Source organism: Biomphalaria glabrata, chromosome 8 (assembly GCF_947242115.1).
Source record: "Biomphalaria glabrata chromosome 8, xgBioGlab47.1, whole genome shotgun sequence".
NCBI classification, from domain to species: domain Eukaryota; kingdom Metazoa; phylum Mollusca; class Gastropoda; family Planorbidae; genus Biomphalaria; species Biomphalaria glabrata.
In genome coordinates this window covers 26587816-26709711 of record NC_074718.1, presented here as the reverse complement: position 1 = coordinate 26709711, position 121896 = coordinate 26587816, and the positions used below count along the sequence as shown (strand labels likewise).

The following is a 121896-nucleotide window of genomic DNA, read 5'->3' as shown; positions in this document are numbered from 1 at the left end:
ATTATTAACACTTTTATAAGGGGTGAGCACAGTAGTCTTGCAGCAGACTTTAGAAAAGATGAATGAGGCGTTTAGCACTTAGCAATAAAAAGGTATCAATTTATACATTAAAAATAACATTAGAAAACAATGTCAACAATAACATAAAACACATGAATAGCTCTCAAAATCTTCAGTTAAAATTTTACAAGCTTATATGTTTAAAGTCTTTATTTCTTTCAGTACTGGGTTTCCCGGTTTAGATCGAGGGACTGTTTTGTTTTGTCGATGCCCTTGACATTTATGATCATAAGATTTACGCTTTCTCTGTCTTCCATTTTCTCTTCTCTTTTCCCAGTTTGTGTCGGCTAATGCATGTATTAAAAAGGACAGCGAAACATACCCCCCCCCCCCCCCCCACAACCGCTCAGCTCAAGCGCCAGCTTTTTTTAAAAACTGAAATAGAGGAGAGCAGATGGCAGCAAGGGTCTTGTGAAAGGGGGACCACTCTAGATCTCCATACCAGAAAACATCTTTTAGCTTCTGTGGAACAAGGCCGAGAAACTCGAACCTCAAAGTATGGTCAGTTCTCGTTCGATTGAAAACGTTTGACCATCCTTGATAAGACAAACATGTGAAGAGAAGAGATTGTATTTTTGAATGAATTCAGTCTCGGAAGAACTTTCTTAACTAACTTCATTTGTGGTATAAAACTATTTTTACTGAAGGTGTTGAGGTTTCATTGGCATTTTTTTTTTTAAATATACTGAGTGATTTGAGTCTCGATCAATGAAACAATTGTTTGTACAAATCGATGTATGAAACTCAAACAAAAATAGATTTGTACAAAAAATAAATATTTACTTAATAACCAGAATCGAAAACATGAGAACATATAACCTTTGACCCGTTATCAATGTCTCATATCGATAACAATTATAAAAAAAAATTACTTTTTTAATATTCGGTGTATGTTTTAATACATTCTGAAAGTTATCTTTGTTGAAAACAAAAACAGATTTAATTGGATTATATTTTGTTTCTTGGAAGTTTGTTAACTGTGAAACAGTGGTACTGCCTATTTCTTGCTTGATTTATTTACAACCAAACATTTCTCGCTTTATAAGTGGTTAATATTCCTAATACTGAAAGAAAGTTTAGAAAGCTACAGTTCATCTTCATGTCATCTCATCTCTGCCTGTGGTCCCGTCTAACTCCAAACGTCTCGGTTCAAAGCTAGTCTCTACAACTGTCCCCACTTCTTGCCCATCTGCTTGGTATCTGCTTCCATATCGCGGCGCCATGTAGTCCTGGGCCGTCCCCTCTTCCTCTTTCCTTGGGGGTTCCAGGTTAGGGCTTGCCTTGTTATGTTGGATGCCGGCTTGCAAAGGTTGTGACCTGTCCATCTCCAGCGTCACTGAATGATATCTACTTTAATGGGCTGCTGCTTTGTTCTTTGCCACAGTTTATTATCTTGAGCATAAATAAAACGTTTCGGTGAGAATAAAATTGAAACTTTTCACAGACTATAATTGAAGTGTGACTTACTTTGGAAAAGAATGTAGAGGAAGCAGCTGGTCCATGTTAGTTTAATTATATGTAACATTGTGTCCAAAAAGTTCATGTGCAAATAGTTTCTTTGAAAGTGCCATATGTCCGTCGTTTTCATATCTGAATATATGCATACACATTGAGCCTTGATAATGAAAGCCCCAAATCTCACATATATTGAACATGTGTTTAACATCGGATTGGATTCGGGTCTACGCTTTTTCTAAATGAATTTTAGAACTTAGATAACAAACGTCAATGGCCGTCTTGAGTAGGTGAGGTGTCAGAGAAAGCAATCCGTGGAAACACTGGTAGGGTAGAGCCACTTTGTAGGTGTAGACATTGTCTCTGGTTTCGTGAATTAGACCAAAGTCAAAGCAGTCGTTAGCTTCTGTTTTCAGCCTCTCTTGGAGTTCGTCCACAAGCCGTTTGACTCTGTGGTCTCTCAATCTAGAAACGCTGGCGCAGAATTCACACAGTCTTTTGTAAAGCGACTCGCTTTGGCAGAGCAGCGTCTTCAGCCGTCGCCAGAACTGAAGTAGCTCGTTCATGGCAGCGAGGCACTTGTCTGTGGGCAGTCTTGTCTTGGAGACTTTACTCAAGCAGTCGTGGCACTTTTGGAAATGAGCAATGCAGTCGAATCTGGAAGGCATGATGCAAGGTAACTTCATGTGAACCAGAGTCAGCAGCTCGCCAAAGTGTTTATGGCGTCTATTGAACCAATCCATGTACTGAAACTTCAGACCATTTAAACTTCGAAGATGCTTGGAGAATTGTGATTTCAGGAGGTCGAGCTCGTTCATCTTGACCTCGAAAGCCGAGGAGACATGTTGGTTGGTTGTCATAGTTTCCTTGAGATCTGAAAGTAACGTGAAGGAAACTATTAGAAGTGATACGTATTGGTCGAGATGTTATAATAGAAGTTAAAAGCAATAGTAACAAAATCATAAGTTTACTATCAAGAATAGTTGAGGCACGCTATTACAAATATCAGCATTTAATTATATCAACCGAGAGGAGGCGGGGTGGGATGGACGCCGGAGCGTAAGGAGCGCTAAAACGGGTATAAAAACGCAACATAAAATTTATATTTTGTTGTAGCTTTCGTTAACTTTGTTTATATTATATGTAAACTTTGTATTGCTAAGTGGTGACTTTTGTTATGCAAATATGAATTACATAACATTTCAGAGATGGGGGGAGGTGCCAACAAACCTTGCTACCTTGAGCACCCGGCACATCTGATAACATAGCTGGGTTTTTTTTCGTACAAATCCAAATGACGCCATTCTTTGTACCATCGCTTACCACACAAGATGAAGCTGAGTCACCAATGTAAGAACTAATTACTGCGGCATTTTATTTTAAGCAGAAGTTAATCTGCTTGCTGCCAGACAGAAAGTTGATTACATCCTGGCCTAAATCTTCCTCAGGACGGCAGAGGGTGGCGGCGGGCAGGGTTTGAACCTGGGACCATCGAGACGACAGTCATCATTTGTATCTGCACAAATCTTTCAACTTCACATTTGTATCTGCACAAATCATTCAACTTCACATTTGTATCTGCACAAATCTTTCAACTTCACATTTGTATCTGCACAAATCTTTCAACTTCACTTTTGTATCTGCACTAATCTTTCAACTTCACATTTGTATCTGCACTAATCTTTCAACTTTACATTTGTATCTGCACTAATCTTTCAACTTCACATTTGTATCTGCACAAATCTTTCAACTTCACATTTGTATCTGCACAAATCTTTCAACTTCACATTTGTATCTGCACAAATCTTTCAACTTCACTTTTGTATCTGCACAAATCTTTCAACTGATTTGTTTCGCTACTTTCTCTAAGAACAAGTAATTGTAAAACTAAAAAAAAACTCTTATGGTCATTAGTCCAGACGTCTAATCCAAAATAAAATGTTCTTTTGTTCATCAGGATCTTAATCCCTGACCTTCGGATCTTTATCAGAAATATCAGTCCCTCGACCACCTATCTCCAATATTATGCATTTTTTTCCTCTTTATTAACGTGGATTGGTGACTTTCTGTCAAAAAATATAAAAAAAGAGATTCAAGATAAAAACAATAAGTACAGAGTCCAGGACCTACCTGCCAATGTTTCAACATAAGACACTCAACACTAAATAAAACCAGTTCAAACAGAATGAAAGCTAAATGCTGTTTACGTGATTGTGATTTCCCAAGCACACAGAATGCACTTTAGACAATACTGTAGTCACAGTGGTTCCAAAGTCTCATTAAGAAAGGTTCCAAGTAATGTATCACACTGCGGATGAGACTATTTGTTATCTTGACATAGTGGAACTTAAGTAACTTGTTTGGTTTCAATCTTTTGGGAGGGGGGCGGCTTTGACTAGTTTGACACATGCGGATTTCCTTATCCATTTGTTTTTTTTTGGCTAATCCTAGACGGATAAATTAACTTCAAATGATTAGTTCTCGCCATGTGCCTGGTTGAGATAAAAAGGTTCATGTATCTCTACAACTGTCTAAATGACCCCCAATTCTCGTTGACAATTTAAGAAACGCTAAACGGCTACACGAGAGGTCTACTGTTAAACAACACAGCGAATTCGATTTTTAAAGTTCACTAATCATGAAAGAGGCCAACAACAATGTAAGAGATAAGAAAAGAATCATTGAAGCGCAGAGCATTACAAAACAAAATGAAACGAGAAGAATTTTCATTCACCTAATAAAATTCAATTTTGAAAATAAAGGACTGTAGAACTTAGTGAAATAAAAGAATATTTTAAGATATTTCAAGATTGAGATCTCTGAATCAATCGAAAAATCTTTGATCCGTGATGAAACTCAAACGATCGATTTCTTGTTTTTTCACCTCTATTTTATTCTTACTTTCTTTAGTTGAACGTAAGACACTGCGCTATGGCTGTTATAAGAGCTGGATTGAATCCAGTACATGTTATTATAAAGATCATTAGTTGAAAGCATGTTCATCTTTGTGCAACATTTGTTGGAGCATCAAAGTAGCAGAATAAGTAACATCTCTGTAACCCTTCTCTCCTAGTTTCTTTTAGACCTCATGAATTGGCGGGGGATTGATTACATCGAATAGGATCTGGCTCTGAAAAGCTATCTACATCGAACACAAAATAAATGAACTGTATGTACATCGCTCAAGCTTTGACTTCGTACTCTAACTTGATGTTCAGTGATCTTATAATAACTCTTAGCTTTGTTTTATAAAGTCAAGGTTTACATTCACTAACACTGAAATAATTGATTACAATAGTTCTCACATTTACTTAAAACCAACACTGTTTTCTTGAAACTATAAAAATAAAAAAGATGATACAAATATAACTACAATGATAACATTTCATTTTTCATGTTTAGAATAAAAGGATAGATGCATTCACCCTTGCATTGAACCTTGTGTGGTAAACGATGGTACAAAGAATGGCGTCATTTGGATTTGTACGAAAAAAAACCCAGCTATGTTATCAGATGTGCCGGGTGCTCAAGGTAGCAAGGTTTGTTGGCACCTCCCCCCATCTCTGAAATGTTATGTAATTCATATTTGCATAACAAAAGTCACCACTTAGCAATACAAAGTTTACATATAATATAAACAAAGTTAACGAAAGCTACAACAAAATATAAATTTTATTGCATTCACAAATAATTCACATATCCACAATATTTGTAATTAGGTTCAAGACACAAAAAACGCCAGTCGAAAATATGAGAACCGTGGAGGAGACATTGGCAGACTATTGTTTCGTGTAATCCCCTTGACCTCCTCACCTCCTCACCGTTATCAGATTATCCCAACACCAGATTAAAATTAGGATTGGATTACTGGCATTGTTTAATTCATCGATCTGATTGACCTAAAAAATGTATGGATATAAGCAGCCAGAAATAGACGCTCGAATTATTTATAGAGGAGAAGACGGGGTAGGTCGAGTATTGTTTTTTTTTCTTGTTTTTTTTCTAGACCTTTGTTGATTCAGAGGATGTGGGTTCAAGTCCTGAAAGATCTCTAGTAACTTAAATTAAATTAAATTTCATTTCTTTCAGTAAAATAAAGAAACAACTAGGTGAAAAGAGAAACAAGTGGATAGATACAGATGAATAGAGAAACAACTGGGTGAATACAGAAACAACTGAATAGATACAGAAATAACTCGGTGAATACAGAAACAACTGGGTGAATACAGAAAAAACTGAATAGATACAGAAACAACTGGGTGAATACAGAAACAACTGGGTGAATACAGAAACAACTGGGTGAATACAGAAACAACTGGGTGAATACAGAAACAACTGGGTGAATACAGAAATAACTGAATAGATACAGAAACAACTGGGTGAATACAGAAACAACTGGATAGATACAGAAATAAGTGGGTGAATACAGAAACAACAGGATAGATACAGATTTAACTGGTTAGATACAGAAACAACTGCATAGATACAGAAACAACTGAATAGATACATAAACAACTGGGTGAATACAGAAACAACTGGGTGAATATAGAAACAACTGAATGGATACAGAAACAACTTAATGGATACAGAAATAATGGATACTAAACTTACTGGACGAAATCAGAAAGAACTGAATGGATACTTAAACAAATGAATGAATACAATGACAATGGATACAGAAACAACTGCATGAATATATTAACAACCGGATGAATACAGAAACAACTGGATGAATACAAAAACAACTGAATGGATACAGAAACAACTGATTAGATACAGAAACAACTGATTGGATACAGAAACAACTGATTGGATACAGAAACAACTGATTGCATACAGAAACAACTGATTAAATACAGAAACAACTGATTGGATACAGAAACAACTGATTAAATACAGAAACAACTGATTGGATACAGAAACAACTGATTGGATACAGAAATACTGATTGGATACAGAAACAACTGAATGGATACAGAAACAACTTATTAGATACAGAAACAACTGATTGGATACAGAAACAACTGATTGGATACAGAAACAACTGATTGGATACAGAAACAACTGATTAGATACAGAAACAACTGATTGGATACAGAAACAACTTAATGGATACAGACACAACTGATTGGATACAGAAACAACTGATTGGATACAGAAACAACTGATTCGATACAGAAACAACTGATTGGATACAGAAACAACTGATTAAATACAGAAACAACTGATTGGATACAGAAACAACTGATTGGATACAGAAACAACTGATTGGATACAGAAACAACTGGTTGGATACAGAAACAACTGATTAGATACAGAAACAATTGATTGGATACAGAAACAACTGATTGGATACAGAAACAACTGATTGGATACAGAAACAACTGATTGGATACAGAAACAACTGATTGGATACAGAAACAACTGATTAAATACAGAAACAACTGATTGGATACAGAAACAACTGATTAAATACAGAAACAACTGATTGGATACAGAAACAACTGATTGGATACAGAAACAACTGATTGGATACAGAAACAACTGATTGGATACAGAAACAACTTATTAGATACAGAAACAACTGATTAGATACAGAAACAACTGATTGGATACAGAAACAACTGATTGGATACAGAAACAACTGATTGCATACAGAAACAACTGATTAAATACAGAAACAACTGATTGGATACAGAAACAACTGATTAAATACAGAAACAACTGATTGGATACAGAAACAACTGATTGGATACAGAAACAACTGATTGGATACAGAAACAACTGATTGGATACAGAAACAACTTATTAGATACAGAAACAACTGATTGGATACAGAAACAACTGATTGGATACAGAAACAACTGATTGGATACAGAAACAACTGATTAGATACAGAAACAACTGATTGGATACAGAAACAACTTAATGGATACAGACACAACTGATTGGATACAGAAACAACTGATTGGATACAGAAACAACTGATTCGATACAGAAACAACTGATTGGATACAGAAACAACTGATTGGATACAGAGACAACTGATTGGATACAGAAACAACTGATTAGATACAGAAACAACTGATTGGATACAGAAACAACTTAATGGATACAGACACAACTGATTGGATACAGAAACAACTGATTGGATACAGAAACAACTGATTCGATACAGAAACAACTGATTGGATACAGAAACAACTGATTAAATACAGAAACAACTGATTGGATACAGAAACAACTGATTGGATACAGAAACAACTGATTGGATACAGAAACAACTGATTGGATACAGAAACAACTTATTAGATACAGAAACAACTGATTGGATACAGAAACAACTGATTGGATACAGAAACAACTGATTGGATACAGAAACAACTGATTAGATACAGAAACAACTGATTGGATACAGAAACAACTTAATGGATACAGACACAACTGATTGGATACAGAAACAACTGATTGGATACAGAAACAACTGATTCGATACAGAAACAACTGATTGGATACAGAAACAACTGATTGGATACAGAGACAACTGATTGGATACAGAAACAACTGATTAGATACAGAAACAACTGATTGGATACAGAAACAACTTAATGGATACAGACACAACTGATTGGATACAGAAACAACTGATTGGATACAGAAACAACTGATTCGATACAGAAACAACTGATTGGATACAGAAACAACTGATTAAATACAGAAACAACTGATTGGATACAGAAACAACTGATTGGATACAGAAACAACTGGTTGGATACAGAAACAACTGATTAGATACAGAAACAATTGATTGGATACAGAAACAACTGATTGGATACAGAAACAACTGATTGGATACAGAAACAACTGATTGAATACAGAAACAACTGATTGGATACAGAAACAACTGATTAAATACAGAAACAACTGATTGGATACAGAAACAACTGGTTAAATACAGAAACAACTGATTGGATACAGAAACAACTGATTGGATACAGAAACAACTGATTGGATACAGAAACAACTGATTGGATACAGAAACAACTTATTAGATACAGAAACAACTGATTAGATACAGAAACAACTGATTGGATACAGAAACAACTGATTGCATACAGAAACAACTGATTAAATACAGAAACAACTGATTAGATACAGAAACAACTGATTGGATACAGAAACAACTTAATGGATACAGACACAACTGATTGGATACAGAAACAACTGATTGGATACAGAAACAACTGATTCGATACAGAAACAACTGATTGGATACAGAAACAACTGATTAAATACAGAAACAACTGATTGGATACAGAAACAACTGATTGGATACAGAAACAACTGATTGGATACAGAAACAACTGGTTGGATACAGAAACAACTGATTAGATACAGAAACAATTGATTGGATACAGAAACAACTGATTGGATACAGAAACAACTGATTGGATACAGAAACAACTGATTGGATACAGAAACAACTGATTGGATACAGAAACAACTGATTAAATACAGAAACAACTGATTGGATACAGAAACAACTGATTAAATACAGAAACAACTGATTGGATACAGAAACAACTGATTGGATACAGAAACAACTGATTGGATACAGAAACAACTGATTGGATACAGAAACAACTTATTAGATACAGAAACAACTGATTAGATACAGAAACAACTGATTGGATACAGAAACAACTGATTGGATACAGAAACAACTGATTGCATACAGAAACAACTGATTGGATACAGAAACAACTGATTAGATACAGAAACAACTGATTGGATACAGAAACAACTTAATGGATACAGACACAACTGATTGGATACAGAAACAACTGATTGGATACAGAAACAACTGATTCGATACAGAAACAACTGATTGGATACAGAAACAACTGATTAAATACAGAAACAACTGATTGGATACAGAAACAACTGATTGGATACAGAAACAACTGATTAGATACAGAAACAACTGATTGGATACAGAAACAACTTAATGGATACAGACACAACTGATTGAATACAGAAACAACTGATTGGATACAGAAACAACTGATTCGATACAGAAACAACTGATTGGATACAGAAACAACTGATTAAATACAGAAACAACTGATTGGATACAGAAACAACTGATTGGATACAGAAACAACTGATTGGATACAGAAACAACTGTTTGGATACAGAAACAACTGATTAGATACAGAAACAATTGATTGGATACAGAAACAACTGATTGGATACAGAAACAACTGATTGGATACAGAAACAACTGATTGGATACAGAAACAACTGATTGGATACAGAAACAACTGATTAAATACAGAAACAACTGATTGCATACAGAAACAACTGATTAAATACAGAAACAACTGATTGGATACAGAAACAACTGATTGGATACAGAAACAACTGATTGGATACAGAAACAACTGATTGGATACAGAAACAACTTATTAGATACAGAAACACTTGATTGGATACAGAAACAACTGATTGGATACAGAAACAACTGATTGGATACAGAAACAACTGATTAGATACAGAAACAACTGATTGGATACAGAAACAACTTAATGGATACAGACACAACTGATTGGATACAGAAACAACTGATTGGATACAGAAACAGCTGATTCGATACAGAAACAACTGATTGGATACAGAAACAACTGATTAAATACAGAAACAACTGATTGGATACAGAAACAACTGATTGGATACAGAAACAACTGATTGGATACAGAAACAACTGGTTGGATACAGAAACAACTGATTAGATACAGAAACAACTGATTGGATACAGAAACAACTGATTGGATACAGAAACAGCTGATTGGATACAGAAACAACTGATTGGATACAGAAACAATTGGTTGGATACAGAAACAACTGATTAGATACAGAAAAAACTGATTGGATACAGAAACAACTGATTAAATACAGAAACAACTGATTGGATACAGAAACAACTGATTGGATACAGAAACAACTGATTGAATACAGAAACAACTGGTTAGATACAGAAACAACTGATTGGATACAGAAACAACTGATTGAATACAGAAACAACTGATTGGATACAGAAACAACTGATTGGATACAGAAACAACTGATTGGATACAGAAACAACTGATTGGATACAGAAACAACTGATTGGATACAGAAACAACTGATTGGATACAGAAAAAAATGATTGGATACAGAAACAACTGATTGGATACAGAAACAACTGATTAGATACAGAAACAACTGATTGGATACAGAAACAACTGATTGGATACAGAAACAACTGATTGGATACAGAAACAACTGATTAGATACAGAAACAACTGATTGGATACAGAAACAACTGATTGAATACAGAAACAACTGATTGGATACAGAAACAACTGATTGGATACAGAAACAACTGCTTAAATACAGAAACAACTGATTGGATACAGAAACAACTGATTAAATACAGAAACAACTGATTGGATACAGAAACAACTGATTAGATACAGAAACAACTGATTGGATACAGAAACAACTGATTGGATACAGAAACAACTGATTACAGAAACAACTGATTGGATACAGAAACAACTGATTGGATACAGAAACAACTGATTGGATACAGAAACAACTGATTAGATACAGAAACAACTGATTGGATACAGAAACAACTGATTGGATACAGAAACAACTGATTGGATACAGAAACAACTGATTGGATACAGAAACAACTGATTGGATACAGAAATAACTGATTGGATACAGAAACAACTGATTAGATACAGAAACCACGGGGTAGATACAAAAATAGCTGAGTGGATCCTGAAACAATAGATTCTAAAAAAAAAAAAAATGGGATTAATACAGGAAATTCTGGGTGGGTAAAAAAAACAACACTAAAGGGATATAGAATCAATGGATACTGAAGTAATTGAATAGATACAGAAACATAGGTACAACTGGGTCGGCTGTTGTCCACGCTTGACCAGTTGTTTTTGAACATTTTTATTGGTATATAGAATAAACACAATATCTTTTCGAATAGTAAACAGACTAAACCCTAGGCTATGTTGAAGTATCAAGTGTATTTTACAAGAACAACTGCATGTAACTTAATTGATTTTATCGATGTTTCGAGTTCTTTAGATAAAGTAAATTCTGCGACATATTTATAAATAGTAATCTATTTCTCTTGCATATCTTATTTTGTAAATTACAGACGGTCGTTTAAAAAATAACATAAATACACTTTACAAGTCTCCATGTGTTAATCTTATCGCGCATCTTAATCATAGTTATTGTTTTTTTTTTACTGGCTGAATCAGGCAACCCGTTTCATGCTCTAATGGCTATAAGGGATGGGGAGCACGTATACGAATCCATCCTAGGATAATGAAAAAGAAATGTACCTTTGTCTTTGTGTCTTTTTTGAGTATTTCATTAGTTTGTGTTATTAGTATTTTTAAGTTATGGTTTTATTATCGTATCTCCACTTATCTTATAGATTACAGACGTTACTTACAAAAATATTGTATGTTTTTTTTACTTTCCTTTTTCAGTCTTCTGTGCTGAAATGTCTCTAACAAAATATGGCAGGGGTAGATAATAAAATTTAAACATATACAATCTAGAAGTTAGAGCTAGATCTAGGCCTATATACTTTTTGTTACTTAACACAACCTAGAAATCTAGATGTATTGGTTAATAAATGAAATAAATAATTAACAGATGATCCGGGATAAATAGATTTACACATTGTGACCTAGCCTACATCTAGACTTTGTGACCTAGCCTACATCTAGACCTTGTGGCCTAGCCTACATCTATGATCTACAACTTGTGACCTAGCCTACATATGACCTTGTGACCTAGCCTACATGTAGATCTACACCTTGTGACCTAGCCTAGATCTAGATCTTCACCTTGTGATCTAGCGTAGATCTAGATCAACACCTTGTGACCTAGCCTACTCTAGATCTACACCTTGTGTCCTAGCCTAGATCTAGATCTTCACCTTGTGATCTAGCGTAGATCTAGATCAACACCTTGTGACCTAGCCTACTTCTAGATCTACACCTTGTGGCCTATCCTTAATCCTAGATCTAGATATTCACCTTGTGATCGCGTAGATCTAGATCAAAACATTGTGACCTAGCCTGGATCTACACCTTGTGACCTAGATCTATACCTTTTTATTGTTGCCCAACTAGTGGGAGATAGGGTCTAGTAATAATTTATACTCTGGACCAGGGGCGGACTGGGTGTCACAATCGGCTCGGGCATTTCTATTTCATCCGGCCATACATTGTATATTATATGATGGACATCCATTCTAGGTATACCTGTCCTTAAAATCATTATGCTAGTTTGATTATGTATCGATAGCTGTACACGTGCATACAGTGAATATAAGTCGCTCAGAGAGCCCCTTTTGTAAAACCTTAAACAATTTAATAGCTGCCTTAGTAACATCTATGCGGCCATTATCTTATAAAATACAGACGTGATTTAAAAAAAGGAGATATCTGTGGTCCTACAGGCCCATTTGAGTACCGGCCCACCGGGCATTTGCCCGATTGCCCATATAGCCAGTCCGCCCTTGCTCTGGACTAGTTTCTTAACAACATTTTGACCCATAACTACTAGATTACCTAGATCTCTCTAGTCAGTCTAGAATAGTCTACTCTAGTCACTCTAGATGATTAGATAAGATGTTCATGTTGTCTATATCTTGGCGAGATAGATCTCTATCTAGGCCAGGGTCTAGAAATAATTTAGATCTAGACTCTGAACTTGTTTCTTAACCACATTTTTACCCATAACTATTAGAGCTATATGTTGTCTTTTATCTTTGCTGATTTCTGTGTAATAGTGAAACTATTTTACATATGTGTTGATCTAGGTCTAGATTCAGCTAGATTTACATATCGAGATCCCTTCCTGACACGTTAGTTTATTCGAGTTAGTGAAATTCGGTGCAAACGCATATTTACGGGAATCCCCAATAATAAAGATCTACATTCACCGTCACCTTAGTTGGGTCTCTGGGGCACCACATATGATCCGTCGACCGTCTTTCTCAATTCCTTTCTGTCTTTTGCATCTTGATTGAGCTTTTTTTTTTTAATTCTAATCTACTGAAGATATATATTTATGCTCGCATTTAAGGCTTAAGTTATAGTTATAGTTGTAACAATAACCCCCACAACGAAAATCTTGAGCAATGTAATATAACTACGAAGTTAGTTATATATATATATATATATATATATATATATATATATATATATATATATATATATATATATATATATATATATATATATATATATATGTCTAGATGTATATGTAGTTATATAAGTAGAGTTAGTAGTTAGACATTGTCATAGGCCTATATGTAGTGAGAATCAGGGCCGGCATTAAAGTATCGCTGAGTTATCGAGGACTTTATTCTCTGTGTTAGTATATATAGATCTATATTCTTTAAAAGAACATAACATACGATGCATCTCATCTCTGGCTGTGATCCCGCCAGGGCATAGGCCACCAACCAGCTTCTTCCAGGCGTCTCGGTTCTCGACTAGTCTCTGCAACTGTCCCCACGTCTTGTCCATCTGCTTGCCGTCTGCTTCCAAATCATGGCGCCATGTATGTCAGAGCCGACGTCTCTTGTTTGGGGGTTCCAGGTAAGAGCTTGTCTTGTCAGATGCAAGCTTGCTAAGGGTCTGGCCTATCCGTCGCCAGATATCTCTGAAGGATATCTCTTTCTATGAACTGCTGCTTGTCCATTGGCAGAGAGCCTCAATAATGTATCATGCACGTGAAGTGAACTCGTAAGGATCAGTTGTTATTTGTTCTTCTTCAAAAATAGTTTTAAATGGAGGTTTAAGCATTAATGCTTTAAGTCTGACTTAATGGTAATCCAGGTTAGACGTTCTGCCAAGATAAACTCTAGTTCCATAGCATAAATAAGTGGACTATCGTATCATTGAAAGGAGTGAGTGGATATCTTGCGACTCTAGTTTAATCCCTTTGCTTTATAAGAGTTCTTTTCGCTGTTTCAAAAGGCTGTTAATTTTTTTAATTTAAACTTTACTAATTCATAGGTTTTCCCATGGTTTTCCTGGCTGATTTAGGTCTATTTGTACTATTTCCTGGCTGATTTAGGTATATTTGTACTATTTCCTGGCTGATTTAGGTCTATTTGTACTATTTCCTGACTGATTTAGGTCTATCTGAACTATTTCCTGGATTTAGGTCCATCTGTACTATTTCCTGGCTGAATTAGGTCTATTTGTACTTAAAGGCTGTAATTAGGTGCGAATCTCCCAGCACCACTAAACACATCCTAAATCAGGAAGTGCCCCTATAAAAACAAATTATTTTTCTTCAAAACATCAAGGCGTCAAGGTCTACACGACATTTGATGGCCATCTTTTATATCCCTGAATCGAGCATTTTAGTGTAGACTAGAGACATTCGTTTTTAGTATTATTCTGAAAATGCGTTCAACTATGTGAATAAAAACGTTTCTGACAATCAGTAGAAAACAAAGTTTTGAAACTAAAATATATGTTCATGGTTTCCAGCTACAGCTTGAAGAATGTAAGTTGTCTAGACTAGATCGAAGCTGGATCTATATATAGATCTGATGAAGACACGATAATGCTTTTAGCGGGAATACCACTTAGAGCAAGACGTTTCCATCTCTGTAAAAGCAATGCGTGATGTCGAGAATGAGATAGATGTATCCAAGAATGAGATTCTCCCAGGAGAGAATGTTCCTGCAAACAACATTGACTGCTTAAATGTTTACAGCAGCTTTCCAGTTTGGGAAGTTAGGTCCCCCACATGTTCTTCTTCTCCCTTGCGCTGCACTTCTGTCACCGACAGTGCGGTAAATAAAACTGTGGTTCTGGTCCGCCCGTGTGAAATAGGTTTTAAATGGACAGATCAAGACCAGCACACTGATAGATTTACAGAACGTTGTGTTATTGACAATAGGATATTCAAAGAGGCCACAATGAAAGATATGCGTCGAGAGTACACATTAGAAATGCTGTCAGATGAAACGTTATGCAATAAAACCTCAAAGTATTGTAGTGATAAAACGTGTCGTAACACAAGGCGTACACATTTTATAGAATCAAACTTGGCAACAAAGAACACAAATAACTCAAGTTCGGGAATCCCTTGCAAGCAGCACAGTAAACGATTTAAGAATAGTTCTGGAATTTCCACAGTTTTGGCTAACGAAAATTGCCTTTCAAGAAGGCAAGCATACGAGTCACTAAGTAATCCAGAGCAAATGAGTGTGCCTTCAAACAAAGTAGTCCACGAGGATGTGGGTTCCTTGGAAGAGATTCCTTTCTATCAGGTCGGGAGAATGCTCGAGTTTAATCGCGAAAAGGCTTACAAAAACAAAAATATCACCGGCACTGGACAAGGCTCAGACTTTATGGATGATAAGCATGACTGTAAACACAAGTATCATAATTGCAGGCGATCGGTTATCCGGAAGATGGAACCAGGTGACAAGTCGTCTTTTCTTTGCCGGCCAGCCGTAGGCAGCGACGATAACTTTATAGAGATACGTAAGAAAACAGCTGAGTCTGGTGTGGTAGACGAGCTGTGTCCAGGGAAGCATTATGTTGGCGTCGGTGCGGTTCCGAATATCAAGCTTCCGTACACACTACGTCCGTACGGCTCACTGAATTGTATCGCTCCTAAATATGCTTCGTATTCACTAATTAACTGCCAACCTAGCACTTTAAGTCTTAGGCCACACCGGTTGGAAGAAAATATGTTCTCCTCAAAGTCATTTACACACTCCAGCTACAGCAGGAATGATTTGGGGACAAGCTTCATACAGAGATATCTAGATAGCAGAAGAAAACGACGTCTTGTTGACGAAACATTGTCAAACACCCTGGAATACAATAAATTCCCACATTCGGCTAGATATACACATAGCCATGCCGGTACCAGAGGTGACCCTCTAGATTCGTTTTCTTTCCGATCAACCAAATCATACAACGGATGGCCGAGCTTCATTAGCATCCCGGGCAGTCGATCTATTTACTCAACAAGCATGAATAGAACCAACAACGCGACATCGTCCAACAGTCAGGTGTCCAGCTCAAGCAGCAGTTCCAGTGCTAACATTTTCTTGCCCGACTTGACAAACGCTAAGGTTGTCCCGGTCAGGGGTGACGGTCGATGTCTGTTCCGAAGCCTGGCCACTATCTTGTCTAAGACTTTGCAGGAATGCACATATCGGGACTCCAATGGTTGCCTGGACTGTGAGTATTGTTCAGCCAAAGAAGAAAAACGTGCAGACAGACTCAGGGCCAAGGTCGTACGCTTAATGACAGATAATCTTCATTTCTACTCCGAGCTTGGGGCGGACATAATTAATGCAGACCAGGTAAAAAAGTGTTTTGTTTTTACTAGCCACTCATTGTCACGTGATATCTATAAATATCTGACGTAGTAACTTTTGACAAACTATAAAATATTGTTTCTATCACTGGTTCTAGTGACCTCTTGGTAGAAGTCCGTTTGAATGTACTGTCTTCGATTCCGAAGATTAAGGATGTGCACAGTATTTCACATGATGAAGCAAACTCAATTTCCACCTGCAAATTTCGCAGAAATGGTACATCCTCAGCCATTGCCCTCCAGGGATCTCTTTCAGTTTTCTTTTCAGCGTCTTTCTCCTGGACAGGGCACTTCTTTGGTTCTCAAATGTGTTAGAGCTCTCAAGCTGTCTCTTCCAGGGGCCATCAGCTGCTAGCAGTTCTATTTGTTTTTCTATTTATAGATCTAATAGAGATATTCGAAAATATACTGGCCATTTTATTATAATATTAAAACAAAAAGTAGGAATAGATTTTTTAAAACATTTATCTTGCCTATATTAAAACTTGGTATTTAAAGCGTTTGAATATTACACCAAAAATCAGGTAAACCCCCCACCCCCGCCCATATGGTGAATAGTAAAAAAACTCATCCCCCCCCCCTTTTTTTTCCCCGTAGAGTAACATAACAAGAAAATTCAAAATGTACAAAAGACTTATTTATTAATTACCATTTTCCCAAATTACATTTCTCATCATTGTATCAATAGAAGAGATGGGAAAGGTCTCGACTTCTATCGGTGCTTCAATGACGAAGTATTTTTTCCATTAATATTTTTTTAATACTCGGTACGTGAAAGTGGGTCAGGAGAGAGGTAAAGAACCCTGTACCTATTAATAATAATCGTTTAATTTATAAAGTGCATTGACAAACATAAAGTAGGCTAATGGCTCTGTGATAGCATTACAAACATAAAGTTGGCTCATGGTGCTGTGATAGCATTACAAACATAAAGTAGGCTAATGGCTCTGTGATAGCATTACAAACATAAAGTAGGTTCATATCGCTGTGATAGCATTGACAAACATAAAGTAGGTTCATGGTGCTGTGATAGCATTGATAAACATAAAGTAGGCTCATGGTGCTGTGATAGCATTGATAAACATAAAGTAGGCTCATGGTGCTGTGATAGCATTACAAAGATAAAGTAGGTTCATGGTGCTGTGATAGCATTGATAAACATAAAGTAGGCTCATGGTGCTGTGATAGCATTACAAACATAAAGTAGGTTCATGGTGCTGTGATAGCATTGATAAACATAAAGTAGGCTAATGGCTCTGTGATAGCATTGACAAACATAAAGTAGGCTCATGGCGCTGTGATAGCATTACAAACATAAAGTTGGCTCATGGTGCTGTGATAGCATTGACAAACATAAAGTAGGTTCATGGTGCTGTGATAGCATTACAAACATAAAGTTGGCTCATGGTGCTGTGATAGCATTGACAAACATAAAGTAGGCTCATGGCGCTGTGATAGCATTGACAAACATAAAGTTGGCTCATGGTGCTGTGATAGCATTGATAAACATAAAGTAGGCTCATGGTGCTGTGATAGCATTGATAAACATAAAGTTGGCTCATGGCGCTGTGATAGCATTGACAAACATAAAGTAGGCTCATGGCGCTGTGATAGCATTACAAACATAAAGTAGGCTCATGGTGCTGTGATAGCATTGACAAACATAAAGTAGGCTCATGGTGCTGTGATAGCATTACAAACATAAAGTAGGCTCATGGCGCTGTGATAGCATTACAAACATAAAGTAGGCTCATGGTGCTGTGATAGCATTGACAAACATAAAGTAGGCTCATGGTGCTGTGATAGCATTGACAAACATAAAGTAGGCTCATGGTGCTGTGATAGCATTACAAACATAAAGTAGGCTCTTGGCGCTGTGATAGCATTACAAACATAAAGTAGGCTCATGGCGCTGTGATAGCATTGATAAACATAAAGTAGGCTCATGGTGCTGTGATAGCATTGACAAACATAAAGTAGGCTCATAGCGCTGTGATAGCAATGACAAACATAAAGTAGGCTCATGGCTCTGTGATAGCATTGACAAACATAAAGTAGGCTCATGGTGCTGTGATAGCATTACAAACATAAAGTAGGCTCATGGCTCTGTGATAGCATTGACAAACATAAAGTAGGCTCATGGCTCTGTGATAGCATTGACAAACATAAAGTAGGCTCATGGCGCTGTGATAGCATTACAAACATAAAGTTGGCTCATGGTGCTGTGATAGCATTACAAACATAAAGTTGGCTCATGGTGCTGTGATAGCATTGACAAACATAAAGTAGGCTCATGGTGCTGTGATAGCATTACAAACATAAAGTAGGTTCATGGCGCTGTGATAGCATTACAAACATAAAGTAGGCTCATGGCTCTGTGATAGCATTACAAACATAAAGTAGGCTCATGGCGCTGTGATAGCATTACAAACATAAAGTAGGCTCATGGCTCTGTGATAGCATTACAAACATAAAGTAGGCTCATGGCGCTGTGATAGCATTACAAACATAAAGTAGGCTCATGGCTCTGTGATAGCATTACAAACATAAAGTAGACTCATGGTGCTGTGATAGCATTACAAACATAAAGTTGGCTCATGGTGCTGTGATAGCATTGACAAACATAAAGTAGGCTCATGGTGCTGTGATAGCATTACAAACATAAAGTTGGCTCATGGTGCTGTGATAGCATTGACAAACATAAAGTAGGCTCATGGTGCTGTGATGTCATTGATAAACATAAAGTAGGCTCATGGTGCTGTGATAGCATTACAAACATAAAGTAGGTTCATGGTGCTGTGATAGCATTGATAAACATAAAGTAGGCTCATGGTGCTGTGATAGCATTGATAAACATAAAGTAGGCTCATGGTGCTGTGATAGCATTACAAAGATACAGTAGGTTCATGGTGCTGTGATAGCATTGACAAACATAAAGTAGGCTCATGGCGCTGTGATAGCATTACAAACATAAAGTAGGCTCATGGCTCTGTGATAGCATTACAAACATAAAGTAGACTCATGGTGCTGTGATAGCATTACAAACATAAAGTAGGCTCATGGTGCTGTGATAGCATTACAAACATAAAGTAGGTTCATGGTGCTGTGATAGCATTACAAACATAAAGTAGGCTCATGGTGCTGTGATAGCATTGACAAACATAAAGTAGGCTCATGGTGCTGTGATAGCATTGATAAACATAAAGTAGGCTCATGGTGCTGTGATAGCATTGACAAACATAAAGTAGGCTCATTTGTGATAGAAATAAAAATAGAAAAGCAGTTTAGATTAATAGATAGACAGACAGACAGACTGACAGATAGATAGACAGATAGATAGATAAATAGATAGATAGATAGATAGATAGATAGATAGATAGATAGATAGATAGATAGACAGACAGACAGACAGACTGACAGATAGATAGATAGATAGATAGATAGACAGACAGACAGACAGACAGACAGACAGACAGACAGACTGACAGACAGATAGATAGATAGATAGATAGATAGATAGATAGATAGATAGATAGATAGATAGATAGATAGACAGACAGACAGACTGACAGATAGATAGATAGATAGATAGATAGATAGATAGATAGATAGATAGATAGATAGATAGATAGATAGACAGACAGACAGACAGACAGATAGATAGATAGATAGATAGATAGACAGACAGACAGACTGACAGATAGATAGATAGATAGATAGATAGATAGATAGATAGATAGATAGATAGATAGATAGATAGACAGACAGACAGACTGACAGATAGATAGATAGATAGATAGATAAATAGATAGATAGATAGATAGATAGATAGATAGATAGATAGATAGATAGATAGATAGACAGACAGACAGACTGACAGATAGATAGATAGATATATAAATAGATAGATAGATAGATAGATAGATAGATAGACAGACAGACAGACTGACAGATAGATAGATAGATAGATAGATAGATAGATAGATAGATAGATAGACAGACAGACTGACAGATAGATAGATAGATAGATAGATAGATAGATAGATAGATAGATAGATAGATAGATAGATAGATACAGACAGACATACAGACAGAGCATAGGCCTAAACATATTCTATCTAGACTGGAAAACGGAAACAAATTCTTATCCTCGATGGATCAACTCACAGACTTATAGGCCTATACATAGATTGTCATGTATTAATCACAGAACTATATATTCACTCAAATTCATGAAAGAAAGCCTGTTGGTTTCCATTACATTAAGATAATCACTGGACAATCCTACATCGAAATAATTCACGTCTATTGTTTTTAATCATCTTATGCACATTTAAATAGATCTTTTTATATTATTTATCTAAAAATTGCAAAATAATAATTATGAGATAATTGACGACGCCGTCCACTCTTTTGATGTCTTTTTTTACCCGCTGAATTTGCAAGCTTAATAGAGAAATTGTAACAAAAGAAATAAACAGGTTCCTACCTCTTTATAAACATATAGCAATGTAACATATTTCTCAAGCACTTTTTTTTTGTTTCATTTATGAAAGCCGGATGACGTTTGCTACCAGAAGTTCGATGATCGCCTGCAAGATATGAGCAAAACTACAGCTATGCCCGGGGAGATCGAACTGAATGCAGCGGCCTACGTCCTGAAGAGAGCCATTGTTATTGTAGACGAAGACCTTGTGGTCATCAACATCTATGGTCAGGACGAGTTCCCACTGGTAAATATCGCCTGGGTCATTTCTCTCCTCTCACAGGTTTTACTGTGAATGGATTGCTCTATAGTACCACTTCAACATAGCTGAAGCCAAGGCCGGCCTCATTTTGTCCATTTCACTCGGGGGCCACCTAATTCACTTATTTCACTCGGGGGGCCACCTAATTCACTTATTTCACTCGGGGGGCCACCTAATTCACTTATTTCACTCGGGGGCCACCTAATTCACTTATTTCCCTCGGGGGCCACCTAATTCACATTGCCTACGGCCTCCAAATTCCTAATTACCTGCAAAAGCTACCATTTCAAAAAGTCTTTAATTTCAACTCTTAATGTATGCAACATGAATGAATTACGATGATTGCAATGTGGTGAAACTATGGCTAAGGGGGTACAACCATGTAATGGGCCTAACTGAGGGGGTTGGGGTTTTATGACTGATTTTTTACTTTTTTTCCCCTCCAGGGTTTTGAGGTTAAACCCCCCTCTTCTATAAAACAAAAAATAATACAAATGACAGTCACCAAATTCCATGAGCGTAGCCAAGGTGGATTTTGAGTTTAAAACCCCCTCCAAAATTTAAAATGATAAACCCCCTCTTCAATATAAGACTAAAGCATATAACAGTTATCAGATAATATGAGCGTAGTCAAGAGGTTTTTTTTTGTTTAAAACCCCCCTCCAGAGGGCTTTAAGTTAAAACCCCTTAAAGAGGGTTTTGAGTTTCAAACCCCTTTTATCAGGATGTGAAGCTAAAAACCACCTCTTCATTATAAAATTATAGATATATAGATAAATAGATAGATAGATAGATAGATAGATAGATAGATAGATAGATAGATAGGTAGCGGGGTAAGGGCGCATGTTCCCTACTGATCTTTATCAAAGATGTGTAGCTAATGTCCGTAGTCATTCTACGGCTAAATGAGACCAACACCCTCAACTATTAAAATTATAATTCTAGGTACATTTAAGTACAGATATCAGCTGGTCTTTGTACGTCTCTAAAACACTATATTCACCTACTTTCAGTCGGAGCCCGCTATCGTTCGCTTCACGAGATTGTCGGAAAACACAGGTCACTTTGACCCTGTCATGCCTCACTGCCGCCACGCCAGCGAAGTGAATGTTCACCACAACGGTAAGAGAAATCAATCACTGTGTCCAAAATGATCGATGTATCATTTAGTTTTCGAAAATGTGTTTCACCTGTCTGAACAGTTAGAAACGAGAGGCAGCGTATACTAGGGTAGCAGACGTCCAGTTGATAGAAAGGACATGTCCTCCTTTGTGGCTATGTTCTCTCCGTTTGGCGTTAGCCTGAAGTGAATGATGTTTGCTTTTTTGCCTTTTATCTATCCATCAATTGAACTCCATTTTAAATATGTCCCATCTTCTGGAGCAAGTATAAATGCTATTTTAATGTAGTATTGATTCAGAATTACAAGATGATTTAAAAAAAAAAAAAAAAAAGTACTACGGACGAAATTTCCACAAGTAATATATTTAAGAAAACAAAACAAAACATTGTTTGATTAATTCCTACTTTTGTTTAAATAATATGGCTTTGAAGTACTACTAATAAAGGTAAAATAATACTGATACAAAGTAATAATTAATATTTGTTAGTTCCCATGAGTCTCGTAGATAACTAACGGTAAATAATAGACTGTGCTTTGTAGTATTACTGATGAGTTTATTTTTCAAAAATGTTAAATGTTTTCAGCTCGATATGAAAATGTCGGATTGTCAAAATAAATTAGCTCCAAAAGTGTAAGAAAATAATAGGAATTGAACAAAAAACAACTGTAAGGTCAATTGAATACTAAATAGTCACAGGTTCACACTGTGATAGTGAGTTTCTATAAGTCTGGAAATAATGCCCCCCCCCCCCCCCCCCCCCGCAATTCAAAAGATCACAATGAGTTGATCGTATTTTCTTTTTGTCCTATGTTTTGGGAGTTTGGCCTACTAAAAAAAAGCGACTAAATTATTACATTCTAATCCAAACCTTCTACAGGATGTTGGTGGAAATGGGATTCAAAGTCGGTACCATCCTAACAACAATACCACTCCAGTCACCCATTTAGTATTCGATAGTACCTTACATGTTTCTCTTTCTCTTTTATCTCTTTGCAACTTGATGAGCATGACACATGAACTGTTCATTGGTAGTGGAGAAACTGGAAAGTGGTATTTAGTTCCATGAAACTCTATATAGGTCTGTGCGTCTCGTTTTTTTAAACATCTGTTTGAATGACATTGTGTACTCCTCAGGTCATGAACAAGAAAGTTATAAAACGTCAGAGCCCAAAGATCCTAGAATGTCATACGAGCCAAAAGAGTGTTCCTGTCGTAAGTGCCATTGCTACGAACAAAGCGAACGCTTCGCTGACAATGAAAACGACAATTTCAACTGCCCTTTTAACAATAAACATCTCGGCAGATGTCGCGAGAATCAGAAAACAAAGCAGCAGGCGAGTTCCAGGTCCCGAAAGAGACCAAAATCAAGGAAAGTTGATCGTGACGATGATTCGAGCTATGACCTGACTTCCAGGCGGAGAGTGTCGTCTGCCACATCCATGACGGGCGACGAAGAAAGCGCGCGAAACCGGGGCGGTTATAAAGTTAGCAGTTGTGCCTGCAGCATATGTATCTTGGAGACCTCTTCACGGGACACTTCCGGGAACAGAGACTCCTTGCCAATGTCTCGAAATAACAATAAGAGACAAAAGAAATCCCCCCAAGAGCCCGCAAAGCCATCGCAAAAAGTCAAAAAGAGAGCGAAAAAAAAGTCTAGAAAAAAAGCTGCACCTCGACGTCGCTGAAAACGTGAAAGCTCTCTACACACGTACATTATATATACATGTGTACATTACATCATCGCGTCTGAAATCAACTCTCTACGGGGAGAGGGTGGTGGTATCTCAATTGAGCTGAAATGTGAGAGGGAGCCAGTGCTGGCCAAAGAAGTCTCGCGCGTTATAAATTTCCATGCCACTTTAAATGAAAAGTATTTAGCGAGGTTTGCTTGTATTTAAGTATGAGGTGTCTACTCATTAGGCATAAGAGAAAAAAAAGATGTAGGACTTTTTGTAAACAAATGTATAATTCCGGTCTACGATTGTGCTTGCAAGTCAGTTTAGATCTTGAAGAAAAAGTGTATTTGTATAACGGGTTTTACATATTTACATTCAAAGCCAAACTCTTCTTTACACATGTCAATTCTAATCGTTTTAGAGATGTACTTTCTAGTCCAAACTCTTATTTAAAGATTTATACTCTAGCTAGTCCTGGCTCTCTTTATAGATTTACATGATTAATGCCATGTACAGTACAATTACATGATTAATGCCATGTACAGTTCAATTACATGATTAATGCCATGTACAGTACAATTACATGGGTCTCTTTATAGATTTACATGATTAATGCCATGTACAGTACAATTACATGATACATCTAAGAAAAGAAAACGTGTATAAGAATGTAGCTTTTCTATTTAAAAGGCGCCATGTTTTGCGTACAATTTTGTTACAACATTGAAATGATAAACTCATGAGAACTCATGGAGAAATAAAATCAAACTTCTAGGCTACGGTGCATTCCGTTGTTTGTATTTGTTGAGATTGTGTGTGATCCCAACAATCCTTATATTTAGACTCTACTGCCTATTCTCAATTCGTCATTTTATTTTCTAATGGGAAACTAGTCGATAATTGTTGTTTTTCCTTTAGATACAAAATTCAACAGAGAAACCTTCCTGGTAGAAAAGAAAGATTCGATAATGTTTTTGTCTGTCTAGCTGTCTGTCTGTCTGGTAAAAAGTGTGTACATGTTATTTTTCCCACACCCGTTCTCCGATCAAGATCAAACTTTGAACAATTCTTCATTAGCATAGACAAGACATGAGTCAATAAAAAAAGTAACTAGTTATCAACTAATTACAGGTAATTGCTTATTTTGTTTGATAGTAACAAGGGAAACTAATTATGCACAGATATGGCTAAATTGGATGGATTTAGTCCCTTTAAATAATTCTTGAAATAACCATTAGGTAAATAGTTATAAATAACCATTAGGTCAATAGTTTGAAATAACCATTAGGTAAATAGTTTGAAATAACCATTAGGTAAACAGTTTGAAATAACCATTAGGTAAATAGTTTGAAATAACCATTAGGTAAACAGTTTGAAATTACCACTAGATAAACAGTAGGAGCTCTTCAGTAATACTTGAGTTGAAATCCCGTCTGTACTTACTGAGCAGAAAAGTAAAATTCTTGAAGGATTATTGGACATGAGATGGCTTAAAATGTGACAAATGTACCAACTTATCATAATCATAATCTCCATGAATTCATTGTTAGACATCGATTCTTCAGCAATATTAATTCTAAGAGTTCCGACGAAAAAAAAACAACCCTCTCAGAAATGTGTCAACAGAATAAAAAAACATACAAAACAAACGGCAAAGTGGAACGCCTAACCTTCCCCCCCCCCCCCCAAAGACACAAACATCTACAAAAAAAAACTCGTAGGCCTATTTGGGTGCCTTCATTTTACTAAGTTTGGCTTAGTTCGTGACAATTTGTTTAGCTAAACAGCTATTCCAAAAGAATAAAAAATATGCACCATAAGTCATAAAGCATAACTGTAAAGAATAATAAAACGACTAAGACCTTTGCGCGCCATGATGCGCGAAAGTGTTTGTGGCACCACAAGAAACCGATATAATAGTTTAAGACATTTCCTCAACACTGAGCTACGTTGGAAGACATCGTGTTGTTCGTGTCATCTTGTGTACAGATCTAATATCCGTTGAAATCTGATCCAAACTTAAGACATCTTTGGGATCCATTATGAAATCTTCAATAGTACGTAATATAAGCTACATCTCGATCTAGCCAACAGTGGCACAATATCTGAACTAGGTCTTAGATAGATCTAGATCTAGCCAACAGTGGCACAATATCTGAACTAGGTCTTAGATAGATCTAGATCTAGCCAACAGTGGCACAATATCTGAACTAGGTCTTAGATAGATCTAGATCTAGCCAACAGTGGCACAATATCTGAACTAGGTCTTAGATAGATCTAGATCTAGCCAACAGTGGCACAATATCTGAACTAGGTCTTAGATAGATCTAAATCTATAGATCTAGCCAACAGTGGCACAATATCTGAACTAGTTCTTAGATAGATCTAGATCTATAGATCTAGCCAACAGTGGCACAATATCTGAACTAGGTCTTAGATAGATCTAAATCTATAGATCTAGCCAACAGTGGCACAATATCTGAACTAGTTCTTAGATAGATCTAGATCTATAGATCTAGCCAACAGTGGCACAATATCTGAACTAGGTCTTAGATAGATCTAAATCTATAGATCTAGCCAACAGTGGCACAATATCTGAACTAGTTCTTAGATAGATCTAGATCTATAGATCTAGCCAACAGTGGCACAATATCTGAACTAGTTCTTAGATAGATCTAGATCTATAGATCTAGCCAACAGTGGCACAATATCTGAACTAGTTCTTAGATAGATGTAGATCTATAGACCAGATCTAGAAAACGTTTATCATCGTGCTCTCTTGTTGAAGTTGTTCCTGTTTCAATGTATTACTTTATCCTTAAGTCTATATTTTGATCATTAGGCACTTTGATATTATTTATTGAAATAAAACTCATTTTCTTTTTCTACCAGGTTCGAGCGAAATACTTAGTAGAGGAAAAAATTATTTCTAGCCCTCAAATTATTATTATTATTATTATAGTTTTCTAGTTCTAGAGATCAACCTTGGTGGTATTAGTTGATCTCGTCTTAAGATCTTGCATCTTATATTTAGATCTAGGTCTAATATTAATTCCTCACAATATTATATTATAGGATTATAGAGGTAGAATGTAGATTTAGTAAGTGGAGAGTAGTCCAATCAGTTTAAGACTAGATAGCCAACCATATGAGATACAGTTTATATTTAGATTTATAGCTTTCTTTCATTGTTTTCTTTCTTGAAACTTTTTCCCGCCAGTTTTTTTGTCACCATTAACAGCAACTCTTGGTTCAGACATGGCTTCCTTCTGTAGAAGTTTGTCCTCTTTTGTTCTCAACTTATTCAACCGGAACAACTCTTCTATCAACTCACGGACTCAAAACGTAAAAGAGGAAACGAACAGTTCGTCCCTAGGGACGGTGCAAGGGTCAGGCGATAGCCTGTATCGTTGTGGTGCTGCTCCAAGCCGTCAAAATTCCGTCCTGACACAAGGCGGGGAGGCCAATGACAGTAATACAAGCAGCAGTATGGAGATAACTGGATATCAACTTGACTCGATGCTAGTACAGATGCCCCAAGCTTTGAACGTGACTTCTGCCAATTCCAGTGCTGGCAAACCTAACCCGGATGTGATAAATGAACAGAAATTACTTTGCATTTTATCGCCACCGTGTCAATGTGGTTTGAGGGTCAAGTCGGTCACCGTCAAGCAGGTAATGGTCCCCTTGAGTAAATCCAAATTTTTATGCCGGCCGGCTCTAGGGTTCGTCGAGCCTAACATTCAAATTGGTTTGTCCGAGCTAGAAGAGAGGGCTTCTAATTGCCACCAAGATAGATCATACTACAGTGACAGCGCAAAGTCTGCAGAGTCATGCTATCAATGCGATAGTACCAGTGACGAAAGTCTGACTGAAAAGTCCTGTAATCCGTGTAACCAGGGCAGTGACGACTCTGTGACAACAGAACCTAGCAATACAGGTTGCAGTCGCAAAGTCAAATTTGTTGTACCACAATCAAGTCCCAACGTGAAAATCAAGAGGCATGCCGCCGTGACTAAAACGATTAACAACAAGCCATCCCGGTCACACAACTCCAGCCACGAAAAGCTTCATCTGACACGCCGTGCAAGCAGGTCACGAAAAAATCAAGCTCAGAAAGTCGACGGCTCCAAAGAAATGCAGCACTTGAAATCTATTCTTTCCTCTTGCACCGTTCCGGCGGAACGCTCCCTGGAACGCAATAATTCAAACAGCGCTTCCAAACTGGCTTCTTTTCAAGTGGACGATATCAAATGGGCTGGACGCGTCGTCCGCGTTTTGGGCGACGGGCGTTGCCTATTTCGCAGCTTAGTCGCGGCAAGCGACTCAAGTCTGCAGAAGTGCAGGCGTGATGAGTATGGTCGGCCCGAGAGCTCGGAGGACGAAGAGAGAGAGAGACAGCTGGCTGACTTCTTGCGAGCCAAGGTCGTGGACGTCATGAAGGAAAATTTGCATTTTTATTCCCAGCTCGAGAATGTTCTCATTAACGCAGACCAGGTAAATATATTTTTTTTTATTTAATAGACAGTTATGACACACCAATCAAAAGTAAACTTACCATTTATACTGACTGTCATGGTGAAACATGTTTTTTTCTATGTATTTGTTTGTGATATGGTGCTTTGGTGACACTTCATGATATAAACATAATTATGACCATGATTTAAACATATTCGAAGATAAACTTTTTTTTCCAGTTATGATCCGTTGCTATGCTACACAAACAAATATGAAACGAGTATCAAAAAAAAAAATAAACAAGCAAAATATAAATAACACTTTTAAAAAGGAGCTTATCTAATGGGAAGAACCCCACATTAATTATTTCTCAATACTGTGGAAATTATTTTCCTTTTTCGCTATCAATCACAATAATTAATTGTTTAATTAGTTGGTTTTTTTTTTAATTGATTCGCGTTTTGTTAGGAACAACAGATAATTTTTTAAGGTTTCAAATTACGTTTAAAACTATCTCAGGAGACTAAATCCAGCATATTTAGCCATATATGTGATTACTGAAAGATTATTCTTCCCTTGTTGGTATCAAACAAAATACTTTATTACATGTAATACTTTGACTATTTTTTTTTTATTGATTCATGTATTGTCTTCGCCAATGAATAATTGTGCAAAGTTTCAATTTGATCCAAAAATGGTTGTGGGAGAAGAAAGACTTGAGTGAGTTGATACAAGTTTTGTACAAACTATTGACATTAATCATCGCAGGCATTAGGTCATGACGATTGTGAACACTTCAATGTTGGCAACTATATATTTAAAAAGATCAAGCTATTAACAGAAGAGCTTCGAATAATGATTCCGAAGTTCTATCCAGTGCACATAGATTACAAAAAAAAAAAAAAGCTTTTTTGTTTGCTACGTGAGGAATGTAGATCTTATGCTTCAAATGTCACCAATAGATCTAGCTAGAGATTATTTACAAAGTGGTGAACATAATTTTGAAATCCTGTTACAGCAACGCGAAATGATTGAACAATGTGACCTAAAGAGGATTCATGAACCAATATGATCAGTTCACATGACCTAATAGCGGGTATAGCTAAAGGAAGTCTATGAGATGTATCGTCAATAACAGTCCCCGTGTGACCTTAGTGTTAATAACGAGCGCCCATGAGACTTATAGCTAGGTTTAGGTAGTTTAGATCCACAGATCAGTGTTAAAGGTATGCTGGCACGTTCGTCCAGTGGCATATTGGCCCTTACTTGCATTTCCTAGGTTATTAGATATAACCTGTAGGTATACATTTAAACTAATGTATGCAACACAAGAATTAAATTCGCAGGTAAACATATATACAATTTTTTTTTCCTTAGTAACATAAATGTGTAAATAAATGGCCATCAACTCACAGCCCTTCTCAACACAAAAACAAAGATAGACTCAAAATAGTATGGCACACCGCCCTAGTCATATGTTACAGCTATGTTAATAAATGACCATCAACTCACAGGTCTTCTCAACACAAAATAAACAAAAGATACACTCAAAAATAGTATGGTACACCGCCCTAGTCATGTTACAAGTTTCTATGTAAATAAATAGCCATCAACTCACTGGCCTTCTCAATACAAAATAAACAAAAGATACACTCAAAAATAGTATGGCACACCGCCATAGTCATATAATATATACACTATCGTCACATTCTGGAAATCACACATCAGTGTAGAAAATTAAAGGTCACTGGCCTCAGGTCAACACATGACCACTTTTGGCCACTCTGGGGTTGCAGACTTCATGCTTACACGGCCAACTGAAGGTCACAGGCCTCAGGTCGAAACACGACCACTTTTGGCCACTCTGGGGTTACAGGCTTCAGGCCGACACAGCCACTTTTAGCCAAAAAAAAAACAAAAATAAAAGGGTTATGATGTACTATAAGCTTCAGGGAAACCTATGAGCCTACAAGCTTCATAGAATCCCATCTATAGACACCCGTTAGGTAAAGCCTATATGATGATTCAATACAGGTTGAATACCTCAGAGACAAGGCTATAAAAATGTAACATTTGGGAGTACCCAAGAATGCAGAACATCAGGGTTATATATACTGCCTGGAAATCATTTGAGGCTATATCTACTAATTAATACAGTATATAAAATACTACAATGACTAAAGATATACTTAGCCCAAAGATCTCCAGAGCAGAGCACACTTCTCCCGAGTACCCCAAGACACACGACCACTAAAAGAAAAAATACAATTTACAACACAGGTCCAGTGGTCAAGCTGGTAACTCAGGAGCAAGTGGCAACTAAACACGGTCTATATGCCCTTATATAAACTTCATAAGGTGAATCACTCTAGTATTTACAATAGCTCAAAAATAATTAACTCCCTATTATGTCACAAACAACAAGCCACTCTCACTTTCGTTTCTAATGAGTAATTGAATAACCTGGAGGCCATGTGGCTAAGTGGTAAAGCTCTTGGCTTCCAAACCAGGGGTCCCGGGTACGAATCCTGGTGAAGACTGGGAAGGCCTGGGGGATATATTCAAACTATCCTCTTCCACCTCAGGGGAGTAAGGTATTAATTATTTTTTTAAGTTTTATTTGAGCTGTTTTGACTTTGGTTTCATAAACCAAGATGTGCATTGCTAATATAAGATGTTTCTCTTGTGATATTTCAGCCAGTTTCCAGACGTTACAACCAGTTTCGAGACCGCCTGGACGCTATGTCCAACAACTACACAATGCCTGGGGAGCTGGAGCTGAATGCTGCCTCGTATGTCTTGGAGAGGATGGTTGTGGTACTGAATACAGAGATGGAGATTATCAGCGTGTTTGGTGACGACAGATTCCCTGAGGTACAGCTCACGTAGAGGCAAAATAATAATAATAATAATGATAATAATAATAGTAAATAGGAGGCTTGGCGGCGAGCGGTTGAGCTTTGGGATCCTTAGGGCGCCTTTGAGTCTATAAAGCTCTAATCATCTAATGGGTACTAGAAATTAGTTGGGGAGAAGCAAAGGCGATTGGTCGTCTTGCTGGCCACATGACACACTTGTTAACCGTGGGCCGCAAAAACAGACGACCTTTGCATCATCTGCCCTAGACATCGCAAGGTCTAAAAGGAGTACTCTACTTAATAATAATAATACCTCCTCCTCCGAGGTCTTAGATGACCTTAGTCTCATTTCCTATGAACTCGAAGATGACCCATAAAGCCCAATCTTCATTTTTGAAAATCAGGTCTCGCACAAGGCGGCTTGGGTTAGTTGCAGCTTAATACACATACAGCCACGGCTCCGCGACACGAGAAGTAATTAAAGTTTTACATGTCCCTGTCATGACACATACATTCTTTCTGGACAAGCTGTTTGACAGTGAACATAGTCACATACATGCTTTCTGGACAAGCTGTTTGACAGTGAACATAGTCACATACATTCTTTCTGGACAATCTGTTTGACAGTGAACATAGTCACATACATTCTTTCTGGACAAGCTGTTTGACAGTGAACATAGTCACATACATTCCTTCTGGACAAGCTGTTTGACAGTGAACATAGTCACATACATGGCCAACTGAGACGTTTTGCTATACTGATCATTAATGGTGACACTGAAGAGCGATTTTGTTAATACAACGCTTATATCAACTCTTTATGTCTGGGTGGAATCTTGTACATGCTATTTCTTCCACTTTTCTTAAAAATTTTTATTAAAAATAAGTCGTAATTAAATTTAACATTTTTCCAATCTACAAATCTAGATGTATCAAAAATTCATTACATGATTAATTCAAAATTATTAATGTGGGATGCGTGATTGTGGGACTTAAACTTGAAAGAGTTTGGACCTATATTACACGAAACAGTTTTCTATACGAAAGCAATTTTTTCATTTAAAGTATCACTACGTTTTTGTGTTTACTAAACATTTCGCTAAACACTAAATCTATTTAGCAAGAAGATGTGCATGAATCTGTGAATATGAGATTTGTATCCTGGACGTTAACCTCAAAGCTGATAGTCTAAAGTTACGAAAGAGACCTGACCTAATTCCCAGAGCATTCCCCTAGCATTAAAAGAAGAAAATAAAATGTAACATTAAGAAACAGGTTCCTGAGCACGACCTTCCATTCACTTCCCTCATACAATTAATGATTTTTTTTTGACGTATTATTGCTGGTCATCCTCTTTGCAATGCCTCTATTCAAGTCAGAATTTCATGGAACCTGGTGGATGGGTGGAAGGTGGAACTAAGTTACGGATCTCACAAAGGCTCTAACGATTTTCCTACATATTAAAATAGTTGACGATTAATGTTGAGAAAAGAGTTACTAGCTCGTTGGCCACATGGGGAAAACTCTAGTTTGACCGTTTTAATTTTTCAAAATAACAAAAAAATAATAAAATTTGGCAATACTAAAAAAAAAAAACATGGCGTTGTCACTGGTAGTTTACTGGGCTGAGCTAAATATTAAATTCAAAGTTGCTTTTAATTGATAATAATAGATTATCTAAGCTTTGCTTATACTTTTACGTGTAATCAAATATAGGTTACATCTAGATTCTAGATCTAAAAATAGATCTTAAGAGTTCTAAATCTGAAATCTAGATCTAGTTTAGATATCTATATAATGAAAGTACCAATAAAATTACGTTATTGTACAATGCTCTCTGGCCCAATGGGTAGTGACAAGCTGATGATGCCAAACGGAGGACTAGCAGCTCCCGTCACCTCATCGTGGCACCTCCGTGGAAACGTCCGCCCGGGGAAGTGGATAGGCCAAGAACGAGAGCAAACATGGCTCCCAGTGAGCTACCACTGTATGCTCTAGCGAGTGTATCTGCACGTGGTGGGGGTGTGAGACATGGCTCCCAGTGAGCTACCACTGTATGCTCTAGTGAGTGTACCTGCACGTGGTGGGGATGTGAGACATGGCTCCCAGTGAGCTACCACTGTATGCTCTAGTGAGTGTACCTGCACGTGGTGGGGATGTGAGACATGGCTCCCAGTGAGATACCACTGTATGCTCTAGTGAGTGTACCTGCACGTAGTGGGGATGTGAGACATGGCTCCCAGTGAGCTACCACTGTATGCTCTAGTGAGTGTACCTGCACGTGGTGGGGATGTGAGACATGGCTCCCAGTGAGCTACCACTGTATGCTCTAGTGAGTGTACCTGCACGTGGTGGGGATGTGAGACATGGCTCCCAGTGAGCTACCACTGTATGCTCTAGTGAGTGTACCTGCACGTGGTGGGGATGTGAGACATGGCTCCCAGTGAACTACCACTGTATGCTCTAGCGAGTGTACCTGTATGTAGTGGGGATGTGAGACATGGCTCCCAGTGAGCTACCACTGTATGCTCTAGCGAGTGTACCTGTATGTAGTGGGGATGTGAGACATGGCTCCCAGTGAGCTACCACTGTATGCTCTAGCGAGTGTACCTGCACGTGGTGGGGATGTGAGACATGGCTCCCAGTGAACTACCACTGTATGCTCTAGCCAGTGTACCTGTATGTAGTGGGGATGTGAGACATGGCTCCCAGTGAACTACCACTGTATGCTCTAGCGAGTGTACCTGTATGTAGTGGGGATGTGAGACATGGCTCCCAGTGACCTACCACTGTATGCTCTAGCGAGTGTACCTGTATGTAGTGGGGATGTGAGACATGGCTCCCAGTGACCTACCACTGTATGCTCTAGCGAGTGTACCTGCACGTGGTGGGGGTGTGAGACATGGCTCCCAGTGAGCTACCACTGTAGGCTCTAGCCAGTGTACCTGCACGTGGTGGGGATGTGAGACATGGCTCCCAGTGAGCTACCACTGTATGGTCTAGCGAGTGTACCTGCATTCGGTGGGGATGTGAGACATGGCTCCCAGTGAGCTTCCACTATATGCTCTTGCGAGTGTACCTGCACGTGGTGGGGATTTGCTTGCTAACCAGCCCGAAACCTACCGCTTCGTTCCCCAACCATACGAGTGGTGATGGTCTCCTCACGAGTGCGTAGACACATTATAGGCATAAGGAGCGCCCCCACGTGGGGCTTGGGCCTCAGGCCACGCATAAGAGGAGGAACTCATGTCGTGGCTAGGAGGGCATTGAAACATGACAAGCCGGGTGTGATTACATGATCACCTAGTTGCCGAGGGACTCCTGACAGAGGAGCAGGTGAAGAGCCAATTTCTCATCCTGGCCACGGAATAAAAGCCTTTCCCGGGTCACAAGGTTCATAAAAGGGATTCGGTCATCTCAAACCAAATGTGGACATATATTCGGTGATGCCAAAGTACGAATTTGATACCCGGCTTGAGCAATTTTTATTTTATTTTTTTTTAAGTTGTATAATTGAGGCATTGTCTATAAAAATATGTAATTTTTTTTTTTATGTTTTGTTCAACATTTGTATTTGTCTCCAGTCGACGCCTCTGACAGTTCGCTTCACAAGGTTAGGCGAAGACGTGGGTCACTATGATGCTGTTCTCTTAGAGGACGTCTCTTCCGAGGACAGCGGCTACTTCAAGAAGGTTGCCGTGCAGCTGAAGAGGAGGCTGATGTTACTGAGGAGAAAGATTGCCGAGGTGTCCAGCATCGACATGGACGCAGGGAAGTGCAGTTTCGTCTTTATCTTTGCCATGACCCTCCTTCTGTTTTGTTGTAGGCTCAGACAATGTAGTTTCAAGAGGTTATGAATTTCTAGACCTGTAGAGCTCATTCAGGTGTGTCCTTACGCAGAAATATATAATTAAAAAAGAACAAAAAGAAAAATTGAATTAAAAAAAAAGAAAATACCAACAATATACTTGAATGTAATATGAATGGTATAACACGATGGTGTATGAAAGTGTATTATAGTAGCTTAGATTTAAGAAAAAAAATTGTTTTTCTTATTTCTAATGTTGAAACATGGTTCTCATTGGAGACCCAATATTATTTAGCTAAATCTGGGTTTTCCATGCTTTTCACAAGGGATGCATTCCTCAGTACTTTGATCTCCCAAGAGCTCTCAGGTAAAAATTTCAGATAAATGCGCAAGTTAACGAGGTCCCGACTTCCTGTGCAACGTTTGGTTCAAACGCCAAGGTCAATGAAATAAAACATTTTACGAGGAACCTTCAAATTAGTTCAATTTTTTCTCCAATAATTTTGGGCTGTATCTATTTTTAAATGCCAATATGACATTCTGCTCTGGTTTTGTTTTGGATGCAACGCAACAGGAAGGTTGTTTTTGAAAAGGGGGGGGGCGAAGGGTAAGCGGGTGCAAATTTATTTTCTGTCCATATCAACTCACTCCGTCTGTCTGTCTGTCCGTCTGTCCGTCTTTTACAAATTTTGAACACGTTAGTTTCTCTTTTCCCCATTCTTTGATCTAGTTGTTCATTGTTCCTAACAAACATAGATCAATTAAAAAAAAACGAACAAATTAATCAATTAATTAGCGCTAATTACTTCATTTTGTTAGATATTGAAAAGGGGAGATACATTTTACGGCATTTATATAATGCTGCAAATGTAGAGTTCTCCCCATCAGATAATTAGCTTTTGCCCTTAAGTTATTCCTATTGCAGTTCTCTACCGTGCTTTTACCTTTGGCTTTGTCCTTCTGGTCTGCTTCATCGCTGACTTAAAGTGGCGTCTAGACTTGTCCATTTAGAACCATGGTGTCTACATTTACTTCCTTTTACTTGTGTGGTATTTCTCACTCGAGCTTTTCTTTTGCTCAACAGAAATGGAAACAGACAAACAAAACAATCACCATGACAACGAGAGCGTCCATAGTGAAAAGCCAGTGACGGACTGCAATGATCAAAAGGTGAAGCTGGACGCGCAAAAAAACGATCAAAATATGACCTTGAAATATCTTGGTCACTCGATCAGCGCATGCACCCAAACGTCTGCCTTGCGACAACCGCAGCGAAAAAGAGGGCGAAAGAAGCAGACGGGGTCAAGAAGAAGCTCCAAGAGACGCGCCAAGCCAAAGAGGAGAGTGCAGGAGAGAAACTACAATAGGAACAACCCAGGAGGAAGGGGCAGGAAAAGGAAATCAAAGTCACGTGACTCTGACGATTCATGCGAGAGACAGCGAAAGAATCGAAAAACGAATAACAGCGAAAAGAAATCGAAAACCAAATCGAGGCCCGGAGATAAACGGGAATCAAAAGAGAGGAAAAACCAGAAGAGAAGCTCAAGAAAAAAAGTCTGGAAGTTCGTCCAAGTCCCTTCCCTTTACATGCTCGTCGACCCGGGGAATCGCCAGGAAAATGGCTCCTCCGAGTTTGATTTCAACCACCCGAAGCCAGGTCCTTTACCCGAGGCTCTTCATGGTGGGCAGCAGCGATGCTATCTGTGTCGCAAAGAGGTCGCTACGAACACTGGCTTGTCCTGGTTAAAATGCTTCATTTGCGGGCGCTTCGCGCATCTGGCCTGCGCCGTTAATGAATCGCCGGCCTGGGGTGAGAGTCAGCTGGAGGACAGGTATTTCTTGTGCAGCAACTGCGTCCCGGAATATTGAACACAGCGAGCTGACGCGTGAATCGTAATTGTCATACAAGTCAACTTAAATACCTTTGGAAAGTCTACTTAGGAATCATTGCATAAAAACAACTCATATTTCACACAACATCTAGATGTCATCAAACTATAGGACTACATGTGTGTCAACATTTTATGGAGTGCACAAATTCTCATGACCTTCACATAAGATTTACAAGCAAATAATCATCTTTCTAAAATATTTCTTATAAAATAAACAGAAATAATACTCATTAGTGGCTTGTTAGTTTGGAATGCTGTTTTTAAATGTTAGGGTAGAGTGGATGTAGACCACAAGAAAACAAAATAAACAAAAAAGATTCTTTTGGTAAATTAATGAAGCTTTGAAGGTTATTCCGTTTAAAAAAAATAAAAATGTGGGAAACCTGTCGATGCACAGGGTGCAAAAAAAAAAAGAGAGAAATAGAAAAAAAAAGAGAGAAAGATTGATAGATATATTGAGAGAATGTATCGTTCCATTTGAAGGTAACAGATTCTAGAATTCAAGTGCTAAAAATGTATGTTATGGTGAGTTGGTAGAATGTTGGCTGTTTTATTGGAAGTGCAAAAAAAATAAAAGAGTGGTGAGGAGTTCCGCCCAATGTCAAGGGGAGGCAGACGATTGGGAATGCTGGGATATTTTTGCTTTAAGATTGTCAACTGCCCTCTCTGTCAAGAAGCCCGATCAAGACACTGCGCAGTTCATCTCAGATATTGGTCTAGTCATTGGAACTATGAAACCACTGCGCAGTCCATCTCAGATATTGGTCTAGTCATTGGAACTATGAAACCACCGCGCAGTCCATCTCAGATATTGGTCTAGTCATTGGAACTATGAAACCACCGCGCAGTCCATCTCAGATATTGGTCTAGTCATTGGAACTATGAAACCACTGCGCAGTCCATCTCAGATATTGGTCTAGTGACTCTAGTCATTGGAACACTAACAGAATAATGAGGACGAAGAAGAAGAAAAAGGAACTCATGAACTCTTCTGGGCACAAAGTGTATAAAGTCAAGGGAGACAATAAGTAGATTATTTTACGATGCGATGAAATAACCTTTAATGCCCTTGTAATGCAAATAATTCAAGAAATGTATTCGTAAATATATCTATAAATAAATGTCACAACTCCATTTTTGAAATTTAATTGTTTTAATCTTTCTTAACGTCATCGCTTAGAGTGATGCTTCGTACGCATGTTACATTGTACAAGACAAAAAGAAAGAATACGTGATACAATACGTGATACAATACGTGATAACACATTCTCTTCTTCTCAATCATTATACCCATGGCCAACCCCCCCCCCCCCCCCGAAATGAAATCCCCCAATGAAGGGGGGAGTCGAAATTTAATGACAGATTTTTAGCTTTGATTTTGTTTATTTTAGGTGAGTTTTTAATACTAAAGCATCACTTGCCCCAGCACAACCAAAGGGGTTTTGAGTTTAAAAACCCTAATAGGGGGGTTCGAGTTTAAAACCCCTACCAGAGGGGTTCGAGTTTAAAAACCCCTATCAGGGGTTTTGAGCTTTAAACCTTCTACCTGGGGTTTTTGTAGTTAACTCCCCCTCTTCTATAAAACAAAACAAAAAAAAATGCAAACGAAAATCCCCTAATTATAAGAGCACAGTTAAGGAAGATTTTGATTTTAAAACCCCGTCTAAAATTTACGATAAACCCCCTCTTCAATATAAAAAAAAGCTAATTACGCACTCAAAATGTTATGAGCGTAGCTAAATGGGTTTTGACTCAGATTTCAGCGGGGTTTGAAGGTAAAAAATACCTCTTTAATAATAAAAACAAAGCAAATTATACACTCAAAATGTTATGAGTGTAGTCAAAGGGGTTTTGAGTTTAAACTCCCCTCCAGTGGAGTTTGAAGCTAAAAAGTACCTCTTCAATATAAATTAAAGCAAATTACTAACTCTAAAATATATGAGCGTAGCCAAAGGGGTTTTGAGTTTAAACCCCCCGCCAGTGTAAGAAAAAAAAGCAAATTACGCACTCAAAATGCTATGAGCGTTGCCAAAAGTGGTTTTGAGTTTAAGGGGCGTTTGATGCTAAAAATACCTCTTCAATATAATAAAAAAGCAAATTACACACTAAAATTATTTCAGCGTAGCCAATCCAATCGGGGGTTTTGAGTTTAAACTCCTCTTCTACAGATGGCTTTTTTAAAAAGTTTAAAACCCCTCCAGATGGTTTTGAGTTTAAGATCCCCCCTACAGAGCATTTTGAGGTAAAAAAAAAACCATCAGATGATTTTAACGATAAAACTTCTCTTTTCTATATAAAATCTAAAGCAAAGTACAGTCAATTCCAAGAGCGTATTCAAGAGAGGTTACACATTTTTACCAGTGGCAGGGCTCCATTAATAAACTGCAGTGAATAGTCATCTGCCGAAATTGAAAAACACTAAATGTGGCTCAACAAAGATGGCTAAGACAGATTTTAGGAGTCAGTTATAAAGATCGGGTCTAAATCAAGGAAATCCTATGCCGAATTGGGAGTCGAACCCTTAGTAAGATTGTGAGAGCGACGCATGAGGTTTGCGGGACATGTTCTCCGACAAAATGAATTACGCATAAGAATAGTTGCAATGATATCCTAGTACAACTTGACGCCACTCATTCATGGAGGTCCTAATGGCAGGTGGGAATAGGCTTCAGATATTACCAGTGACAGATTTTTATGGAAACAGCTTGACGTCAAATGCTCCAAACGGCGCGGGAGGGTCTAAGTCAGTAGGAATATCACATTAGGTTTTTGAAATAAAACTTTTTAATAGCAGGAAAATGCAGTGTAGATACCTCAGAATATGCCTTTTGTTGGATTTCAATACCAGAAATAGTGCTTGGCGGCGGGGCTTCGCCCCGCGCTGGGGGAGCTCCTACCGCTCCCCCAGACCCCCTTGTTAGTAATGGCGGGGAATTTACAATTTATGGAAACAGATTAACAGCAAATGCGCCGAATGGCGCGGGAGGGTCTAAGTCAGTAAGAATAACACATTAGGTTTTTGAAATAGAACTTTTTAATAGCAGGAAAATGCACTGTCGATACCTCAGAATATGCATTTTGTTGGTTTTCAATATCATAAATGGTGCTTGGCGGCGGGGCTTCGCTGGGGGAGCTCCTAGCGCTCCCCCAGACTAGGAGCTCCCACAGACCCCCTTGCTACAATTTTCCCACTAACTCATGGGGAACCTATTCTAGGGCACAATAAACGTCTTGCGAAAGAATGAAGGGTCAGAATGTAATAAAAATTATGTACACACACACACACATAAATACATATAATTTTTTTTTCGCGGGGGGGGGGGGAGAAAAATCCGCCCCCCCAACCCCCCCCCCCCCCGAAAAAAATCCTGGCTTACGCCCATGATTATACCCCACGTCTCCTCTTACACATTATTAATGTTACTGAAAAAAGTAAAAGTAACAAAAGTAAAGATACTCTTTCAGATATTGCGATTAATTGGGCAGATGATGTAAAGGTCATCTGTTTCTGAGGCCCACAGTTAAGTGGGCTGCACAACGACTACCCGCCTTTACTTATTCGCAACTAATGTCATGTGCCCACTCAGAGATGCCCTAAAGATACCAAAAATAAAAATCTCCCAGTATTCACCAGGACTCGAACCCGGGACCCCCTTTAATTCGGAAGCCAAGCGTTATTTCTTGTTCTTAGGGTTACATAATGAAAACTGAATCTTGAAAAAAAAAAGAGACTACAATATTTAGAATTTACCGTGAGAGTAGCCTACCCTAGTTTAAATAAATATCAAATGAAAGATTTTTAAAATGAATATAACGGTCTATAGAGTTGTATCTTTAGTGTTTAGGGCAAATTAAGATTGAATTCCTCGTTGAGAGTATCTGATACTGTTTTGTCCGTGGATGACTTGCGCCTTGACTGTCTCATGGGGGATGTGCTAGGATCAATCTACAATATACACACAAGTAGAAAAAAGATATTAATCTCAATTTGGTGTGATAGGGGAGATTTGTGTATATTATGTGTGTATTGTGTGTACATTGTTTGTACATTGATTTTGTACAGATTTTGTATTGTGTGTATTGTATGTGTATTATGTGTGAGCATTGTTTGTGGATTGTGTGTGTATGGTGTGTACATTGTTGTTTGTGTATTGTGTGTGTACTATGTGTTTATTGTTTGTGTATTGTTTGTGTATTGTGTGTGTATTATGTGTGTTTATTGTTTGTGTATTGTGTGTGTATTGTGTGTGTATTATGTGTGTTTATTGTTTGTGTATTGTGTGTGTATTGTGTGTGTTTATTATTTGTGTATTGTGTGTGTATTGTGTGTGTATTGTGTGTGTATTATGTGTGTTTATTGTTTGTGTATTGTGTGTGTATTGTGTGTGTTTATTATTTGTGTTTATTGTTTGTGTATTGTGTGTGTATTGTGTGTGTTTATTATTTGTGTATTGTTTGTGTATTGTTTGTGTATTGTGTGTGTATTGTGTGTGTATTATGTGTGTTTATTGTTTGTGTATTGTGTGTGTATTGTGTGTGTTTATTATTTGTGTATTGTGTGTGTATTGTTGTTTGTGCATTGTTTGAGCATTGTGTATGTATTGTCAGGCTAGAAGTCCGATGCTGTGTTTGTTTGTATAATCCTAACATGAAAAGATCAAGATAATGAGTTTCAAAACGACTCTCAGACAATGGTTAAGGAAATCAACATCTTACCTTCAGAGTACTGGTGATAGGATCAATGTGAGCCTTCTGGAACGTACGTGAGTACTTATTGTAGTCAATATCTTTAGCTCTCCGCTCTTGTTCAACCCTGACCTGCTTTCTGGAGATATTCTTGATTCTCTTGTCGCCGAGTAGAAATTCTCTGCGGTAAACATACGTATAAGAAATTACGAGATCTTCTAGAAGGCTTGGTGGCCGAGTGATAAGGCGCTTGGATTTTGAACCGAAAAGTCTCATGTTCGAGACTGGAAATTTAAACTTCAGGATTCTTATGACGCCCCTGAGCCCACCCAACTCGAATAGGGGAGAAATGGTAGTTAGTCGTTCTACTGGCCACGTGACACCTTCTTTAACTGTGGGCCATAAAAGCCCAGATCGAAAGAGATCACAAGGACTCTAAGGGTGCTCTATCTGAGATCTAGCAGACATAGGACTTCAAATCAATGCGACTATAAATAATAATGATCAGAAAATGTTATTGATTTGTTACGTAAAAATAAAATCCGGTACATCCGGTTTAGACTGAAGACACAAGATTTATGTTAAAGAGCAGAAAACGTATGACGTCTAGCCCCACAGACCTACAATTTAGTCCCACGGCTTGGACACGCTCAAAACAAAAGCAAAAGATTGAATCTGCCAGAAAAGAAAAGTAGCTTTGCACACAGCCCTGACACAAGATGCAGTCTCTCATTCAATCTACATTTGTTAAAATAAAAAAAAGCTTATATTGAGTGAAGGGAGATCACCGAACATTCGCTACCATATCTCAAGAATAAGCAAGGCTTATTTGCCCTTTTTCTAAATAAAACAAAATAAATTAATTACTACTCACTGATTAACTAATTTCGTCAGTTTTTATTTTTTATTGACCCATTTGTGCAAAATTTGAGTGAGAATGGGAAGTGTGGGGGGACAAGAATCCACAGAGACAGACACAGGAAGTGAGCTAATAAAATGTAAAAGTAGGCTTATTTTGTAAGAGTAAGACTATCTATGGACAATGATCAGCCTACTTCAGATCAATGATTCCGTCTTCATTGGTGTCCATAAACTCCATAATTTTATCCAACACGCTGCTCGTGACGGGCAGACCTGCTTCCTATGAAAAGAGACTTTTGATTTATGAATGTCAACTGTAAATATAGCATTAGCGATTCTAGGTTAGTGCATATACATATTGATTTAAAATAGCTTTCTCTTATAAGTTATAATCTCAACAAATACACCTAAACACTAGTATATATATACTAGTATATATTGCATGGGCGTAGTCAGGGGGGGGGGTTTCAACCCCCCCCCCCCGAAATGAAATCCCCCCCCTCCTTGGGGGGGATCGGAATTTAGTGAATGATTTTTTGCTTTGATTTTGTTTATTTTAGGTGAGATTTTAATACTAAACCATCAATTGCCCCAGCACAACCAATGGGGTTTTGAGTTTAAAACCCCTTAACAGGGGGTTTTGAGTTTAAAACCCCCTACCAGGGGGGTTCGAGTTTAAAAAACCCCTACCAGGGGTTTTGTGTTTAAAACCCCCTACTAAGGGGTTTTGAGTTTTAAACCCCCTACTTGGGGTTTTTGCAATTAACCCCCCCCCCCTTCTATAAAACAAAACAAAAAAAATGCAAACGAAAATCCCCTAATTCCAAGAGCACAGTTAAGGGAGATTTTGATTTTAAAACCCCCTCCAAAATTTACGATAAACCCCCTCTTCAATATAAAAAAAGTTAATTACGCACTCAAAATGTTATGAGCGTAGCTAATGGGATTTGACTTAGTTTTTAGTTTAAACCCCACTTCAGCGGGGTTTGAAGGTAAAAAATACCTCTTTAATAATAAAAACAAAGCAAATTATACACTCAAAATGTTTTGAGTGTAGTCAAAGGGGTTTTGAGTTTAAACTCCCCTCCAGTGGAGTTTAAAGCTAAAAAGTACCTCTTCAATATAAATAAAAGCAAATTACTCACACTAAAATCTATGAACGCAGCCAAAAGGGTTTTGAGTTTAAACCCCCCGCCGGTTTGAGGCTAAAGATTACATCTTCAGTGTAAGAAAAAAAGCAAATTACGCACTCAAAATGCTATGAGCGTTGCCAAATGGGGTTTTGAGTTTAAACCCCCATTCAGAGGGGTTTAATGCTAAAAATACCTCTTCAATATAAAAAAAAAAGCAAATTACACACTAAAATTATTTGAGCGTAGCCAATCCAATCGGGGGTTTTGAGTTTAAACCCCTCTTCTACAGATGGCGTTTGTTTAAAGTTTAAAAGCCCTCCAGATTGTTTTGAGTTTAAGATCCCCCTACAGAGCATTTTGAGGTGGAAAACCCCCAACAGATGATTTTGACTATAAAACTTCTCTTTTCGATATAAAATCTAAAGCAAACTACAGTCACTTAATTCCAAGAGCGTATTCAAGAGTGGTTACACATTTTTACCAGTGGCAGGGCTCCCTTAATAAACTGTAGTGAATAGTCATCTGCCGAAATTGAAAAACACTAAATGTGGCTCAACAAAGATGGCTAAGACAGATTTTAGTAGTCAGTTATAGAGATCGGGTTTAAATCAAGGAAATCCTATGCCGAACTGAGAGTCGACCCTTTAGTAAGATTTTGAGAGAACGACGCATGAGGTTTGCGGGACATGTTCTCCGACAAAATGAATTACGCATAAGAAGAGTTGCAATGATATCCTAGTACAACTTGACGCCACTCATTCATTGAGGTCCTCATGGCAGGTGGGAAGAGGCTTCAGACATTACCAGTAACAGATTTTTATGGAAACCGCTTGACTTCAAATGCTCCGAACGGCGCGGTAGGGTCTAAGTCAGTAAGAATAGCACATTAGGTTTTTGAAATAGAACTTTTTAATAGCAGGAAAATGCACTGTAGATACCTCGGAATATGCCTTTTGTTGGCTTTCAATACCAGAAATAGTGCTTGGCGGCGGGGCTTCACCCCACGATAGCGCTCCCCAGACCCCCTTGCTAGTATTGGCGGGGAATCTACAATTTTTCCACTAGGTTTTTGAAATAAAACTTTTTAATAGCAGGAAATTGCACTGTAGATACCACAGAATATGCATTTTGTTGGCTTTCAATACAAGAAATAGTGCTTGGCGGCGGGGCTCAGCCCCGCGCTGGGGGAGCTCATAGCGCTCCCCCAGACCTCCTTGCTAGTAATGGCGGGGAATCTACTATTTTTCTTCTAACTCATGGAAGAACCTATTCTAGGGCACAATAAACGTCTTCCGAAAGAATGAAGGGTCAGAATGCAATAAAGATTATGTACACACACACACATAAATACATATAAAAAAAAATTCGCGGGGGAGGGGTCGGGGGGGATTCTTCCCCCCCCCCCCCAAATCCCCCCCCCCATGATACGCCCATGATATATTGTATATATATATATATATATATATATATATATATATATATATATATATATATATACAATGTTTGTTTTTTTAATTAGGTAAAGGTACTCAGTGATGGATTGCCTAACTTTTAACTACTAATAAATTAATAATAAACGTTAAAATACAAGAAAAGTAATAATTTTTTCCCACATTGAAAAAGATGCCGGTACGCCGGTGCGTACCGTCACAAAAAGCCCTGTATATATATATATATATATATATATATATATATATATATATATATATATATATATATATATATATATATATATATATATATATATATTGTTGTTAAATACTGTACAATGTGCAAAAGATGACATGCATATGTTGTTATTGCGGTGACGATTGTGTTAAGAAGGTGTATTTGTGTCATCTGCTAAAATTGAGAAAAGACTAAATGTGGCTCAACAAAAAGGGCTAAGACGCAGTTACACAGATGGGGTCTCAAACAAGGAAATCCTATGCCGAACTGGGAGTCGAACGCTTAGTGAGGTTGTGACAGAGCGTCTCATGATGTTTGCGGGACATGTCCTAAGACAAAATGAACTATGTATACCAAGAGTTGCGATGACATGGAGGCCAATACAAGGACGTCTTCGTATAAGTTGGCGACACACCTTCATGGAGGACCTCAGAATAGTGGACACCAGAAGGGAAGAGGCTTCAGACATTGCCAGTGACAGATCTTTGTGGAGACAGCTTGACGCCCAATGCGCCGAACAGCGCGGGAGGACCTAAGTCTAAGTAAGTCTAATTGCAAAATTGTGTACATCGGGGCAATAGCGGCTGTCTTTATTTAGAATTCAGTAAGTAGTCAGATATCTTACAACTATTAATGATTGAAAACTTGTGTAGTTTATTGACATGAAAAGGAAAAGTGCTAGGCAAAAGAAAAGTGTCTCACTTCAAACAGGTTGTACAGCTCATTCTTCTGTAGACCATCATCTTTATCTTTGTTGATCTTGTAGAAAAAGTCTGCGGCTCTCATTTTTTCCTAAAGTTTAAAACAAGAGAAAGTAAAAACTGACTTCATTGTAGGCTGTAACATTTCTAATCTAGACGTATGAGTGTGTGCTACACTAAACATAAAACAAGGCCTTGAGATGAAAGAAACAAGTACCATGGATGAATTAATAGATTTAATTATTTTATTGCCATAGTAAACAAATTCTTATGGCAACAATGGCGGACAAAGTTTTGATAATAAAATAAATAAATGAATATCTAAATATTTCCTAATTATAATAATAGGTATGACAATACATTAAAATGCCTGGGATTGTCGGTGTTGTTTTTTTCATGAAAAGGATGAATGTATTCTGTAACCCCCGCCCCCTGGTTGTCATCAGTGGCAATGAGTAATTCGATGTGGATGCTCCCTTTTTAAAAGTGATGGCTAGTGTCAAACAAAGTAATTCTCGTATTCAGCAAAGAAACACGAAAAGAAGACCCACAACTATTTTCGACAAACCCAATTCCCTTTACTGAAAGCATGCTAGCTGTACAGCTTTGGATTTAGGAAATTATATCGAGCAAAAATCATTTTACTTAAGAAGGTAAAAAAATTTAATGATGTCATTACGCATCCACGAATTTGATGGGCCTAGCTACTAGTATATAATCAAGAGTATCTATCTTTGTTTTTGTTTACTTTTAACAAGTACAACAACTTGAGTGGGTCCACGTTGTAAGCGCATGGCAGGCCCACCATCTCTCTCATCTCCTCGGTGGTCAACTTCTTCACTGGTAATGACAGCTCGTACTGGACTATGAAGAATCTGTCTTTTTGAATCTCTTGCAGCAGCACCACGAACTCTTTGTCCACAACAACTCCCTGGACATAGAAGCAACAACGAAGATGAGAATCTATTGTTTCTATTCATTCTATAGGATATTCAAGGGATGTGAAGGTCAAAACGAGAGACACTAGATGCCTCAACTGATGGAAGAAGCATTGGCTACAAAAAAAATCTGTGAAGAGTTCTCTACATCATTTTAATGTTTTATAATTAAAGGGGAGTAACTTTGCTTTATTTTTGTACTCAAGAACGGATTTAGGCTTCATAAGGCCCTAAGCTTTTTGACATATGGGGACCTTTGTAATCAACACAAGGCAATTGTTCCTTTGCTCTATCTTTCAACATGATTAAAATATCCCTCGAGTCTCAAAGCTTTAGTTTGTGTTGCCTATAGGTAAATCTAGCACTGTCTGTGATTCAAGCGGAAGAAGTTACAAATGTTCTTTGAGGAAGAGATGGAATGTTCAGTTGAAGTAAGCGATATGATTTTCTGTACAACAGCTCCACACTTGATGACCTTCAGATTTTGGGGTCTGGGTAGTTTTATTCTTATCAATAGTAGGAAACATTTGTCAAGGGTTCTTTGAGGATTTGAGCCTCTCAAGCCATCACTGATTTAGAAACTAATAATACATTTTACAATGATACTTTTTTTATATTTTCATTCTGGTAGACTCTATGAAGATTTTACATAGCTATTCAGATTATCAGAATTTATGAATAATTAAAATGACAAGTAACGTCACAAGTATATAAACGATTTATCAAATCATAGTTCATCCTGACATTCTAGTGCTATAGCCCATGAATTACACTTACATCAAATAAAATATACGATTGATCTGAGACTGGGTGGAAAAAAGAAGGGTTTATAAGCTACGTTTTGTAATTATTTTCAAATTAAGTTTAACAGTAACAAGACATTCAATCACTGACCTGTAGATCAACATTCTGAAGTCCAATGTGATTATTCTTCCTAATGACCGAGAGTATAATGCTCGTGAAACCAGCAGTGATGGGGTTAAAACCGATCTGAAACACACACACACACCATGAACTACTTGCTCTGTTAGACCAAGACACTTTGATACACATTGTCCTATGTGGAGACTTCATACATGGAGGCACATCTATAAATAGCAAGTCTTTTTTGGTGTATCGGGTGTACAGAAGACTTCGGGAATACCCAAAGTATTTGAATAAACGTAAACAAAACAATGTGAGCCTGTTTCTAATCTCTAAATGTTTCCACTAAAGAAATGAGACCTGAGCGCCTTTGTTATAGAGTCAGTGTGTGTGTGTTTCTATAGTGATGGTGATGTTAACGATTGGGTGTGAATGATGCAAAATAAGAGGCATTGTCGGCGGTCTTAGTTAGGGGAGACGACTCCAGAACGTGAGACTGAAAATATGTGCTATTGTAGTGAGTTAGATTTTGTCTAAAGTCTAAAATACTATTTATATAATTACTAAAGTCTACTATATTTATTGCATTTCATCACAAGTTGATTTCGTCTGTATTATAATAAAAGTCATATTTAATATTGTTCACAATCTATGTTATTTAAGTTATTTCAAGTTTTACAAGTTAAGATATAACACACAGGATGGCTGCTTGGTCGGGATGGCTGTCTGATCGTGTGGTTTGCGCGCTGGACTGTCGTTTGGATTTATCGATGGTCCAGGGTTCAAACCCTGCCCGCTCCAATCCCCCGTCGTCCTGCGGGAGGTTTGGACCTGGAAGTAAACTATCTTCAACTCGGAAGGAACATCCGAAGCATGTCAAACAAAACACCTACGGTAGTTGAATTGTCTACCAGCAGTTTGGTGCTACACGTCAACGACCGTCAATAACAGCACTGAGTGTGAAAGCGCGCTGTACCACAAACAAAATGTGATTGTACATGTTCTATTATCTGACCGATGACCAACCTTCAATATGTGCAATGTTCTGTTCCTGGCCACACCACGCAGCACCTCCAGCAGGGCCGGTGGACCAATCCTGTTACAGCCCAGGTCCAGCTCCGTGATGGTCGTGTTCTCTGAGAGCATGTCTCCCACTGCCACGGAGCCTTCGAAACCAAATCCATTCCAGGACAAGTTGACCGTACAGATCGAAGTGTTCCGCTGAGAAATGGAAGAATTACATCACGTGTTGATTTAAGTGTGAAATTTGTTGTGATTACTATGACTCATTTCTCAAGTAAAAGCAGCAACATTTGCCATAGAGTTAATTTGGTTCGAATATTTCAATTAAGCAATTAAAGTTACTTAAATGATCAATTAGGTATATACATTTGATATTTAGTTCAGTTTTTTGATGTTACGTGAGCCGAGACAATTTAGAATAATCTAGATTATTAGTCATGTAGTATATGAATAAAAGAAACAGTGACAGTATTTTAATACCAGAGGTGTGAAACTAATTAGATCTATATTCATATCTAATTCAAAAAGAAATAAAAGTTTGGACAATATATTGTTATAAACTTGGTGGTGGCACAGAGAGGGGTAGTGGTGTGTGTGTAGTCAGCCTACGCAAATCGCCCCAGGCCAGCGCTAGACGAGCGGTCAACCGTGACGAGTTACGACTGTCAGCCGAGTCGAGTGTCAACAGGACAGTTCGGAAAGGATCGCCGTCGTGAACAGAGCTCAAGAGCGTCACGAGAGTTATAGTCATCTGACCACCTAGAAACGTCGAGCGGCGTTCTGTCCGGTTCGAGAAGGCCAGTAGGGACCCTATATAAGAGCGGAGGTGACGCAGTCAAGACGGTTGAGAAAAGGGGCTCAATACAGCAAGGTTCAGAAAGCGGGTTCACGACAGGAGTTCAGAACACGGTCGACTACAGCACAGTTCAACGGTGTGGTTCTGTACGGAGCATTAGGACGGTTCAGTGCGGAGTACTGTCAAGTACAGTTGAGACGAACGGCGTCTTGATCTTGGTCTGTGATCGAGTCCGACACAACGAGCCCAAGTGTGTGAAGTCAGTCCCGAACTGTTGAACCCAGTGCAAGCCCGGAACGAGACGGAGAGGCCAGTGCAAGACTTGATACGGCGGAACGGTGTTATCGGAGAGATATTTGTTATCGCAGAGCTATTTGTACTGTTCTACGTGCTGTCAATTGTACAGTATTGGCTGTTATTTATGGACATTAAACCTTTACGTTATTTTGGAGCCCTGACTTGTCAAGTTTTTAAGTTGGTGGTGTATGGTGCAGTTTGCAGAGAGCCTGGATAGTGAGATACGTAACAATATTCTGATAGAAGAAACATTATCGCTGACCTCTCTCTCCAGAGCTCGGTTCCATATCAAGGTGTAAACCTTTTAAGTGATTAACCACGCAGTACAATGTACACTGTAACTCTGATCAATAAGTGTGTGGTGAATTAGTAGGTGTTTAAGCTATAGACATGTATATGTTAACACATACGTACATGCACACACACACACTCACGCACACACCTATATATACATATAGTTTAAGCTTTGCTCTATTTAAATGACTTTAATTTAAATTTAAAAACACAAGTTACTTTGTTATGCAACCCTCTTCACATACGATATTCTATAATCTAGAACTAATATAAATATTATTTTTGTTACGTTTTAGGGGAGATGATCATCTTTTTAATAATTAGATAGTGTTAACTCCCATACTGTAAAAAAAAATATAGGACGTAATCATCTTCTTTTTTGAAGTAACGTCTGTATTATATAAGTTAAGATAAGATAAGAGCGTTGCTCGAATGTCGTCGGATCAATACCAAATTTAAAAAAAAAAAAAAAAAAATCATTATTTTTTTGTCTCTTTTTTCTTTGACAAATTATTAATTGTTAATCCTTGTATCTTTATGTCTCTGGTGGTTTCAATATTTATGAAGCATATCTTTGCTTTAAAAGAAAAAAAAAGTCATAATTATTATTATTATAATTTTGTAAGGTAAGGGTTGGACCAAACGAAGGCGTTACATGGCAAAGAATTTTTTTTTTTTTTTTTTTTTACATTCCTTTGGTGTGAGATTTATAATCCAGGTTGGAGTGGCTCGTGGTGCTTTATTTGTACTGGGGACTATTTCACACAAAAAGAATAAATCAATAAAAATTGCTCACAGATACTATATTATATCTTTTCAGTCTGTGGTGATTCTAACAGAACTCCAGGACCTCTCGGTGTCAACTGGTGGAGATTGTTTGTCCCCGGACTTCATTGGGGAAAAACATTTTCGCCAGACCAGACATACTGGAGTGCATAATTAATCTTAGATTATATCTAGTCCTCTAAGTTCCTCATGGGCTCACTACAATGCTGTGTGGCCTCAATCTTGGGTTGACGACAAGTTAACATCTGAAAACCGGTACCGGTCTGTCAACTTGTGGAGGTTTCTCTACTAGTGATTTTGGGAAAGCAGTCATAGTAATAGAGTTCAGCCTGTATACAATGGCATGGGACTTATGACTGAGTGATGTACACGAACAATTTTTTGTGTTGATTAGCTCCCCTTGTGGTACATAACAGTTTCAGGAATTCAATCGCTCCAACAAAAACATTTATACTTCTTGGAACCTTTGGGCTTCCATAGGAAATAAGGACAGATCCTTCCGAAAGAATCCCAATAACTTCGTTCGTCTACAGCAAAGGACAATGGACAACCCGGTGATCGTCAAGTTTGGACAGTTTATGAACAATTTTAACGTGAACTGTTGTGTAAACCGTAAACTTATGTTAGTGTCTTATGTGTTGTTGGCAATGTCATCTCTTCAGTACTGAATAATAAAAAAAATGTTTTTTAAAAATGTATAATGTTTCTATTAACTCGGTCTGTCTGGTACAAAGCGTGTTCAAGTTTTTTCTCCAACTGCCCGTTTTCGGATTAAGTTGAAACTTTGCAAAATTATTTATTGTGTATAACAACACGTGAATCATTTTAAAAAGTAACCAATCAGTTAATTTGTGGAAACTAGTTAATTCTGTTCTATTTCGCAATGGGGAATAAATAAATAAGTTCATTTTATTTTATATGCTAAAGGGGAATAAATTTTTCATTATTGATCTAAATGGCTGTAATTGTGTGGTTCTTTCCCTTACAAAAACGTAGTTGTTTTTAAAGTCATTTTCATTTTACTTGTTTATTTCTGGGAGGCGCGGTGGCTGAGCGGTTTATTACTAGCTTTGCTTTGTTAATGAAAGAAATAAAGAGATTTTTTGTCTACATTGAGTGGACAAGAATAGTTTTTTATTATTCCAAGGTGTTAATGTACCAGCAACAAACACACCCTAAAGGCTGTGTGATTTGAACAGATCTGTACTAATGAACCAGAGTGACCTGTACTGTATTCAATTATAAACTCAATTCATTAACGAAATCCACTTCTATATCCATACAAGTTGCTTTAATAACAGCTAAAATATGTGATTCTTCTGTTTGTTTACCATTCCTTTCTTCACGTGACAACAGTCCTGAAGAAAGCGGTTAAAACTTGATACGTCTTAGCGAAAGTCCGAGGACCATTCCTAGTGACTTCCCAGGACCTGAATTCAACACGTTGGCCAGTAGATGAGCGTTAGATTATACGTAAAACTATCATGAAATTCGGTCTATTTTAAAGTATTGTTTCAACATAACTTTTGTCGTTTCTAAATTAACGAACCCAACTAATTGACTAACTTATTATCGATGTAGTAACATACATTCCTTTCTTTCAGACCGACTGCAGAACAAGCTTCATTAATGGCGACTATCACAGACTTTATTATGAGTCCGATACGGCGAAATCAAAAAAGCATTCAGTCAGGGTATATTGTTCACCGTGGATTTAATAAAAAGCTTAATGCACAATTACAGCGACACAGCGGAATGCAAAAAAAAAACATGCCTCTTGGCCGCTGGACACATTGCCTACGTTGACACGTGAACATTACGCGTTACTTCTGTGATTGGGGAGTCAACTTGTTAGCGTGAACAATGGGATGTAAATGACAGGGGTCCCACTGACCTTGTCCTGTGTCCAGGCACCAAGTGTCTTTGATGAGAATAATACAATAAACCAAGAACAAAGACTGGGGAGGGGTTTATGTCATTTTATTTAACTTGTTTTTTTTTTATGCCCCAGAGATATCACAATTAGAAAGCTATGTCTCATTGAAATAATTATCTCTAATGCAGTACATTGAATTTTCCCCGTGGATAAGGTCATCTAAGTTACAGTTTATAGCAATACATTACATAGCACGCTGGTTAAATCTATTTGTTAGGTTCACATGCCAATGAGGTATCCCCAAATTTTCATTCGTTACTGATTAGACCAGAAAAAAAACATTCAAATTACTGGTGCTAGGCTGTGACCGCAATCGCCTGCTAAGCAAGATACAATGTGTTATTTTCTTGGTGAACTTCGTTCTGTCCCTTGTAAAGAGTCCCTCTGTTTCTCTGCTGATACTAGTTTGTAAGGGACGTACTATGTCGTTTATCTAAAAATAAAAGCCACCTTATTATTTATAATCAATCTCGTCTGTAAAAAAGTTCAGCTTCATTAATAAATCTGTCAAGTAGCTCCCGAAGCAGACCTGGAACCAGGAGACTAAGACGAAGACAAGTTCGCTGTGATAGACTTGAACCCAACAACTTATGACTAACGTTAGACATTTTTCAACCATGGAAACAAATTCGTTCTATCAAGACATCGTGACGAGATAAGAGGCCTTAATTGTTGCACTTACCTGTAAACCACGAGCCACGCCTATGGCTCCATATCGTCTGATGTGGTTCCAGCTAAGGTCAAGGACCTCTAATGTTTTATTCTTGGCTGAGAAGGTACCAAATAAAACAAGTAGAGATGAATGAACTGAACGTTGAAATGTAAGACCTAACTTCCTGAGTGTTATCAAGGTCATCTTAACATAAACCATAAAACAGCGGATCTCAGATGGTGAGTCATGGGGGGGGGGGAGGAGAAGGGGCGACGAGCTCATAATGGAGGCTCTTTAAATTTATTTTTTTTTTCAATTAAGACAAACGATGTTTAATTCTTGTTCTAGGCTTAAGCCTATGTTTAAATATTAACCATGTAAAGATATTATCAATGTCTTAAAATTTAATTAAAATAAATTAAGAAGTCTTTCACTATTTAATTAGGACCTTTTAAGGTGCATACCATTATTGTTAGAAAGTCTACAACAATATGGACTTCAGACATTACTAGACGTCTCCGCTAACACGATTGTTATTGACTTTCTCTTGTCAGAACGGTCGAATTTCTCCCAACTCTTGCACCTCTTTATGTTGGCGACTATCGCTTGACCAAGTCCTCGACATGACGTCTTACGTAACATGAAGATGTTCTTACAGCGATCATGCTCAGACGTACGTGCGCTCTATGTAGATCGACTGTTCCTCGTATTCTAATAGTGTCAGTGCTGCCTTCTTAATTTGAAAAGAGTTTAGTTACTAGGGTCAATAGCACAATCTAGACGCCAGGAGAGCACCGTTTTATAGCTCAGAATGCCAGAACATGATTTAATTGTATACTTGCCAAATGAAACAAAAAAAAACACACACAAAAATACTTGTTATTTAAATGATTATATTTAGCCTCAACAGAACAAAAACGTCTTGGAGCAGAGCTGATGAAGAGTAATACGATCTGGACGTTGAACCAGATGTCAACCCCCAAAGATGACGTAGAAGGCACCAACCCTAACGCATGATGACCACGGAGCCTTTAAGAAACAATGCATTAGTTTTATTGTCTTATAAGGACAAAGAGAGATGAGTAGGGGATTGTGCTGGTCACATAACACCCGCGTCATAGATGACCTTTACATGATATGCCCTATAGATCGCATGGTCCGAAAGGGAGTACTCTTTCCTTTAACCAGTGGTAATCAGTAGCTGCCTTTTTGCAGAGTGTGATTGAATGGGTACTTAAGCGGCTTTTACTAAAGGATTGTACATAAGAAAAAATGAAAAGACTTAATCTTTAAGCTTTTAATGAATTAATGAATACTCACACAGCGCTTCACCAATAGTGATACCTCCTTTCTCACTAATCTCATTATGTCCGAGAAGTAGCGTTTTAATGGTACCGTTACACTGTAATGATAATTAATTACTGTATTCAATGGATTTCACCCATGCGTTAAATATAAATTATTCCAACACTCTACATTCTTTAGCCCATAGACTTTTTTGGTTAAGTGACATTATGTCAAACAAATTTTGTGAATCATTTATCTTGACCTTAGTGTAAAACAGCATCTCTTAATTCCAGAAACATGTTTTCTCAATACCAGGATTAAAAAAAAAATTATTAGAATAATGTTACCATTATTTTGGTTTGATATCCCAACAAACGGAGCAACGTGCCCAATACCATCTGTAACCTACAATCAGTTCTGTAAAGCTTACCTTGGGGCAGTGTTTCCCAATTGTTTTCCTTAACGGAACACTTCGCACAATTTGGGACACACTGGCTAAGGGAATAGCATTTAAACTTGCGACGGACACTTACTTTCAGCAGCTCTCCAACTGTTAATGCGTCACGATCATTGAGTCGGTTACCTGAGACATGATCCAATAATACTTTGTTTTAAAAGGTGATACTATTTCCGACGAAATTATATATATATATACATAAGAGTGTGTTTTTAATCTCAGTATCATTGTTTCAAACTTCAAACAGAATTTCGACTATTAAAAAATGACACTATAAATAAATCATGTAATCAATGAAATGATTCCTAGCCATGGGATGTCTTTGCCTTTCATTCATCTCACTTTTATTGCAATCGTGAACTAGTAAATTGAACTTTACAATCAAGTGGAAATCAACGTCCTCTTTTATTTCCATTGGAATGATATACATATGGTTACTTTCATGCATAAACATATCATAAGAAGAACTAGTCGACCCGCGGCGTAGAGTATGCCGCTATTTTGAAGGGCCGGCCTTATGCCACTGCAACCTATGCGAGCGCAGTGGGCCCAGGACTTTCATAGGCCCCACGCTAATCCTAGGTATAAATTATTAAATTAAACCATTTTATAACTTAAAACAGATTTACTGCGGCCTCCTGATTTACCAGGTGCTCATGGAAATCTCCTGAAATTGCATAATATACGAAAAAGTCCTGGAAATCGCATAAAACTCATAAAAATCTAAAATATAGACAAAATTGTCATTTTGGGGTGTCATTCAATAAGGAAAACGCCAATCCTACGCGCGATAAAAAAAACGACATTGTACAATTCTTGTAATTGTGGAATCAGGTGAAAGAAGCCTCTTCTGCCTCAAACTAATGAAGAATTACTTGAGGTCAATAATTCTCGAAGATAGACTGAAACATTTGGTAATTCTTGCTACTGAGCGTGATCTATATAGGAAACGGAATTATTATGATATACTGTATGACTTCGCTACACGCAAGGCACGTTAAGTAGTTCTGTACGTGGTAAAGAATGAATAAAATGCAAAGACGAATTTATTTTCTAATACAAACTCTTAATTTTCATTTATTATCCGTATCCCTACCAAAACTGGCCCTGCGCAATCCGTTTTGCATAGGGCCCCGAAATGGTTAAGTCCGGCCCTGCTATTTAGTAACGGGCGAATACAGAAAAGATTACTTGTTCTCGTGTTCTCGTGCCCCCCCCCCCCCCCTCTTTCCGTGACTTTTGGTGATGTCTGCCATGGTTGGGCCATGAAGAGAGTTATATATATATATATGTATATATATATATATATATATAGATAGATAGATAGATAGATAGATAGATAGATAGATAGATAGATAGATCGATAGATAGATAGATAGATAGATAGATAGATAGATAGATAGATAGATAGATAGATAGATAGATAGATAGATAATAATAATAATAAACTCGACTGGCAGCGCCCGAGAATGAATACTCGTTCGTTTCTGACATAATAATAATAATTTAATTTAATTTAATTTATAGAGCTACTAACAAACATAATGTAGGCTCAATGCTCTGTGATAACATTACAAACATTAACACGAGAGCTAAAATGACAAACTAATCTAACAAAGTTTTGAACAATAAGGTCTTAATGTTCTTCTTGAAAATAGCATGTTGTCTTTCTGAGATCAATGGCATTTTGCTGAATTTTAGTACCTGTCAGATCCAGTCTAGATATACAGTTGTCTTCTGTGAGGTAACGACTCAAAGTGATCACCGCAGAGCCGCTCAGATTGTTGAACCCTAGGCCCTGTCAAGAGACAACACAGTTATCTTATCTTATCTTATATAATACAGACGTTACTTCAAAAAAGAAGATGATTACGTCCTACGCGTCATGCATTTAGTCATGCATATTAACCAATGACTTTAATTCTGCCAAGTCACTGGTTTTCCTGGCTAGCTCAGGCAACCCATTCCATGCTCTAATAGCACTAGGGAAGAAGGAGTATTTGTACAAATTTGTCCTAGCATATGGGACGAAGAATGTGCCTTTATCTTTGTGTCTTTCAGAGTATTTTATTAAATTTTGTTTTTGTATTTGAAGATTATGGTTCAGTGTTTTATGTATTATTGCTACTTTACTTTTCAGTCTTCTGTCCTGAAGGCTTTCTAAATTTAGTGATTTTACTAAAGGTGTAACTCTGGTTAAATGTGAATATTCGTTTGTTATGAATCTCACTGCTCTATTTTGTGTCTGTTCCAGTTTCTTAATGTTTGCTTGAGTTGAGGGATCCCAAACGGAGGATGCATATTCTATTATTGGCCTAACCAAGGTTAAGTAACATTTTAGTTTTATGTTCTTATTTGATTTATACAAATTTCTTTTAACACAGTTATGTGAAATACAACGTTGACAAAAACAATTTTATATCAACCTAATTGCTCAATAGCTGAAGAATTATAATTTAAAAACATTTCAAAATAAATGGGGTTTTTTTTTTAGTTTATACTAGATGACATCTCACATAATTCAGGTTGAGGGCGCAGTGGCCGAATGATAAAGCTCTTGGCTTCCGAACCCGGGTTCGAATCTGGGTGAAGACTGGGATTTTAATTTCATGATTTGATGGACACCCCAGATTTCCCCCAGCTTAAATGGGTGTCTAACTTACAGCTGGGAAAAGTGAAGGCGGTTGATCGTTGTGCTAATGTGCTGGCTACATCGGTTGATCGTTGTGCTAATGTGCTGGCTACATCGGTTGATCGTTGTGCTAATGTGCTGGCTACATCGGTTGATCGTTGTGCTAATGTGCTGGCTACATCGGTTGATCGTTGTGCTAATGTGCTGGCTACATCGGTTGGTCGTTGTGCTAATGTGCTGGCAACATGACACCTTCGATAACCGTCTGGCTTATAAACAGATGAACTTCACTTCATCTGCTCAATAATGATCAAGGTCTGAAAAAGGAGGGGGGGGGGGACTTTACTTTTTTACTAGTTCTACATGTAGCTCTAATCTCACTTCTTCACGGTCCACATTAAAACGACTACTGAAAATATATAAATCTTCTTTCTAATGCACCATAACATTTCTATACATCTTTAAGAGTGGCGCTTTTATTTTTTTTTTCTAAATTATACGAGGTAGCTCAATTCAATCCTCAATAACTCTACATGAAATATCAACACAGCGGATAGTGTTGAAACCTACATATATACATGATCACACAACAAAATGCATTGTCTCTAACTTGTTCAATGTTGGTCGAGGAGAAGGCGCTTTAAAAAAAAAACAAATGGGGCGATTCATTGGACGACCGTATATCCCCGCCCTGGTTTAAACAATGATATCCCTGAATGACACTTTTGTGTTCAGTTAGTGCTTGTGTGCTTGGTGCGGGGGGGGGGAGACGGCTGGAAGAGGAATAACCTAAACAAAAGACACCACCAACAACATCCCTAAAAAACTCGTGTGTGTAAAATAAAAAAAAAAAGACCAAAGGGATTCGAATCGCCAGACTTTGTGTTCACTGCACATGTTACCTACCACTTGATAGATTCCAGGCAGCCAGTCCAATAAGTGTAAGATTTGATCAATGCTGTTCTGGTTGACACAGATACCAGTCAGGTCGAGACTAGCTGCTTGCTCTTCCTCCTGTTATCAAATAAAAGCATTACAAGAGAAACAAAAGAACTGACGGAGTCTAACCTATCTCTATGTATAGATATATTTCATTCTCGCTTTTATTGCCTCGCTCCGTCTGTCTGTCTTGTCAAAACCTTTCACATATTATTTCTCCCATTTTCCATTTTCAAATGGGGGGGGGGGGGGCAGGGTAACATAACTTAATCATTAAGAGCAATATAATCGCTCCACAAATTAGTTCGGGAGAGATTGTCTTGTAGAAGAAGTATTTTGTATTTTATTTTTCTTCTTTATGTTTAACCTGAATGATTAAAACATTTGAAAACAAAAAGGGGTGGGGGGGGGGTAATACTGTGTATTTCTATATGTAAGTCTTTTACAATGAACTAGTGACCAAGAAGTCTTTTACACTGAACTAGTGACCAAGAAGTCTCTCAGACAATTGTAATGTTCATAAAGCCTACATTCTTATTTTAATAAAAAAGTCAAGTTCCCATTTCAAACCTTGTGATCCATGGGAAAGATGATGTAACGGTCATCTGTTTCTGTGGTATACGGTTAACCAGGGTGTCATATGGCCAGCACAGCGACCAACCTCCTTTACTTTTCCCCAACTGATGTCAGGTAACTATTAGAATTGGTGGACTCAGAGGTGCCCAAAAGATCACAAAAGTAAAAATCCCAGTCCTCACCAGGATTCGAACCCGCGATTCCTTTACGTTCTTATACTGATTATAAAAGATAGTTTGCTTTATTTTACAATACAATACCTCTATTCAAGTCAAACCTTTATGGAACCTGGACACGGAGCTCAAAAACGCCTCTAACGATTTTCCTAGAAATTTAATAGTTGAAGTATATTTCTGAGAACAGAATTACTAGCTCGTTGGCCACACTGGGAAACCTCTAAGTTGACCGTTAGAATTTTTCAAAGTAAAAAATTTATTTTTTTTTAACTAGGTCTAGAAAAAAACTCTATAGATCCAACATCGGTTTTGAAAGGACTACCGCTTTTTTGAAAAAAAAAAGACAATAGCGTCCGGGCATGTAAGGCATTATTGAATCAAGAGTTTAATAAATGAATTAATAATTTTATGGACTGTCTGCTAATGAACCTCAAGTTTTGGTGACGCAACAAACCTCTTTTCCAGTGTAATCTACATCTATTAATCAATGTATAGGCCTCATAAAACAAAGAATATGAAATCAATGTTGACGCTCTGCTTTATAAGTTGCACTTGTCATTTATCTTGGGACTCGAAAACAAGCCGCATAATAAGTGGTATACAGGAGATGATATCTTTTTTAAAAAAAGTATTTTTAATGTTTTTCTTGATTGTTTTTTAATGCTCTCTCTAAATATTTAAACACAATCAACCATTTCGTCTATAATTGGCACGCACGACTATAACACACAGAAACACTTGCGACGTAATTATCTTCTTCATTTAAGAAACGTCTGTAATTTATAAGATGTGATGATAGATAAAATAATAATTTGAGAAAGCATCCACATCGTCATTAACAGACAAGATTACATCTGAAGGGTTATGGGTTATTGTATCATTATTAGACAGAGTACTTTAATCTAACTCTGTGATTCAACTGACATCTGTGATGTTTGTGAGGGGGAAGACCGTAATGCTCTCTCTAAAGCTATTGTTCTACTTACTTTTAACGCTAAGCAAAGTGCCATGACATCTTTAGGTGTCAGAGTTATGTTTTTAAAGGATAAATCTACACTTCCGAACTGTGAGAACACCTTCCTGGTTGAAAGTAATGTTTTGATAGATCAATAGAAGTTTGCATAATAAATATATGTATGCAATTAGTCATAACTATATATAGACAAACTGAAAACAAATATAAGACAAACTGGCAGGCCTTATACACAATGACGCAAAGTACATAAAATAAAATTGAAGACAATTGAGGTCTAATTATATATAATATATATTTCATTATTATGAATCAATTTATACTCATTTAAAAGTCAAAGACAAATGGAATATATTAATAAGACCCAAACTAACCTCACAGGCAAAACTCCTAATTTCTTGCATATGTTTTTATAATGAGCCACACGTTTCTGTAAACTATTTGATACTTGTTCTGTCTTAATTGACTTACTACTTGGCTGAATTTCTCTTGTATGCTTCATGCTAAATCTAAACATATGTGCAATGTTTATAGAATAAGGTTTATATTACAACAATCGCACTATAGTGCTGGTCCACTGTATCCTCAGATCTACTGAATTAAAACCATCGCTCCTAAAGTGGGTGGTAAAATGATTTGGGAATGAAAGGGACGAAGTGACATCAGTGATTGGAATGTTAAGCATCTTCATCTTCGATCGGATCATAAGTCCATGGTCTTTTATCGATCAAACAATCAGATGGACGGCTGCGCAAAATGTGGTGACCAGAAGTGTGAGTGTGTGATAGGGGAAAAGGTCAATGCAATCAAAGGGTTCAGTGTAGCGAGTTCTTTCTGCTCAATTGAAATCAAACTTCAAACTTAAAGATAGTGGAAGTGCATGTCCACAGATTTGTGGCGATCTCAAAACATAAACAAATAACAACTCAAACAAAAATTAGAAGAAGAAAAAAATATAAACACGTAGGCCTAATTTAGAATAGTTGTTTTCTATTAAGTATTTTCTGACCTAAACATTTTCTGTTACCAAGGTATGTAATTAGGAAACCAAATAGTATAAACTTTAAAATCTATTTGACTCCAGTGGATCAGCTGTATATGATATCAGGGCCGTCCTAAGGCCCATTAGATCGATTGCTCCTAATTGGGCCCCGCGATTTACATTTAGCTTATCACTATCAGTCATGGCTCATGTCACAGGCTTTGAAAGATGTAGGAAACAAAAAGTCTTTAAAAAAACGGTTAACATATTTAGTCTATTATACGATTGGCATAACTTTAACTAACCCACTGGCGCATATTGGGTTTGCGTTGCTTCCTAAGCATTTTGTATAATAAAAGTTGATATAATGTATTCATTTACAGGATTAGTTGTTATTCTCACAAAAAGGGCCTTGCAAGCATATATTTTATTGGGCCCCTTAATTCGTAAGGCCGGCCCTGTTTGATATACACAAAAATTAGTTGGGGGGTGTTCTTCTTCTTGTTTTTAGATATGAAAGAACGTTAATTTTTTTTTAATTAATTTTCATACAGACATTATGAACGATGAAAAAAAAAAAGCACTCTATATAATGGTTACAATAATAATGAGCAAAGCCGGCCTTACCAATAGCGGGGCCCTATTTAATGGATGCTTGTCAGGCTCCTCTTCTACATTTTTTTTACAATAACAACATTTAGTAATAATTAAATCATTATAGCAACATTTTGTTATACAACATGCATAGGAAGCAACTCAAACGCAATAGGTGCCAGTGGATTCATTAAAGTTACGTCAATCATATTATAGGCCTACACTGAATATGTAAACCATTTAAGTCCTACATCTTAGAAAAGCCTGTGACAAGACCCGTGACTGAGAGTGATATGATTAATGTAAATTGTGGTTGGAGCAATCGGTCAAATCGGCCTAAGGCCGACCCTGTGTAAAGAGACACTTGTGGAGTTCAAGAGACGTAGGGGTTAAAAAAAAATGCAATCAAATTAAAATTAAAGTATTTAAAAAGTAAAGTTCCCTTTTAGACCTTGCGATCTATCTATAGGGCACATGATGTAAAGGTCAACTGTTTTGGTGGCTCATGGTTAACGAGGATCTCATGTGGTCAATACAACGACCGATCGCCTTTACTTTTCCCCAACCAATGTCAATAGAGCTGGATGGACTCCGAAATTATAAATCCCACCAGCATTCGAACCCGTGATCCCCGATTCGGAAGCCAAGCGCTTTACCACTTAGCCAAATGCAGGTCATTCAAACTATTGTAAGGAAACACAAATTTATGTATTAAGTCTGATATGACCACTGAACAGAAACATACATAAGTAAAGACTAGTTGTTCTTCAAAGAAAGTTTTAAGAAATACGATACAATGGGAATAATTCAATGACTGTTTTTTTTCCTTTACCTATCCCTTAGTCTGTTGGGCCGTTGGGACACCACGCAAAATTTTTCGACCGTCTTTCTCCATTCCTCCCTGTCTTTTGTCTTGTTGACGCTTTTGTGAAAAAAATATTTTATCCATAATCCCCCCCCCCCTTTTTAATCTAAAGAGGTGATTCCCCCCTCCCTACCACACACACACACACACACTTTTGAAGACTATCTTCTTCTATTTAACGCACGAGTCGTCAGTGTCTTCAATTCTGATACTATTTGTGCCACTATATCGCACTTTCCTTTCCAAAACATCTTTATAAACTCAAACACAGACATAAATATTTATGTTTGGTAAAAACAATTGAAAAGGTGGGAAGGGACAAACTTTGAAAAGTGTCAGATTACAAATGGTCTTACTTTCATCTAAAAATATAGAGATTCTATTAGCTCGTTTTTAAATCTACCTAGATCTATATATTTGTAATCCTTCATGGTAGCTACTAGTTAAATGTTTTCTTTTTCAATTCAGATTTTGCCACTCCTTACATAAGAGAAGGGAAGAGAAATGGGCAACAATCTATCCAGCCACTACTGGACACCCCACCCCCTCCCCAGCACACGTCTCGCGCACTTCCTGTAGAGCCACAGTCCACCTGTGATTGGTTGCATTTGAAAACAAATAGTTCTCGAAGAAAAAAAATTATAATGTAAGGCCTATATATCTGTCCATAATGTTTGGTCGATTAGGTGGGGGGGGGGGAGACATATCTTTGTTCTCTAATAGACTCAACATTATCTTTAGCGATCTTAACATTGATATAAGGATATACTAGGTGATGGCCTTTAATAGAACATCAAATGTGGGCTGGACAGACCATAGGCTTTAGTTGGATGGACGCCAGATTGGACGGACACCAACATTGTTTAGAGAATAAAGGATGAGGCGATAGAGAATTCAAGAGTTATGACCTTTATAGGGAGAGGGGGGGTGTCATTGGAGATTTTAAGTGACGTAGTTACCTTGACATATATTCAAAACGATAGAAAGAAAAAAACAAATAGAGATAGTAAAATAAGGAGTCTCCTTTTCATTTTTTTAAGAACCTTCTCGCCTTCTTCCCTACCGCAGAGTAAATGAAAATGTTCCTTACTTCCCCTTCCCCTCTTTGTCCAGGCTAGATAAATCTTGAACATGTCACTCTATAGTGGGAAGTAGATGAAATATTAAGTTCTAAGTGCTAAATGTACAAAAACTGACACATTGAAAGAAAATAATTTAAACTAAATCATTCAAAATACGTGCAGCCAGTTATCTCCTAATTTGCACATGCTTCTTGAGAAAACAACAACTAATAAACGCTGAGTATATCCATGAGTTAATATAGTCACATATGTGAATATGGAATTACACTTAGTGATTAGCTTTTCTGACTAATAGTAGCCTGACACTAAGAAAGAAATAATTAATAGTAGAACTAGACCGAGTAGAAGTCAGTTTACTAAGACACACACAATCAAGACCAGAATTTGATTCGGGATTTTCAAGACGCCCCTGAGCCCCCGCCCCCCAACTCTTATGGTCGTTAGTCGTTGTGCTAGCCACAACACACTCTCGTAAACCTTAGACCACAGAAACAGATTAGCTTTACATCATATGCCTAATAGATTGCAAGGTCTGAAAAGGTAACTAGGTAGAGAACGTTAAGAAAAACTTTGGAGATGTCTAATAGAGGAGAAACGTCTTCTTGCCCTGCTCTCAGAGAGCTCAGACGTAAATGAGTATTTCAAAGAACTAGAACACATTGAGGAATACTGTAAAGATAATTTTTTATTATTAAATGTAAAAAAAACCAAAGAAATGATAATCGATTTTCGTAGGGACAAGAAGGGAAATGATATTGTTTCTGTAGCTGGAGAGACTATTGAAATTGTGCAAACCTTTAAATACCTTGGTACTATCCTAGACAATAAACTAAATTTTACTGCAAATACTGATTATATCAGCAAAAAAGGGCAGCAAAGATTACGACTACTAAGAAAACTGTCCTCGTTTAATGTTAGCGAAAAGGCCTTGGCTATGTTTTATCACGCTCACATCTGCAATATTTTAAGTTTCAATATCACTGCCTGGTATGGCAATCTGAGCATTAAAAATAAAAATAAACTTAATAGAATCCTAAATGCTGCTGGCAAAATCATTGGCAAAAAACAAACCCCATTTGGGCAGTTGTTTGAGACAAACATCTATAAAAAAGCTAACAAGATCCTCGAAATAAAGAATCACCCTTTGTGTCAGGACTTTGTGATTTTACCATCACAAAAGAGATACAAGACACCGATAGCAAAGACAAACAGACACAAACACTCTTTTGTTCCCCTGGCAATCAAATCATTAAATAAGAACAATCTGGTATAAACTTTGTCACATGTAAATTATGAGTGAGTCTGGTGTGAATGTACACTTTGGTTTCTTATAGTTATAATGTTTTTTGTTTGGTGTAATGCACAAATTGTAAGACAAATTTCCTTACGGATAATAAAGATTATTATTATTATTATTATTATTATTATTATTATTATTATTATTATTAAAATAGAGGAGAAACGTCTAATAGAGGAGAAACGTCTAATAGAGGAGAAACGTCTAATAGAGGAGAAACGTCTAATAGAGGAGAAACGTCTAATAGAGGAGAAACGTCTAATAGAGGAGAAACGTCTAATAGAGGAGAAACGTCTAATAGAGGAGAAATGTCTAATGGAGGAGAAACGTCTAATAGAGGAGAAACGTCTAATAGAGGAGAAACGTCTAATAGAGGAGACATGTCTAATAGAGGAGAAACGTCTAATAGAGGAGAAATGTCTAATAGAGGAGAAACGTCTAATAGAGGAGAAATGTCTAATAGAGGAGAAACGTCTAATAGAGGAGAAACGTCTCATAGAGGAGAAACGTCTAATAGAGGAGAAACGTCTAATAGAGGAGAAATGTCTAATAGAGGAGAAACGTCTCATAGAGGAGAAACTACCTGCTTTCTTTTATCTAAAGTCTAAAGCATCTCAGATATTTTTAAACGCTATGGAAGTGTAGAGAGATGATTACACTCAGGTATTTCAGGGTGTATAAATACTAAGTGGAATGTACACATTGACTACTTGTCCTTACAAAATGAAGAAAAGAAAGTTGCATAGAAATCGTGGACCTAATTTATAACTAGTATATAAGCTTTAACCAGAAATAAAGTAGAATAGTTATCCTCATGTTATTGAATCTCAATCAAACTTACAGGTCAACGAGGGGTTAACGAGGGGGCCATGTGGCCAACACAACGACCAACCGCATTAAAACAAGTGATTAATAGATTCTTATTTCTGTTAAGGCAATATTGCGCCTAGTCTGTATATATTTAAAGCATTTAAAATGTTATTACAGCACCAAAAGTAAATGTAAAGCTTTTTCTCGGACAGTCTTTCAATAGAATTAATCTATTTGCACGCATTCTTTTTTTTTTTTTAAAGAAAAGACAACCCAAGTAAGTCTTGTGCCAATGCAAAACCTTAGACATCATTGAAGCATCTCAATGAAGTAGATGTGGCGCCTGGCGTAATCACCGACACATCAACAGCCCTCAGCCTTTATTGCTAGAAGGCTTGTTGAGTGTTAGCAGGATTCTTTTGAAGTACCAGCACTGGTACTCTTTGATCAGCGTGTGGCTTTTACAATTGGGATTTTTATGATCCGTTCAATTAGCTTTTGAGTCAATTAACTGTCTCTCTCGACCGGAACGTAATGTAGAACTAAATAGTTGGGTTATTTATATTATTGAAAAGTATATGTAGGAATTTGTTTCTGTTTACATGTAAATGAGGTTCAATAGAAAATAAATTGTTACAAATAGAGATATTAATAGCGGATGCTGCAACTAATTGATACGCCTAATGTAAACGTCTGGTGATTTAAACACTTTCTAATTAATATGCCTCTTGATTGATTCGTTTAGTCATGCAAGCAAAAAAGAAATATTGGAATTTGGAAGTTTAGCATTACGCTAACCATATTCACAAGAAAAAATTAACAAAATAATTTTATTGAAATAATATAGAAACTTTTAAACTAGTTCAAATTGAGTGGTTTCCAATACGCCCCTGCAACAGAGCAGAACAACTAAAGACTACAACATATGTTTGGGGGGGGGGACGGGTGGACAACATTGTTAAACGTTCGATGTTTTAATTATACATCAGCATATTGAATAGATATATTCATATTGTTAATTTAATTGAAGGAATAACAATGAATACTGAATTGTTTGACTCCCGAAATGGGATTCGGTGGTCGAGTGGTTATCCGCTTGACTGTTAAACAGATTGTCTAACCTTCAGAAAGGAAACCGTGGCTTTTAATTGTGAGTTGTAAGATAATGACCTATCTAAATATGGAACTTGTTATAGAAAGAAAAGCAGCTTATTGTTGTAGTGACCACGAGATCTCATCGCTAGCCGTTTGTTGAACAGACTTACATTCATAGTTTTATAGCAGCCCCATAAGCTCGCCAGAGGTGTAACTGAGGGTACAGGAACCCAGCTTGAAGTCTTATACTTTTAATTTTAAATTCTGATGTGCTATATTATAATGAATGAATCAATAGGTTTCCCCAAGCAAGCAGAGAGATCTTAGATTCGCTGTGCGTCCTTCTCCACCCTTCAACCAGAACTGTACATGTCTGAGTGTATTTTAGAATTATACGAAGGTTTTATTAATTTAACATAATCTATGTTTATGACCTGTTACAACAGCTTGGTCTTAAATATTCTAATAAATTATATTGAGTATTAAAGTATTGCTTAGTATGTAAGCCCGCACGCGAAACGTTTTGAGATCGATGCTTATAAAAATTATTTTACTGTTTTAAATCTGGTGTTGCTATCCTTTTGAGTTATCCAGTCACGTTCCGGTAGCAATTAGCGCCATAGCACCAACGGACTTCTTAGTGAACCTCCTGGAGGGCTGTAGGATTGCTTAGCAGCTGAGATTTAAGCCTGTTGCGACATACTTGGGATCTTTTGATCAAAGCTGTTTCCGTATAAGAACAGAAGCAGCTAAAACTCACGTGCACCGAATCATTAATTGAAGAGTTTGCATAATTAGCTAGATCTTAAGTATTAAAGTTTAAAATATTCAAGCTATGGACGGTCATGTTCAAGGAATGGAATGGGAAGTTGAGGGAGGGGTGGGATAGATTTCTTTCTAAGCGTGTAGCAAACGTTGGGGGCTGTTGCACTCTCTTAAATCACGGGAAACTAACATTGGCGTGCCATCTTAAGACCTATGGTAAAACTGGGCGCCATAAAACAAAACATCTGTGATGAGATCTAGTAAAGCTCAATGGGAGAAAAGTGTATTGCAGAACCTTTCCTCTTCTTCGAAGGAGCTATGCACATTTAATTACAAATAATTGAGAACAAGAGAAATTCAAATACATTGGCCTAGTCGTCCCTTCTCCACCCTCTCTCTCTCTCGTTGGAAACAGTGTACAGGAGGACTAGATTCAGGGGAGCGTCCGTTTAGAAATAAAATGTTCAGCATTAATAGTAACATTATAACCATGAGCCACTGCTTCAGTATAGGCAGCCTGAATGTGACCATGTACCACATGTAGACAGACGCCTATGCACCCTTTACTTTACACAAACATCACACAAAAAAAAACAACCTTGGCGACTTTTCAGTTTGAGGAGGCAACAAGGTGTCAAGGACAGACCTAGAAATAAAATTGAACAAAAAAAAACAAAACATTTCTTATTCGCAACCAAGTAGATTCTCGTTGTTCGAGTCTCACTTCGCCATTTCTTTATGTCATAATCTTTCAGTAGCCAACGTGGGTGTTTAAGTAAATCTGTGTACGTGTGTAACTGTGGAAACATTACTAAAAAAAAAGTGTTCAGGGGTCACAGTTCACAACCCTTCTTGTATTTATTTATTTTTTTGGCTATGGAGTCAGCGTCTTTCGAGCAGAACGTACCAGTTTTAGTAAGAGCAGGGGAGGTAAAATAAATAAAGAAAGATGGGGGGGGGGGATTATAAGATACTTATCTCTCAGATTTCTATTTAATAGAATAAGTGACAAGTTTAGGAGGATCAATGTTTTTGTTTATGTTGGTCAACACTCGAGTGGTCTAAAGAATCAAAATGTTGAGAACACTGTCCAGCCTCAAGTATACTTAAGTCCAAACCCTACATTCACAAATATTTGTCTTTTTTATTTTGTATTTCCTCTCGTCTCCACTCTGATGACGCCTGGTCCCAAGTTAACCCTAATCCACCGTCATTGACTTAGAGAGAAATAGAGCTCATCACATTTGCTCTTATCTCACACTTTTTTATTTTGTTTCCTTTTCAAAACAAATAACGTGTGTGTCTGTGTATGGATGTTTGTGTGGACTTGTGAGGGTTAACTTATAAATCCCCAGTAATAATGAATTTACACATAAAACAGAGGTAGTAATAATATTTTAAGAACAGAGAAATACTACGTTTTGCAATATATATATATATATATATATATATATATATATATATATATATATATATATATATTGAAAAAATTCTCGAGGCTTATGACGTTTTGGTGCTTTTCGTAAAGTTCATCAACACATATCGTGCTCTAAATCTTAATGATTCGCAAATATGGTGTCTTGTGGTAGTAGCTCGGTCTTATCAGTTGAAGTGCCCGTGGTTTGTTTGTCTTATCAATGTTTTCGTTCAATAGGATTCAGATTTAGCAAAGGTGTGGTGTGGACGGACATGAGTCTATATTGTTTCAACCTCCACGCCTCAATACAAATCCTATTGATAGACTCTGAATAGAAGCCTAGATACGGCGCTCCCTCGTCCGAGCATCAAAAGAGATACCAGATTTGACTCCGGTCAGTTTAGGGCACTTGTTGACCGACGTCCGACGGAGTTGTTCTTTCCACTTGACCACGAGTCACGACTTCACCCAGTCGGAACAAAAGAAAAGTAAAAGGGGAGATAAGCTTAAGGGGGTGATCATCTTTTGTATTATTTATTCCGTTTATCAGGAAGGGGTGGGGGATTGGGGGATATTACTCTAATGATTTACGCCTCGGTCTGGTGACTTCTGTTTTTACAAACAAACAAAACTGACCAATGAAAATTTTAGAGGCCTAAATTTGGGCGTGGACAAAAAAAAGGGGGGCAACTATTTTTGACTACACACTAAAAGGCCAGAAAAGAGGCTACTATATAAGCCAGAATCACATGCTTTTTAATTTTATACCAACGATTTTTTGCATAGACACCTACTTCAGAATCTTTCTGAGATCTTTTTTTTTTTTTTTGGATTTATTCATAGCTCTCTTTATTTGGAGTTTAACTAGTGAGCTAAATGGTTACCTAATCATATATTACTTTTACTTCGGGACTTACTTTAATAAGACACTTGCTCTTCGGGGCTCGCACTCAGGGGCTTGCTCTTCGGGGCTCGCACTTCCGAGCTTGCGCTAAGGGGCTTGCTCTTCGGGACTTACTCTTCGTGACTTGCACCTCCGTCTTATGTCTACGTGACAGTTAGGTAAGTACCAAATATTTTACTTACTTCTAGTACTCACCTTACCATGTACAACACGGTATCATCATCATCTTTCCTTTGCGTTCCTCATGGAACATAGGGCCTCAGTAAAAACACGTTCCTCATGGAACATAGGGCCTCAGTAAAAACACGCCACACTCTCTTGCTAGTTTTTTAAATTTCTTCCCAGCTCTTTCCTGTCCTCTCTGCTTCATCTAATACACTTTAGTGTTCTTAAGACTAAGTATTGAAACAAATCATTTTTTAAAAAGCTGCATTAATTCGAAAGTTCTTTGTCCCAATTGTGCACTTCTTAAGAACATAGAATGGTATCTACAAATTAAAATAATATCGAATACAAACTAAATATGTATACATTTGGCATAACAGTTTTAAGTAACATTCGTGTTTCATGAATACTTGTAACCAAATAATATTAAACAAAATAATGTAAAAATTATTTATAAATCGTTAAACCATATTATAAAAATACAAAACCATAACTAAAAGTTCCTAATGAATATGTAAAGATGTCTGCTGCTACTGTACTCATGGAATCCTGTACACTTAAATTTTGTCTATTTGAAAATGTCTGAGTAAGGAAATATCCAACACTTGTATTCTCTTCTCAGTTTCCTCAGATCATTTTATTTCTCATTATAACTTGAGTCTTGACTAATAGTCCAATTATTATAATCCAAAGTAGTGTTTTACTTTTTGTTTCAACTGCGCCGAATGGTTATTCAGTGTCGCTATGGATTGTATACTTTAACAAATGTTTGTATCAAGCATCTGTCTAATTGATCAGCTTATACAATATTTCAAAGACTGTATGCCCAAATTTTTTAAAGTTTTGATATTAAAGTTTACCTCATAGTAAATAAATTCAAGTTTTATTAATAATAAAACAGAAACCAGTCATTTCCTAGCTTGGATAATTCTAGAAATATTTTTCTCCCAACTTTATGTTCTCAATATTTGATAGTGAGGAAAAATGAGTACAAGAAAATCTAGTGTTGTTTGGACTAGGGTGTATTGGTTTGTACTGTACATGTCTAGAGCCTATTTCAGTCGCTACGTGATAAATGCCTGGACGCAGCCTGGGCATTAGCTCTAGTTGGAACGCTGTAATGCTGACAGTTTATACTAGTATATTATGCTGCCTGTTCAAAAGACTGCCTGAATGTTCTGATATTTACCTAAATACCTAACTTAAACGTTTCAATTCTTTAGATAATCTTTTGTGTTATCTGTCTTAGTGTCTTTGTATTTAATGGGGGATTTATTTAACAGAAGTAATAATATAATAGTAATAATAATAACAATGATAGAAACTCTAAAATATTCGGTAGCATTATAGTTCATTGGAAACGGCCACAATGGCGTTTTTTGTAACATAAATGGAATTGAATCATAATCACACTCGTACACACTCCTATCTTTCAAACACAAAGTAAAGTTGTTGTTTTCGAAAAACACATACACACTTCGTCGATTTGTGTTACTTCCCCTCCCTGCCCCCTTCCAAACTTCACACCATAGAACTCATGTGAAAACACCATAACAGACTGTTAGTACCATCAGTTAGGTGTCTGGTGGTTACTGTGTGACCGTTAGCAAGTCACTCTCCATGTGTACACACTACATTTTGGAATCCAACTTCTCTCCGGGGTGGGGGGGGGGGGACAAAAAGCCGTTATCCGGGACCTCCCTTTCTTCAATGAGCAGTGAACAGTTCTCCAATAAGCGTTGGACTCTGCCTCTGGCTATTCACTGTTTCACTTTGATCGGACCAGTCTTTTACTGGCATAGGCCTTACATTAGTACCCACAAAATAAAACCACTGGAATTAATTACAGGTAGATCTTTTTTGTAATACTACAGTTTTAGACAGTGACTTCTAGACTGTTTTTCTTTTACAAGTTGGGACGTTCCTTCTAAGTTCAAGGTTACATCCTACCCCAAACCTTCCGTAGGACGGCGAGTAATGGTGGAGGTCAGGCTGTCCAGAACGTAAGCCACGCGACCATGCAACCATCTAGAATTTGTCTAATAGTTCTTCATTTATATAAAATTAGAATACACATTTAATATTAAATAGAATGTATTTTTAGTTAGTTCTAAATTAAATTCAGAATAATCAAAATCCAGACTCTACTAGAAGATGCATATTGAAAAACAGAGCGAACTGACGTCGTTAAAATGTCATGCATTGTGCAATAACTGATTCTATTCACATTTCAATGAAAACATCGGATTTTAATATAAACAAGTAAATTTATAAGGTCTTTATCCAATATCTGAATAACAGCCAACTCTGCGACAAATGCAGTGAAGTAGAGGGCACATCACAGGCAAGCGCTTCCAACTATAGATGACTTCTACGTCTTCTTCCATCAGGGATCTTTTTCTTGCTAGTGTCATTATTATTATTAATGAGGTTAAATGTCAACAAATGCTGAACTGCATATATTATTTTCCAAATAAATGCACATAACGAATTTTGATCAAATGTATGGTACCAACCAAGTACAGATACGGGAGTTAATTTTTTTAAAAATTCAACCTTAACTCGGTAAATCCATACAATGTAGTTGATGGATGAAATCCAAGAAAATTAAGAAACAAAATGAAAAACATACAATTTTTAAAAAATCCAATAATTTGTAAGTAATTCTACCAAAGCAACTTTTGCGCGGTGGCAGAGTGGTAAAGGCTTGGCTTCTGAACCTAGGGGTTCCGGTTTTGAATTTTAGTGAAGACTGAGATTTTTAGTTTTGGGATCGTAAGTCCACCCAGCTCTGATATCTAACATTAGTTGCGGAAAAGTAAAGGTGGTTCGTCGTTGTACTGGCCCTCATTAAGTATAAGCCAAAGAACATATGACCTTTACATCATCTGTCTCATGGTTCTCAAGATCTGAAACCTTAATGTTTTAGATCTATAATGTATGTTATTAATTATAAGGAATAGATAGAAGATAAAAATGACTGGGAAAATTATTATTTTTTTAAATAATTCTCATCAATACGTTAGATCAGCTCACTCTGTCTGTCTGGTACATATTTTGAACTTGTTAATTTTCCCACTTCCCATTCTCGGATCAAGTTAAACTTTGCACAATTATTCATTGTTTCTAACAAAACACGAATTAATTTAAAAAAAAAAAATTAACCAATTAGTTTCCTATTGCAACTGAATAATAATAATAATAATAATAATAATAATAATAATCTTTATTATCCGTAAGGAAATTTGTCTTACAGGATAAGTAAGTCAAAAAATATTTAAGTTTGAGAAAAAGTCAAAAATAAAAATAAAAAAGACTTTTTTGTACGTTACATATTCCTCTCTTCTCAGTGGAAATCAATAGAAATAAATCTTTTAAAAAAAAAGTGGTTTTAAAATATCCATAAGTAATACGTATTATATTATTAACTACTTATTTACAAATATTGTCACTTCTCAGTAAATGTAAGCCAGCTCCCATATCCCATTGAATTGTATCGGTAGAGTCCAAAGGGATTAGAAATAACTTAGTCCCGCCTCTCCCCTCCCTTCATTGTTTTCGGATATATATATATATATATATATATAAGCCTACTATCACAATGCATTTTTTTTCACGGTGGAAAGGGGGGGGGTATTGAATGAGCACACTAAAACGGGTAGCCTTCACCCCCAGTGATTGACTAATAACTCATCGACTTGTCTGTACCTGTTTTTATAGAACCTGCTTCTTAGGTTCAATTGTAGAGTATTGGGGGGGGGGGGGGGAGGAGGGACATTTACATTTTATATAACTAGGATTTCATAGATCGAACTGCGCACCAAAACATACATGTTGTTTTAATTTCTCTCATTACAACCCCCACCCCACCCCCCACATACGCACTGTTGAGTGGGAAGGTCGATCGAGTGGGAGGGCGATCACCTCTACCACAGTACCGCCCCAATCCTTAGATCCGCCAGTTTACTAAGAGGCCCTTGTCTTGACCACCTGGGGGCGTGACTGTATGTGTGTATAGACAATGTAGATCTAATAGACTTTGCCCTATGACGAATTTCTATGGACATACCCAAGATGTTAACAGAATAAAGAGAAATGTTAACCAATGGAATTACCTTGATGTAAAAATGGTAGAACAATATTTCTTAATTATCTAGTATGACAAGGAAAATCAAATTATAAAGCAATAGTAACAAAAAAATAATAATTTTTGTTACCATTACATTTAAAAATAGTTCCGTCTGTTCTTTACATGCATTGTACTACAAGATGGCCCGCCCAAAAAAAAAAAAAAAGGTTTACAGTTATTAAACTGCCTTTATGTAGTTGAAGTTACTAGCTTAATAATACCTAATGAGGATATTTTTAATAATACCTAATGAGGATATTTTTAAAATACCTAATGAGGATATTTTTAATAATACCTAATGAGGATATTTTTAATAATACCTAATGAGGATATTTTGAGCATGGATAGATTGAATTGTTTATGTTTATGATAATAGACGTAACGAATGTCAACGTATTTTCCGCTGTTCTATTGTCGAATTCTCAAATAACTACTTTTGGCTACCCTGATTATTATTATTAATCAACTTCGGTTTAGTAAACTCCTAATGTTTCCCAGTTGGCAAGTGGGAGAAGCATTGTATTCTGAATAGGCCAAAATTTAAAAAAATAAGTTTTTAGCTTTGTTTATGACAATACTATTTATTTTCTACTTTAGAATGGATCAGGCTAATCTTAATCCTTCGCCTGGATTGACGGACGAAGCTTCCAGTACTGAGTCTACAGGAATAGATTCTGGTATAGTTCACAGTCATGGCGCTTCACTTTACGACTCTGCGATTAAGAATGAGGCGGACAAAGATGGACATTCTCATGGTGAGGAGATAGATGTGGTGGGCTTGGATTCCGAGAGTGATGAGGCAATAGCCGCTAGCAGTGATGTCATCCGGAGAACTGTTCCAAGAACACGAGACAGCGGTGTCGGTCTCAACGAGACTGTTTCACCACCTATCGTCAATGCCTGTGCATCCCCACTACGCTGGTCGTTGCCTCAGTATGCGTCATCTCCCAAGATGGTATGGAGACCGTGGTATGGACCTGACGGAATGCTGACTCATGATCATGGCCATGGCTTAAGCAGTCAACAGCAAAGCAACTATCCAGTTCAGTATCACCCCTCATACTTCTTAGCTCAGCAAGAGATGTTGTTAAGACTATCGCATCAGTTTCCGGGTGTAGGTCCTTACTATCCAGGGATGACACCCATGGGGAGTGCAGCTCCAGTTCATTACCTGCACGGAGCCTACCCTACCATGCCTCCCGCAGCTGCTGCGTACTTTGGACCTTACGCACCATCTTTTCCACAATACCAAGTGCCACAGGTGCCTACCTCAAGCGCGGACCACAGCAGATTCTTTAAGAGATCATTATCTCCCCTTGAGCACTCAGCGACCAATCCTGCTAAGCGGTTATATTTGTCACCACCAGACAGCATTCAGTCTCTAGTAGCGAGACAACTTAACACTTCTCAGCCGGAACAGAGTGTAGCAGGACTCGTGCTAGCTGCTCCACCTCCAGACGCTCTGCCACCTAGAGTCTCGCTCAGAGGAAAGCGCAAGGCCATCAAGGAAGAAACTCAGAAGGATGCCACAGACAACAGCAAGAAACGGGAGAAGCCTCCACCTTATGGTGACCACGAGCTGCATGAGGTTACTATTCACTTCCAGGACATCCCTCTGAAAAAAAAATATTGTGACAGTACTGGAGCTTACAAAGTGAGTTGTTTTGTAGCCTTTCAACTTTTAATGATCAATAACCCCAAAATTTTGTAACAACTTTGAAAAACATTTAAAGAAATGGGGAAAGGGGATTATTAAACAGGGATGCACTTATAGATAGATAGATCGATAGATAGATAGATAGATAGATAGATAGAAAGAGGGAGAGAACTAGCACATAAGGCCTAATCTATTAACTTTTGTTTCACTTTCACAGGTGCCCAAATTGCCAGAAAGTCCTGAAGAAAAAGAACAACTACGTATGGAGCTTCTGGAATTATTTCATCGCAGTAATCTCCCTCGAGTGCCCATTGATCTCCACATGAATATCGATGCTTTGATTTTATTCCCAAACATGCAGCACCTCCTTAGTGTGAGTACAGTTTCAACAATCCTTACAATACGAAGCGTAACAATTCATGAACTGGACTCAATCAAAATGAACGTACACTAGATAAGCTTTAAAATATATATATATAATTTTTAAAAGAAATTTTAAAATATCTTTTGTTTTGTTTAAGGAAATTTTTGGGAAGAACAGTAACAGAAGTATAACAAAAATTTGATTTAAATAAGCATGCATCGCCTAATTTTCTTCTGATACGATATGTCAACACTAAGACAGACTCTTTCGTAAAAGTAACTCATGTTGTCCTAACTATATACATTTTATTGTTATATAATTTGATAAGGAGCGTCCAACTCTGTAGCAAACAGCTGGCTAAATAGTTTTGTAGTGAGCCCGTCATATCCTAAAGGATACTCTTGATTTTAGTTTTTTTTTTTGTTTCCCATGCAGTCCCCGCTGGCTTTCTGTGATATCTTTTTACTTCGGTGTAAGCTGTGGGCCTATATCTATAGCTAAGACCGATTTGAAAACTTGTTGTGATTACAATGACTCTGGTTTTTTTTAATTAAAGCAACATATCAGTATAACGATCACACATCTCTATCACAGTTGTATATAGATGGGGTTGATCTGGATAGCCTGCACTTCGGAGCTTACGGCCAAGCTTTCTGCAACCCAAGATTAGCTGCTATGCCTGAGGAGAAGCTCAACGCCTTTCTGGACGACATGTCTTATGTCGGTGGTGAGTTCTTTTAGCAATACGTACACCAAACTAATGCTCTTCACGCGGAGCTGTTCATTACCAGACAGCAATAATAGTAATTTATAGCAAGCAAGGTAGATACATCAATTAATTTTCTTAGTTCATTAAGTATCATAAAGTTCTGGGCCTTATATTTATTATTAGGATTATTATTATTTATTAAGAAAAGCATGCAATCCTTGTCTACCCGTTTGAAAGCCATAATTTATATTTTTTATTTAGTTTTATTATTTAACTTTCGAGTGGGTAATGTCAATGTAATCACGCACTGGAATGCTTAGCATAAATGCTAACTCAAATTTAAATTTCTCATGTCCCTTGTCTAGCTGATGGTATGTTGCACTGTCGTGTGGTCAAAACCAATACCAATGGGATGGTCTGCGATCACGTAGCCAAAGAACTGGGCAAGATGAGACGCCATGCCAAGAACCACTACCCTGACAAGAAGTGGGTCTGCTGTTTCTGCAGGGCACAGATGCCTGACATGACAGACATGGAGAGACACACGTCCACCCACTCAGGTAGGTCTCGAGTCGACACTAAACTTAAGAAATGTCATGCATTTGTAATGCTTTGTATGTGTGTGTGTGTGTTCTTAAATAATATCATCGTTCTAATAATAAGCCGTTAATAATAAATAATGTATGCTAAGAGGGTGTTATGGACATGAAGGTCCAACAGCAAAATAAACAAGATTCCTTTTCTTACTTAAATTAGTAAGCCTATAATGTTTGAACACTTGTAGTTTAGTTACCATTTCCATGTATATATGTTTAAATTCAACTTCAAATCTGAGTGAGGTCATCAATGAGAGAAGAATAAAATAAGCTAAATATTAAAAAAAAAAAAAAGCGTCTCTAAGGGGAACATCCACGTTAATAACTATATCTGTCCATATTTTTGAGAAGTTATTCTCCATTTTCGATAACAAACAAAATAATTCATTACCAATAATTAATTGACTAAATGGTTAATTTTTTAATTGATTCATGCTTTGTTTTGTACAATAAATAATTGTTTACATTAAAAACCCACACTATTTAGCCATATCTCTGTATACTGAAGAATTAAATTCCCTTGTAGGCGTCAAACAATGACCAGTAATTAATTGACTATTATGTCAATTTTTCTTATTGATTCATGTATTGTCTTCATGACTATTTGTGCAGTTTCAACTTGATCCGAGAATGGTTGTGGGAGAAATAACATTTTAAAACTTTTTACCTGACAGAATGAGCTGATATAAGCTTTGTAAAAAGCTAATGTTATGTGGATGATTTGCTGTTAATTAAATAATAGACCAACATTTAGTCCATGTAAACATTGGATAGTATTTTGTTTCCTCAGTATTGAAACCATTCAAGTGTCCAGAATGTTTCAAAGTATTCTCCCAGAAGGTAACTCTGAATCAACACATGAAAAACATTCATGACATGAAACCAGAGACAGTGGATCCAAGAAAAGTGAGTATCTCCCAATTAGTAGACCTGTGTAGCCATATTTAATTAAAACTAAATAATATTGGTTATTATTTTGATGGTTTGTCTTCTTTTAAACACTTTTATGGTATGCCTAAATTAGAATCGATTCGCAAGTTACACTGTAAAGTTAGTTCCATTTTATTGTATAATTAGGCTGACGATTAAGCCTACCAATCTTCACTATAATTAATCTTACTCTAAGTCTAAGCTCTCGAGAATTGCTGAAAGGAGTAATTTATTATCATATCTAACACATTTAGCACAATGATAGTGAGAAGGTTAAAGCAATTACTTAATTTTCTTTTAATACAAATATTTTTCCCTTCAGTCTTTAGTTTGCAGACAACATGGAGTTCAGTTTTTAGAACACGAGAGAGAGGCGTGTCTTAGCCACCTCGAGCTTCACCATGACAGGACTGAGGACTTCAAAAATCGCAAGAAAAGAGGCCAGTTTCCCTATGATGTGTAGTAGGCTCATGATTCTTTTAGAAATACTGACTGGACAAACAAATGTTTGCTGTTACTTAGTGATCCCATTGGTGGCCTTGATCGTATGATCTTTTTTAATTTCTTAACTGCTCTGTGATAAACAAACTAAAAATATATTTTAAGAGCGTCTTTATGTATGTGCGTTTGCTAGAGCTATTTTAAGTGAGCTTGCGTATTTTCTGTAAGCAAAATTATTGGTGCAGGTAGAGCTGTGCGTGCATGAGTTTATGCTTGTATGAAACTGCTTGCATGAATCTGCCCTTATATGAATCTGATGTTTTATGTATCAATGACTGCATGAATCGATGGTCGAATGAGTTTGTTGTAATTTGTCTTTGTATGAATCTGTCCTTACCCAATCTGTCCTTGTCTGAGTCTCTCCTTGTATGAATCTGTCTTTGCCTCAATCTGTCCTTGTATGAATCTGTCTTTGCCTCAATCTGTCCTTGTATGAATCTGTCTTTGCCTCAATCTGTCCTTGTATGAATCTGTCTTTGCCTCAATCTGTCCTTGCATGAATCTGTCTTTGCCTCAATCTGTCCTTGCATGAATCTGTCTTTGCCTCAATCTGTCCTTGCATGAATCTGTCTTTGCCTCAATCTGTCCTTGCATGAATTTCTTGTCTGAATCTGTCATTGTGTGAATCTGTCTTTGCCTCAATCTGTCCTTGCATGAATCTGTCTTTGCCTCAATCTGTCCTTGCATGAATTTGTCTGAATCTGTCATTGTGTGAATCTGTCCTTGCCTGAATCTGTCCTTGCCTAAATCTGTCCTTTGCCTGATTCTGTCCTTGCCTGAATCTGCCCCAAATCTATCCTTGTGTTCATCTGTTATTATGAATCTGTCCTTCTCTGAATCTGTCCCAAATCTGTCCTTGTATTAATCTGTTTGTATGAATCTGCCCTTCTCTGACTCTGTCTGAATTTGTCCTTGCATAATCTGTTTGTATGACTCTGTCTTTGCCTGTATCTGTCGTGGTACGAATGCTTGTCAAAAGAAAATTTTTACTATTTTCTTTTCTTCTTCTACTTAACTACTTGTCTACTTTTTTACTTGTCTACTTTTTTTTTACTTGTCTACTTTTTTACTTGTCTACTTTTTTACTTGTCTACTTTTTTACTTGTCTACTTTTTTTACTTGTCTACTTTTTTACTTGTCTACTTTTTTACTTGTCTACTTTTTTACTTGTCTACTTTTTTTTTTACTTGTCTACTTTTTTACTTGTCTACTTTTTTACTTGTCTACTTTTTTACTTGTCTACTTTTTTTTACTTGTCTACTTTTTTTACTTGTCTACTTTTTTTTTACTTGTCTACTTTTTTACTTGTCAACTTTTTTTTACTTGTCTACTTTTTTACTTGTCTACTTTTTTTTACTTGTCTACTTTTTTACATGTCTACTTTTTTTACTTGTCTACTTTTTTTTACTTGTCTACTTTTTTACTTGTCTACTTTTTTACTTGTCTACTTTTTTTTACTTGTCTACTTTTTTACTTGTCTACTTTTTTTTACTTGACTACTTTTTTACTTGTCTACTTTTTTACTTGTCTACTTTTTTTTACTTGACTACTTTTTTACTTGTCTACTTTTTTACTTGTCTACTTTTTTTACTTGTCTACTTTTTTTACTTGTCTACTTTTTTACTTGTCTACTTGTCTACTTTTTTTCTCTACCTAGTCATCTGCATGTGTGTTTGTTGAAATGATTGTTATCTAAGCTCTTTTCTTCCTCTTCTATCCAGCGATTGATCGAATCTTCGGATGACATCAGCGAGATTCTTTTCTTCTTCTCTGTCTATTCCACATTGTTCTGTTCACGTGTGAATGATTTTGTACAACAGTTAACTTCTAAGTGATACATATTACATTTTTAACTTTTCTGTATGCAACTGTAAATATTTTTTTAAAAGCATTTTCATTTTTTACTCTTTTTTTTTTAAATAACACATACAATTTTTATGATCTTCCCCTCCCCCCTACTAATGTTTTCTGAAGCGCCTAACTTGTCGCGCCTAACTTGTCGCAACCTTTCCCGGCTGGGTGGGTTTGCATTCCTTTCATCGACTCCACCTCCTACCTTCTGCTAGCGTCCAGATCACTTCTCAAAATGACACTAACCATTTGATGTGTCTGAAAGAGGAGTAGTCATGGGTCAAGAGTAGAGCTAGCCTTATTGTGTTCTTCTTATCTAGCATATTTAAAACAAACTCTGACCGCCATTAGAAAAAGGAGATCATGAAATCGTAGGACCGTAGGGATTTTTAGTATGTGTACATTAATCTTTATAAAACTATAAAAAAAAATAAGCCTTCTAAGTCTAATGGCTAGATAACTTTCTACTGCCCTGACTATTTATTTTTAATACGAGTGATTTAAACAAGAGAAATGGCTGTAAATATTTTTTTATCTCAATAATTTTTATTTTTTTTAAGAACTTTTTTTAAAAATATGCAGCATCATTTTTAGTTGGACTTGGATTTGAAATTGTTTTAAGTGATTTTATAACATTTCAACTGTGCAAAACGTTTGTCATCTTTTAATGCTGAAATCAATTTTAACATTTTTTGAATCATAATCTTCACTTTTTTAAAAGGGCCAATGTATTTAATAAAATGTATTATTTAATGAAATAAATATAAGAGCGAAAACTCATGTTCAATTTTTAAAATGTTAATCTTCAGAAATAATGATTTTATTTGCATAAAGAAAGCGGCCAGTGTGTTTTAAAATTCTAATAAAATTATCATGAAAAATTTAGACTTTTAAATCTATTAATGAAGTCATTTCTTTCGAGATGCCATGTTTCCTTTTAACATTCTATACAATAATATTTTTTAAAGTATGACTGCGTTTTAAAAACTTGATATTATGTCCATGATCATTTTGATGTATGTATTCAATAAAAGTCATAAAAAGTCTTTACATTGTTTGTGTTGTTTGGGCTCAATATGAAGATAATTCAGGATTAACAAAAAGAAAAAAAAAGTCTAAAATGCTTTCATGTTCAAGTTCCATGATTTAATAATAAAAAAAAAAAACAAAGACCAAAGTCTGTTGGTACCATGACGTGTAACACTAATATTTTTGTTTCCAGCATGACGTTTATCATAAGTCTTACACTAAGACGTGTGGCCTAGGTCTTTTGAGCAGTAAGGTGTTAAAAAAGATTTATATCACATTTACAAGGCATGTTATCTTCGAATGTCTTCGAATGTAGTATTTCCCCTGTCTACAAAGACCCGGGTATGGCCTACATGTTTTGCTAGACTTGATTATTAACCCTATCAAAACAATATGAAATATGTTCAATACAGTCAGTATTACTAGTTGCTCATGCCCCTCTTTCGATAATAGCACACTTAAAAAAACCTGCTGCTAATATTTTTAAAGTTAAAAGGTTCCACAGACAAAAACTGAACAATGTAACAAAACAAAAATCTTGAATAAAACTAAAATCAGGTAATAAACATAATAGTGAAATGTCAAAATATATATCTCGATTGGTATGTTTACATTATCTTTGTTTAATAAAAATAAAAACTTAACTTTAGATGACAGGCGAATGATTGTTATCATTAAATTTTTAAACAGCTTTGTCTAGTGATTAGGGCATGATTTAGAACAGGGTAAAACTCGTGGCCCTCAATAAAGGTGACATCCAAATAAAACAAATCAATTTTAACGAAACATACAGTGCAGTATTTAGACTGATGCTACGAGTCCGTACAAAATATTTATTCGAGGCCCTAAGCTATAGCTTGTATTGCCTATAGATAAATCCAGCCCTTGAAATATGTAAATTAAATGTAAGACTATAATGGACACCTGATGAATTGTACAACTATTATATTTCTTTAATCATGATTTAATAATGTTATTTAGTGCATTTATATAGAAGCCTGAAAAAGGGGGGGGGGGACTTCATTTATTTATAATCGACACTTTAGTGGTTTAAAAAAAGTGTGAACAGATTATGAGATTATTAGTCTATTTGTTATATTTAGCCTATGTGCTTTTGTCGTGGTAATTTCATTATATATTACCTGACGTAATCGTATAGGACATCCTTCTTCTTTTTCGTTCTCGTTATTATTTTGGAACGTTCCGATGACAAAACCAGTACATGAGATGAACTGTTCAGTGGTTTCCGAATCAGATAGCTCTCCATATAGTTTTCTTTCTATAGGTGTGTTTTGGGGCCAGTGTCTGGTTCGGGCCTCTAGGTAAAGAATGCAGGTTTTAAAACCTGTACGAAAAGTCGTATGAAAAAATTGTCGGGTGAACGAAAAGTTGTGAACGTTTTGTCGTGGAACCCTCGGGAACCTTCGACAAAGACCATTTGTCATTACCTATGAAGATTGATCTCACTCCGCCTCTTCCTGGCATAACTCTGCACGCTGGAATGGTGCTGAGCTTTGGCTGACATGGTTCTTGTACACTCGACTGTCGGGAAGGGTCAGCCTTTAAAAAAAATCCGCTGGTTGTTAACTGCAGGTATAAAATCGTGGATTTAACCAGGGGCGGACTGGGTATCAAAATCGGCCCGGGCATTACCATATAAACCGGCCCACAAATGGCATGTGACATATTTTCGGTGTGGGCGGGATATTTATATATATTAGTTTGTGTGTATATGTAATTAATCTTCATTACATTCTGATCTTTCATTCTTTCAAACGTTTTTTTTTTTACCCTAGAATACGCTCTTCCTATGATTAGTGGAAAGACAGTACACACCGCCAAATGGCAGCTAGGGAGTCCGGGGGAGGGCTGCGAGCTCCCCACAGTGGGTCCGGGGCGAAGCCCCGGAACCAAGCATTATTTCCGTTATTTTAAGCTTTAAAAATGCATATTCTGAGGTATCTAAAATGTAATTAGCCTGCTACTCTTCCGCTAAAAAATTCAAAAACCAAATCTGCTATTCAATGGAGTCCAGCGACAGATAGAAAATGGTAAATGCTTTAGTTTTTGTATTGGAGGGGGAAGGGAAACCACAAAAACCCTTTTGGCTACGCTCATAAAATTTGGTGACTGTAGTTTGCTTAAATTGGCTGCACTGGGGCAGTAAGTAAAGTTTCAATTTTAGACAAAGAGGTCTGAGGCAAGTGATGGTTTGAAGACCCTCCTCTCCCGGCTACGTCCATGTGTTATATTATAGGTGTTAGCCTAATTCTCTACAAAATATATAAAGTTTGATAACGCATCGAAAACTGGGTGTATGCATTCGTAGGATTACATAACGTATTCTATTTATACATGTATGTTGTCTGAAAACTATAAACAATACAATAGCAGCCTAATGAGTTTGAAGCGTTTTGGTATTACTTATAGATTACAGACGTTTCTTAAAAAAAAAAGATTGTTACGTCTTACGCATTTCATGTGTCAATATAGTCATGTATGTTGATTTGTGACTTAAAATATGCTAAATCATTGGTTTTCCCGGCTGACTCAGGCAACCCATTTCATTAAAAGATAAGAGAAAGCAGAACGGTTAGAGACGCACTTACTTAATGTGAAAAGCTATTGCTTACTCATAGTACATTCTCAAAAACGCGATTTGTATATGAATATACCATGACCTATTATTTAAAATATAAATCTCCATTCATTAAATATCTTATGTGACAGCGCTATATAAATTATTGTAATTATTGTAATAATTTTCATCATTAATGACTTCATACTAAGTTGCTCGACCGACTAACACACTCTTTAGTGGACGAGGTTTTATCTGATATTTGTTCTGCGACAATTACAAGAAAAATGCAAAAGCTGAACTTAAACCTATACGCTGCCTTTGTGGACATCACCAAGGCTTTCGACACGGTCAGTCGCGAGAGTTTGGCGGAACAGATCGCTCCGCCTGCTTACAAAAATCAGTGTCTACCATGCGGTGGTTCTCTCAACCCTTCTGTATGGCACCGAGACATGGACACTATACAGGAAACATCTAAGACTTCTTGAGCGCTTCCACCAAAGATGCTTGCGCTCCATCATGGACATACGGTGGCAAGACCGCACTACAAACAGCGATGTCCTTGCGAACGCCGGTATGGACAGTATAGAGGGACTTCTTTTGGTCCGACAGTTACGCTGGGTAGGGCACGTACCCCGTATGGGAGACGAACGTATGCCAAAGGCAGTCTTTTCTGGTGAGCTAAAAGGTGGTCGACGTAACAGAAGCGCCTCACGGAAACGCTTCAAAGACCAGCTTAGGCGTCAACTTTCCTTGGCTGACATGCGGCCTCAGAACAAGACAGCTGGAAGTCACTCACGAAGGCCGCGGGATACACATTTGAGACCAAAAGAAAGTCTGCTGCCGAGGACAAACGCAGACGGCGAAAAGAAAATCTAAATCGACCACCTGCGGACAATGGTTATGTTTGCCCTGGATGGGGCAAAATATGTAGGTCTCAGCTGGGGCTGTGCAGCCACGGGAAATACTGCATTCCTCACTAATCTTCGGACTCGGAGACTAGCTTTATTATTATTACTAAGCATAAGTTTGCCATTAATTATAATAGTATAAAAATTGATTTAGATCTAGATTTACTTTTTTAATTAAATAATATTTTGTGTAAGCCCCAAGTGTAGTATTTTTAGATCTATGTTATTAAAAATAAACAAAAAAACTTACTTTTTCTTTTCAAATCACAGAAAGTAGAGCTTTATACCCATATTGAGCTGTGAATAAGTTGTGTGGCTTGCAATTTCGCGTCTGTGTGTATGTGTTAAAGTTAATTTCTATTAAGTATTGTTAAAGAGCTAATTGTCACCTAATTTATTTTTTTTTTGCTGCGTTATATCAATGTTTTCAAACTTAACCTCACTCATCCCTCTTTTTGGTTCAATTTCATTGGAACCATTAAAAGACGGGGGAGGGAAGGAGCAAAAAAAAAAATTGGAGTGTTATCAAAGGCACATGCCGACCAGCAAAACGAGTAGGCCAAACACAACCTCGAAGACATCAAAGCAGTCCATGCCGCTCGTGCATAGCAGAACGTACAGTCTAACGTTTTGCAAATGATAATACGTACAGTGAATAGTGGTTTTTTTTTTTAATATTCTTGTTGAATTTCAAACAAAATTAATTGTAATAAGAATTAAAAAGAAAACGTGTTCGCACCTTTGTGTCTTGCTGCTGTCACTTTTTTTTTTTAAGTTGTCTCCATTGAATTTTTTTTTTCTTTGGTCGCGACCAGACCGGCCCATTTGGTACCGGCCCACCGGGCATTTGCCCGTTTGCCCATATAGCCAGTCCGCCCCTGGATTTAACCCTGCACAATCGAGTAAGTGGCAGAATTAACCTGCCTTTGACCGTTTCATAAATCCATAGATAATTCCTGGACTGTGTTCACTGGTTGATCTAAGGGACAACCCAAATCTACCTCCCCTTGTAGGAACTCAAACTATGTCAAGAAAAATACAAGGAACCGTTTCTGAGCAGATCCTAAAAGACTTTGTTAGCCAGATGAAGGGCGATAAGCCTGGCATCGAAAAATGAGCTACTAATCGACTGAAACGTTGGTACAAAGGGAAAACAGGCAACGTTATGAACAAATGGCTACAGTTCTTCCCAATACACAAAACCTACAAAACATCCTTTTTTTTTTCCAAAACAAACACAACTAAAAGTAGGCACAGAGAACAATGAATCCCACACCTCCTACTGGAAAAGTGAGTGTACACCAGGCTAATTAAGCTGCAAGGATAAAGCAACAAGATCTCTAGCTTTCTCAATCTGATCATAAACTTTTAAAGTCATTCAATGTAACGTCCGCGATTACTTATTTCGAAGAACAAAAAACAAACAACTAATTTGGTAAATATATATATATGGAGAGAGAGAGAGAGAGAGATGTGAAGATGTGACTGTCTTGCTAATAGTTCGTTATAATTTGGTTCTTATTTTTATAGCTAGCTTTTTGTCACTCTTGTCTCTTAGATTATTAGATCTACCGTTTACATTTGGATTTTAAAAAAAAAAATTATCTTCAGCCAACTTCAGGAGTAGACTCTATATTGATCTAGATCTATATCTTAAAATGAATAACTAACAAAACAATACATTAGTATGAAATTAGATTAGTATGAAATACATCAAAGAAAAAAATGAGAGTCCTAACATAGAGAAAATACATTTTTCAACCTTTTTGTCAGAACCACGTCGCTGGCCGGATATGGCATCACTGCTATATACGAATGTAGGGTATTTACGACAATGCTTTAGGTTGGTATTAGACTTTAAAGTGTAGAAGATGTTTCAAAATCACATCGCTCAAAATTTGCTGAGAATGTTATAAAACTATTTACTGACATTCATGCGCCATTTCTGTGGCCCTACCGTCCCACCGGCCATTAACCCAAATGCCCATATAACCAGTCCGCCCCTGGTGAGCTGAAGTATGTCGTAGTTTAGGAATCACTGGTAAATTTGCGTGCATCGTAGTTGTCATCCTTTTTATTTTTTTACAGTATGTTTGTGTTATAGATCTTGCTCTAGATATAATAGTGATGTAGATCTAGATTGTACATCCAGAATCTAGATCTATAGCCTATTAATGTCATAATTAGACTAATTAGTTTATTTATTAAATTCATTTTAATTTGATTGTACTTTAAATCTAGATTTAAATAAATTTCCAAATAAACAAATAAAATAATATTTAAAAAAAATAACGCAGTTGGCTACATCGTATTCCGGAAGCCCGCCAATGTTTGAGTTTGAAAATTCGACTGTAACACACTCTTGTCCAATAGAGTAATTAGATTCTAGATCTAGAATTCTAGTGAATTTAGATCTAGATCTAGATTCTAGATCTATATATGTTTACATTTGGATTTTTTAAAAAAGTTATCTTCAGACAACTACAGGAGTAGACTCTATATCGATCTATATTTAGATTTAGATCAATACTTGCTAAAAATAGATCTAGATTTCTAGATCTAGACTAGAAATAGAGAGTTGAAAAGAAAAGTTCAAAACAAATACAAAGCCAAAGTCAAAGGGTTGAAAGGCAAAAGGTAAACAAAACACAATCACAAAGTCGACGTCTACCCTAGATCTAGTTGTTTTCTTTTTGTTATTCATTTAAATTGAAGTAATTGAACAGTTATTGTTATTATTATTAAGACAAGACTAAACTGAAACTACTTTACTAACTAGAGTTAGAGGTCTAGATCTGCAATCTGCATTGACAATCATTAGAAAGAACTATTATCTAATATCTATCATTCTATGAAAAACATGTGTATGTAGATCTAATTAATTAATTAAATATATCTAACATTTAACATCATACATTGATACACGTATTATGTTTATATCTATAGATTATAAATAGATCTATATTTCTATATCTATAGACTTAGACTATTATTGCTATTATTGTATTACATAGTTTCCGTATATTATTCCATATGTATATCCGTCTCAGGCGGATCATCATCATCTACTGATAGAGATAGATCTATCATTCTATGAAAAACATGTGTATATTGTATATAATATAATTAATATAATATATCTAATTAATATAACATTTAGCATCATACATTGATACACGTATTATGTTTTTATATAGATCTAGATCTATAGACTTAGACTATTATTGTATAGTTTTAGTATACTGACAGTCTGTAAGTGTAAGTATGGAATATGGAGTCTTTATCTAAGAAAAACATCAGTGACCAGGTTTTTGAGCTTACATACTAATAAGTTTATAAATAAGTCTACCACTCAGACTCAGGTTTTAGTTTCCATGAAGTACAGAGTTAAGTGATGAATATGGACTTGTGTTTGTTTCTACTTTAAAAAGTATTTAATAATATTTATAAATACAATTATATTTATTTTGTTTTTTTAATGTATGATGATAACAAACGGAAAAAACTGCTTCTTCTTTATTCTCATTTTTTACATCGGACTACCATAAGGGTTAGCTGTGAATATCAAATAAACAGCTGCGGACCAACTGGTTTGCAGTCATGGAGGATGAGGTGGAGTATTCCAGTGGTTAGGATATATATTCTTTTTTTTCTTCTAAAAATCCAGGGTAATGATTGCAAAAAAGCGAGTATAAGGCGCTTTAACTCGAAACCCGGGTAGATGAAATATATGTTAACTAGGGATAGTAATTCAATTCTAAGACTAGTAGAGACAACTCTGATTGTTTGATTTGAGGCACATCGGCACAATTTAGGCCATGTCGTGCCTGCAGTCCCTTAAGGACTACTCTCTCTCTAAACAACAGGGCCAGATTCTATACAGTCATATCATTAAAATCACAGTCTATTCACAGTTAAAATAGTCAAGGTAGTAAAAATTTAAATATTTGGTAAAAATCTAATGTAAATAGTGCATGTTCACAAATTCATAAATCAGATCTTCGTAGATAGCCCCACTTCCCGGATAAAGCCCAGTACCTTCCCAGGGTCGACATTATCAAATAGTGTATTTAAATTAGTGACTCTAAAATATTTCGCTCTGACATCCTGGTATCTGGGGCAATCAACGAGGATATGTTCCACGGTGAGGCGAGAGTCACAGTACTCACAAAGTGGGGGCTCCTCTTTCTTCAGTACAAAAGAGTGCGTGATGTAGGTGTGGCCAATCCTAAGTCTGGACATGGTCGTGCTACCGCGCCTTGTCAGACCCTTAGATGTGGGCCGCCACCTGACATCCGCCACAATCTGCCTGAGTTTACTGTGAGTCTCAGCCTCCCATCGGTTCTGCCACTCTCGATAGGTGGCAGAGGCAATACTTTGTCTCAGGTCCGAGTAGGGAATTTGGGTTCCTGACACCGCATGATTTAGGGCTCTCTTTGCTTCTCTGTCTGCGGCTTCGTTTCCCTCAATGCCAACATAGGAGGGGACCCAGATGAAGGTGACATCCCTACGGTCGGCTGTTATTTGGTCCAACAACTTCAGGCTCTTATGTACCAATGGGATGTCAGTCTTCATCCGCCCCAAAGCTTGCAATGCAGATTTGGAGTCGGAGCAGATTATAAATTTCCTCCTTTCTGATGCTTTTACGGCCATAAGTGCAAGCAATATTGCGTGCAATTCGGCCGTAAAGATGGAGCAGCCATCGGGGAGTCTACGGGAGATTGTTTTGTTCCGAAAGGAGCAGGCACACGCGACCTTTCCCTCCATTTTGGATCCGTCTGTGTAGATGGTGCCACAATCTCTGTAGCTCTCCTGCAGTTCCCTAAAGTGGACTTGTAGTATGCTTGGGTCTGTATTTTCTTTTTTGAAATTGAGGAGGGATAAATTTAATTTGGGTTTATTCATTAGCCAAGGAGGGTTCTGAGGGGTTTCTATTTTAGAGATTTGGTCAATGGGTGGGGTTAAATTTTGGATGGGTTCTCTCATTCGAAGGCCCAACGGCTGTATGACGTTAGGCCTTCGATTGTATAATTTTACCTCTGTGGGGTTAAATATGGAGTCAAAAGCAGGGTTCGTGGGGTTGGATTTTAGCTTTACTATATACTGCATTGCAAGCTTTTTCATTCTTATATCCATGGGGAGTTCTCCAGCCTCCACATGGAGACTTGGGATAGGTGATGTACTAAACGCGCCGAGACAGAAACGCAGGGCAGCATTTTGTATTGGTTCCAGTATTTTTAGGTACGACTTCCTTGCTGCTCCATATATGATGTATCCGTAGTCTAGCTTGGATCGAATTAGACTCCGATAGAGCAGCAGCAAGGTATCTCTGTCAGCTCCCCAGTCCGTATGGCTGAGTACTCTTAGTATGTTTAATGACTTTTGGCATTTCTTCTTAAGTTCCTTAATGTGGGGGAGAAAATTAAATTTGGAATCTAAGGTGAGGCCTAAAAATTTTGTAGTTTTCACGACAGGGATCTTCTTTTTGTGTATAAATAGTTCAGGGTCTGGGTGGAGTCCCCTTAGATTACAAAAATGCATACTAACTGTTTTGGAGTCTGAGAATTTGAAACCATTATAGTTTGCCCAACCCTGAATTTTGTTTAAACATAACTGTAATTTTCTTTCTAAGGTGTTCATGTTTTTCCCATAAGTGAGAATGACAAAGTCATCAACATACAAAGAGCACTCTATGCCAGGGGACAGCGCATTTATGATGCTATTTATTTTAATGTTGAACAGGGTGACTGACAGAATGCTGCCCTGGGGTACACCCATTTCCTGGTCATGAGTGTCAGAAGCGGAGTTGCCCACTCGAACCTGAAATTTTCGATCTTACAGGAATTCCTCCACAAAACGGGGGAGGTGTCCCTTAAGCCCCATAAGTGCCAGGTCACGTAGAATGCCATGTTTCCAGGTTGTGTCATAGGCCTTTTCTATATCGAAGAATACAGCTACTAGATGTTCTCTTCTGAGTAATGCATTTCTAATATAAGCTTCCAGCCTTACCAGGTGGTCAGTTGTTGTCCGCCTCTGCCGGAATCCGCACTGGTAGTTTGAGATCACTTTATTCCTTTCCAGGTACCAGACCAGCCTACTGTTAATCATTCTTTCCATGGTTTTGCAGATGCAGCTTGTTAGTGCTATTGGTCGATAGTTAGCTGGGTCAGAGCCGTCTCTTCCCGGTTTAGGTATCGGTATAACTGTGGCTTTCCTCCAGCTGTTTGGGAAAGCGCCTGTTTGCCACACACAGTTATAGACCCCTAGCAGGACTGCCAATGAGGGTTCGGGAAGGTGCTTGAGGAACTGGTAATGGATTTCGTCTTCTCCAGGCGCTGTGTCATGTGACTTGTCCAGCGATTCCCTCAGTTCCTCAAGCGAGAACGGTTTGTTGTAGTCTTCATTGTTCTCTGACCTGAATTCAATGGGGTGTCTTTTCTCCCTGGTTTTGACTTTTTGGAACTCTGGCGTGTAGTGTGCAGTGGATGATTTTTCTGCTATTGAGGATGCAAGGCAGTCAGCTATTTCTCTGGGGGACGTGACAGTTCGTCCTTGGTTTTTCAAATGCCCTATTGCATTTGATTCTTTCCCTTTGATTCGCCTTACTGCCTTCCAAACCGCTCTAGCAGAAATTTTGGCATCCAGACTGCCGACAAAACTTCTCCAGGAATTCCTTTTGGCTGACCATATGGTTTGTCAAGCCTTTGCTCTAGCTATCCTGAATAGCTTTAGGTTTTCCTGGGAAGGATTCTTTATAAATGCAGCCAGTCGTTTTTTCCTATCGCCAATAGCACTTTTGCAAGCTGTATCAAACCATGGTTTGCTAGGCCGTTTTGGATTTGCAGAGGTTAGGGGTATAACTTTCCTGGCTATACTTAGTAGCTTGCTAGCAAAGGTATCAGCTGGGTTCTGTTCATCGAGGATATTTTCTGTGATGTCCTTGGAGCATCTTTTTTGGAATTGTTCCCAATCGGCCTTATTCAGTTTCCACCGCTGAGGTCGTCCTAATGAAGGGAGATTGTTAGTAATGATGATTGGGAAGTGATCACTTCCCCGTAGATCATTGCTAACTGACCATTTAAAGTCGTCCAGAAGTCCGGGGATGCATACGGTGAGGTCAATGCATGTGAGTGATCCAGTTCCTGGGTGCAAGTAGGTCGGTGATGCATCATTAAGTATGCATAAATCATGTTGGAGGAAGATATCCTCCAGCATACGACCTCTTGTGTCGGTATTGTTGGATCCCCACATGGTGTTATGGGCATTGAAATCCCCAAGGATTAAATAAGGCCAGGGGAGTTGTTTCAATAGGTCCTCCATGTCTGCTCGGTTTAATGGAGCGCCTGGTGGTAGATACAGGCTGCAGCAAGTGATAACCTTGTGAAGGGTTATCCTAGCTGCTACGGCCTGTAGTGTGGTCTGTAGTTCTACCCTCTCATGGGGGATGCTATCCTTCACAAGGATACAGACTCCACCTGATGCTCTCTCTGCATCCTCAACATTCTTGCTGTAAGCACTGTAGCTTCGGAAGCTGATGCAATCTTTCAGAAATGTTTCCTGTAAGCAGACAGCTACAGGAGTCTCAGAGTCCATCAGTAGCTGCATTTCCTTGTAATTGGCCTTGAGGCCTCTACAATTCCACTGTACAATTCTGGAATCCATGGCTTATTCTAGATGACCTACTTGGAGCTATTTGGCTTTGGGAGGCCCCCGGAGGGGTTTCCCTTTATTCCAGTGACCATGGTATTTTTGTTCTTGGGTTTGGATGGAGAGGAGGACAACCCCCTTTTGGGGGAAGTCTTTCTCTCTGGAGAGGGGAGATCCCTCTGGTTAGAGCGGAGGTTATTTCCTCCTCTCTCACCTTGGGCATCCTCTCCGCTTTGATTTCTCCCCTTAGGGAGTTGATCAACCTCTAACTCGGTAGAGGTTGGGGTGTCTGGCTGGGTTCTCTGAGGAGAACCTGTGTCAGACATGATGTCTCCGGGTTCTCCCGGAGTATTGGTTTTGACATGCTGCTCAGTCTCCATGCTCTCATCAGCGAGCACAGAGAACCTGTTCTTTAGCATGACAACAGGGCTTTCTTGTTTCTTCAGAGGTGTGTTCTTTGGCGGTGTTTTCTTCTGAGTTGGAGGAGGAGGAGGGGGTGGTGGGGTCAATGTGTCCGTCTGTGTGGCTATGGATCTTCCTTTCTTAGCAACAGCCTGGGCGTAGGTCTTTGTCAAGCCGAATTGGCCCTTGGGTAGGGCCAGTACAGCCGATTTCGCCTGGCTAAAGGTACATCCGTTTCTTGCCTTGTACTCCTGCACGGCAACCTCCTGTTTCCACACAGGGCAGTCCTTGGAGTAGGCTGAGTGGCCAGCTTGACAGTTTGGGCATTTGAACTGGGCTGTGCAGCCCTTGTCCTCATGACCCTCTCCAGTACATCTGGCACACACAGTGTTCCTCTTGCAGACTGCCGCGCCGTGTCCATAACCCTGGCACTTGAAGCACCTCATGGGGTTAGGTATGTAGGGCCTCACTGGAACTCGTAGGTATCCTGCCTTCACATACTCTGGCGGTGTCCTAGTTCCGAATGTGAGGATAATAGTGGCGGTTTTGACCTCCTCACCCTCCCTGCGCCTGGTAATGCGCCGGGCATGGGTGACTCCTTCAATGCCCTCCACTATTTCCTTCTTGGAACATTCCAGTAGGTCCCTAGAGCTGATTACACCTCTGCTGGTGTTCAGACTCTTGTGTGGCATGACTTCCACTTGGAGATCACAGAGTCTTCTGCATCTTAAAAGCCCATCAGAGTGTGTCTTGCTGTCTACTTCTACAAGGAGTTCCATTGATTTGTGTAGCTTAGACACACTCTTGGGCTCTCCCACTACTGACTTGAGTCCCTTATAGATAATAAAAGGGCTCAACTTTGTCAGGCTTTTACCCTCCTCTGTGCACCTAACCACCAGAAATGATGGCCAGGTGGCACAGCTTTTTGGGACCTCCTCTTTTTTATCATCAATTCGACGTTTCTTGCCCAGACATAGGTCTGTGTGTTTTTTTGTCCATATATATTTTGGTTAATTCGGCACCTGTGCTCCCCACCCGCCATCGAGTCCAACAAGGGGACGGGCCATTCTGATGTCCAGAATGAGCCCGCCAGGGCTACACAGGTGCTATACTCAGTCAGCTGCTACATCGGACATGTGTCCGATACAGTAGCTCCCTGATTGACCCTCCAGCCACCGCCCTCCAGCATAGGTCGACGACCTATGCTGGTAGCTCGGCATGACCAGCCGGTTGACCCAGAGCGGGCCATCTGGGTCTCAGGTCTAGGGGAACTTGGAGCCAAAGTATTGTGTTGTTGTGGTTTATCCTTAGATAGCCACCACTCAAACACCAGGATCTCTTTATCCCCCCTTACCCGTCGCAGTCCACGGCAAACGGACTGGTCTAGGACGTAGTGAGAATTTAAAGTTAAGGAGACAGTGTGATGATCAATGAAGGTAGACTTAGGAAAAGAGGAGGCAGACACAATGATAAAAAAGAAGTAGGGCACTTTTGAGCTCCAAAAGTGCTAAGGAAAGAGGAGCGCAGTTTAACGTCATGTCTCGGGACGGAGACAACTCTGAAATAAAACAAATGCTGCCTTGCAGAGATAATCTTTACTGATCAAAGGCTTTGGGGGCATACCCAGAAAAAAAAAACAGGCTGAAGCTGTAATTAATGGACCTTCTGGCGCATAACATTGACACGCAACCTCAAAAAGATGTAATTAAAATATATGTAGTTAACATAATAATACTATACTTATTTCAGGTAAAAGAAAACATGACTTCTAGAACTGGATTATTTCCAGCTGTAACTCATTCCAAGAAAGAAGAAAGGCCTTCTTGTGTAATGTTAAAATTCAACATTTCCAAACCAAGTGTGAAAAAAACTAAGGATCCTGTTCTAGGATCAGCCTTGAATGCTGATGTCTCAAGATCTGTTAGCAAAGGTCCTCATGCAGCATGTGAGGCATGTTCTGCTAAAAAAAGTTTGCCAAGAATGCAGTCCCCAACTACAGATGCAAAAATCACCTTTTTAAAAAGAAAATCTGAATTTGGATTTTTAACTGCACAAAAACCTAAAAAGTTTCAAACTTTAAGCAGAAGCAGATCAACTGGTAATAGTATTTAATTTAAATATTTATAATACTTTAATTTTATTATTTATTATATTATTAAATTGTCTTAATGAGTACTTTGTAGCACTTTTAATCCCTAAAATATACTTTATCTCTGATATACATGTATGTTGTGTAAATTTATTCACAGAAAACTTGGCACCATATGTTACAGTACCTCGAAGCATACTTAAAAAAGATGAACTTCGAGTAAGTAAAAGTTCATTTAAATTTTCTTTTTTAAAAACAATTTAATACTTATAAATAAAAGTTTTTTTGTTTGTTTTTTCAATCTATAACTTGAGGTCAGACAAATCTATTCATAATCTCTGTGTATGTGAGCATTTCAATTAATATTCTTCTTTTTATGCACTATGAAAGATTTTTTTCCATCTATTCAGGCTCAAGAATCCCAACGCCGTGTTCAGTTTACTCATCAAGCAACAGATCAGGCCAGCTTAAGGTAGTTGGGATGTTAAAATTTATTTAATTACCAAAGCATTTTCTTGATTCAGCTTGATTTTAGGAATACTTTCTAGAAATAAAGTTCTAGGGTTGTCTAATTTTATGTTTGAAGTTATTATCTCTTAAGGAGCATTGTCAACTGTTTCATGGCATCAGTTGTATGTATCTAGGGCAAAGCTAAACAATTGGTTGAAAGAGAAAGGAAAGACCCCTGGAAGCTGTAAAAACCTGTTAACATTTGGTGCCCACTTGTCTGCAGTGAAAAGAAGGAGTCTAACTGATGTGACTTCTAGACAGGATTCTAAAGAAAATGTGAAGGTACTTTTAAATTCATGCATACCAAAAGAATTTAAAAATATTTGTATTCAGATATATATATATATATATATATATGAGATTTATGCTGAATTTTTAAAAAATAGGATTACAGTAGCTTTTGATTTTAATCAATTGACATTATAAATCTTGCCATCAATTTTTCCATCCTATTTAGAGATTGGCTATTCTCATGTCTAAACCTAAGCTAAGTAAGAAATAATGAAGATTTTAAAGAAAAACCCTGTTGTTAAAAGATCTTTACAAATGTCTTGTTGTTTTGAAAACATTATGGTCAAAAATCAATATACTATTAGAAAATATTTTGACAAAGCTTTTATCAGCTCACTCCGTCTGGTCAAAAGTTTGCACATGTTATTTCTCCCACACCCTAATCTCAGATCAAGCTGAAACTTAAACTATTATTCCTTTTACCTGATAACACAAGAATCAATTTTTAAAAAATCAATAAAAGAAATTAACCAATTAGTTAATTAATTGATGGTAATTATTTATTTTGTTTGGTATCTCAAACAAGGGAAAGAATTTAAACTAGATTGAAGTGGTGGTATAAGCTGAATTAGTCCCCTTTATACATCGCTGTCTGGGTCTTAGTGAACACAACATGAAAAGTAGGACAATAACTATACAATCTTCCATGTTCATAGGTTCTCCACTATCAGAGTGGTCACAGTGTTGGCTTGAGAAGCCTGAAAAGGTTTGAGCCATGAGTTCAAATTCAGGTTGTCCCCCCCCCCCCCCCCCTTTTTTTTTTTTTTTATTGGGTATTTTTATAAACGCTTTTTTTTTTTTTTTTTAAATTACATGACTGATCCAAACTAATTGATACAAGTACGAAAAAAGTATTTTTTATTTTTTTATTTTTTTTTATACATAGCCTAAAGATTCAACAAAATACAGAAAGAATTTATTTGGAGAAGACAAAACAGATTTATCTAGGGAAAATGAAAGAATCATAGAAGACACAATAACACATAATGAAACTGACACCACTAATAATGGTAAGAGTTCTTTTTTTTTCCACTTTTTTTTTTTTTATTGCAATGTCTTTTCAATTAATTTATAGAGCATAATTTGTTTACTTGCATGAAATAGATAGATAAGATCTCAACACTTTCCCATTTGTATTTAGCATTGTAGCTGTATGTCAACAGAACAACATAATATACTCAATATATTTGTTTCAAATTATATAAAAATTGTTTTATTTTTCACATGACAGTAAATAAATAAAAGCTTTTAAAAGTTGTCATTTTCCATATTATGATAAGAAAAAAAAATGCAGCATTTTTTCAGAATAATCTCTTTGTTGTTAAGAAGACATGTTATCACTGTTATGTTTTTTCTCTCCACATTTTATTTATGTCAGGGTTCAAAGGGAGGGTAAGGAAAGGTTGCAAATAGTGGGAATGGGCAAATGGCTAGTCAATTCATTCACTACCTGAATAAGAATAAGTCTCATTTCTTGTAGTAATGTCCATACACCTTGAATTGTGCTTATTTAAATGTAGGCACATTTCGTCAGGTTCACATAAAGATTTACCACTAATCATTAAAGTACTAATGTAACCACATCATTAGTTTTTTTCATCTTATGACTGTTAACTTGGATCAAATGGCAATAGATACCAAAAGTTGAAATAATTTCTTAATGTTAATCATATTATATCAAATTATGAGGAATCCACTTGCAAAGGACTGTAAGTCTAGTACGGTAAGTATGATTTTTCTAATAGATTATTTGTGAAATTGTTTACATACTGGTAGATGAAAAGAGATTCCTCACTTTTATTAATGTCTTAATTGTATTCTGTATGGATATAATGATTCAAACTGAATATTATCGAATTTTATATGCAAGGACAAATTCACTTCTTCCCTAGTGCCATTAGAGCATGAAACCGGTTGCCTGAATCAGCCAGGAAAATCAAATGACTTCTAGAGTTTGGTTAAAACCCTAATTAACATGCACCACTAGATTAACACATATGGATACACTAAGGATGCAATTATCTTCTGGTTTGAAGAGATGTCTTTTATTTATTTATAAGATAGAATAAGCCAGAACACTATGGTTTTTACCAAAATCTAAATGTCTTTGGGAATGGACTTCTCATATATACATTCATCTTTTTTTCTTGCACTGTGTGCTGCATTTATTGTTGGGGATCTGCCTCTTTCACATTAGTGGAATGAAATATATTGTTTTACTAGATTCTTAAATATTATATTTTGTATATGATCATAGATCTATTATTTGACATGCTTTAATTTCTTTTTTTTTTTTTTTATTCTTTCTGAAGAAGTTTGTACTAAAGAAAACATGACAGAACATATAAAAAGTATGTTGGAGGAATGTTTGGCTCTTTATCATGATGTAAGTTTTTGTAATTTATTTTACACTTTAAAAAAGTTATCTTATCAACATTGAACATTTTTTAAATCTATATTGTTTCTTTTACTTGTGCATTATGTTTGTTTTGGTGTATGGGCTTTTTGTCAATGAGCAGTCAGCTCCAAATGTATTAGGCCTTCACTCAGAGCCCAGCTTTTACCTGTGGCTCCAAGTAGTCAGTATGCAATCACATCTTTATGTCTATATGCGGCTGCATGGCGCAACATTTATTATAATGGACAATGTAAGCTATCAGACATCATCTAGCCATTGTTGTGGAACATACTGAGCACTGTGGAATATGTACAGCACATTAGTTATCCACCCCAGCCCAAACCAGATCTAGTTGTATTGAATCTAAAGGGCTTTTCTACCACTGAATGCAGATGGTAATGGGCAAGAGCATGAGGCTGATACAGCACAAATTTTCCTTACTTTAAACAATTTTTATTGCATAAGATACACTCCCCATGTTCACACATACCGATATGTATATATATGTATTTGTATATCTTCTTGTGAGCAGAGTGGGTGACTTTGTTAGCATATTGTTTTGTGAATGTGTCGTGTATCTGTGTTGACGCTGTAATTTTTTAACGATATAATATTTATACAAAAATCTCTTTCTCACAGGGATGCTCTTTGGAAATTATACTTGCATGGCTGGCCAAGATGGAAACATCAATTCCTGATGTTGTGAATTTTGCCCCCTTTTATGTGTGCAAAGCTAAAGTCTTGAAAGATTTTCCACAGATGGTGCTTGAAGTGTACACACAGGCTGTCAGAAATAATGCACAGGTACAGACCCAGGATACTTTCTCATTCATAATTTATTGTTGTTTACCTGTTTCCAATCCATGAACTTTTGATTTCAGAAAGCAGTAAATAGATAAATGCTCCTCACATTTCAGTATAACATTAAGTTCAATACATTATAATTATTGTCTTTTTTAAAAATGAATTTATTAAGCGTTTAATAGGTGTAGCCTATTTATGGATACATTAAAGCCAAAATCCTAACTCATCAATAGTTCATGTCCTTGAAATAAATACACATTTTATTAGTTTTGTGTGGTCTGTCTGTCTGTCCGTCCTGTTTATATCTCGTAAACTAGAAAAGATATTGAAAATCTGACATCATGATATTTTAGAGCTATCAAAGTTCTAATGCAATAGCTCCTTTTTTCTTTTCTGAAAGCGTAAAATTTAATTCTTAAAATCAACAATGCAAGCAGTTTTTTCATAAAAATACACCATTTTTACAATTATTTACTATTAATAGTAACAAACACAGGAGACTAGCAAGGCTATTTACCACATTTTTAACACATTTATACAAATGGTTTTAGATTTTTTGCCAAAAAAAATTTTTGTTTCAAAATTGTATTACTAATTAAGTAATTTCTATCCTACAAACTACATATATTTACAAAAATTATTAACTTTTTTTTTTAAAGACAAAAAATCTATTTAGTATGCATACAAGTGGAATTAAATTTAAAACAACAAATAATAAGCAGTGTTTCATATTATACACAACAAATAATAAGCTGTGTTTCATATTATATACACATTGTCATACTATACCTAATAGGAAAAGTTTTATTTTGTTGAGACTTTAAATGAGAGATTGGCCCTTTACAAAACAAATAAATCAATTAGATAATCATTCAATAACATCAGTTAGGCCAGGTTCACATTTAACTTCACCTTTACTTTCTCCTATCCCTTTGACTTTGGGATCGTTGGGGCATCACACAAGATCTGTCAACCTTCTTTCTCCATTCCTCTCTGTCCTTTGCATTTGATAGAATTTCATTCACTGACAGGCCTGACAATTCTTTGATGTAGTCTTCCCATCGCTTTCTCTGTCTTCCTCTTCATCATCTTCCTGGTACTGTTCCCTGAAGGAAGGTCTTTTTGAATCCTGAGAACCTTGTGATGTGGCCATAGAGTTTGGGTTTACCTTTTATGACAGTGATTAACAGGTCATCATGGGGTCCAATAAAAACTTTTTAATTTCAGGAATTACAGTCAATATCGACTTTTTTATCATATATTTAAATATTATCATCTTTCCCTTTTTTGTTTAAGGTGTTAAATTTACATATTTACACATTTGAATGAGCAATATCATTTTGTTGAAGAAAACTGATATTTCCTTTTACTTAAACTACAACCCTGCAGTAAGAACATAAAATTAGAATTTGATTCTTGGATGTTTTTAGGCTAGAATTTGTGTTATTTTGTTTAAAAATTGTTTTTTGTTTTGGGTTATATTTTCAGTTAAATAATACTAGAACGTTTTTTTTAAGCCTTGCAATGTTTTAGCTGATGAGATGAAAGCTGCAATAACACAGTGGCTTATGCCATGTGATAAGTCTTCTAAGCTGGAGACAACAGATTCATTTGTTACATTCAGATCTAGGGCCAATAGTGAATGTCCAACACCATTTTCAAAGAACCAAACACCTGAAAAGTCAGAAGGAAGCACAGTCAAGTATAAAATTACAACCCCTGCTAACAGGTAAATTAGGACAATCTTTTTTTTGTTTGTTATTTTAGTTCTTGGAAGAACTAACCCAGCCTTAACTTTCATACTGTTTTGTGGTTTCTAATCACATATACTATTTAGAACAGAACATGTGCTTTATAATGACTGGGAAAACAATAACAATGTAATGTTACTTATAGCACATAAATAGAACTAGAAATATTCACACCATTCATCATTTTCATATAATATTGCCATTATGAAGTCTTTAATATCTATATATGGCTCCTTTTGTCTCGAAAGGCAATGGATGCGCCCAAATGAGTCACTGGTTTTGGCTTAATCTTGAGACGGGGCAGAATCTGGTGTGGCTAATCAAGCCAATTCTAGAACGGCAGACTTTGCCACAATTCGTACATGTGTATGCCTCTGATTTAGGGCTAGCAGACAGGGCAGCTTTCTTTTTATCCCTCTTGATTAAAGCCGCTTCAATTCTTTTGTTCTCAGCAAGGGTTGTCCCAGCATGCACAGTCTGTCTCCATGCACTCCGGTCTTTGACTGTGTTTTCCCACATACTTTCGCTGATGCCTGAGGATCTCATGTCTCGCTTGCAGACATTTCTATATGTTAGTCTTGGGCGGCCCTTGGGTCTGACTCCTTTCACAAGCTCAGCATATAAGATATCTTTCGGGATTCTGCCATCTGGCATGCGGGTGACATGTCCGAGCCAGCGTAATCTTCTTTGTGTCAGGAGAGCATACATGCTGTTCATATTGGCCAATCTTAAAACTTCCTGATTGGAGACATGGTCCCTCCAAGAGATGCCCATTATGCGTCTCAGGCAGCGCAAGTGGAAACTATTCAATCTGTGCTCTTGGTACATGTATGTTGACCAGCTCTCACTGCCATAAAGGAGAGTGCTCACAACACAGGCGTTGTAGACTAGGATTTTGGTCGCTGTGGTCAATTTACCATTTTCCCAGACGCGCTTGGAGAGTTTTGCCAATGCTGTGGTAGCTTTTCCTATCCTTTTTGTCAGCTCGATGTCTAAGTCTAGGTTACTGACAATTGTTGAACCCAAGTAGGTAAATTCCTGCACCACTGAAAGTGTGTGGTTCCCAATTTGTATTATAGGTATTTCTGCGACGTCTTGTGCCAGGATTTCGGTCTTGGAGAGACTTATAGTAAGGCTAAACTCTTGACAAGCAGCTGCTAAGGCGTTCACTAGCTTCTGTAGACCTCCTTGTGAGATACGAGTGCCGCATCATCGGCAAACAGCAGCTCCCTTATCAAGATACGACGCCTTTTCGTTTTGGCTTTAAGACGTGCCAGGTTAAAGAGCCTTCCATCGGATCTGCTATGGATGTATATTCCGTCTTCCAGGGATTTAAAAGCACTGGATAGTACGACTGAGAAGAAGATGCCAAATAGTGTAGGGGCCAGTACACATCCTTGTTTGACACCGCTCTTTATGGAGAATGGCCTGGAGGAAGAACTTTCAAACTGAACGGTGCCCTGCATATTTTCGTGAAAAGCTGACACTAGTTTTCTTAACTTATTTGGGCAGCCACAGTCGGCACAAGATTGAATATCTTCGCATAGCTCCTGCCAGTATTTGTTAGCACATTGTCTCGCTACTCTTTGGGCATTGTTACATGCAGATCTGAGCCTTTTTAAGTTGCTTGGGGTGGGATCCTTCTTGTAGATTATCATGGCTGCTCTCTTGTTCGTAGTGGCAGTTTCCATTTCTGGTAGAATAGCTTCAAACCAGTCTTCGCTTTTCTTGGTTTTGTTTCCAAAAACCAGTGATGATGTTTGGTAGATTGTATCACGCATAAACGTCCAGCTTTTTTCTACCTCAGTCACAGAGAAGTTTTTAAAAGCTTCCTCTAATTTGTTCTCAAATTCGGTGCAAAGATCAGGATTTTTTGTGCTAGTAGTATTCAGGCGTGATTTTCTTTTTCCCTGTGATGTGTGGATCTTAGTTGGCAGCAGTCTTGTCCGGCAGGACACTAAAGTATGATCAGTATCACAATCCGCGCTTTGGTAGCTACGTGTCAGCAGTATATTTCCAATGACCTTTTTTCGTGTCAGTATCATATCCAGCTGGTACCAGTGCCCAGACCTAGGGTGCCTCCATGAGACACAGTGCTGTGGTTTTGTTCTGAAGTATGTGTTGGTAATGCAGAGCTTATGGTATGTGCAGAATTCAAGCAGTCTTTGTCCGTTCTCATTCATCTTTCCGATTCCAAAAAGCCCAAGACAGTCTGGCCAGGTAGTGTGATCTGATCCTACTCTGGCATTGAAGTCACCTAGAAGGATCATATGTTCTTTTTGAGGAATGTTTGCAATGGCTTCTTTAAGGTCTTCATAGAACTTGTCTTTGTCCTCCTGAAACGAGCTTAGTGTGGGGGCATAGGCACTAATTAGAGTGACTTTTCCAGATGATGTCATCATACTTATGCTTAGTAGCCGTTCCGAGCCACCAACTGGAGGGACTATCATGGGAAGAAGACTGTTCTTGACAGCAAAGCCCACACCATGTATTCGAGTCTCATCCTGTGCTTTCCCTTTCCAAAAGAAAGTGTAGTCAGTCTCGCGGAGCATGCCGTTTTCGGCCAGTCGGGTTTCTTGCAGGGCTGCAATGTCGATATGTAGCCTTTTTAGCTCGTTGTTTATAACTGCCGTCTTCCTTGCATCGTCGATCTGCCTTAGATCATCAGTGAGACCAGGACACATTGTCCTGACATTCCAAGTGGCCAGTCGCATGACAGGGATTTTCTTTTTCAGTTTAATTTTTCTTCTTTTGTTGCTTGGTGCAAGTTTCCAGCCTACTTGTCGTTTTAAACTAAGCTCTAAGCACCCATTAGAGCAGGCAAGCTGTGGCGGATCAGCACCTAACTGACTGGGGGCTGCTCAGGTTGAGGCGGGCGGTAGCTGATCAGTGAGGCGCGAAGACCTCTCCCACCGTCAGAGACAACCCATGGCGTCCATACATTACGCCAATCAAGTTGGACTTATAACCCGTAACTGTTGTCTCCCGTGTTGTTTTAGCCGCTTTGCAGCAGCACCAGAGTTTCCTCTCCGGGGCGCATTCCTGGGCCTTGGATAAAGGGGTCATGGGTGGCCCATGCGTCATGATCCCTCTTTCGACCTTGCTGATGTGATCCAAAGGAACGCATCGCATTACATTTGGCACCAACTCAGTTGCAGAAGCTGTCGGAGGGAATTTCGCAGCTGATACTCCCAACGCCTAAGGGGCTTCACTCCTGATTTCTCCTGAGGTTGTCTCCTGAAGCCTCAGTACCGCAAGGCAGCGGGGGTTTGAAGTCAGAGTACCCCTCTCCTAGATGAACTGCCTTACTAGGCTGACGAGCTCCATCTGCCCGAAGCTCCCGGTTTTGTGGCGCCAGGTATCCGCCTTCACCCCTTCACCTTTTAGTAAGAGCAGTTTCGCCGGGCTTAATATCTAAGCCACACGAGCAGGCCAGGTGCTGGACTTAGTTGTCAGAGGCTATTTGAGACGCATGCCATTAGGAGTATTTTATAGACAATGGGAGCTTAACCCCATTGACACCCCTGGCCATGACAACCTTTGAATATCTAATTCAAATCTATCTTTAATATCTAGTTTTGTAATAATGTCAAGAGGTTCATTCTGCTAATTGTTTCTCCCATCAGACAAACTTCTGAAGCTATGTCTGTTGTCACACCAGTCAGAAGATCCCTCCGTCTCTCCAGCAGACTTCCTACACCTAACAGACGTAGTGATGTTGTGGAGAATATAGAGGAGATCAGCCCTACAGACAGAAGATCCATGGTGTTCAAAATCAATCCACTTGTGCCAAGGGAGACGGATACTTTGGATAAATTAAATCTTGAGTCCTTGCCTAAAGAATAGGTTATTACTTTGTTGGGTTTTTTTTTAGTCTTGTAGAATTTGGTATATATACAACAGACTAATTGTACAGCACATCCCAATAGACAGGTGCAATGAAATTTCATAGATATATATATTTTTGTGTGAAGTTATGCCTAAATTTTTAATTACCACAGGATGTCTTTGATCATCCACTTTCAATTTTCCCAGTTGTATTAATTTTGAATTGTAATCTGTGAATTCCATCTATATCATTGTATACATGGCTTTTTTTTTACAAAACTTATATCAACTCACTCTGTCTGGTAAAAAGTTTGTACACGTTATTTTTCCCATTTCTTCTGATGAAGCTGAAATTTTGCACTTATTTTACCTGACAATACAAGAATCAATTTTTAAAAAGTTAACCAATCAATTAATTTATTATTAGTAATTAATTATTTTGTATGGCATCTTGAACTAGGGAAAGATATTGTACTTGACTAATGTGATGGTATAAGTTGAATTAGCCCCCTTTATACTTTGTAGTCGGCCGTTTTAAAGCTTAAAGCCAAAGATTCATAACTATGTAACCCACTATTTTCATAAGTGATTTGCTGGCAGAGTGGTTATTGTGTTGGCTTGGGGAGGCGTTAGCCCTCAAGTTTGAATTCAGGTCGTTCATCTTTTTTTTTTTTTTTAATAAATGCATTTAAAAAGCAATCATTGAGAAACTCCTTTCTATCTCCCCATACCCCTTTCTAACCTGGACCAGACAGGTGATAGGCATTGAGAAAGCTAGATGCATGAAATTGCACTAAACAAAAACAATTGGTAAAAATATTTGTAATTTGTTAGTTTGGATCTATTACAAATTTAAATATATAACTGATTCGAACTAATTACACTTAATATAAACTTTTTTTTTTTTAAAGTATTTTTTTAAATGTTTTTTCTGGTTTTGTTTGTTTGTTTAAATTGTCACTGTATGGAATGTAAAAACAAATATTGTAAACAAATACTGTTTTCAATAATTAATATGCCATGATAATACTAACATCAAGTTCAATGTAACTAACAAAAAGTTTTGCTAGTCTATTCTGTTTAACGATTTGTTTAAGTTGTAGGAACCTGTATTTTTCGTAATATGCATTGACTGACACACTTGGGAAGTGGATGTACAAACACCACTATACCTCCCCTGCAATAGGTCACAGGAAACATGCTAAATTGATTAAATGACACCAGTGGCCTTATGATATGGACAATTAGTTTTGAAACACCAATATTAATTATACAGGGGATTCTACCATACACTTAGAAGGTTATAAGAAATGTTTTGTGGTTTACAAAAATACAGTAACTTTCAAAATAAAGATCACTGTATGCAGGTTAAATTTGTGGATAATTTCAGCTCTGAAAATGCAAGCCAAAGTGCTCTTAGTTCTTTTAAAATCTTAAAAGTGGTCAGTTGTTATAAGTGTGTATTGATTTTGTATAACATTCGGTGATCGGTCATTTCATCCCCGGTCACTTCATCCCCGGTCTTTTCATCCCAGGTCACTTCATCCCCGGTCATTTCATCCCCGGTCATTTCATCCCCAATTAAATATTTTATGTAGAAATATGATTATGTAGAATGCTTTTTGACATTTTATGACTTGTTACTAATGCGTTTATAGTGTTTCCTCTTCCACTTTGTTTTCTTAATGAGAAATCTTATATTATATTGTAAATCTGGTTGTGTACTTAGCTATAGCGCTTCTATTGGATGTGGGGGTTGTAATATCATAATATTATCCGGATCAAAGGCCAAGGTTTGGTGGAAGTAGTAAAAATTCATTTGAGAGATAGAAGTGCGATTACAATAATTATGACCGTGCCGCTGATAACTTATCATCAAAGGCAATGGTGTGGTGAAAGTACAACCATGTTTCACTTTATTTTATTTTTCACTCTTTCTTGAAAATGGGCGCGTCATTTTTAGCGTTGAAATACGGTTTTATTTTTTTCTAATAAAGGCGGAGTTCACCCATCCTCGGGATATCATGTCGCCTGTATAAGTTTTGCTTTAATTCCTTTTAAACATTAACATGTTACAATTTTGTCATTTAAATAAAAAATGAATACATTAAATATTACTCATTTCATGATTTTTAAAATTACAATTTGTTAGATAAAAATGATCAGATGATGAAAATATCAGGGGATGAAATGACCAGGAACTGAAAATGCAAGCCAAAGTGCTCTTAATTCTTTTAAAATCTAAAAAGGGGTCAGTTGTTATAAGTGTGTATTGATTTTGTATAACATTCAATGCACAATTGTTACCTTATTCAAGTAACCACCTAATTCTGTGGCTTATAGTTGAGAAATATGGAAATGCAAAAAAATTGTGTACCTAATCTTATAAGTATTATTGACAATAGTCTTTTCATCTTCATGTAGATATATCTTTACAATTCTATTGCATATATATTATTTCAAAAATATTTTTTTTCTTTAAAGGTGCTTTTTACAGAGATTGGTTTTATATTGGTGCTCTTAATTTATTCTGAAGTATTTTGTTTTAAAGAATACTGATTGTTTGATCAAAAGTTGTAGAATACTAATGCTTGAAAAACAGTTGTATCTGCCATCTGTAGACACTTTATATAAACGTCATTGTATTAAACAAGTACTGTTGCAGCTATATTTTATTATTTCTAGTGGTGTGACAGGTGCAGTATTTGATAGTTGAGTTCAAGACCATGTCTGAAGTATTAACAGAGACTGTCAATTTTCCTTAAGATCTGAGAACTTATCAAGTCACTTGGTTCTGGTAATGGGTGCATAAAATTTTGTTGACATAAAAAAATCACTGTCTTTTAAATCAATTTTAATCATAAATGAATTGCAAATATACTCTAAAAGACTAAAATGTTAGTTGGTGAAAACTTGAGATATAACAAACCCTTAGTGGAAATGTTTGCTTCCTTCATCCAGGTGAATTTGAGTATAAAACCTATATTGAGGGTTGAAGAATATAATGTGTGAAACTTTTTTTGCATGTTTATTAATATAACTATAAGCCTTTATAGCATGAACCTAGTGATGAGAAATTATAAACTTTGTTCTCGGACTATATCCTGCTACTCACCAAGGTTTACTCCTTCAGGTAGAATAATAGCGCTTTTTAGTACATGTTGTCAGCACACTTAATTGGTGTTCATTTATTTCATTAGCCACTCTTTAATTTTTAGGTTATACTAAAGAAACTAGCAGTCATTACATTTGTTTAAAAATACTTTTAAGATACCGTTTATATTTATGCCTCAGAATTTTAGTTTTACCTAATATGCTGCCTATCGTTTTAGGTAAATCTCCAGTATCTAATAATGTCTTTTTTTATATCTATTTCTTTTCTCAAATCTACATAACCTTGCTATATATTAGGCATGAAAATCTAATGGATAATTTTTTTTTTTTGCTTATGACTGTAGCAAAACTAAACAGAAAAAGATCAATGTAAAGTGTGATTATATTAGTGTATTTTACACCATAATATAATCTGTTTTTCTACATGTAGATTAGTCTGTCTCTTATTCCTGTAAATAATTGATTTTGTTTCTGCTCTATGTACATTTTCATCCATGCATTTTGTAAAGCATTACTGACTTCCCAGTTCAATTTCACTGCTTATCATGTACTTAGCTGAATAAATAAAATATTTAGATCTACATTAAATGTTTTGTTGTTTTATAAATTTCTATAATTCTACTTTATATAGATCTACTGGCATGACAATATTTGTGTTCTATTTCATTTTTAAAAAGTGGGTTTACAAGTTTAACTATGATCTAGATCAGGAGTGGGCAAATTACAGCCTGCTAATGCTGCTCATGGACATCTACAACAATCAGGTGTGCCCACAGTATGTACATATAAAATGCCAATATATTTTTTTAAAAATCTAAATAAAAATAAATGATTGAAACTGTCTCATAAAAGTTTCAAGTAAAGGAAGGTTATCCTTATTGGCTAGACTTTAATACCTTGAGTCAAAGAGATAATCTTAGGCCAGTATTTATTCAATGCTATAAAGAACTGTGTTGAGTATGCTTGGAACAAGATGGCAAGTGTAACAACTGATGGAGCTCGATCTTTAACTGAGAAAAACACTTTGTTTTTGTTAAGAATATCCCAACCATGAACTCTAAACAGGAAAGCTGCATGAAATATCAACATATCATAGAGTCATACACCTTATTGATGAAAGTTATCACAGCTAGGGGTCTTAACCACAGGCAGTTTCAAAAAGTAATTGAAGATTTAGAAACAAAATATTCTAATTTCCTAATATTTTCACGTTTTTCATGGCAGCTATTGTAATGGGTTGTTTGATTTAAGTGCATGTTAAATCTTTTAAAACAAGGCTTTCCAATTTCTCTAGGCAAGCAAGTGAAAACAGGTTTTGTCATTTTCCTTTTCTGAAAGGTGAAACTATTTCTAGTGAAATGGTTAAAAGTACAAGACTTTTTTTTAGATTCCTTAATTATGGAATTTATAAAAGCAAATTTTAAGACGTCAAGAACCAGATTCCAATACCATCAGCTCACCATGTAGTGCAGAAGCTGAATTAGCTCCAGAGAACATAGCTCTTTGCAAATTATGACCTGAAAGAGAAGTTCCAGTCAGTACTTTCGCGGGAGTTAATGGGTGCAAGAAGCTGTATTTCCACACTTTAAAAAAAACTTTGTTTGCTAAACTTTCACATTATATGGGTAAACATACATTAGTGAACAAGCATTTTTTTTTCGTGTCTGGAAACTAAACAAGTGTAATCAAAGGTCGATGTTGACTGACTGTAATTTGACAGCAGTCACAAGGATAATAACTAGATTAGTAAGCTATAGTTTCACAGTTCCAGAACATTACGCACGAGTGTACGTTAAATACTTCACATTAAGTACAACTGTACATTTGTGGGGAATTGTTGTGATGTAAAAAGACAATAGTAATTTTTTTTTCTAAATCGTAAAATTGGTTTCAGAAATTGCTTTTGTTAAAATTCCTCAATCGGGAGTGTGAAAAAATGAAAAGTGAATGTACAATTCAGTATAAATATGAATTAAAAGACATTATACAGTTAGCTAGCGTATTTTTCTAAGTTTTAAGTACATTTACATCTATAGCCTATGTAATATATATATATATATATATATATATATATATATATATATATATATATATATATATATATATATATATATATATATATATATATATCATGGGCGTAGCCAGGATTTTTTTTCTGGGTAAATCCCCCCCCCCGCCTCCCTCCCCCGAAAAAAAACATTTATATGTTTGTATGGGTAAATGTGTGTGTGTGTGTATACATAATTAATCTCTATTACATTCTGACCCTTCATTCTTTTGTTGCCAGCAAGGGGGTCTGGAGGAGCGCTAGGAGCTCCCCCAGCGCGGGGCGGAGCCCCGCCGCAAAGCACTATTTCTGATATTGAAAGCCAACAAAATGCATATTCTGAGGTATCTACAGTGCATTTTTCTGCAATTAAAAAGTTTTAGGCTATTTCAAAAACCTAATGTGCTATTCTTACTGACTTAGACCCTCCCGTGCCGCTCGGCGCATTTGCCGTCAAGCTGTTTCCACAAAACTCTGTCACTGGTAATGTCTGAAGCCCCTTCCCACCTGCTCTGAAGACCTCCATGAATGTGTGGCGCCAAGTTGTACTAGGATGTCATCGCAACTCTTCTTATGCCTAATTCATTTTGTCGGAGAACATGTCCCGCAAACCTCATCCCACGCTCAATCTTACTAAGGGGTCGACTCGCAGTTCGGTATAGGATTTCCTTGATTTACACCCGATCTCTATAACTGACTCCTAAAATCTGTCTTAGACATCTTTGTTGAGCCACATTTAGTGTTTTTTCAATTTCGGCAGATGACTACTCACAGCACTTTATTAATGGAGCCCCGCCACTGGTAGAAATGTGTAACCTCTCTTGAATACGCTCTTGGAATTAAGTGACTGTAGTTTGCTTTAGATTTTATATCGAAAAGGGAAGTTTTTTTCGTCAAAATCATCTGTTGGGGGTTTTGGTCTAAAAATTTTCTGGAGTTGTGTTTTTAAAAATTCAAAACCCCATTTAGCTACGGTCATAGAATGTAGTTTGCTTTAGAATAATAATGAAGATAGAGGTTTTCCACCTCAAAACACTCTGTAGGGGGATTTTTAACTCAAAACCATCTGGAGGGGTTTTAAACTTAAAAAATAAGCCCTCTGTAGGAAAGGGATTTAAACTCAAAACCCCCAATTGTCTTGGCTAAGCTCAAATAATCTTAGTGTGTAATTTGCTTTTTTATATTGAAGAGGTATTTTTTAGCATCAAACCACTCTGAAGGGGGATTTAAACTCAAAACTCTTTTTGGCAACTCTCATAGCATTTTGAGTGTGTAATTTGCTTTTTTTTATTACATTGAAGATGTATTTTTTAGCTTCAAACCCCGCTTGCGGCGGGTTTAAACTCAAAACCCCTTTTGCTATGCTCATAGATTTCTGAGTGTGTAATTTTCTTTTTTTTTATATTGAAGAGGAATTCTTTAGTCTCAAACTCCATTGGAGGGGAATTTAAACTCAAAACCCCTTTAAATACAATCATAACATGTTGAGCGTATAATTTGCTTTGTTTTTAATATTAAAGAGATATTTTTTACCTTCACACCCGGCTGAAGGGGGGTTTAAATTCAAAACTGAGTCAAAATCCATTTAGCTACGCTCATAACATTTTCAGTGCGTAATTTGCGTTTTTTTTAATACCGGGTATTGAAGAGGTAATTTGTTAGCTTCAAACCCTACTGAAGAGGGGTGGGGGTTAACTCAAAACCCCTTTGGCTACGCTCATAGAATTTTGAGTGTGTAATTTTCTTTTTTTTTATACTGAAGAGGGGGTTTATCATAAATTTTGGAGGGGGTTTAAAAATCAAAACTTTCCTTAACTGTGCTCGTGAAATTTGGGGATTGTCGTTTGCATTTTTTTTTGTTTTGTGTTATAGAAGAGGGAAATTTAACTGCGAAAACCCCTGGTGGGGGGGGGGTTAAAATCAAGCCCCCCTAGTAGGGGGTTTTAAACTCGAACCCCTCTGGTAGGGAGTTTTAAACTCAAAACCTCCCTTGCTGTGCTGGAGCAAGTGATAGTTTAGTATTAAAATCTCACCTAAAATAAACAAAATCAAAGCAAAAAATCAGTCACTAAATTCCTATCCCCCCCCCCTGGCTACGCCCATGGCTATAATGCAATTCGTTAATTGCTGTTACACAACGTTAAAATAAGTGTCGATTCTATTTTACATTTTTTGTCTGACATTTTATCGTTAATTATTACATACATTAGCATTTAAGATTTTTTAAAACAAATTAAACATCACCTCAACATGCTTTCCTTGGTAAACATTAAACAGCTCTTTCTTTAAACTTTTTAACATTCTATCCACATATAGTGCTAGTTTCCTGAGGACGACTAATGAAAAAAAAAAGCAATTTTATGAAAAGTATATTGGTATCGGTACCAAAACTTGAAAAGGAATTTTTTTTTAATCTTTACATTTAAAAGTTTACAATAACTTTAGAAAATACAAACTTACTAAGTTTTCTTTTCAGGATTTCAAATTTAAAAACTTATAAATAACTTTAAACTCAATCTATTTTGAGACTTCGTTTTCAACGGACTGAATTGCTAGATTTGAAATTCGTTTTACAAAAGTTATTAATTGTTGTTAATTAGTTTTTGAAAAGCTTCTTTTCACATGATGCTACGTAGACATGCATTCGGCAACAAACAGTTAAATGTTTAAATCAAAGGCTGGTAGAGATTCGTTGACGTCCTTCAAAACTTTGCTGCATTCTAGTATTCTAGTTTTAGTATTTCTGTTCACATATCATGCCGTCAGGCTGAGTATAAACGAGATTGATGCACTCAGTAGTAACCTCTTGTTCTCTATTTGAATAGTGAATCCGGCATGTTTTTTTTTTTTTTTGGAAAAGTGCATTTTTCCACTCGGGTGTTACCCCCTATGCGGACCGCACCCCTCTAGTGACAGCTACTGTATGTATGTATGTATGTATGTATATATAAATGCCCTCCCCCCCCCCCCGTTCCCAATTTTTTAAAATGCGGTCCTCGATACAAAAAGGTTGCCCACCCCTGGTCTAGATTACTCTAGATTCTATATAGTACTAGATTTAGATTTTGAATCAAAATAAAAAGAATTAACATTTATTTTGAGCTTTGTTTCGCATCTCCTATCTATTATACTAGCTAAATCTAGTAACGGAAATTGACTTTTGCTTTCATTTTCGGTTATTTCTGGGAATTTCCAATTACTCTAGATCTATGAACTGTGTGTCGATCTAATCTAGATTTAGTCTGGAATCTAGATCTAGCTAGATAGATATAGAGTCTAGAAACTAGAATATACTTAAATTAGATCTAGAATTCTAGATCGACATGAAACAAACATCTGAACGATCTACTAGACTAGAATAATCTAGATCCACAGACTTTCATACTTTGACCGTTGACGTCTTTGAACTTTCAAGTAATATTTTATTTTATAGTTCTAGACTATATATCTACTAATTATCTAGATTCTATTTTAGTATTAGACTCTAGATCTATATTTAGATCTAGATATAGATCTAGAGTCTATATCTAGATCTATATATCAATTTTACTTTTTGATGTCCTTTGATGCGGACACTTCTAACCCATACAACATCCTAAACACCATCCCGAACCAAACTCACCAACCACTAGCCAGATCCACTCCTGTTAAACCTAAATCTACTAAAATTAATACAACAGCCTCACTAAACAAACCTACTAAAGAAGTAATACCAAAATACCTTAAAACCTTAGTTATAAATTTTCAAAGCATTAGGAACAAAACAGCAGACTTAGAAATTTTATTAGAATGTGAGAAACCAGACATAATTGCAGGAACAGAAACTTGGCTGCATCCTGAAATTTATAATGCAGAAATTTTCAATAGTAATTATGAAATTTTTAGAAAAGATAGGGCTGATAATCATGGAGGAGTTCTTTTAGCAATAAAAAACACTCTTATAGCAGAAGAAATTACCTTACCTAACTCAAAAAATGTAGAATCAACATTTTGTAAAATTAATACCACCTCAACATCCCTAATAATAGGCAGCATTTACAGACCACCAAATTCTAGTTTAGAATACATGCAGGAACTATGTAATCAGATTACTACACTTAAAGAGACAAATAAAAATGCAGTTTTTTGGATTATGGGTGATTTCAACCTACCTGATATAAATTGGAAAACACTAACCATAGATAAACACCAAAACCTTAAGGACATAAATGAGCTTTTCATAGAAACTTTACACAACCTAAGTTTAGATCAAATCATTAAAAAGCCAACTAGATTAAACAACACATTAGATCTCTTCTTAACCAACAGACCTGGATTAGTAGTTGATTATGAAATTATCCCTGGTCTATCAGACCATGAGATCATAAAAATACACAGTCAGATAAAAGCAGTAGCCAATACAAAACCCAAAAGAAAAATCTTACTCTGGAATAAATGTAACCTAACACAACTACACCAAGCTGCACTAAACTTTCAACAAACATTCTTATTAGAAAAAGACATTAACCAACCAGTCGATGACCTCTGGAATTTCATTAAAAACCATCTTAAAAGCATAATAGAAAATCATATACCAACTAAATACACATCAAACAAAATAAATAAATGCTGGTTTAATAATAGACTAAAGAAGCTTTGTAAACAGAAGGAAAACCTCTATAGAAAATTTAAAGAAACTAATGCAGAAAGAGTTTACAAAAAGTATATAAAAATTAAACACTTAACCCAAAAAGTAAGCAGACAGCTGCAGAGTGAATACATAAACAATGTAATATCTAAAGATAACAACAAAAACCTATGGTCATACATTAAGTCTAAGAAAATGGAAACAACAGGCGTAGCGCCATTAAAAGATGAACATAACATAATACATAATGATAATGAAACTAAAGCAAACATTCTAAACAAATACTTTGCATCAGCATTCTCAGCCCCAGGAGACAAAGACATATTACTGAATTTGAACCAAGTAGACAACATAGAAGATATAGTAGTACAAGAAAATGGAATTCAAAAACTATTAGCCAACACCAAACCAAATAAAGCTTCTGGACCTGATGGTATTCCAGCTAGATTACTCAAAGAACTAAGTAATGAGCTAGCCCCAGTGTTCAAAATACTCTTTCAGGCTTCACTTAACCAGGGCAGAGTACCAAAGGACTGGAAAGAAGCTAATGTCACCCCCCTATTTAAAAAAGGAGAAAAATCTGACCCAGGGAACTACAGACCAGTATCACTTACCAGCATCACATGTAAAATCCTAGAACACATAATATGTAGCAACATCATAAACCACTTAGACAAACATAATGTCCTCACACCATACCAACATGGCTTTAGGAAATATAGATCATGTGAAACACAACTAATAGGACTAATTGATGATTTTTCAAAAGGTTTAGATAATAGTGAACAAATAGATGCTATCTTACTAGATTTTTCTAAGGCTTTTGACAAAGTTCACCACCATAGTTTGCTTAAAAAATTAAAATATTTCGGCATTAATGGTCCACTGCATCAGTGGATTAAAGACTTTCTGATAGGGAGAGAACAAACTGTAATAATAAATGGCTCTAAATCAACACCGATAACAGTAAACTCAGGTGTACCTCAAGGTACAGTCTTGGGTCCACTACTATTTTTAATTTACATAAATGATTTACCAAATTGCATTAGTTCAGGAACAAAAGTCAGATTATTTGCAGACGATTGCATAATATATAGAACAATAAAAACAACACAAGACACAGATATTTTACAAAGAGAATTAGATGAATTACAGAAATGGGAATCAAATTGGAGCATGTCTTTCCACCCAGAAAAATGTCAGTTGTTAAGAGTAACAAAAAAACTAAAACAAATTAATTCCACTTATCTTATTCATGGCAAACCAGTATCACAGACTAAAAACGCAAAATACCTAGGTGTTATAATAAATGAAAAACTATCATGGAATCCACATATTGATGAAACTACAAAAAAATCAAACAAAGCATTAGGATTTATTAAAAGAAATTTCTATAAATCAAATAAGAACATAAAACTAAAATGTTACTTAACCTTGGTTAGGCCAATAATAGAATATGCATCCTCCGTTTGGGACCCCTCAACTCAAGAAAACATTAAGAAACTGGAACAGACACAAAATAGAGCAGTGAGATTCATAACAAACGAATATTCACATTTGACTAGAGTAACACCTTTAGTAAAATCACTAAATTTAGAAAGCCTTAAGGACAGAAGGCTCAAAAGTAAAGTAGCAATCATACATAAAACACTGAACCATAATCTTCAAATACAAAAACAAAATTTAATAAAATACTCTGAAAGACACAAAGATAAAGGCACATTCCTCGTCCCATATGCTAGGACAAATTTGTACAAATACTCCTTCTTCCCTAGTGCTATTAGAGCATGGAATGGGTTGCCTGAGCTAGCCAGGAAAACCAGTGACTTGGCAGAATTTAAGTCATTGGTTAATATGCATGACTAAATGCATGACGCGTAGGACGTAATCATCTTCTTTTTTGAAGTAACGTCTGTATTATATAAGATAAGATAAGATACTTTTTTAGTATTTAAATTTAATACTACAGTCTACATTACTAGCCTTGATGATATGTATTATGTGACATGATTAGACTAGAATAATCTAGATCCACAGACTTTCATACTTTGACCGTTGACGTCTTTGAACTTTCAAGTAATATTTTATTTTATAGTTCTAGACTATATATCTACTAATTATCTAGATTCTATTTTAGTATTAGACTCTAGATCAGTGGTTCCCAAACTTTTTTGTCTCGTAGACCCCTTGCCATGCTTTTAAGTTTTCGGTAGACCCCCCAGCATTTTTTTGAAAATTCATTAACTTCAGATGTGCTTTTCTCAATGATTACTATGCGATATATATTTATTGATGACATTCAAAGCAAAATAAAATTTAATATGCATTACAAGAAGTAACTAAACAACAAAAAAAAAAAAAAAAAAAAAAAACGCCTATTGGTGGGCAGCTTTGATAATAAAATGTCAATCTTGGGCTTCAATTTAGTTCGGGTTAACATTCTATCTTCTCGATTAGATGATGTCTGACTGATTTGAATTTGGAAAGTAAGAAAATTTATCATTGTATGCTTCATTAATTTAATCCTCACATGAAACACTGAGATTATGCCTTCTTGTTGATCAAATTTAGGTTATCACATTGTAGCTGCAAGTTAACCTCATTCAATTTATGAAACAAGTTTGTGAAATAGACTATGTCCGATTCCCGTTTAATTTCTGTTTTAAAATAGAATCTTAGCAACCAAGAACTCAGAAAAAATAGTGTCAAAGATAAGCCTTTCGAAAACTATCATACTTCAGTGTGAAGGAGCTATTGATCAAAATTTCAGGCAAAATGCAATTCTTTATGAATTTCTTGATTCATAACAAAAATATAATAATACCACTACATTATCAGGCAAGGTTAACTAGTCCAGCTTTTTAAAAAAGTAAATCATAATAACACGATAACCATTCATTGTCCAAAACTCATTTCACCTTTGAACTGAATTTTTTACTTACAGGAATTTTTAATGATATCAGATATAGGATTGTGTAAAACAGATTGTAAAACCTCTTCAATGGTTGGCAAAGTCAATATAGTGTGCAATTTTTTAGAGTTTGATGTAAGCCAAGCCTAAGTAAATGTATTGTAAGACACTCACAAACCTATTCTCTTCTATGATGTTTAATCAACATTTTTCTACTGTGGCTTAATTCTGAATTTAAAGGTTTTCAAAAGTATTTCAAATCTTAATCTATTTTATTTCATGTTGACTTTTCTCGATGTTCCAGCTTCGATGGTTTCATAGCGACATAGCTTCAAACTTTGTTACATAAAAATAAAGAACAAATGCAATAGTTGTTCAACAAAGAAAGAATGAAGCCAAATTTTTAATAACCAACAATTTACGGTCAACATTTTATTTTATAGACTCGGCCATGTAAATTATTACTTTCATGTAGATACAATTAAGGTATTTAAAATAATACGTTAAAATTTTTAAATAAAAAAAAATCATTCCACTAACAGGGTTGAAATTCAAAGGATTAACTAAGGTACAAATCATGTGTGAACGAGTCAATTTCATGAATGGTCATGCTTCAATGAGATCCGCCTTCGCAGGCCATAGACCCCCAATTTATTTTTTCACTTCCGTAGACCCCTTGGAAGTCCTCGTAGACCCCTGGGGGTCTATATAGACCACTTTGGGAATCACTGCTCTAGATCTATATTTAGATCTAGATATAGATCTAGAGTCTATATCTAGATCTATATATCAATTTTACTTTTTTAGTATTTAAATTTAATACTACATTACATTACTAGCCTTGATGATATGTATTATGTGACATGATTATCAGTGACAGTCTTATCACTGTGATTGTCTTATCACTGTGACTGTCTTATTAATTAACTAAGTTATTTTATCTTGTCAAGAATAGATCTAGATCTAAAACTAATCTGCAGACTACTCCTATACTACTAATATTGTCTATACTTATACTGTCTATAGCATAGGGCAGGCGTTTCACTACCATTAGTATCAGTCTTTCAGTAATTACAGTAGGACAGTAGTCAGTATCATGAGTATGACTAAATAAGAGATTTAGACCTATACGAAGACTCTAGTATGTATGAGTAATAATAAAGTAATATTAATATGAATACAGATAATATAGTATACATCTATCTATACTGATCTAGACATTCTAGATCTAGTACCGGTATCTAGATCTATAATCTAGATCTTTATGATCTTATTTATAATCTTACTCTTAACTCTTAGATCTAGATCTATATTGACTATATTATACTAGCCTATATATATATATAGGCCCTATATATACATCTACTAATTATATATATATATATAGTTCGTCCATCGTGGTTCGATGATGACCACTTTGTCATCCAGGGGACTGAGGGTTTTGAACTGGGGTTTTATGCCTCCTCATGTGGCTGGTGAGACCTATGTGAGCCCGGAATGTTCGGCTGCACACTGGGCAGGTTATTCCAGCTGGAGCTAGTGTCATTGGCCTTGCTTTTCTTCTCTGGCGTTTTTCTTCTGCTAGCGTTGTTCTCTTTTCCTCAGCGACCTGTGCGCCAGTTTTCACAGTGCGACGCCATGATGCTCTGTCATGTGCCTGTCTCCCATGTGGCTGGGTCTATACTGAATGCCTTCACAGAAGCTTTGAGGGTGTCCTTAAAGCGCTTTCTTTGACTGCCTTGCGAGTGCTTTCCTACGCTTAGTTGGCCATACAAGAGTCATTCAGGGATGGGGCAGTCTTCCATTCTGCAGACTGTCCTGCCCATCGTATCTGGGACTGCATCAGGATTGTGTGGATGCTTTGCAGACCCGCTCTTTGAAGGACTTTAGTATCTGGTACTTTGTCTTGCCATTTGACATTCAGTATTTTTCTTAGACATGTCACGTGGAAGTGGTTCAGTTTATTTGCATGTTTTCTGTCCACTGTCCACGTTTCTGAGGCATAGAGCAATGTAGGGAGGATGACAGCTCGATAGATCCCTAGCTTTGTGTTTGTGGTGATACCTCGTCTGTTCCAGACATTTTTAGGCAGTCTGCCATATGATGCACTGGCCTTGGTGATACGCAGGTCGATTTCATTATCGATCTTTCCATTTCTGGAGAGTGTGCTAGCAGATCTGACCTAACTTTCATCTCTACAGACATTACCGACTCTTCTAAAATAACAGTACTTGAAGACATAGGCAGTGACCACAGGCCTATACTCCTCAATATTGGAACGCCAGGTAGATACCAATCCAGCAAAACAACTAGATGGAACTATAAAAGAGCTAACTGGGCAGCTTTTTCACAAGAAACAGACACAAGACTATCAAGCATAATGGAGACAGATGTCAATTCAACCTACACAACTATAGTCTCCAACATCTTACAAGCAGCAAAAAAACACATCCTTCGAGGCCAAGTTAAGAAATACAAACCTTTTTGGACACCTGAATTAGATAAATTAGTAAAAGAAAGAAACATGGCCAGGAAGACTATAGAAAATAACCCTACTAGAGAGAACAAGACAACGTATAACAAATTGACAGGGCTTATAAGATACAAAATTAAAACAGAAAAAAAGAAAAAGTGGACCACAACATTCGAACAACTAAATCTAAACAAGGATGGTCGAAAGGCCTGGACCCTTCTGCACCGGCTAGCTGGAAAGAAACAAATAACAAACCCCCAACCTATAAAAGGCACAGACGACATAATAACAGAAAACCTTAAAAAGGCTGAAACATTCAATAAATATTTTGCCAGCATTAACAAGTCAAAGCCAAGAAAACAACTGGACCAGGCCTTTAGTAATATCTTAAAGAAAGAAGAAAAAGCTCCAACAGTCAACTGTCAGATCTTTGACACTTCCTTCACTCTACACGAGCTCAATACTGCCCTAAAAAGCCTCAAGTCAAGAAAATCCCCTGGACCCGATAAAATAACAAATGAAATGATTCAGGGACTAGGACCACAGGCCCAAAACTGTATACTTAACGT

The 121896-nt window shown here is 36.9% G+C and overlaps 6 protein-coding genes across 9 annotated transcripts; 4 read left to right on the top strand and 2 right to left on the bottom strand.

Moving 5' to 3' along the window:
* Window positions 1-410: 410 nt before the first annotated feature.
* Window positions 411-13470, bottom strand: LOC106064168 (uncharacterized). 2 transcript variants are annotated; one of them, XM_056037636.1, is made up of 3 exons: window positions 13176-13470; window positions 3646-3823; window positions 411-2389 (listed from the first exon to the last, which is right to left on the bottom strand). In XM_056037636.1, the coding sequence occupies exon 3, from the start codon at window positions 2373-2375 to the stop codon at window positions 1743-1745; it is 633 nt and encodes a 210-aa protein (XP_055893611.1). In that variant the 5' UTR covers window positions 2376-2389; window positions 3646-3823; window positions 13176-13470; the 3' UTR covers window positions 411-1742. The 2 variants fall into 2 exon arrangements, with proteins under 2 accessions (XP_055893611.1, XP_055893610.1); XM_056037635.1 differs by lacking the exon at window positions 3646-3823 and having other exon boundaries at window positions 412-2389.
* A 1424-nt stretch (window positions 13471-14894) lies between these two features.
* Window positions 14895-25290, top strand: LOC106060883 (uncharacterized). Its single transcript, XM_056037625.1, has 4 exons — window positions 14895-16951; window positions 21522-21698; window positions 22727-22835; window positions 23972-25290. Exons 1-4 carry the CDS (start codon window positions 15245-15247, stop codon window positions 24520-24522), a joined length of 2544 nt encoding a protein of 847 aa, XP_055893600.1. The 5' UTR covers window positions 14895-15244; the 3' UTR covers window positions 24523-25290.
* A 1133-nt stretch (window positions 25291-26423) lies between these two features.
* Window positions 26424-37759, top strand: LOC106060882 (uncharacterized). Its single transcript, XM_013218907.2, has 5 exons — window positions 26424-26570; window positions 27734-29010; window positions 31669-31845; window positions 35414-35600; window positions 36722-37759. The coding sequence occupies exons 2-5, from the start codon at window positions 27772-27774 to the stop codon at window positions 37504-37506; spliced, it is 2388 nt and encodes a 795-aa protein (XP_013074361.2). The 5' UTR covers window positions 26424-26570; window positions 27734-27771; the 3' UTR covers window positions 37507-37759.
* A 3549-nt stretch (window positions 37760-41308) lies between these two features.
* On the bottom strand, window positions 41309-61706 carry LOC106060885 (leucine-rich repeat-containing protein 74B-like). Its single transcript, XM_056039338.1, has 13 exons — window positions 61579-61706; window positions 61218-61311; window positions 59447-59554; window positions 57613-57706; window positions 55882-56034; window positions 54195-54280; window positions 49407-49601; window positions 48411-48506; window positions 47327-47509; window positions 46580-46669; window positions 43271-43356; window positions 42246-42396; window positions 41309-41475 (listed from the first exon to the last, which is right to left on the bottom strand). The coding sequence occupies exons 1-13, from the start codon at window positions 61704-61706 to the stop codon at window positions 41371-41373; spliced, it is 1569 nt and encodes a 522-aa protein (XP_055895313.1). The 3' UTR covers window positions 41309-41370.
* A 9252-nt stretch (window positions 61707-70958) lies between these two features.
* Window positions 70959-81088, top strand: LOC129927658 (uncharacterized). Its single transcript, XM_056037627.1, has 7 exons — window positions 70959-71173; window positions 75907-76963; window positions 77184-77339; window positions 77925-78057; window positions 78405-78599; window positions 79426-79541; window positions 79888-81088. The coding sequence occupies exons 2-7, from the start codon at window positions 75908-75910 to the stop codon at window positions 80026-80028; spliced, it is 1797 nt and encodes a 598-aa protein (XP_055893602.1). The 5' UTR covers window positions 70959-71173; window position 75907; the 3' UTR covers window positions 80029-81088.
* A 7709-nt stretch (window positions 81089-88797) lies between these two features.
* LOC106060884 (cytoskeleton-associated protein 2-like) lies at window positions 88798-109857 on the top strand. 3 transcript variants are annotated; one of them, XM_013218910.2, is made up of 10 exons: window positions 88798-89072; window positions 96234-96582; window positions 96734-96792; window positions 96984-97045; window positions 97218-97365; window positions 98261-98384; window positions 99687-99760; window positions 100412-100576; window positions 102094-102305; window positions 105954-109857. In XM_013218910.2, the coding sequence occupies exons 2-10, from the start codon at window positions 96246-96248 to the stop codon at window positions 106171-106173; spliced, it is 1401 nt and encodes a 466-aa protein (XP_013074364.2). In that variant the 5' UTR covers window positions 88798-89072; window positions 96234-96245; the 3' UTR covers window positions 106174-109857. The 3 variants fall into 3 exon arrangements, with proteins under 3 accessions (XP_013074364.2, XP_055893604.1, XP_055893605.1); XM_056037629.1 differs by having other exon boundaries at window positions 88883-88901; XM_056037630.1 differs by lacking the exon at window positions 88798-89072 and adding an exon at window positions 89732-89865.
* The last annotated feature ends 12039 nt before the right edge of the window (window positions 109858-121896 follow it).

Bases quoted from the DNA above. Each gene is read 5' to 3' on its own strand.
- LOC129927658 (XM_056037627.1), top strand. From the start codon at position 75,908: ATGGATCAGGCTAATCTTAATCCTTCGCCTGGATTGACGGACGAAGCT. The intron at 76,964-77,183 runs GTGAGTTGTTTT...TCACTTTCACAG, and splicing joins ACAGTACTGGAGCTTACAAA to GTGCCCAAATTGCCAGAAAG. The intron at 79,542-79,887 runs GTGAGTATCTCC...TTTTCCCTTCAG, and splicing joins AGACAGTGGATCCAAGAAAA to TCTTTAGTTTGCAGACAACA.
- LOC106060883 (XM_056037625.1), top strand. From the start codon at position 15,245: ATGCGTGATGTCGAGAATGAGATAGATGTATCCAAGAATGAGATTCTC. The intron at 21,699-22,726 runs GTAAATATCGCC...ACCTACTTTCAG, and splicing joins GTCAGGACGAGTTCCCACTG to TCGGAGCCCGCTATCGTTCG. The intron at 22,836-23,971 runs GTAAGAGAAATC...TGTACTCCTCAG, and splicing joins AGTGAATGTTCACCACAACG to GTCATGAACAAGAAAGTTAT.
- LOC106064168 (XM_056037636.1), bottom strand. From the start codon at position 2,375: ATGACAACCAACCAACATGTCTCCTCGGCTTTCGAGGTCAAGATGAAC.
- LOC106060882 (XM_013218907.2), top strand. From the start codon at position 27,772: ATGGCTTCCTTCTGTAGAAGTTTGTCCTCTTTTGTTCTCAACTTATTC. The intron at 31,846-35,413 runs GTACAGCTCACG...ATTTGTCTCCAG, and splicing joins GTGACGACAGATTCCCTGAG to TCGACGCCTCTGACAGTTCG. The intron at 35,601-36,721 runs GGAAGTGCAGTT...TTTGCTCAACAG, and splicing joins CAGCATCGACATGGACGCAG to AAATGGAAACAGACAAACAA.
- LOC106060884 (XM_013218910.2), top strand. From the start codon at position 96,246: ATGACTTCTAGAACTGGATTATTTCCAGCTGTAACTCATTCCAAGAAA. The intron at 96,583-96,733 runs GTAATAGTATTT...ATTTATTCACAG, and splicing joins AAGCAGAAGCAGATCAACTG to AAAACTTGGCACCATATGTT. The intron at 97,366-98,260 runs GTACTTTTAAAT...TTTTATACATAG, and splicing joins ATTCTAAAGAAAATGTGAAG to CCTAAAGATTCAACAAAATA.
- LOC106060885 (XM_056039338.1), bottom strand. From the start codon at position 61,706: ATGAAGCATACAAGAGAAATTCAGCCAAGTAGTAAGTCAATTAAGACA. The intron at 46,670-47,326 runs GTAAACAAAAAC...TTTAAACTTTAG, and splicing joins AGTTGTTGTACTTGTTAAAA to GAAAAAATGAGAGCCGCAGA. The intron at 41,476-42,245 runs GTAAGATGTTGA...TGTATATTGTAG, and splicing joins CTATCACCAGTACTCTGAAG to ATTGATCCTAGCACATCCCC.